Source organism: Lampetra planeri, chromosome 5 (assembly GCF_965212315.1).
Source record: "Lampetra planeri chromosome 5, kcLamPlan1.2.h2, whole genome shotgun sequence".
In the NCBI taxonomy this organism is placed as follows: domain Eukaryota; kingdom Metazoa; phylum Chordata; class Hyperoartia; order Petromyzontiformes; family Petromyzontidae; genus Lampetra; species Lampetra planeri.
In genome coordinates, this window is record NC_136111.1 from 15812364 (window position 1) to 15956542 (window position 144179).

At 50.8% G+C, this 144179-nt stretch overlaps 1 protein-coding gene and 1 pseudogene across 2 annotated transcripts; both read left to right on the top strand.

The window, feature by feature from the left end:
- The first annotated feature begins 1807 nt into the window (after positions 1-1807).
- LOC144719005 (cell adhesion molecule DSCAM-like) lies at positions 1808-67197 on the top strand (annotated as a pseudogene). The gene is made up of 37 exons (XR_013585515.1): positions 1808-1874; positions 5380-5922; positions 7627-7773; positions 16857-17003; positions 20207-20361; positions 21343-21472; positions 22383-22544; positions 23042-23160; positions 23905-24025; positions 24343-24516; positions 27768-27917; positions 37116-37388; positions 38590-38898; positions 39435-39554; positions 40879-41003; positions 41859-41913; positions 42776-42975; positions 43713-43809; positions 44332-44460; positions 45432-45599; positions 50215-50285; positions 51113-51281; positions 51559-51753; positions 52885-53031; positions 54253-54408; positions 54528-54667; positions 55613-55766; positions 56135-56252; positions 57516-57679; positions 58812-58910; positions 59217-59405; positions 59558-60079; positions 60547-60741; positions 61550-61723; positions 65449-65564; positions 65671-65799; positions 67086-67197. The product of XR_013585515.1 is annotated as a cell adhesion molecule DSCAM-like (transcript).
- Positions 67198-67348: 151 nt separating this feature from the next.
- On the top strand, positions 67349-76084 carry LOC144719004 (uncharacterized). The gene is made up of 6 exons (XM_078594721.1): positions 67349-67514; positions 68080-68286; positions 69471-69664; positions 71790-71887; positions 72734-72915; positions 74470-76084. Exons 1-6 carry the CDS (start codon positions 67496-67498, stop codon positions 74832-74834), a joined length of 1065 nt encoding a protein of 354 aa, XP_078450847.1. The 5' UTR covers positions 67349-67495; the 3' UTR covers positions 74835-76084.
- Positions 76085-144179: the final 68095 nt, after the last annotated feature.

Sequence of the window (144179 nt, forward strand, 5' to 3'; positions counted from 1 at the left end):
TTATATACCACTTCGTGGAAAGTTCAACGTGGAAACACTGGTGCCCGCCAAAGAAATGTGGAATTGTCACTGCAGTAACCAGCGTTGTCATCTACAACGTAGCTGCAATTAAACGTCAGGGCAATTTAGCATCGTGCCTTTAGCAAGCCCTCTCATGCAGGGTTGGGGTGAAGTGTTATCCAAATCGTAGGCCTATTAAAAAAATGTCTGGCTCCTATCCCTTTTGTCTGAGGAGGCTACTGTCCCCGCAAATACAGAGTAAGAAAAGCAGGAACAACTATCCCTGCAGATGTATGTATGTTGAACTTCTTTTGCACCGTATGTAGTCAATCGTGCTCATCGGAGATGTGGTAATAAATGCAGTTTTAGGTACTACTGTCCCTAACCTTTAACCCTAACTATAAACCATAACAACTAGACCCTTAACCGTGAGCCTTTAGCCCATACCTAAACCATAATTCTAACTCCAAGCCCTTTATCCCATTTCTAAACCATCACCCTAAGTTCCCCTTAACCTGGAATCCTAATGCTTACCCCACAACCTTAATACCTAAACCCTAACGCTCATCCTTACCGCCATAAAACCCTAACCCTAGCACCAGAAATAGAGAACGACATCCCTTCATGTTTCATCAGCTGAAGCTACAGAAGCAGAAATTGGAAAGGACCGCTAACGGCTAAGCACAACCCAAGGAGAAGGTCTGTGATTGTACGAAAGTCTGGTCTATGATTAGATACACATCTGCGGGGACGGTAGTTACCAGAGGCTCAGTTTCCTTTCCTGCATTAGCGGTGATGAGTAGTCACGTCCATCTCTATATCCAGTACAAATGTGGTCATAATAATGCAGTGTTCAATATAATCATAAAAATGCAGTGTACCAAAGCTACACAAGTCTGTAAGCACAGGCGCTTTCTCACATTTATGGGTTTGCCATGTGTCGTTTAGCACCGCAATTGTTTGGAAGATGCTTGTACCACTTGCTGAACAAATCAAAATAACTTTCTTGTGCTCTGCGACACTGACTCATTCCTCCCGTCTTGTTTGTGCATCCAGATCTTCAGTGTGCTATCGCATGAATCCCCCTGTGGTCATACACTTTGAAAGACTTTGTGCTCTAAATTATAATTATATACTGAAACTTTTAAAATTCTCTTTGCACTGGGGATTTCCATTCATTTACTTGTATATCCTGAGTAAACTTGGAAAAAGGAAGTTAACTTCATTGGCCACGTCTACACAAGCTTGGGCCTGTTGGACAATTAGGCTAACTCAAGCCTACCTGGAGCCACTACTTATGAATCCTTCATTCAGCTACTACTTGTGTTCATAGCTGGCAAACATTCTGCTCAGAGATGGTGATTGTTGCTCACTCCATGCATTTTTTCACTTCAAATTCCTCCACTTCAAAGTCTTCCTGATCATTCAATCCCTCCTCTCTCACCTCCATTCCCTTTACAAACCTAGTTTTACCCTGATCAACTCTATCTTTCTCGCCTCGCTATATGCTGTGAAGAATGGACATTGCCCAAAACGTTGCATATTATCGATATTTTATTTATGTTAAGGCAGTGTCATTGACGTATGTGTTGAGATAGTTTTCGTTTGTTAATTAAACGTGTGCTCCACTGCCAATGAAGCATCACCAAATAGATTGTTTTGTTTTTATTTGAATCACTGCGTCACTCTTTCATCATCATCATCCTCATAACTCATGTGCACTCTTCCACAATTCCTTCCGTAATTTCTCTTTGTTCTCCCTCCCCTGTCTCCCCCCCACCCCGGCCCCTCTGGCCCTTGTTGGCCCATGCAATGACAGGTGACGGCCATGCTTCCCCTCGTGTGCACTCTGCTCCTCGCGCCGGCCGTCATTGGTGAGAGAGCAGCCCACACCGCGACACGGGATGTACACACACGTGTGTGTAAACAAAGACAAAGGTCCCCCCTGTTGCCTTCAACAGGCTGTTGGGACAAGTGCTGTTAGCGAGCACGGCACACGAGGGGGTGGGTGGCCAGCACCACGCCCGGCCGCCTTTGTCCCCCCAGTGCTGAAGTATATACACTGCACCGGGTACTCATTTGAGGCTGAGTCAACCTAGGGGAGGCCCATGACCAGTTCAGATAATCATCACTGGTGTTGGCCATGAGCGGGAATCCAACTTGGGTCACCAGGTTCGTGTCGCAACGTGCTATCCGTTACTGCATCGCTTACCAGCATATACAAGGTTCACGTTTTTCAAATAATCCAAAGAGATAACAAATATTTTTAATATGATTTTCATATTTAAAGTTGCAATCCTCTAACGGTACAGTTTTCCATGATTACCAACTATCGGGTGCATGTAGTGTGCCGTGACTTAGCGCACCTTTGGGCGTCACGAATTAAAGTTTAGAAAAACTGATCTGCAGTCTGCTACACTTAATCACCATCAGCAATGCAGACGTCAGCAGACTTAGCGACTGCAAATTGTAATGATATGGGTGAAAAATAATCCTATTTCAGGCATAAATAAGCAAACTCCTCCTTGACTTTTTCAGCTTCAGGCAGAGTCCTTCCTGCTGCATTCATTGATGACTGCAATGCAAAGGGAACTGGCAATAATGCAGCAGTGCCAAGCGCTGGTCAGACATATTCTCCTCAAAGCTTCTAAGACTTCATCGTCACTACCACGAAACTTGTGGAAGAGATTATTTGGCACCTCTCGTTATAAACTGTAGTTGCCCGAACATATAAACTGCCACACATGGACATATGCATGTAAGCACGTGTATTCTAGATTTGAAGTTTTCGTGACTGCAAGGATCCATACTCTTTGGTTTTTTCGGTAAAGTCACTCTTAACACACTTAAGCGGTTTGTGCTTTCGCTACGTTGTCCCCACCTGAAGAAGGACGCTTGTGTTGCGCCCGAAACGTCGTGATTTAATTTATTTTAATTTTTAATCTACGTGACTTTACCGAAAAAACCAAAGAGTATAAGCACGTGTACACAAAGGAACACGTTTATAGAAACAGTGACATACACACATTGACATGAGTGCACACAATAACGAGTAGACAAATATGCCCACGCACATGGATACAATTGATAGTATATTGGCAGAAATGTCTTAAATAGCAAAACCACAGGAATCTCAGCATGATTTGCATGTCCAGATGGCATCACCATTCCTTGCACACATCCTGCACACAGCCTTGTGATGACCACCAGCTTAAAATTGCTGAGATTGTGTTTTTATTGAATTTAAGCAGCAGAAGTACAATGAGACAACCCTAGACTGGTTATACTCTTATTATGGCTCATATGTACGAGGCAGCCACCAAATTAAAGCCCCTCTTCGAGAGGCAAGTCAACATGTGCACACAGTTAAAATAATAATAACAGTAATACTTTACAGTCCTTTGTCAACCCAGCAAACTTACACATGCACAAACAGATCTAGATAACAAATAGACGTTTGCATACATGCAAGTTCAGAAAAAAACATTTAGATATTTGACATTTGTTTATGACCAAGTATGGGGTCCCCATTGACACGAGGATTCTTATTTACTTATTTACAAAGGAGATCTTCGATTAAATAAATATAGCGCAAAAGAGCAAGCAGACATGCGATAAAGGAACACATGCAGAAATGTAAAAACACATTTGTGTTGCCATGACGCTAACTGGGTGTTCGATTACGAGCGAAGGAAATGTAACTCGGCCTTTTTCATAAAAAAAAAATATTCTCAAAAAATGTAGCAACTTACCCATTTTCTAAAACTGAATTGTTTCTTTTTAGCAGCCACTACTTGCATTGTGTGCTGTGATGTGTTATTTATGGTTATATCTGATTGGATGGGATCCGTAACATGGAGCTGTTCACTTCACATTTTAACGTAAAATGTATTCACTTTACAATATATATTTTTATTGAACCCATTTTAACAATCACAGCAGAGGATGCGCGTTCATGTGGGAAGGATTAGTCACTTTAGAATATTTTACTTATTTATTCACGAAAGCCACACTGAGTTGTATGACTCTTTTTCAGGAGGGCCTAGTATTGACTTTTTATTTTAAGATGTTTTTTTAGCCAATTAATACCGAGTGTTTATACACGTGGGAGAAAACCGGAGGTCCAGGAGAAAACCCACGCGCATGAGGAGGCAACACTCCATCCCCATACAGATGGAAACAGATGGCGATTAGGCCACTTGGTGTACTGCCTTCTCCTGGTGAGCCAGGGTATAGCTCATCGACGCCCACGGGAAGAGAGTTTCACATCGTTTGTGTGCGATCCACCAACCCTTGCTGCCGCCATAGTGCTGGATTACAGGCGACGTGCATAACCACTGCCACCCGGCTTGTGTCCTTAATGAGTGTATTCAGCAAAATATTAACACATAAATGAGTATCCTGTTTGCAACTGCATACATTTTATTTGAAGGTCATATTCATATTCTTTGGTTTTTCGGTAAAGTCACGTAGGTAAGACGGAAGCTTCTGTTACCTCCGAAACGTCGTGATTTAATTGAGTTGTTTTTTTTTTCATTACATTTTTTACCTACGTGATTTTACCGAAAAAAACAAAGAGTATGAATCCTTGCAGTCACGAAAGCTTCAAATCTAGGTGATATTCATGTCTATACAGACTATCTATTTTCCAAAGAGTTTTTCAATTCACAACACTTATTAATACAAAACAAAGTTAAGTGTGACCCCAGTCATGAAATACACTTCTGTGATTGTGATGATGGTATGTTAATACCTGCAAATATCACCAGTCCTGTTATGCTATATTGGATATTATACCTACAAGCAGTTGCTCCACATGCTTTTTTGGGCTTTTACTCTCCAATTTGGACAGTATGTGACTAAAATGTAAGTTACGAGTAATTTCCATAAATGCAATGTTACTGTGAATGACTGCACAAAAGCCTGGGACTACAGTACTGTACAAAAAGCTGGATCTTACAAACACGATAAAGTTTCCCAATGAAAATCTTTCAAAAACTTTATTTATTTCAAAAATATATATCATATTTATCCCAGAAAAAGTGAAAACTACATACTATATATTAGCGGTACACTTTACTGAGCTCCTCCTCATGGGCCGCAAGGGTTACGTGACTGCTCCTTTCCCACATACGCGCAATACAAGCCCAAGTTGTTCTGCAAAATTGCTCTGCGTATGATTTCTCATTTCATTAAAATGTCATGCATAATTCACATTTATATTTAGTGTGAAAATTTCCCAGTTTACAACTTTTTTAGGGTGCTGCCCGCAGGTATGTATCCACCAGCACTGACGCGATCACACGTGTGCATGTGCGACCCCATGACGCATTCCCTGCCCGTCTCTATTCCCTCACCTCCCACTCCCATCGGCGCCAGCGTCCGACACGAGCGTCCGGTCAACGTTGTTCTTCGAGGATGAACTCGCGTCTCCATCGGCGTCCTCCCCGTGGTCCCTACCGGGTCGCGCCGCCTCCCTGGTGTTCTCGTCGGCGACCGGTGCGTCCGTGACATGCCCTGCCAACGGAGCCCCGCTCGCCGAGCGCCGCTGGTTCACGTACCGCTCGTCCGGCGGTGGTGGCGGGGGGGGCGGCGGCGGTGATGAGGATGGGGACGATGGCGATGATGACGGAGATAGCGATGGGGACGATGTTGACGGAGATAAAGACACTGGTGGTGCCGGCGGTGGCGTCGGTGCAGGAGGCGGTGGGGATGGAACGATGGGAGTCAGCAGTGTCGATAGGAAGGCGGTGGCACTGGATGACGTGCCGGGCCTGCGCAGGGTCCACCCCAACGGCACGCTGATGATGAGTTCATTTGCGGCGGCGGCGTACACGGCACGTGCGCACCGCTCCACCTGCTACTGCACGGCGCAGAACCCGGCGGGGCGCGTGCGCAGCAGAGACCTCGCCATCACCGCCGGTAAACTCCGTGCCGCAGAGCAGGCCGGGAGATGTGAGAGTGGAGTGTGGGTGATAGCGTGATAGTACAGCAGAGTGGGTATGCAAGTAGTGTCCAGGGTGTGAGTAGATGAGAGTGTGGTTGATGTGTGAAACCTTGGATTTGTCATTCTCACTTCTCAATTCAATGCAACATCTCCTGCATCTGCCTTCACATCCCAACTGGACTGTTGCACGTCTTTTCTCTACAGCCTCCACAAGGCCCTCATCTAAAAACTCTGGGTGATCCAAAATTCTATTGCCAGACTTCTAACCGTCACTGTAAATAGAATCACGTGACCCCAATACTTCATGGCCAACACTGGCTCCAAATCCAATCCAGGATAGATTTTGAGGTCCTGCCTCCCTCTCTCCTCTCATCTCACTAATTCTCCTCTGCTGCCTGACTAGTCTGGAATTTCCTTCCCCAAGCCATCTGTGCTGTTGACTTCCTGCCTCTGTTATAGTCCAAATTCAAGACCTTCATTTGTCCTATATATCTGTGACTGACAGCATCTGTAAAAAAAAAATATGCCCACTAAGTCTGTGCAACATCATCACATGTATTCACTATATACATCCACAGTTGTATTGCATTATATATACTTGAGCGGGGGATGTGAGTAGAATAGATTTGGGGCTAGCAGTTAAGTTGGGGCTTGCAAGGGGTGAATGTAGAGGAGGTATAAGCACAGCAGAGTGGATGTAGGGAGGGCTGTTTAATTCAGTGTTCTCCATTCCCTTTTGCCCTCGTAATCACTTGAAGCCAAGTGGATACGCTATATCTGAATGCAGTAATCGCGGCTCATGTTAATATAGGGATCATGTTGATCGAATTCTAATGTGGATCGAACTCGACCTAAATCTACCTAAATCCCGCTGCTCGCCCATCTAGGTGAGGTTGTGACCCCTCGCTCAGCTGCTCGCTCTGCCTTCCTGTGGCTGGTCGTCTCCGCGCCCTTGACTACCAACCCTGGGCACTGCTTCTCCTCCATTGTTATTGTCCTCGCAGTCACTGTTGAGTTCTCAATTCTCCATCCCCAATACCTGTAGTCCCCTCTCTGTGTCCCTCTTCCTGTCTCCTCTGAGCTCACTCTCTCATGTCCGCGTGTTCTCATGGTTACTCTCGTCAAGGTGTCCTACGTCTTCTAATGCCCTTGTGTACCTATGTTTCATTGTTTCCCATGCCCTCTTTGTCTCCGCGACTTGTTGGTGTCACTTTCTCCCATGACTCCAATGTTCCCGTGACTCCTGTTTTCTGTTTCTGCTCTTTCATCAGTCTCCCTTGGACTGCTGTGTTCCCCGTGTCTCTTGACACCCCACGTCCACGTCTCCCATGTCCCCTGCGGGCCCATGACTCCCTGCGTCTCCTGCGTCTCCTGTTTTCCCCTTGTGCTCAATACCTTCTATGTCCCCACGTCCCACTGACTCTCACATTCCCCACGTCTCAATGAAACCTGTGTCCTCACAAATATCGATCGCTCACGTCCTCATATCTCCCTTGCCAATTCATTTCTCCCTGTGTCTCCCATGTCTCCTGTGCGTCGTCCCGTTCCCCATGACCCCTTTGGCCCATGACTCCCACGTCTCCGTGAATCTCGAGTCCCCGTGACCCACGTGTCCCCGTGACCCACGTGTCCCCGTGTCCCCGTGACCCACGTGTCCCCGTGTCCCCGTGTCGTCTCAGTGCTGCGGGAGCCGTACACGGTTCGTCTCGAGGACCAGAAGGCGATGCGTGGATCGACGGCCGTGTTCCGCTGCGTGGTGCCGTCCTACGTGACGTCGTACGTGACGGTGACAGCGTGGGAGCGCGATACCGTCCCCATAGCGCCCGGTACGGGGACCCACGCGCGCTCACTCATACGCTCAACACGTACAAGTAGAGAGATGCCAACTTGCATACGGACACTGCGCCCTACAGCGCGTGGCGCTATGGCAGTATAATCTGCAAGAGCAATTGCTCTTGGTGAGCACCGATAGTGTGGGGTTGAGCCTGGATAGTGCCTGATGTGCTACCACCATGCACAGCAGCTCGTTATAGGCCGTGGTCAATGTGGTGAGCAGCAGAGGGAAGTGCATACAAATCAATTCTTGTGCTGTACTTCTATGCTCCCACGTCTATGCTGCCTGCCTGCCTTCAGCAACCCTCACTGACGAGTCTGGTCATGTGTGGGAGGCTCCTCATCCAGCAGTGGATTAGCAATAGTGCTGTACATTTACATGCATTTAAGATGGTGTCTAAAGCAACCTGCTCTGAGATGCTCACATGACACACACGTGCCAACAAGACTAAGCCGATTCACTTCTTACACACTGTACATAATATCCTGACACACATACTGTACAATCATATTAACATTTAACAAACACGCAAACATAACCAAATGCCAACCAACAGCATAAACATTTCATTTTGTATGTATTCTGTATGTGGCTGCTGTACACACACACACACGTACTTGTATGTCTATGCATAGAGAATACATACAGCCCTTTGTTATTCCACACGCATTGTGATCGCCATGTACATGGGTGTACATGCACAACAAACACATGTACGTGTGTATATGTACACGCATACATACACGTATACAACAATACAATAACACACATATCTACACACGTACATAAGCACTTGACACGAGCGTTCTGTTTGGTATGTATATGGATATGCCGTACGCATGCACGCACACGCAGGGTTAACCCATTATCATTCCCTCCGCGTGCACGATTGTGTCAAATCCGCGGGGAGTGAGCTTTAAAGGGCCGCTCTATTGAACGCTGCTTTCACTATGCTTGGACCTGTAGATGACGTACACACACACACACGCACATACGCACATGCACGCTTGTACGTATGTATGTCGAACTTCTTTCGCACCGTATGTAGCCAACCATGCTAACGCATGCTAGAGTATACGCACATGCACCTAAACACGTATGTATACACATGCAAAGACAAAGACACACTTACACGTGTGTTCGTACATACATGTACAAATGTGGACACTTACGAAAATACACACATGCTCATGTACGTTCACAAATACATACAAAGACACATGTGTGTACATTTACATACACACAACACATGTGCAAGCATACAGAGACATAGAGCCCCTTTAAAGCCTCTGACATACAGTTAGCGAGCATCTATGAGGGCCGGCCTATGGCACATGATGGGGTGGTGGACCAATATCACGCCCAACCGCCTTTGTCACCCTAGTGCTGATGTTTACGCATTACACCAGGTACTCATTTGACGCTGTGTCAATCTAGGGAAGGCCCAAGACTGCTTTTGCATCTACACACACACCAAGACAAACACATGCACACATATTCACGCTTACACGCACCTAAAGACACACACAAATGCACACCCACATGTACACCCGTGCACTCCCATACTCACACAGACAAAGGTTCCTTTAAAACCTTAACAGGCTTTCGGTGCAAGTGCTTTCAACGAGCACTTATTAAGGCTGGCACGGCACACTAGAGGGTGGGTGGCCGGCACCATGCACACTTAGACATTGCTGTCCAATAACAGGTATGAGGCTGGGATGGTGGAGCTGCATCAGTTGGACTTCCCATCTCTTCATCTCGAGTTCACTGTTTGCGCAGGCCGTGGTGGTGTTGTCCTTACCGCTGACTCGGCTAGAATCATCAAACTCGCTACAAGCGAGAAACTGGCCTCTTGTACCATGTTTGGGGACTGAGATTCGGACCCACGTCTCAGAGGTGCTGAGTCTGTGGCTGCAGCCATGTGAAACCCCCGTGAGACAGAGACACCCTCGTCCCTATGGCTTAAATCTCTTCTACTGTGTTGGCTCCATGGCTCTGACACGGTCATTCTGAAACCCGTAAGCCACTTCTCGTAGAATGGTAATTTTATTGATGCATCTTTATCTTTCACTGCCGTTGGGCTGTCAATATGAATGTGTCCTACTGGACATATGTGAAAAAAAGCTTCGTAGTTTGTCGGATTCCTCCAGTCTAAATAAAGATTCAGATCTTTATTCATATGCCTGGTGTTACGTATGGTTGTTTGGCCATTATTGTGGTTGTTATGCAGTAAGTTTGGTCATGTTTGTCAGTTTGGAAATCATGCCTACAGTAAGGATATGATATGGTTCGTGCTGTTCGCTTGGTTATTATGCTGCCTGTGATTGGGCTGTCATTGGGGTTATTACATCGTCAGTAAGGGTGTTTCGCTGTTAGTTCGGTTGTTCTGCTACTGTGGTTATTACACTGTCAGCATGGTTGTTGTGTTGTGATTTAGGTTCATTGTCGTTGTGATGTCACTCTTGCTCAGCTTTGTTGCGGCAATGTCAGGGTGGCTGTTCTGCTCTGAGTGTGATTGTTGTGCTGCCATTCTGGGTTTTGTTCTATCAGTGTTATATGGTCATTGTGGTTGTTGTGTGGTTAGTGTGGTTGTGGTGTTGTCGGTGTGCTTATTGTGTGGTCAGTGTGGTTGTGGTGTTTTCGGTGTGGATGTTGTGCAGTCAGTCTGGTTGTTTTCCTATCATTTTTGGTTGTTGTGAGGTCAGTATAATTGTTGTGTGCCCAGTGCTGTTGTGCAATCAATGTGGTTTTTTGGGCTGTCCTTTAGGTTATTGTGCTGTCAGTGCCGGTGTGCCATCATTGCCGTGGTGCTCTAAATACAGTTGCTCTGCTGTTTTTGTGCTCGTTGTGCGAAAACACATTGTGGTTTTGCGGAGCGGCATTGCCTGTGTTTCCGTGGTGATGGATGCTGTTAATTCGCTGTGGATGTATTTTTATAAAGGAACAAGTCCGTACGTGTCAATGGGGACTTAGCATGCGCACAGACACACATCACTCATTTAGCTTTATTGACCGTCAGGGAAAACATGCCGTTAGCGAGCACCGATTAAGCACAGCATGGCAACACAATAGCGTTGTGTGGCCAACACGATGCTCAGCCCGCCTTTGTCTCCCTGGCGCTGGTGTTGGGGCACCGCACCAGATACTCTTCTAAAAGTTGAGTCGACCTACGGGAGGTCTAGGACAGTTTCTGACACCGCTCGCCACGTTTATAACATCGCACAAACCACTGCTCCACCATGCCCCATTGTACACAGACACACAGATCAAGGGGTAGGTTGCCTTCACACGAGGGGTCGAATGATTAACCTCCCCCCAGATTAATAATAAAAATGAGTGATTTTGTATTTAGTAGCGTCACCGATGCCAACTGCATCTCAGAACGCTACAGAATCCTCAACACACGGAGGCACATGTATATTTAGATGTTTTCAACCCATTCATTAGTTTTTTTAAATACGTGCGGGAGGATTATGGCATCTGGACGCCTACAGGAAGGGAGTTGAGCAACGTTTGTGTGATCCACCAACCCTCGTTTCTACAGTGTTGGATTACAGGCGGCATGCATAGCCACCACCGCCCAATTGGTGACGATTCGATTAAAACACATCTTATTTTTAACTCCTTTATATTACGTTCACTTGCTTGCTTGCTTGCGCGCTTACGACCATGCAAATCTTTCCGTCGTTTTTTAACCCACTTCCCGTGATCCAATCGAGCTGACATTTTGCACACAGACTCGTTGTGCGTGACAATTTATTTTCGTGAAAATGTTTTTCCAAAATGTTCCACTTTTTAGGAAAAAAAAACATTATATTTAATTACCAATTGCTTAATGGTGGCAGGCAATCATCTGACCCATAGGTGGCAGCCATCTCAAGCCAGAGGACGAGAGGACTCTAGCCGCCACACATATAAAGGATTTATAGTGAAAAACTTTGTTTTTACGGGTTAATTTTTTAAAAATCCTTTATATTAAGTTCACTTGCTTGCTTGCTTGCGCGCTTACGACCGTGCAAATCTTTCGGTCGTTTTTTAACCCACTTCCCGTGATCCAATCGAGCTGACATTTTGCACACAGACTCGTTGTGCGTGACAATTTATTTTCGTGAAATGTTTTTTCCAAAATTTTCCACTTTTTAGGAATTTTTTTTTTCATATTTAATTTAAAATACCAATGTGATAAAAATGAAACTCTTACTCAAGAAAAACAGAAATGAATAATAAAATAAAACCGATGCCACGCATATAAAGGATTTATAGTGAAAAACGTTTTTATGGGTTAATTTTTTTAACACTGCGGTGAATATCGTGGCTGAAGGGATCACGTGGGCCTTTTAGATCCAACAAATGTGAATTTTAAGCAGTTGCTTTGTGGATACCAGATTCAATGCATGTATCGTGGGCTTAAGAATCAATATGAATCTATAGATCGATCCATCGATCAGCTATTGAATTCACCTCAGTTTACCCAGAGATAATGTTTGATAAAGGCTCCGTTGTTAGTGCTCACCCCGTGTGTTTTCTGAATGTGTAATAAATGACCTTTAATGTATGTATGCACACATTTATGGAATGGAGATTGCATGTACATCATACATAATACAGAATGTTCTCATGTGGATTAGGGTATGTGGTGTGTGTGTGTGTGCGTGCACGTGTACTCTGTGGGGAGCGGCAGTGTCGTGGTTAGCGCACTGCACTCTAAACTCGGCGATCCGAGTTTGATTCTCACTCACGACCAATAACTGGTGAATATTTGAACCAGTCCGAAGCCTCCCCTAGGTCGACTCAGCCTTGAATGAGTACCTGATGCGGTATTTAGGTATCTGCACTGGAAAGGCAAAGGCGGCCAGGCGTGTGCCGTGCCGGCCTTCATAGGTGCTCGCTAACAGCACTTGCCCCGACAGTCTGTTACAGGCTACACGGGGGATTTTTATCTGTGTGTTCATGTACGTACACACACATGTGCATTTGTGTCATTTTGGCAACATGTTAAGGGGCGTCGTGGTGGCTAGATGTTTACGCCCTTGCCTGATATACAGGAGATTGTGGGTTCGATCCCGACCCTGACGCCTGAGTTTGCATGTTCTCCCATTGGTCGTGTGGAATTTTCTTCGGGTCCTCCGGTTTTCCCCTTTACATTTTAGAAACATGCTTTTACAGTATTCAGCTGCTATACATTTTCACGTGATAAGCCACTTCGGTGAACTATCAGTTGTGGCCAGGTCGCTTCTGAAAAAGTTAGTTTAGCTTTGTCTACATGGCCTGGACCTTACCTAAGTTGACTCAGTCTGAAATGCGATCACGTTGTCGGCAGCAGTGGGGAGACAAAGGTGGCTGGGCAGGCGTGGTTCTGGCTACCCATTCACACGTGTCCTCACTGTTGTATCAGCTGCAATATGTGCTTGCTAACAGCACTAGTCCGATACACTATTCGGCATAAAGGGGGGAACCTATGTTTTTGTTATATTTCTCTATTAGTGTGTGCGTGCGTAGACATGCTCATTTGAATGCGTGTCTATGTGTTCATGGGTATGTTCGTATCCAAATTATGTGTGCATATGTGTGTGTGTGTGCATGGATCGTAATATGGTTATCGTGATTGTTATGCTGTGCATGTGTGTAGACATCTACGTTTTATATGCATACTGTTTGTGGGGAGCAGTTCAATACCGGACCATGGCTAACATCAGTGGTTGAACAATATCTGAACCGATCCTGGGCTTCCCCTACATCAACTCAGCCTTCAGTGAGAAGCGGTGTGGCCTTGTAGATGTCACTCCAGTGCTGGGGAGATAAAGGCGGTCGAGTGGAGTACTGCCCACATCACATTCTGACAGTGCCGTCCTGGCCTTTATTAAGTGCTCGCTAAATAGCACTTGCCACAACAGTCCTTAGAGGCTATACGGGGAATCTTTTGTCGCGATCGTTGTCTTTGTACCGTATATGCATACACTGCCTGGATGTGCAATCATGTGTGAGTTCATGTGTTTTATATGACTACGTGTATATATGTATAACCGTTAAACACATAATATGCATGTATGTGCACTTGCAGGTACATACAGAATTTTGTGTGTGTGCAAATATTAGAATTTAAATGCCTGCGTGTATGCATGCATATTGTACATCCACGTGTTTTTTTGGAGACATTTTAACGCGTAAAATTTGTACGTGCATTTGCTCGTGCACAGCGAGTGATGCTCGTGCATATGTACAGGATATTTATATGCATGTGCGCACATGCGTGCACGAATCCACGTGCAGGCATTCGAATATAATGACCCCGGCCTTGTATGTGTGTGGGTGCGCATATGCACACGTGTGTCCGTCCACAAGCAAATGCTTATGCACATGCATGCGCGTGCGTGCGCATCTCCCCATGTGTGCATGTGCTTGCATACATATTGCACATGTGTGTCCGTACACGTGCCTGCACGCACAACGCTGTTTCGCTGTGCCCTTCCCTCTTTCACTCCTCTTCCTCTCGCCAGTTGCTGACCCAGATTTTGCGGAGCGTTATGATGAACCGCGCATGACGGCTGTCGATGCTGAACCCATTACAGCCCTATTCCCGGTCGTGCCCCCCCCCCCTCCTGCCGCCACCGCCGCCGTTCACGTCGGGACGGGGAGGATGATGGGGAGACTGTGGGAGATAGGGTGGGGGGGGGTAGGCGGTGGTGGTAGTGATGGTGGAGGGAGTGGGGGGCTTAATTAATAGGGCACGATGGCATTTGCCATTCCGGGCCATAGGGTACGGGGTGGGGGGGGAGCGGGATAAGCCCTGTGTCCATCCGCAACCCCCGTTCCTCTCTCCCTGCTTAGGGGCTGCTGCTGCTGCCTTTGTGCCATTCTGTTCTGTGAGACGTTCAGGCTGTGCCATGTGCTTGTCCTAGTAAATAAAAAAAGATCACAGGAAGAATGTGCGTAGTTTGCACTGACTGAAAAAATAAGAATGTGCGTAGTTTGCACTGACTGAAAAAAAATACTTTGCCATCGTAAATAAATACAGCCTTTGAACTTATGTATATATTTTTGTATTATTGTTCTTCCCCCCCCCCCCCCCCATTTTATGTGTGCTCGCACATCGGTGTCATGTCCCAAGATTAAGATTTTTATGAGAATTCTTGCAGAGCAGTGAATCACCCCAGATGCTTAGAGAACAGCCTGCAGAAGGAGATGTCACAGAACTGCTTGTGAGATACCTTCAAATAACCTCTTATTCACACTAGGGGGCAGCACTTTCCCACCTGCCCTGCGACAGAGAGCATTACTGTATTAGATGAACGAAAATAAAACTGAGATTTTTAAATCTCGAAGCTGGAACTTAGCAGCTTTAAGTGCAAATACACGTTTAAAATGATGGCATTTTAAGCAGGTCTTGGTGACTGGACTGAAACCATTAACTCACTGAACTTAATACAATCCTGATTTCGTTTAATCATGGGCAAGTGACCAGATTAGAAATCAGGATCTAATAATTAGTACCAGCTCAGCGCTCTGACCTCTGATCCACTCTGTTGCCTCTTGAATAGTTATTTCAAGCTGAATACAAAACACACATTGGCCTGTTTATACGCCAAAAATAATATTCAGATGCATTGGACCAATGTTTTGCAGCAGCGTTTGTTGAAACAGGCAAACCCTGGCCTAATTTCAATATCTGAGTCTCGTAATTACGCATAATTCATCGGCAAAGCTTTTATGCTCCCTGGCTTCACCAACCTCCCCTAACCAACATGGTGAAGTATGCTCAGATTAACCTCCTAGGTGGGCCTTCATCCAGCAGTGGATTGACAAAAGAGCCGTACTCCTGCTATTAAATAGTAACAACAGGCCATTATTGTATTTTATATTTACCCAGGAAAGACTCACTGAGTCTCAAGACTCTTTTTACGGAGGGTCCTGCTTGGGATATTTTTTTGTCCAGTTCTTTTGTGTTTTTTTTTTCGGTAATGGCCAAAACCACTCAAAATAGAAGGAACATTGCTATCAAACAAAGTGCCATTGTTGGGAAACCTCAGCCTGTATGTGATTTACCATTGCAAAGCGGTGTGTCTGTCAATGAGGAAAGCAGTAAAACACTGTAAACTTTCTCCCTGTCCACTGCTGCCAATGCACTGCTTGAACATCGATTTTGTTGCTAATTTTCAAATTGGGCCACTGTGTGAGTTACTGCTCACTCACCTGCATGGATGAGGACGGCGCCCGATGCTTGTGTGACTCCTCGAAAGGATGAGGATCTCGAGAGACACCAAACAAACCGACTGAAATGATCGAGTGCTCTATGGATGTTGGAGCATGATGCAGCCTCTTAAAGCATGTCAGGTGGAGGCCGGCGATATTATTGCTACTATTCTGCTTGTTTGCCCAGGGAAGCCTCACTGTGTCTCATGACTCGAGGGTCCTGCCAAGTTTTCGCACTTGGGGGCGATGATTGCTACTTAGATTAATTCCAATTAAGTAATTTACAGGGAACTTTTCAAATTTTGCATATTTGGACCATGACACCGGCACACAATGGCCTACTTTTACAAGTGACGGAATCTTTAACGTCCACTTTGAAGCAGACGGCACATAGCATTATTTTGGTTGTTACACCCCCAGTATTAACAAGGGCGGCCACTGGATTCGAACCGTGCACCTTTGCAACAAGCGGTGGACGTGCTTCTGCTAGGCCGTGTCACTGCCCTGTGGCAGTGCTACTTCTGAAATTCTGTCTTTGGTATTCCACGTATGCCGTTCTGGCCTCAAGAGGTGCATTTGGCTCACCATGGAACAAAGATGGTCACTGCATCGCGCGCTTTCAGATGTGCTTCTGCGGCCGTCTTGAACGCTTGTCCGATATTAGGAAGCCACTGGAACTATGCACTTTAAAATGTATATTGTAAACTAATTTCTTTAGAACTGCTTTTTGTCTTTAGTTTGTTGTCCTTATCCCACGCCTCCGATTAGTGTGGTTGGCTATGTACGGTGCGAAAGAAGTTCAACATTCAACATAATTATACACATACAAAAACGGCGTGGGGGGGGGGATCTTTGTTATTGTGCTCGTACGTGTGCGTGCAGACGGACGGTTCCTGATCACGCGCGCTGGCGTGCTCCACATCAGCGATGTGCAGAAGGAGGACGAGGCGCACACGTACCGCTGCGCCACGCGGCACCGCTACACCGGGGAGTCGCACACAAGCAACTCGGCGCGACTCGCCGTCATGGGTACACGTGCACCTGGCACACGCATGCGTACGTGTACGTACGCAGGCGAGCACTTCGCCTGCACCCACGCGTGTACGTGCCACGTGCGGTTTAAATGAGATGGCGGCTGGTACGGGGCCTACACGTGTGTCTAGCAAAAAAACAATTATCGAAGGAGTTACCGTTGGTTTAACAAAGACTCGTGCGGGTTAAAATTGGTGCGAGGAATACTGAAATGTGGAATGCAAGGTCGCACACTGGCCAATATTGGATGGATTTACCAAGCAGTAGAATGAGACCGGGCTGTACTGTACATTATCAATATAGTTCAATGGTACGGACTGGCATAGTTTAAGGAAGAGAGCGAGTTCATGAAGCGAGTGTGTGAGTGAGAGAATCAGAATCAGAATCTTTATTCTGGAAAAATCCGATGAACTATGAAGTTATTTTTTACAGATGTCCAGTAAGAGTGGGTCAGAATGTTACAACAACAAAACGTACAAATAATGATAGGAGTGCAAAGTATAGTAAAGGTAAGAAAATCATAAAAATTAAAAATTAACTCTAACTAAAATTTTTTAGTTTACCAGGTAAAGCCCACTGAGCTATTAGTTATTATTCAGAAGCGACCTGGCCACAAATGATAGCTTAACGAAGTCGCTTATCACGTGGAAATTTATATTGACCAATGATCCAAATGTGCGTTGATTCTAAATGTAGAGGGAAAAACCGGGCGACCCGGAGAGAGAATCCAGGCGACTGCGGGGAAAACACGCACACACGGCCGGGGATAGTCTGCTCAGGGGTGCCTGTGTTCTCCCTTTGGAGACAAGGGTTGGTGGATCACACAGAGATTTACGAGGCTCCCAAACCCCCTGGGGTTGTGAGATGAAGAGTGCGGGCGGTAGAGCGAGGGAAAGTCAGGACAGTAGAGAACTGAGTAAACAAGAAGGAGAGATATGGAGAGAGACCGTGAGAAAGGGAGATTGAAGGTGGTGAATCTGGTGGCTTTGAGATTACGAGGGCTGAGCCGTTGTGTGTGGAGTAACAAATTGGCTCGTTTTGTTTTCGTGAGAAACCTCACTAATTGGATGTGTCGGGTGGTGGCGGTTTCAACGACACATTTATATTTACATGATCTAACTACAATTTTTTATTATTTTGGATAATATTGGTCGCGAAAGCCTGAGAAGTAGTTGGACAGTATCGATGTCCGTGCGTTGTTCTCTAACGTGAAAGGGTTGCAACTGCTCTGCGGGAGATCCTCCCGGATTCTTCGTCTCGTAACGCGACGCTGATAGTGCAGGTGGAATCAATGTGGGGGAAAGGACACACGTAAATAAGTAAATGAAGGGGGAGCGGACGAGAGCTGATCAAAGGAAGAGAGAACACATCTGAGAGGTTGAGTGAACAAGAGGCGGATCAAGTTCCAGGGGAAAGAGTGTGAAAGAGCGGGAGGAAGAGCTACAGTGAGAGAATGAAAGAGGAGAGAATAGGTTGGTGAGTTAGATCGACAGAGGAATACGTCACGGGATTGAATGTAATGTACGGCCATTTTTTTAATCCACTGCTGGATGAAGGCCTTCCCACACCATCCAGTCAGGCCGGTTGATTTGACCATATTTTATCACACTGGTCAGTGTGGACCGGTTCAGAAATAACTCTTCACCGATGTTAGCTGTGGCTGGAAATTAGAACCTGGGTTGCCGGGTTCATAGCATGCTACTTTAACCACCGATCCACCACTGAACCTCGAGAGAAGGTTAAATATTAACAGGGTGACTATGAGGGAGACAATGGCCACGTTTCTGCTTATTTCTGTCAATTTGTATTTTTTTACAAAAAGTTGTAGAAATGCAGTTACTATCGTTACACAAATCAGACACCGAGGACTAGATGAATGTGTGGCTGAACGATTATCTTCATTTGATTTTTGCCAAAAACACCGCAATGCCTCTTTTGACAACACTGGGTAAATTGCCAAGGCGATGTGTTTTAGTCAAGATGTTAATCTGACTTCTAAGACTCTGTGGGAGAAATAAGCGTGTGTGTGTCTGCGTGCGTGTCACGAGGTTTCCATCAATAAGGAGTAGATTTGATTGTTTTCATTGGAATAAGTCAAGATGCATTTTCCAAAACGGAAATGTTTCTCTTTTCGGTTGCTGATGATTGTGTGTGCTCTGAGTTAGGCATTGTTGTTAAGTTGATCAGGCGAGATTGAGCTGCGGATCTTCAGCAAGAGACGCATTCGTTTTCATTTGTGCTATCATTTTTTCCCCAAAGAACTTTTTGCTTGAAATAAATGGTGCTTGTTCGAAACAAATATATCGATTGGAAAACTGGAACTTGACAGCGTTGTATGTGGGTGCAGGTTGGCGTGTGTGTTGTGGGGAGAGTATGGGGAGCGATAGTGAAGTGGTTAGCGCGCTGTGCTATGAACCCGGCCACCCGAGTTCGATTCCCACTCACGGCCAACACCAGTTGAGTGAGCATGGGTCTTCAACTGGGTTATTGAGAGAGCGTTTTAATGTATGTGAATGTCGGTCCTTGTGAGTGTGTAAACGAGTGTGGCTTACGGGTTCTGTACGCGCGTACTGGGTACTATACGCACATTATCTACACGTATGTGAATATTGTATAGTATGTCCTTACGTCTATTTGTGAGCATATTCGCGAGTATGCATATAGCATACTCGAGTCTCATACAGCATTTGCCCCAACTGAAGCCTATACTTTGTCGTTGTGTGCATGTGTGGGCTTGTTAATATAATTGCGTTTGCACAAGTGTGCTTGCACAAGTGAGTATGTGTATATGTATATAGAGTATGTGTGGGGAGCGGTAATTTAGAGGTTAGCGCGCTGCACTACCAACCCGATGACCAGATTTCAATTCCCACTCACGGCCAACATCAGTGGTCATTTTCTGAACCAGTCCTGGGCTTCCCGTAGGTCGCCTCAGCCTCAAATAAGAACTTGGTGCGGTGTATAAAATCATCATCACTGGGGACAAAAAGGTGGTCAGGTGTGTTGCTGGCCACTGACCCCCTCGTGTGCCGTGCCGGCCTTCATAGGGGCTCGCTACCAGCACTTTCCCCAACAGTCTGTTAAGGCTACATGGGGGATCTTTGTATAATGTGTGCCCGTTCGTACGTGTGTGCGTGTGTGCCTGCGCATGCGTTTGCGGTGTATGTGTGTGTGTGTGTGCCGTGCGTGTCAATGTGCAGAGCCAGCACGAGCCTCGCCCGTCATCCTGGACTCCATGCCGGGACACACGCAGGTGTGGGCGGGTCAGTCGGTGGAACTGGCGTGTCGCGCCGTGGCACACCCGCCGCCCACACACCGTTGGGTGCGCGATGGCAAGGCCGTCATGCAAACACAGGTGGGGCAGTCGCTCTTGCCCAGGGCAAAGCCACCAAACGGCATGGTTCGGCCAGCACGATCTCAGAAAGGCTCTCTCTCCCGGGTGTCTAAAAGCAGTTGTTGTGAAATTCATAGATTACGTCCCAAGTTTAATATTTACTGGCCTCGTGCTCAGTCAGATTATTCTGCCCATAATGGCTGATACGGCAGCAAGCAAGTTATATGGGAAGGGAGGGTTTACAGCGGTTGCATTGTATAACAAAGGCAGGGAAATGTTTTATATATATGGCTGATAAACAACCAGAACTATTTACGTTGGAAATATATCTCGATTTATAAGTGAGAGAGAGAGAGAGGGGGTGACAGAGAGAGGGGATGCCAACTCGCCATGTCTCGGTCGTGTCTCCCAGAAATTTGGTGGCTTTACCTCCGAGATCGAAAAATGCACGCCCCAAATGCATCGGAGGTTAATGGATCGCGTAGATTTTGTGAAACTACTAATATCGCCGGGTAGCAAGGTTGCCAGGATATAATGACGCAGCTGGTGGGTTTATTCATCCATTTCTGCAGCCCTTTGAGTGTTTTTCCTTCGTATGCTTGGTGGGTTTTCTCTGAGTATACGGGTTTCCTTCCATGTGGAAATCTCTCACTCAAAGTGAATTGGGCAAGCTTAGCATTGTAGAACCATCCTGAAAGAAAGTCTTTGTAATTATTCAGGTTTTTTCTATGTTGACTACACCGGGATCTTTGTTCATGGTGGTATTTGTATTCGTGGAAGCAGCGGTCTTCATGGCAATAACTGTTGGCGGTGGTGTTGAAGATGTTGAAGATGATGATGATAGTGGTGGTGTTGTTGTTGATGATGATGGTGAAGTTGATGGTGTTGCTTCCAGTGTCGTCGATGACAATGTTGATGTTGACGGTGTAGAAGCTGCTGGTGGTGGTGGCGGGGGCGGCGGTGCCGACGGTCGCATTGTCTCCTCTTTGGTTCCATCGTCAGGGCCGCTACCGCATGGACCAGGCCGCGCTGCGGATCGACAACGCCCATCCGGGGGACTCGGGCACGTATGCGTGCGAGGTGTGGAATGAGCTGGGCGCCGCTCACACGTCCGGCAGGCTCACCGTCACCGGTGAGTCCGGAGCACACCCCGCCCCCCTCCCCACCCAATTCCCCCTCGCCCGCCCCTCCAAAGTGCCGTGCACTCACTGCCAGAAACTCTTTGAAAACAACTTTGTTCCCTAAATGTTGTTCTGTTATAATTAAATAATATGTTAAAGTATCTCCATGCATACATTCGCATGTGACTGCATTCACCTCTATTGGTTGGCTATACACCCAGGGTGAATATTCTATATTCCCCTGATGGAAGCCAGTTTATCCATAGGAGATTTCCCACAAAGTAGCACTATTTATATCGGCCCCAGAAGGGTGTCAGTCTCCAACTGGAGGGTTGTGTGAACTCTCTGCACATACATTTAGTACCCACAAAAATATGTCTAGCGTCTGTATGTGTATACGTGTTTCTGGGAAGTGGTAGTGTAGCAGTTAGCGCACTACGAACCCGACGACCCGAGTTCAATTCCCGCTCACGGCTGCCAACACCAGTGATGGTTATCTGAACTGGTAATGGGTCTCCCTTAGGTCGACTCATCCTCAAATGAGCACCTTGTGCGGTGTGTAAACATCGCAACTAGGGAAACAAAGGCGGCTGGGCATGGTGCTGGCCACCCACCCCCTCGTGTGCCGTGCCGGCCTTCATAGGTGCTCGCTAACAGCACTTGCCCCACCAATCTGTTAAAGGCTATACAGGGGATCTGTACGTGTGTGCATCTGATACAAATGTATGTATAGTATACAAATGTACATGGTATCTGTGAGTACGTGTGTGTGTACGATACATGTGTATGTATCTGATACACGTGCATGTGTCTGGTATCTGTGAGTACGTGTGTGTGTGTACGATGCATGTGTATGTGTCTGATACACGTGCATGTGTCTGGTATCTGTGCGTGTGTGCATGCGTGCGTCGCCCCACGTAGAGCCGCTGCGCGTGTCGCTGTCTCCACGGAACGTGCGCACGAGCGCGGGCAGCTCCGTGGTGCTCACCTGCACTGTGTCGGGCGGCGGCGTCCGCTTCTCGCCGGACCCCGCGCTCGGCATGGGCTCCTACCGCGTGCGGCCGGGGGGGGCTCGCTCTGGAGGTGGGCCCCCCAACTCCTCCAAAAATCACCGAGCCTCATACCCACCTACCGGAACATTCAACTCCCCCAACAATCACCTACCCGAAGACTCAATCCCCAACACTCACCCATCCTGTCACCCAACTCCCCCAACACTCACCCACCCTGTCACCCAACTCCCCCAACACTCACCCACCCTGTCACCCAACTCCCCCAACACTCACCCACCTTGTCACCCAACTCCCCCAACACTCACCCACCCTGTCACCCAACTCCCCCAACACTCACCCACCTTGTCACCCAACTCCCCCAACACTCACCCACCCTGTCATCCAACTCCCCCAACACTCACCCACCCTGTCACCCAACTCCCACCACAATCGCCTACCTTAACATCCAGCCGTGCCGCTCTCTGGTGTAGATATGGTGAATGGCGTTCTGAGTGTTTAATGCGAGTGTTGTGATGAGTGTTGTGGTGAGTGAGTGTTGTGTGCCGTGCCGCTGTCTGTCTGTGGTAGACATATACGCCGCGTCGGACTCGTCCTCCCCGCGTTATCCGGGCTGGGAGCCCGAGTTCCGCATCACCTGGTACCACAACGGGGAGCGCCTGCGGGAGGGTGGAGGAGCTCGCGTGCAGGTAACGGTCTGACTCCGGCCTCTCGTGCAGACACCCGACTAATTGGTCAGTCCACCAGACAGCCAGACATTCACCAAACAGTCAGTATATCAGCCAGTTATCTGGTTAGTTGGTCAATCGGTAAGCCAGATACTCGCCTAATTAGCTCATCCAGTCAGTCAGTATTGGCAAAACAGTGACTTAGTAAACCAGCCAATACGTGCCCGTGTGTGTACACATGTGTGTGCATGTGTACCCGCGTTTGTGCGTGCGTGCTTGCGTATCGGTGTGCGTACACGTGCATGCGTATCCGCGTGCTGTGTGTGTAGTGAGTTCAAGGAGACGTAGACGACGTAGTCGGAGGCACACTTATTTATTACACACCGGGGGAAATAGACAACTCTTGAAGGGATAGCGGCCCCTTCACCCGTCTAACAGGGAGACACCACTATCGCTAATCCCGGCTAGTCTGCTCCCGAGTCCTCCACTAGAGAGTTAGGGGAGGCTAGCTCACCCGGCCCTGGTCAAGCTCGGATCTCGGCACCCTTAGCCAACCAGACCGGCTCTTACAAGAGCATCGGCTCTGGGCTCTCAGGGCCGCGCCGCTGGCTTGCCCTGGTCGGTCCTTAGAAGGACAGCGAGCCAGGGAAGTCCCAGGGCCTATTCTGCTGGCCTACGATCTTCCCCATGTGTGCCTTACCTTGTTGTGCGCGCGTGCATGCGTACCCACATGACTGCGAGCCTGTGCGTGCATACCACCTGCAGGGGAGCCACAACCAGACGCTGGTGCTGACAAGTGTGACGCGCGCGCACGCCGGCGCGTACCAGTGCTTCGCCGTGACGCCACACGACTCGCAGCAGGACTACGCCCTACTCGCACTCGAAGGTGCGACACACGCAACACCAGTGCAGCTCGCGCCACCGCAGGTGCTCTCTGAGCCTGTGTCTGTGGATCTCTGTGTTCCGTCCCGTGTCCGTACAAGTCCAGACTCAAGACTCTCCTTTTCTCCCCTGCCTATGACGGCTTCTTCAATATGGCCGCTGATGTAGATGCAGAGCGACAACTACAATTTGACATTCAGGTGGTCAAGGCAGATAATCGCGTTAGAAGTAGCGGAGTGTATCGCTGTGATGTCTCCTTCGTATTTGTTGATCAGGCATTGTGTCGACTGACTGCCTCTCTGCGTTTCTCGCTCTATCCAGACGGGACTCCGAAGATCGTGGCGTCATTCAGGGAGCGTGTGGTGAGTCCGGGCGAAGCGTTCTCATTGGTGTGCACGGCACGCGGGAACCCCGCACCCACCCTCTCCTGGCAGCTTGACGGGGAGCCCCTCCCCTCGGACGCCCCCCGTCTCACGCTCGCCACTTCACCCGCCGGTGAGAGCGCTCGTAGGCACGGACAAGGACAAAGATTCCCCGAGTAGCCACGTAGGCTGTTTTGGCGAGTTTTAGTTAGTGAGCACAGTTGAAGGCCGGCACGGCGCTCTAGCTGGTGGTATGTCCAGGACCACACCTGACCTAGAGCAATTCCAGGGTGGGTTCAGATATTTCTTACTGATGTTGACCATGGGTGGGAAGCTAAATCAGTTCGCCAGGTTTGTAGTGCAGTGCACTCACCACGACACTCCTCCATGCATGTACACGCACACATTGCACATGTAGATGTGCGCATGGGTGTAGTAAGATGCGTGTTTGTGCATGTCCATGCGTGTCCATGGGTACACTTGCGTGCAAGTTTGTGTGTGTCTGCGAGTGCCTGTGTGTGTTTGCATGTCTGGTCGACCCCCAGGAACAGGCTTGCAGGTTTGCAGACCATTTCTCTGAGGTCTTGGTGAGGGGAATTACCTCAGCCCAGATAACATCATGGGGTCAGGTGGGGACAATCTTCATTGCTGGGGCCGCCATGTTTCAGATATTGGCAGAAGTCGCCACCCCTGTGAGTGGCTGGCTGAGGTGCCATCTGTTAAGGAAGTAAGAGGGGCGATCCGGAGTCTGAGACCAGGAAAATCGCCGGGCAGAGATGATCTCCCAAGTGAACTGCTGAGGAAGGGTGGCGTATTTGTGCAGACTGCCCTATATGACATAATCACAACTGTTTGAACCACAGGATAGGTTCCGCAGGATTGGAAGGATGCCCAGGTGTATGTATGTTAAACTTCTTTCGCAACGTACGTAGCCAACCGTGGTAATCGGAGGTGGTCCCCCTTTTAAGAAGGCCAGGGCTCTGGGTGGTTTTTCGTGCTTTTAGGGTCCCTGACTATGTTCACAATCATTAAGGACCTTTATGATGGTGGGCAGACCTGGGTGAAGTTGCGTGGCCAGAAGTCAGAGCCACTCCCTGTTCATGTTGGGTGCGACAGGGATGTCCTCTGGCTCCCACATTATTTAACATTTCTTCGACAAGCTTTTCATGACTGGTACAGATACAATGGGAAGCTGATCGATGCCTGGGTGCGGTCAAGGCCTAGCTCCCTATTGGTCAACCATGTTATGGACACTGATTATCTGGTGGGTGCTGCTCACTGAGAAGGAGTTGCAGGTTTTGCTGCTGAGTCTGAAGTATGCCACTAAGTAGAGGTGGTGCTTTACCATCAGCCCCACTAAAACTAAGCACCTGCCTGAGTATTTTGTGTCATCCAATACTCCACCCCTTCAACTTCCCAGTGAGTGATGGGGCAGTCGTGGAGAGAATGGAGACGTTTCTGTACATGGGCAGTGTGCTTATGGCCCAATTCCAGTTTGGTAGGAGAGGTCTCATTCCGAATCAGCCAAACGGAATTATTATTTTGGCAGGCGCAAAACGTTGTGTGGAAGCTACCTGGTCTGGGTCTTCTCGGCCACAGTCTTGCCTTCCCTACTGTTTGCTTGCGAAATGGGGAACCCTCTAATGGAACATCTGAGCTGGTTTGAAACATTTAGGCTGGCCTGCCTACGATCCATCCTGGGTTTAACCAGGCTGTATTGTGTGAGGAGATCATAAATCCTTGAAAAGAGGGAGCTCCTCTGGCAGGCAAGGCTGCATTGGCTGGGTCAAGTATCCTGCTTGTCCAAGCAGCTTCTGTTTGGCCAGATCTAGGGGGTTAAACTGGCACGGCACAGGCTGGAGAAGAGATGGGCTGATGCGGTACAGATGTATGTGGAGCTCAGTGGACTTGTCGAAGACTGGTAGCAATAGTGTCAAGATCAGCCTCGATGAAGACGGCACGTGAAGGACGCTACTGGCCAGTTGGAGGCAGTTGCCCTCCAACAACAGCGGAGAACAGAGGAGAGATTCTCAAAACAACGAGCAGAGCGTCGGGTGGCTAAAATACATAAAATTTGCACAGTAGGGAACAGTTGGTGCATCTGCCAGTCATCTCAGTCATCAACCCATGGCATCTGGGTTTGTCCCATAAGCTCCTGTCAGCGAGCCTTCGACACTTCATATGGCCTAGGAGTGCACCTGGCCTGGCACAAGCGCCGTGGTGACGTCACCACCACCTATTGGCGAATGGCGACTATTGTTGTTGGTCGTCTGCTTGGGGAGTGGTGGCTTCATGGTTTGTGCACCGCAATACAAACCCAGCTCATCGAGTTCGATTCCCGCCCATGGCTAACATCAGTGGCGAATTATATCAGAACCGATCCTGGGCCTTCCCTAGGTTGACACAGCCTCAGATGAGTGCCTGGAGCAGTTTATGAGCATCGAGATTTGCGGAGACAAAGGCGATCAACCGTGGTACTAGCTACACCCCATCATGTGCCATGCAGACCCTAATAGGTGATCGCGAGCCGCATTTGCCCAATTGCCTGTGTAGGCTTTACAGGGGAGCTTTGTGTTTGTTGTCGTCTGTACCCAATGCCTTCACTGATGTCTGCCCAGGCCTGTCTGCCCATACAGGCCTGCATGTCCATGCAAGTTGAATGCCCACGTGTGCCTGCGTATGTCCTTCTCTGACTTTGTAAGCCCATGCATGTCTGTGTGAATGCACGCATGCCTGTGTATTTGTGCCATTGCCTGACTGTTAAGAGCACAAATGCCCATCCATGCCCATCCGTGTGTTCTGAAGTTTGCCTACCTCTATGTGCCTGTCTGTGTCCACGTGTGTGTGCGTGTGCACAAGTCTGCCTGTTCATGCATGTTTGTGTGGTCGCCTCTAGGTCAACTCAGCCTTAAATGAGTACCTGATGTGGTATGCAAACATCAGCATTGGAGGGACAAATGTGGCTGGGCATGGAGCTGGCCACCCACACCCTCGTGTGGCACACGCTGGTTTTCATTGATGCTCGCTAGCAGCACTTGCACCAACAGCCTATTCAAGGCTTTTCAGCGGAACTCTGTTTGCACAATTCTGGTTCTGCATGCATGCTGGTGTGCGCATCAGCGTGTATGTTTGCCTGTGTGCTGAAGACTGCCTACTTGTATATTTTTGTCTATGCATATTAGTGTGTATGTGTGCGTGTGTCCACCCAAGCTTTCCTCCCTGTGCATGCCTGTGTGCGTGCATGTGCACACGCATACACCTGTGCATCCTGCTTGTCTGTGTGATATCTGTCCAAACCCTGACCTCCTCTTCCTTTTACTCCTTGCCCTCCACACCCCCCGCACCCCCCATACCCCCTCCCAATCCATCCCGCCCACCCCACAGTGGGCGTTGTGGGCGATGTGGCCGACGTGGCCCTGGTCATGAGCCATGTGAACGTGAGCATGGCGCGCGTCACGGACAGTGGGACATACCGCTGCGTCGCACGCAACGCGCACGGCGAGGCCAGCTACCAGGCCACAGTCAATGTAAGAGGTGCTGGCAAGTTTTACTACTTCTTACGCACTCATGCCGGCCGACCCCGTGCACCTAACCCAGTCGACAGCCTCCCCACCACCTACAGATAGATAGACAGGCAGGCAGGCAGGCAGAAGCAGGGATTCATTTCAGCCGAGTTTGCCCGAAAATATTTCCACGTTAAGTGGATTGTTACAGAAACTTTCAGAGCTTTGGGAGAGGCTTTCATCCAGTAGCAGATAGATGATGTATGATGATGAGTCCATTGGGGGTGTATCCGTGGTATAGTGGTTCACGAACCAAGTGACCTCAGTTTGGTTCACGGCCATGGTTAACATCAATGGCAGGTGATATCTGATACCCTGTTGGGCCCACTGCTTCACGAAGCTAATTTCTTCGCTTCATCCCTCAGCTACACGAACAATTCCATGCACAAAAAAACACCACTTGAAACAAGTTATGATACAACCCAAAAATAGTTGCAAAATAATAAAATATTGAGACTATGTATATACAAAAACATTGCAGGCTTCCTTTGTGCTTGTTTTGCTGACTCATCCATTTTCTACCCCGGGACATCACAAACATTTTCACAAACATCAAACTCTGGTACAGATAATCCCTGAGGTACTCCTGAATCTAATATCTCATCTCATCTGTATTATATAAGAACTCATTATGCCGCTGTGGCGAAGAGATGTTATCTCCCTCGCCTGATATGCAGGAGGCCGTTGGTTCGATCCTGACGCTGAAGCCTGTGTATTTGGAGTTTGCGTGTTCTCTCTCTCCCCGTGGCCCTGCGTATTTTTCTCCGTGGCCCTCCGGTATTGCCCTCTACATTTAGAAACATGCGTTTACATTATTTGGCTGCTACTCTAAATTCACACATGTGATAGTGTCAGCCACTTCGATGAGCTTATCATGTGTGCTCTTAGGTTTTTTCGATAAAGTCACGTAGGTAAAAAAAGAAGAATAATAAAATAATAAATGAAAATAACTAAATTAAATCACGACGTTTCGGAGGCAGCGCAAGTCTCCGTCTTCAGGTGGGACCGTCACAGGCAAATTTACTGTATCAAGTGAAGAGAAATCCAAGAGACAAGATCGTATATACTGGTTCTGCAGCAGCCATTATAGATCTATTGCTAGATGAATGCCTCTGAAAGCCATTGCCTTCATGGGTAAGCAAAAATAAAATGACTTCCTTTTGTCTCTCTGTGTAAACAATAAATATATTAGGCCATCAGTTTCTTTGCATTCCGAACTAACGTCATCCAGCGGCACTTGCTTAAACAGGAAAACTGGACTGGTTTTGACCTTCTGCGTCTCATTAGCAGAGTCAGATCTGTTGAACGAATACTGCTGGGTTTGCAAGATGTTGGCAAGAGCACTCCGCATGACTGAGGTATAAAGAGAAGCAGCAGCAAGTTCATCCAGGCTAGGGGTCGTACATTTTGTCCAACCCCTTTAGCGCAGCTGCCCCTTCCCTCGACTCATTCCTCCCACCTTTCTTATATTTCGCTGCTCGTTTTGTTAAAATCAACTGGCCATGACATAGCTCATATCCCTGGGTCATTGGCTTCAATGTCGAGATGTAATTCGCCCTCCCAGTCCCCCATATGTTGTGAGATTGGAGCATTCAAATGAATGGATGCATGGATGTTGTTTATTGTTATTTTGATTGCAATAGAAGTGGCCTGAGCAAAATGAGATTTCCTCCAATTTAACAAACACAGACAGACACAAAGCTAGGATCATGCAGGATCTGTAGTAACAGATGTGACTGGGTAGCTCAGGGGCTCTCATTGGCCAGGTCAGAGCACTGAGCCAACACCACTGAGACCTCGGTTTGGATCCGGGTTGCAGACAGCCATCATTAACTCTGGTTCTCAAGTGGAGCGAGCCAATGGTGTCAGCCCCAAGTCACAGATGCCTGCACAAAAAAAACCCGTGTCTAATTTGTTATTGTGCTAACTTTTTGCCCAGCCCAGCTCTGAGAATGCAGAGTCATTAGACGTGTTGCATGAATGCTCCGTGGCAAACACTCTTGATGTAGTTTTTTTTACAGAGCGAGGAAGGAGTGCAGTCTTGTGTTGGTTGAGAGAGGCTAATGTTGAATTGAATCGAAAAGGAGTGCTGTGGTGTCACCTTCTGGGGACATTTCCCGGCAGGATGTTGTGACGTTTGCCCTGCCGAGCCGAAAGAGTTTTAAAAGGACTTTTCTTTGCCTCATGCTAAGACTTGTATCTTCTAGCCCAGGGGTCTGCAACCTTTAAGACATAAAGAGCCACTTGGACCCGTTTCCGAAGGAAAAAATAAACTGGGAGCCGCAAAACCATTGCAACATTTAAAACAAATATAACACTGCATATATTGTTTCTTACCTTATTGCTATATACAGGATCGTGCAGGCAGCTGTCAATCTGAATAAAAAAAGGACTTTTTCACTTAACAATGTAAAATATATTTTTGCAAATTAATAGCTAAATTACCTGGTTAATGGGATTTTTGCTCCTGAACCTCAGTGCACAGTGTCTGCACATCAGGGCTGTAAGACGTCACCTTCATTTTCACACAGGCTTGCAAGCTGTCATCTGTGAGGCGTGATCGATGTTTGTTTTTAATATAGTTCATGTTGGAGAAGACCTGCTCACATACATATGTGGAGCCGAAGATCGACAGGACTCCAAATGCATACTTTTTCATGTTTATATAAGTGTTGGGGATGGCATTCCATGTTTCGAATACAAGTTTGTCCTGTTTGGGAAGGTTTTCAATATCACTCCATTTATGATTCTGAGCCAGAATGGCCTTCTGACGGGCAACATCCTCAAGAGTAGCGGTCAAGCATTTGAACTTGGACACCCATATATCTTTGTCGGCTATATCGGCCAGTTCCATCTCAAGATCAGGTTGACTTACACCTGCAAATGCAGTCATATTCAATAGGGATGGATCGATCGCCAGGGGAGTGACAGGGAAGGATAATGTCGTTTTTTCCTCTCTGAACTCACAGAATCGTTTCCCAAACGAACTTTGCATTGTGGTGATTGCAGACTTGAAATATTCCAAATTTATCGTATCATGACTTTGTTTGAACTCTCTCAAAGAGGGAAAGTGAGACAGTGTACCTCTCTGTAAATCTTTGACAAACACTGTCAACTTGCGCTCGAATGCCAAAACCTCCTCCAGCATGTGCAGGGCTGTGCCTCCTTTCCCCTGAAGGGTTGTATTTAGCGTGTTTAGATGTGCTGTCATGTCTACCATAAAATGTAATTTTCCAGCCACTCTGGCTGTTCCAGCTCAGCAAAGGTGAGCTCTTTGCTGCCCAGGAAGGTTTTTACTTCTTCCAAACATGTGACAAAGCAACGGCAACGTTATTGCCTGTCACCGGGCGGGCAGTGTGGAGCGGAGCGGCGACCTGTCAGCAGCGGCAACGCCAGAGCAGGTGTCACAGTGCGCCTCCTCCCCTCGCTAGCATCCGCCCCGGAGCCGCGGTCAAGGTTCAAAAGAGCCGCATGCGGCTCCGGAGCCGCAGGTTGCCGACCCCTGTTCTAGCCCCTCGCATGCAACTTGCTTCCCTTTCTCTTGTAGTACCTAGCTACTTTTTATCACTCTCTCCTTCCCCCTCTCTGTCTTCATCTCTCTCCCTTCCTCTCGCTCTGCTATAAACACCTATTTCTTCTTTGCTACTCTGTAACGGCCCTCTATAGCTGACCATTGCTATCTCTATTCTTTGGGTCTTTCGGTAAAGTCACGTAGATAGGTTCAAAGAAAAAAAAAAACTACGACGTTTCAATCGCAACACAAGCGTCCATCCACGACAAGGGGACGCGGAGGTGGCGATGTTAATGTGAGAGATTAGCATGTTGATGGCAGATCGCAGAGCAGCAACGTCGAGCTCGTCGAGCGAGGTGGCTGTTAGTGTGGGAAATTTAACCTGTTTATGTCAAATTAGATAGCCGAAAATAACAACTAACATCGGAAGGTGGTAGGATGGGAACATCTCAGCCAGTTATGACTTAAACTGGTTGATGTCCTTCCAATGATTACTCAGTTTATACCCATCTGTTGTGTCTGTGTGTGTATATGTGGATGGCTTCATGAACTAATCTTTGTCGATAGCCAGTGGGTTTGCAAAGTACCTTCGTCTTAGAGAAATCAATTTCGTGTGAGCCCACTGCATTAAAACAATGATCAGCCACGGCCAAGGTATTGTTGTCCGACCATGTTTCAGGTCTGCCTCATGTTCACGAACACGGTCCGAGACATGTCGCTTAGTCTCCCCAATGTAACTACTGCCGCAGACACAGCTTAGTTTGTAGACGCCGGGGTATTGCATGTCAGGGATCACATCCTTCACAGATGGGATCAGATCACGAATTTTACATACTGTGTTAAATCGAACCTGGATCTTGTGTTTGCTCACGATTTTGGAGATCTTTTTGGCTGCTATGTATGGCAAGGCGATGGTATTGTTTGGGTTTTCAAATGTTTATTTCCCAACGGTTGGGGTGATAGCTTTACGGATTGTGTAGTCTGAATATCCATTCATCTTGAGAGCTTGGTGTACGTGTTTCAGTTCACTGGCTCGGTGATGACGGTCGGAAATACATCGAGCTCTATGGTGTAGAGTTTTGATGAGGGAATTATTCTGGTAAGGATGGTGGTGGGAGTCAGGTTTTAGATATGCATCCGTATGGGTGGCTTTCCTATAGACAGAGTGGGGTACCTTCAACTTGTTTGTAGAAAGTTCCATTACAGGTGAAGTAAGTGTTGGTGAGGCAGTGTCTCACCAGGGCCGATACATCAGCATTCAGTCCTTGTTGGACCAAGTCTTCAATGATTGCAGTGGTGTCAGGCACAGGAACTTTGGTAAACAAAGACACTACATCGAAACTAACGAGAAAATCACCTGGAGATAGTGAGATGTCCTTAATTAACGATACCAAGTGAGCCGAGTTGAGTACAGTTGAGGTGGTCTTCTCAGTGAATGGTTGTAAGGTCTCAGACAGAAATCGGGCCAGTTTGTAGGTGGGTGAGTCAATGGTGGAGACGATAGGACGAAGGGGTGTACCTTCTTTATGGATATTTGGTAAGCCATACAACCTGGGTGGTCTCGCAGCAGAGGGTTTTAAGGAAAACCGCTTGGTTGATTCGATTAAAGATGTCGAATCGGTGAGGATATTGTTGGTTTTCGTAACGAGGCTGTTGGTGGGATCTCTTTTAATTTTTGTATAGCTACCATCATTAAGTAGGTCCTGAAGTTTGTTATTGTATGTGGTTTTGTCCATGATGACTGTGGTATTGCCCTTGTCGGCTGAGAGGATGACGATGTCATCTCTCTTTTTTTTAATTGAGAAAGCTCAAAGCGCTCATCTTTATGATGGTGCTAATAGGTGTCTTAGCGTTTTTGAGGATTGCAGCGATTTCTGATCTTCCCACATCTGCAGTGATGTGTCCCAAACCCTTAAGGGCTACGTCAACCTGGGCAATGATATCATGAACTGGGATGTGTTTCGGGGTGACTGCGAAATTCAGCCCTTTAGCTAGAACCGATTTTAGGCTGTCGGAAATTAGACTGTTACTCTGATTGATAACATTCTTGTCAACGTCTAACTTTTTTTACGTGTGGATCTGACTTCTTCTTGGAAAGGAGGTTGAACTTGGTAATCAGGTTATCTTTGCGTTTAGCTGACATTGAGGCAGCTGAAGAGGCTGTCATGTTATCTACATGTTCCCAATCAAATGTAGACATTTTTTCCATAAATGTTAAGTGTGACTTCAGGAGACTCTTTGCCTAATTATCTAGTTCAAATCGGAGCAATCTTCTTTGAACCTATCTACGTAATTTTACCGAAAGACCCAAAAAATATGAATTCCTGCAGTCACGAAAGCTTTAAGTCAAGATTTATTGTTATCTCTGTCATTCACTCTTCCATCACATATCTCTCTCTTACCCTCATCCCCACACACATCCCCGATACCTCTCTAATGCTAATACAATCCCAGATCAATTTCAACATCACACTCACTACCTTCAAGATCCCCCATGAACCCCCACCCCTGCCTACCTCCCTCCCTCGCATCTCATTCTACTCCCTTCCACACACTCTCCTACCTACCCCTCTCATCTTACACTACTCCTCTCCACGTACTCTGTGCGCCTGCAATCAAAGGTTTCTCTTAAATACCCGCCACCCCCTTCCCCCCGAGGTGAGAGATTGTTTATTCTCTTCTGGTGCCCCCATAGTAGTCTGGGGGCATATTAATTCCATAAAATACATTTACCCACTGTTTCTGCACAGTATCTTGAGATGAGGTTGGATTTCGATCATATCTGAATCCACATTGTGTTGTTTTAACACTGGGCAACATATGAAAGACTATCTCACTCTGCCTCTAAATCTTCCTCCTCATGCCCCGGTGTCTCTCTGTGTGTGTGTATAGCTTTGCTTCCACCTTGTTCTGTCAGCCCATCCCCCTTTCCCACCATCCCAGCCAACTTACACCCCCAACACCCAACCCCGCCACCCCCCAATGCAAGTCCAATGTCTCGGGAACATACTGTTCAATCTTCCCCCCCCCTACTATAAACCCCTCACCCCCCCTCTTGTAGGTCAATTCTGCTCCAAGTGATGTTTCTCCTGCTGTAGTATCTTAATATCATCACGAACCAACACCCTCTCTCTCTCTGTCACCCGCTTTCTCTGCAGCGATCCCACTTTCTACCTCTCCCACGCTCTCTCATCCTTTCACTCGACACACTCTATCCCTTGCTCTTTGCCACCTCCGTGAAAAACAACCCATGGTCATTTGAAAGACTCTGTGTAATGTCAAGGACTAATATCTTTGCCAACCTCTGCTTCTCCTCCTACACAGCCAGCGCCATGGCTGCTGGATACAGAACTGCTGGCGTTTGTAGGCCTTCGATTACGTGCGAGTGATTGTTTACATGTGTGTGTACCTGCGTAAATGGGCATGGCACGAGCTAGAGAAAAGATGGACTTATGTGGTACAGAAGGATGTGGAGAGCTGATTGGACTTGCAGATGATTAATACAAGCAGTGTCAAGATCGGCCTCTTTAGAGGAGGTTCGTGAAGGACGATGATGGGGAGTTGAAGGCAGTTTCCCTCCACCAACAACAGAAGGCAGAGGAGCGACGCTCACAACAACTAACAGAGCGCCGGGTCGCAAAAGCACGGAAAGTTGAGGGGCACATTTGGTGCATCTGCACAAGTATCGTGCCATGCTCGGTGGAAAGTGCACCAAGCATGGCACAAGCGTCTTGGGGATGTCACCACCACTGATGTTAGTGATGAGGTATGGGGAGTGGTGGCGCAGTGGTCACTGCACTGCGCGACAAGCCCAGCGACCAGAGTTTGATTCCCGCTCACGGCCAACACAAGTGACGATTATCTGAACTGGTCATGGGCCTCCCCTAGGTCGACTCAGCCTCAAATGAGTACCTGGTTTTTTTATGTAGACTTCGCCACTGAAAGTCAAAGGTGTGTTGGGCGTGGTGCTGGCCACCCACTGTACCGGCCTTCATAGGTGCTCGCTAACAGTACCTGTCTACAGTATAAGGCTACACAGAGGATCTTTGTCTTTGTATGTGTGGTCGTATGGTTGTATGTGTGTGTTTGCATGATTGACGTAGGTAAAAAATGAAATGAAAATTAATGAAAATAAAATAAAATTCACGACGTTTCGGAGGCAACACAAGTCTCCGTCATCAGGTGGGACTGTCACAGCCAGATTTGCTGCATCAAGTGAGGCAGAAAATCTGGCTGTGACGGTCCCACCTGATGACGGAGACTTGTGTTGCCTCCCAAACGTCGTGATTTTTATTTTATTTTCATTAATTTTAATTTCATTTTTTACCTACGTGACTTTACCGAAAGAACTAAGAGTATGAATCCTTGCAGTCACGAAAGCTTAAAATCTAGAATTTGCATGAGTGGTTGTGGTTGTTTATTTGTGCGGTTGTGTGTGCATGTACGTGTTCGTATTTCGTATGATTGTGTGCGTTTGTATGGTTGCGTACGGGTGTGTTGGTATGATTGTTTATGAGTGGTTGTGTATGCGCATGATGAGGTTGTGTGTGTGTGTGTGTTGGAGCGTGTACGTGTCTGTCTCTCGAAATTTTTCCATCCCGCCCGCAGGCACGGGCGACCACATGGGAGTGCTCATGATGGAGTGGCTCCACACGCACTCCCTCTCACTCCCTCCCTCCTTCTCTTGCTGTCTCTCGTAACTGCTGATCTCGGGTATTTTTTGTGTTGACACCATGTCAGTGTTCCAATGAGCATTTTCTTTTTAATAACCTTCAATACCCCTCCCCCCGCCCCCCCTCCTACTCTACCCTGCCTCCAACACCCCTCTGCATATCCCCATGCATTCCCTTGTGTTCCTCTCCGTGTCCTCCGTATGTCTCCCAAATATTCCGTTATGATCCCCCTGTCGACCTCCCCTCATCTCTCATGTGTCCCTTTTCACTTCTGTGAGTCTCCAATGTGTCACATTTTTTTCTGTCTTTGTCTCCAACTTCTCCCCGTGTGTACCCCCCTTCTTCTCTTCACTGTCTTCCATTTACCTCCCTGTGTCTCCCATGTCTCCCCATGACCCATCTATTGTGTTTCTCCATATTTCTCCTACCTCGTATCTTCACTGTACTTCCTCACTTCTCCCACGTGTCTCCTACCCCATTCTGCTTCTTCACACACCTCACACGTATCCCATCGTACTTTTGTGTCCCTTCCTCTGTTATCCATGTGCTGCCACGTGCCTCCGCGTGTCTCCCACCGGTCACATATATATATCCCTTTGAGTTCCTTCTTTGTGTCTCCACGTGTCCCTCCTTGTCTCCCATATGCCTCTGATGTGCCTGCCCGGGTTCAGCCCCTTGTCTCATGTCTATGCTCATATGTCTCCTACCTGTCTTCCATATGGCTCATCGTGCCTCCCATGTATTGCATTATTTACATATTCATCTCGCTCATGTCTTCCGCACACATTCCCTCCTGCACGGACGCCCCTTCGTGTATCTCTGCACTTGTATCCTGCGACCTCCCTTGCGTACCACCGCATGTCCAACGTACCTCTACTTGCCTCCCACACGTCTCTCCAACATACCCCACCGCCCCCCCACTCCCCAACGTACCTCTCCCGTACCTCCGTGTTCGCGCGTCCCCCCCTGTTTCACCGGCGCCCAGGTCCCCCGAGCATCCGGCCGATGCGCAACGTGACGGCGCTGGCCGGACACGACGTGTTCATGCACTGCCGCGTCGTGGGCTACCCCTACTACTCGATCCGCTGGTTGCGCGACGGGCTGCCGCTACCCGTCAACCACCGGCAGAGCGTGTACGCCAATGGCACGCTGCGCCTCTCCGAGGCTCAGAAGGGCCAGGACGAGGGCGAGTACGTGTGCAGCGTGCTCGTGCAGCCCCAGCACAGCATCCACGCCAGCACACACCTTGGCCTCCGAGGTGAGAGTGAGAGGAGGGCGGCGGGTAAGGTGCGGGATGTGAGGGTAGGAGGTGGGGAGGTCGCCATGCTGCACAGGTAAGGGGTTCGTGACCGCACCTATGGGTCGCGAGGGGCAACATCTTTCTCATGGAGGATTTAGGGAGGTAGAACCTCGAGGTTAAGTCTTAAGGTGCATGGCAGATGTTGGTTTGTGATTAAAGGGCCAGAGGGCAGGGCTTGGGGGCAGTGCCTATGATTTTGCGTTGAGAGAGACAACACATATGGGGCAAGGGGTTAGGTGGCGGCACCTCTGGGTAGGAGCTTAGAGGGGAGGTACCCACAGGTTTCGGGGCTAGAGAGGGCACCTATGGTGAGGATTGGGTTGGTAGCTCGCACAGGGGAGGGGTTAGCATTCCCAATCTCATCGTATCTCAAAAGCTAAGCAGCGTTGAGCCTGGATAGTGCTTGGATAGGCAAGCACCGGACAAAACTTGTGTCGTAGGCTGCTATGGTGCCGCGTGAGCAGGTGGCAGTGCAGAAAACAATTATATTTTACGGTACTATGCTGCAACCCAGACTGACACAGTGGTGAAGTATGGTCATATAACCCTATTATTTTGTCAGTGGGTTTTTACATGTACAGTACATACATTAAGACACTGGCTTTAGATCATCACCCACTCATACACACATAGATACCAACGTATTTTAATACAACAACCCACAACGAGTATCATCCTTATCGTACAGCTCCCCTGTGTGTTTTAAGGTTGTACCGCATGACCCTCAAAATTTTACTCCATGTGCCATTAGCTTGAACATACGGAGCGAAACGTTGGACATCAAGCCGAACAACACGTGCAGAAACAACCCCAAACCACATCAGAGAGACATACAGCACAACCGTGAAAACCTACGCAGCAACATCCCTATCCATTTATCTTCACTGTTTGTGTTCCACCGTGTGTTCCCCGTGTGTTTGGGAGTGGTAGTGCAGCGGTTAGCGCGCTGCGCTACAAACCCGGCGACCCGAGTTCGATTCCCGCTTATGGCTAACACTGACAAATATCTGAACCAGTCGTAGGCCTCCCCCTAATTCAACTCAACCTCAAATGAGCACCTGGATGCGATGTGTAAACATCGCTCACGGCACTTTCCGCAACAGTCGGCTATACAGAGGATCTTTGTCTTTGTCTCCGTGTTCCCCCCTACCCCCGGCAGTTCCGCCCATCATCCAGCCGTTTGAGTTCCCGTCGGTGTCGGTGGGGCAGCGGGTGTTCGTCTCGTGCGTGGTGGTGTCGGGCGAGCTGCCCATCCTCATCTCGTGGCGTTGCGACGGGCGGCCGATCCGCGAGCACGGCGCGCCGGGCGTGGTGTCGGGCAGCGCCACGGGTGTGCGTGTCGAGACGCTGGAGTACACGAGCTCGCTGCGTGTCGCCAGCGCGTCGCCCGTGCACGACGGCAACTACACGTGCGTGGCGAGCAATGCCGCCGCCACTGCCACACACTCCAGCCGCCTCACCGTGCGCGGTACGGCCGAGGGCGAGTCTTTCACGCTTTTGAAATGCAAGGATGAAAGCGGGGATTTGTTTGTCGCTGAATATTTACCGACTGGTTTTACTTTACCGGATTTGGCCCAATGAGCTAGATTTAGCTCTTTTTCAGAAGTGACCTATCTCTACTAGGTAGGGGCGCACGCAGCAGTCAGGTAGTCAGGGTGAGACAACCCATGCTGACCTGCGGAATCAATTATGGTAAATTCCCCCACCCCACTCCCTGCAAATGTACCTAAACCATAGCATCCAGTCCCCGGTGGCCCCAGACACGCCAACTGTGATGTCGGTTAGGATGGCGAAGGACGATGGGGGTGATGATAATCACTGGGTCAGTTCATGTGCGGGTGCAAGGTGGAGAATTGTTACATCATGGCCCGGGGTGACTTCCCCTAGCTGTGGATAAAACATGGCTGATGATGATGAATGGACGAATTGGTCCGGCTCTAACCGTCTTCACTCTTGCATCACCTCTGCCCGCGCGGTCCCGCCGCTGACCACCGCTACACTCAGTCCCCCCGCGGTTCGTGGTTCCGCCCGGGGACCAGGACGGGATCTTCGGTCGCCCCGCAGTCCTCAATTGCTCCGCTGAAGGATACCCGGCCCCCTCCATCACCTGGAAGTACTCGGCAGGTGAGGGACCCAGGGTGGACGGTGTGGGTCCTCCGGCCTGGAGTGCGTGTGTGCGTACGTGGGTGGTGGTTAGGCACTTAATGATTGGCGAGTGTCCGTGTTGCGTGGGTGGTGGATGTCTGGTGGATGTGAGTATCTTTGGTGAGGGTCAGGTCACGGTCAACACCAGTATCGATCTGAACAGGTCCTGGGGCTCCCCTAGGCTGACTCAGCCTCAAATGTGTACCTGGTAGCAATGTGTTAACATCGCCAAGAGGGAGGCCGCCGGGTGTAGTGCTGACAACCTACCACCTCGTGTGCCATGCCGGTCTTCATTGCCCCAAGAATCTTTTAAGGCTATACGTGGGATATTTGTCTGTGTGAGGGTCAGGTGAGTGTCTTGTTACTCCATTCTTTAGGATGGACTGCGTGTATGTATACATGCTCGTTAACAACACATGCTACAAAAGTCTATATGTGGTAGATGGATCTTTGTGTGTTTGTGTGTATATTTGTGCATATCTATGTGCATGCATATTTATACACATGTAGTGTGCTAATTCAGAGACACTAGTAGGAGGCATTCTCTGTCATTTATTTCGGTCTTCACAGTCATAGAGGATAACTTACCACCGGGTCAGGACAGCCAACATGCTTCCTGACCCACAGCTCGAAGAGGCGAAGACCATGACGACGGCAGCACAACGAGTTCCACTCCAGACCATGGCAGCCCCGACTGTGTGTCGGAGCTCGCCTTTTATCCTCCCCAGCGTGGCCAGGCTCCGCCCTCGGGCCATGCCCCCTTCTGGATTCCCCCAGAAGGCTCCAGGCTTCGCCCATGTGTCCCACTGGTAGACCAGGCTGCTACCCATAATCCCACTCTCTACCAGTCCCCAGCGCTACATGTTCCAGTGACTCATTTTTTGTCACTACACACATATGTAGATCCGTGTATGTGGGGGGGCAGCGGAGGTGCGGTGGTTTCGTGGTCCAAAAACATCACCGTCGGGTAATATCTGAACCATTCTCCCCTGATTCTTCACCAACCTGTTGTAACCAGTGGGGTGAAGTACGGTCAAACGGCCCAATCACTGACACGGTATGGGAAGGCCTTTATAGAGTCGTGGCTTGACAATGCCCTGTTGGTTGTTACAATAATATCTATTATTAATATTATATATGTGCATGTATGTATGTGACGTGGATTATTAACATCGCAGGATCGTGAGAGATGGCAGTGGCGGCTTTGGGGAGGGAGTCCCCTTCATCCCGTGTTAGGTTGCCTACGGCTGATGACGATGGTGACGATGGTGGTGACGATGATGTGTGTTTGTTTGCGTTCCAGGCGGAGGAATCCCCAGCTTCCAGCCGCTGGCGCTGGGCGGCGGGGGGCGGCTTCAGCTGCTGGCGAACGGCTCCCTGCTGCTCACGCGAACCCTCGAGACGGACGCCGGTCACTACCTGTGCCAGGTGATGTGCAGTCCCACCCAGCAGGGGGCGTCCCCTACACAATACAGGGGGAGGAGGGGAGTTGTGAGTGAGTCTTCCACGGGATAGCTGGTGGACTGGGAAATGTTGTTGGAATGTGTGTGTATGTATGGGCACACGTGGGGAGTGGTAGTGTAGCGGTTAACGCTTTGCGTTACGAACCCGGCGACCAAAGTTCAATTCCCACTCATGGCCAACACCAGTGATGATTATTTAATCTGGTCCTGGACCTTCCCTAGGTCGACTTAGCCTTAAATGAATACCTTATGCCGTGTGTAAAACATCACCACTGGCCACCCACCCCTTAATGTGCCGTGCTGGCCTTTATAGGTGCTCGCTAACAGCACTTGCCCCAGCAGTCTGGTAAGGCATTCCGGCGGTCCTTGTATTTGCATATTTGGGTACGTGTGCATGTGTGCTGCGCTATGAACCCGACGACCTGAGTTTGATTCCTGCTCACGGCCAACACCAGTGACGATTATCTGAACCAGTCCTGGACCTGCCTTAGGTTGACTTAGCATCAAATGAGTACCTGCTACGATGTGTAAACATCGCCACTAGGGAGAGAAAGGCGGCTGGGCGTGGTGCTGACATTTGCCCAAGTTAATATGTGGTGGGGTGAGCTGCGCATTGTGCGATGCGAGTCACCTGGGTTAGATTCCTGGTGCACGTCATCACCACTGGAAAATGGTATCTGACTTCACAAGACCTCCTGTAGGGTGCAGCCCTCCAAGATTATACAGGGGATCTGCGTACGCATCTGTGCGTGTGGACGCGTGTTTGTATGTGTGTGTGAGCGTACATACATATGTGTGCGTCTGTGCATCTGATTAATAGGTCAGCAATGGCGTGGGAACAGACATCAGCAAGGCCATGTTGCTCTCTGTGAGATGTAAGTGCACAGGCTACATACGCACATGCCCCACACACATATCTCTCTCCTATTTACTACACAAAATGTACCGTTATTAATAACAATGTGATTGCGAAACATCTGCTAGTTACGTGCACCTTTGGGCTGGTATGTACACAGTTCCGCACATGAGAGCAATCCTCATCTTGAAAATGTTCCACGTGTATTTACACTTCCCATGGTCCCCTCTGGCTCCCCTTCACCCCCACCCGCTCCTGCGTCTCAACATGGCTCCTTGTAACGTATTCTCTCCACGGCTGTTGCCTGCTTTCACTCGCTTTCTCCATGGCTTTCCCATCAATTATGTTCGCTCTATCCACTTTCTCTCTCTGTTGCTTCTTGTCACCTCTGCTGCCTCTTCCTGCATCCCCCTTTCTCTCACTCCTCATGACGCTCCCTTAATTCCTCACACTCCGAATGACTCCCCACATGTGTCTCTCACTCCCACTGGTTCCTCTGGCTTCCCCACTCACTCCCTCTCATTCTACTTGCCTCCGACATCACTTAATCTTATTTCCGCTGATATCCCCATGCCTTTGCCCTCATTCCCCTTGCTCTCGCACGCCTCTTTCTTGTATCTCCCCAACTCCTCTCCGCATGCCTGCCCTTCCTTCTACTGCATTCTGACTCACCATTGCTCTCCTTTGCGCCACGCTTTGATGCCATGTCTCCGCAACTTCTCCCATGCTTCCCTCTATATCATGTTACTCACCACTGCTTTCTTTTCCTGCCCCACTGTCCCACGTGTGTCCCTCCACCTCCTGTCCCTCCTCCTTCTCCATCGTCCTGCGCCACCCCCTCTTTCTCTACCTCTCCTTGGCGCTCCTCTCTCCCCTGGCAGTGCCGGCCATGATCACACGGCACCCCAACGCGTCTCTCGCGGTGCTCGGCCGCCGCGAGGAGCTGCAGTGCTCGGCGCGCGGCGACCGCCCGCTGCTCGTGCGCTGGGAGAAGGACGATTCGGTGATCCAGCCGGAGCGCTCGTACCGCTACGCCATCGACACGCAGGGCAGCGCCGGCGAAATGACCTCCACGCTGCAGGTGCTCGCTCCTGCACGTTGGTCCGTCCGTTGGTCTGTCTGTCCTTTCCCCTGTCTATTGGTCTGTCTTTCTCTCTGTCCCTATGTTTCTATATCTGTGCCTCTTTCTGTATTCCTCTCCATCTGTCTGTCCATTCATCCATGACATCATCATCATCACCAGCCATTGTCTTTCCACCGCTGCGTAAAGGCCTCTCCACACCCTCATGGTCCTGTGATGCCACAATCCATCTCACTCCTGCACAGGAGTTTATCCCATAGCTCTGTCTCCATGTGGTTATCTTCTCACATCGGTTTTCTTCTTTGGCGACTATTCCGTTACCTATCTCATCCATTAGCCATCAATCCTTCTGGCCATCATGGTGTGTCTTATCCAAGCCCACTTTCATTTGTGTTTGTGAACAGCATTTGCACCTCTGGTCTATAAAATAAAGAGTATATATTTGTGTGTGTAGGTGTGTTGGACCTGGCGACCCAAGTTAGATTCTCCCTCACGGCCAATGCCAGTGACGATGATCTGAACCGGTGCAGAGCCTCTCCTAGGTCGACTCGGCCTCAAATTAGTACCTGGTGCGATGCGTAAACGTCGCCACTAGGGATACAAAGGCGGCCAGGAATGGTGCTGGCTACCCACCGCCTCGTGTGCCGTGCCGACCTTCACGAGTGCTCGCTAACAGCACTTGCCCCAAGAATGAATTCAGGCTATACGGGGGATCTTTGTCTTTGTTTTTGCTCCAGATCCTCCCAGCCATGCGTGGAGATTCGGGCTTCTACTCGTGCCACGCGGTGAACTCGTATGGGGAGGACCGCGCCATCATCCAGCTCACCGTGCAGGGTATGTTCAGGACACGCCGACACGCGCTAAGGCACACTCGCCACGCATGCTCGTCACAGAGTTCATTCAAGGAATTCTCCTCTTTTGGTACGTTTTTATTTTTAGATGTTTCCCCACGTGTGGGTGTCAATTTATTGATGTATGTTGAACTTCTTTCGCACCGTACATAGCCAACCATGCTATTCGGAGGTGCGTATTTGTGCGTGTGTGATCGTATCGTGAGCGGAAGTGCAGTGGTAAATGCACTGTGCTACGGACCCGGTGACCCGAGTTCGATTCCCACTTGCGAATCTTTAACAGTGGTGAATGTCGAAACCGGTCTTAAGCCCTGAAATGAGTACCTGGTGTGATATGTAAAAATCAGCACTGGGGATACAACAGCGGTCAGGCATGGCAATTGGCTGCCCACCTCGTCATATGCTAAGCCAGCCTTCATAGGTGCTCGCTAATAGCACTTGCCCCAACAACCTGTTAATGGCTATGTGGGAGATCTTTGTCGTCTTTGTTCATGCCGCCCATCAGAGCCTCCAGACCCCCCGGAGGTGAACGTGCGTGAGGTGACGTCACGCAGCATCACGCTGAGGTGGAGCGCCGGCTTCAACGGCAACAGTCCAATCACAGGCTTTGACATCCAGTACAAGAACGCCAGCGGTGCGTGTCCACTAACGAGCCCTCCCACCAACAAGCCCCCCACTCACAGGCCCGTATCATGAGTCTCTCCATCACAGGAATCTCCACGCATGAACCCGCATCACGGAAGTCAAAATCCAGTACAAGAATCCTGTACGTGTGCTAACGAACTCTCCACTAACTAGCCGTCCACTAATCAGCCACACGCCCTCCACCTACGAGCTCCAAATCACGAGCCCCCCACTCACAAGCCCCCCCCCCCCCCACTCACAAGCCCCTCCCCCCCACTCACGAAACCCTCACTAACCGGCCATACACCAACCAGCCGCACACCAACCAGCCCTCCCACTTCATAGCCCAGTGTACAAATCACTGCGCCACCACTCCAAACCACTAACGAGGATTGTGGTGATTATCATGTTAATATGGTGATCATGGTTATGATAAAGGCAGTGATGACATTGATGGTAGCGATAGCAATCATTTGGGGGGTGGTGGTCACTTTCATGTTGATTATTTTGATCATGCTGTGGTGATGATATTGGTGGAGATGATTTTGCTTGTGCTAGTGCTGGTGTTGATGGTGGTGGTGTTTTTAGTGATGGTGTTCATATGGTTGATGTAGGTGGTGATGTTGATGAGGGTTATTTTTATGGAGGTGGTCGTGTTAATAGTGGTTATGAGAAAAATAGTGTGGCTGATGGTGGTGCATTAGTCGTGATATTGATGACAATTGTATTGATGTTGAAAATGGTGATGTTGATGATGACGATGACGGTAGCAATTATGTTGTTGATGTTGACGACGATGATGGTGATGGTAATGATGATGCTGTTGATGTTGACAATGATGGTGACGTTGACGGTAACGATGATGGTGTTGATGTTGACAATGACGTTGACAATGAAGATGGTGATGCTGACGGTAACGATGATGGTGTTCATGTTGACAATGACGATGATGACGGTGACGACAACGATGATGTCATTCAGAGCCGTGGGAGCGCTCCCAGCAGACGAGTGGCATCTCTCCCGAGATCTCTCTTGCCACCGTCATCGATCTTCACCCGGCGACCTCCTACCGCCTCCGCGTAGCCGCTCGCAACCACATCGGCCGTGGCGATGCCAGCTCCGAGATCCTAGCCACCACGCAGGAGGCCGGTACGCACCGCTCACACGGGCAGCTCGAACTCGCATGGACAAGCACAGCTCGAATAGGGTTGATAGAGTTTGCACGGGTACACACAGCTAGTGTGAGGCAGCTATAGCTGGCGTGGGTACACACAGCTCGTGTGAGACAGCTATAGCTGGTGTGGGTACACACAGCTCGTGTGAGACAGCTATAGCTGGCGTGGGTACACACAGCTCGTGTGAGGCAGCTATAGCTGGCGTGGGTACACACAGCTTGTGTGAGGCAGCTATAGCTGGCGTGGGTACACACAGCTTGTGTGGGGCAGCTATAGCTGGTGTGGGTACACACAGCTCGTGTGAGGCAGCTATAGCTGGTGTGGGTACACACAGCTCGTGTGGGGCAGCTATAGCTGGTGTGGGTACACACAGCTCGTGTGAGGCAGCTATAGCTGGTGTGGGTACACACAGCTCGTGTGGGGCAGCTATAGCTGGCGTGGGTACACACAGCTTGTGTGAGGCAGCTATAGCTGGCGTGGGTATACACAGCTTGTGTGGGGCAGCTATAGCTGGCGTGGGTACACACAGCTTGTGTGGGGCAGCTATAGCTGGCGTGGGTACACACAGCTAGTGTGAGACAGCTATAGCTGGCGTGGGTACACACAGCTCGTGTGAGGCAGCTATAGCTGGCATGGGTACACACAGCTCGTGTGGGGCAGCTATAGCTGGCGTGGGTACACACAGCTCGTGTGAGGCAGCTATAGCTGGTGTGGGTACACACAGCTCGTGTGAGGCAGCTATAGCTGGCGTGGGTACACACAGCTCGTGTGAGGCAGCTATAGCTGGTGTGGGTACACACAGCTCGTGTGAGGCAGCTATAGCTGGCGTGGGTACACACAGCTCGTGTGAGGCAGCTATAGCTGGCGTGGGTACACAAAGCTCGTGTGAGACAGCTATAGCTGGCGTGGGTACACACAGTTCGTGTGGGGCAGCTATAGCTGGCGTGGGTACACACAGCTCGTGTGGGGCAGCTATAGCTGGCATGGGTACACACAGTTCGTGTGGAGCAGCTATAGCTGGCGTGGGTACACACAGCTCGTGTGGGGCAGCTATAGCTGGCGTGGGTACACACAGCTCGTGTGAGGCAGCTATAGCTGGCGTGGGTACACACAGCTAGTGTGGGGCAGCTATAGCTGGCGTGGGTACACACAGCTCGTGTGGGGCAGCTATAGCTGGCTTGGGTACACACAGCTCGTGTGGGGCAGCTATAGCTGGCGTGGGTACACACAGCTCGTGTGAGACAGCTATAGCTGGCGTGGGTACACACAGCTCGTGTGAGGCAGCTATAGCTGGTGTGGGTACACACAGCTCGTGTGGGGCAGCTATAGCTGGCGTGGGTACACACAGCTCGTGTGAGGCAGCTATAGCTGGCGTGGGTACACACAGCTCGTGTGGGGCAGCTATAGCTGGCGTGGGTACACACAGCTCGTGTGAGACAGCTATAGCTGGCGTGGGTACACACAGCTCGTGTGAGGCAGCTATAGCTGGCGTGGGTACACACAGCTCGTGTGAGGCAGCTATAGCTGGCGTGGGTACACACAGCTCGTGTGAGGCAGCTATAGCTGGCGTGGGTACACACAGCTCGTGTGAGACAGCTATAGCTGGCGTGGGTACACACAGGTCGTGTGAGACAGCTATAGCTGGCGTGGGTACACACAGCTCGTGTGAGGCAGCTATAGCTGGCGTGGGTACACACAGGTCGTGTGAGACAGCTATAGCTGGCGTGGGTACACACAGCTCGTGTGAGGCAGCTATAGCTGGCGTGGGTACACACAGGTCGTGTGAGACAGCTATAGCTGGCGTGGGTACACACAGCTCGTGTGAGGCAGCTATAGCTGGCGTGGGTACACACAGGTCGTGTGAGACAGCTATAGCTGGCGTGGGTACACACAGCTCGTGTGAGGCAGCTATAGCTGGCGTGGGTACACACAGCTCGTGTGAGACAGCTATAGCTGGCGTGGGTACACACAGCTCGTGTGAGGCAGCTATAGCTGGCGTGGGTACACACAGCTCGTGTGAGGCAGCTATAGCTGGCGTGGGTACACACAGCTCGTGTGAGGCAGCTATAGCTGGCGTGGGTACACACAGCTCGTGTGAGACAGCTATAGCTGGCGTGGGTACACACAGGTCGTGTGAGACAGCTATAGCTGGCGTGGGTACACACAGCTCGTGTGAGGCAGCTATAGCTGGCGTGGGTACACACAGGTCGTGTGAGACAGCTATAGCTGGCGTGGGTACACACAGCTCGTGTGAGGCAGCTATAGCTGGCGTGGGTACACACAGGTCGTGTGAGACAGCTATAGCTGGCGTGGGTACACACAGCTCGTGTGAGGCAGCTATAGCTGGCGTGGGTACACACAGGTCGTGTGAGACAGCTATAGCTGGCGTGGGTACACACAGCTCGTGTGAGGCAGCTATAGCTGGCGTGGGTACACACAGCTCGTGTGAGACAGCTATAGCTGGCGTGGGTACACACAGCTCGTGTGAGGCAGCTATAGCTGGCGTGGGTACACACAGGTCGTGTGAGACAGCTATAGCTGGCGTGGGTACACACAGGTCGTGTGGGGCAGCTATAGCTGGCGTGGGTACACACAGCTAGTGTGGGGCAGCTATAGCTGGCGTGGGTACACACAGCTAGTGTGGGGCAGCTATAGCTGGCGTGGGTACACACAACTCGTGTGAGACAGCTATAGCTGGCGTGGGTACACACAGCTAGTGTGGGGCAGCTATAGCTGGCGTGGGTACACACAGCTCGTGTGGGGCAGCTATAGCTGGCGTGGGTACACACAGCTAGTGTGGGGCAGCTATAGCTGGCGTGGGCACACACAGTTCGTGTAGAGCAGCTATAGCTGGCGTGGGCACACACAGCTAGTGTGAGGCAGCTATAGCTGGCGTGGGTACACATAGCTCGTGTGGGCAGCTATAGCTGGCGTGGGTACACACAGCTCGTGTGAGGCAGCTATAGCTGGCGTGGGTACACATAGCTCGTGTGAGGCAGCTATAGCTGGCGTGGGTACACACAGCTAGTGTGAGACAGCTATAGCTGGCATGGGTACACACAGCTCGTGTGAGACAGCTATAGCTGGCGTGGGTACACACAGCTCGTGTGAGGCAGCTATAGCTGGCGTGGGTACACACAGCTCGTGTGAGGCAGCTATAGCTGGCATGGGTACACACAGCTCGTGTGAGGCAGCTATAGCTGGTGTGGGTACACACAGCTCGTGTGAGGCAGCTATAGCTGGCGTGGGTACACACAGGTCGTGTGGAGCAGCTATAGCTGGCGTGGATACACACAGCTCGTGTGAGGCAGCTATAGCTGGCGTGGGTACACACAGCTCGTGTGAGGCAGCTATAGCTGGTGTGGGTACACACAGCTCGTGTGGGGCAGCTATAGCTGGCGTGGGTACACACAGCTCGTGTGAGGCAGCTATAGCTGGTGTGGGTACACACAGCTCGTGTGAGACAGCTATAGCTGGCATGGGTACACACAGCTCGTGTGAGACAGCTATAGCTGGTGTGGGTACACACAGCTCGTGTGAGGCAGCTATAGCTGGTGTGGGTACACACAGCTCGTGTGAGGCAGCTATAGCTGGTGTGGGTACACACAGCTCGTGTGAGACAGCTATAGCTGGTGTGGGTACACACAGCTCGTGTGAGGCAGCTATAGCTGGTGTGGGTACACACAGCTCGTGTGAGGCAGCTATAGCTGGTGTGGGTACACACAGCTCGTGTGAGGCAGCTATAGCTGGTGTGGGTACACACAGCTCGTGTGAGACAGCTATAGCTGGTGTGGGTACACACAGCTCGTGTGAGGCAGCTATAGCTGGTGTGGGTACACACAGCTCGTGTGAGGCAGCTATAGCTGGTGTGGGTACACACAGCTCGTGTGAGGCAGCTATAGCTGGTGTGGGTACACACAGCTCGTGTGAGACAGCTATAGCTGGTGTGGGTACACACAGCTCGTGTGAGGCAGCTATAGCTGGTGTGGGTACACACAGCTCGTGTGAGACAGCTATAGCTGGTGTGGGTACACACAGCTCGTGTGAGGCAGCTATAGCTGGTGTGGGTACACACAGCTCGTGTGAGGCAGCTATAGCTGGTGTGGGTACACACAGCTCGTGTGAGGCAGCTATAGCTGGTGTGGGTACACACAGCTCGTGTGAGACAGCTATAGCTGGTGTGGGTACACACAGCTCGTGTGAGGCAGCTATAGCTGGTGTGGGTACACACAGCTCGTGTGAGGCAGCTATAGCTGGTGTGGGTACACACAGCTCGTGTGAGGCAGCTATAGCTGGTGTGGGTACACACAGCTCGTGTGAGACAGCTATAGCTGGCGTGGGTACACACAGCTCGTGTGAGACAGCTATAGCTGGTATGGGTATGCTCAGCTGGCACGGGGAAGGCAACATTTCTCACAGCAATGTACACTTCACATAGGCCAGTACAGTTCACATGGGCAGGTGCAGCTCACACGGGCCCTCATTCGGCCAAGATTGCTCACGTACACAGGCACGTGGATACGCACGCATGCACATTCGCTTGCGTGTTGTGTACGTGTCGTGTTGTGTACGTGTCGTGTTGTGTACAGCCCCGGACGGCGCCCCGCTGGAGGTGGTGTTGGAGCCGGTGTCGTCCCAGAGCATCCGTGTTTCCTGGATGGTGAGATGTTCCTCTACCCTGACCACTAGCACTAACTCTCACACTCGCCCTACCTTTACCCTTATCCACTAGCCGTAACACCAGCCCTAACACCAGCCCTAACTCCAGCCCTAACACCAGCCCTAACACCAGCCCCAACACCAGCCCTAACACCAGCCCTAACTCCAGCCATAACACCAGCCCCAACACCAGCCATAACACCAGCCCTAACACCAGCCCTAACTCCATCCCTAACACCAGCCCTAACACCAGCCCTAACACCAGCCCTAACACTTGCCCTACTTGTACCCCTATCCACTAACTCTATCACCAGCCCTTACACGAGCTCTAACGCTACCCCTGACATTTATCACTATCCTATATCTACCCCTAACCACCTCACTCTAAGTTTAGTCCTCTATCTATCACTAATCTTAAACCTATCATTAGCACTCTCCCTAACACGACAACTACCCTCACATGATTCCTAATCCTCCAACACTAACCCTAGCCCTATCCATAACTCAACCCTATTCCGACTTCTGTGCTTGGCTTAAACACTTGTCCAAGCCATATCATTAGCACTAACCAAAACCCTCACAATAATACGAATCCTAGCCAAAACCCTTGAGTTTAGCGTAATGTCTGCCACAGTGGTGATGGTGATGATGGTGATGACAACAATGTATTCACTTGACTCATCTTCACTAAACATATCGATCATCCTTCCATCAAATAATGTATCTCTCAACTGCACTGTAACTAAAGTGACTGACTAAACCCCCATTCCTGGTACCCCCAACGCCTTCCTGCCATGCCTCACCCCCCGCCTCACCCCTTGTGCCCAGGCCCCGCTACGCGAGCTGCGAAACGGTCTCATTCGTGGGTACCAGGTCGGTTTCCGCGAGCTGGCGCTGGGCACACACTTCATCGTGGTGGACGCGCTCACGGCCAGCGGGGCGGCCGCGGCGCCCTCAGACACGGCCTCGCTCGACGGCACCACCACTGAGGGAGGGGGTACGTGGGTGTGCGCTCTCCCTCTGATCCCTCAGTCCGACCCCTAACCCCGACTTTAACCCTGACCCTGTGTCTAACTTAACGGTGACTCTGATCCTGTGCCATGTGCCATGTGTGGTCTGTGTGTGTGTGTGTCCTCCCTACGCGGTGCGCTGTGTATGCGTGTTTTGTGCTTGCGTCCCATGAATCTTTCACATTTGTGCCTTGCACGTGCACTCGGTGCATGTACACGGTGTTTACGTGGCATACCCGGTGTATGTGTGCACTTTGTGTGCAGGTGGCGTGGGCACTGTAGGCGCTGTGGGAGGTGCCGTCGGGGGTAGCCGCGTGACCCTTGACCCCGAGACGGGTGGCTCGGTGCTGCTGCGGGGCCTGCGCAAGTACGCGGGGTACGCGGTGGTGGTGCAGGCGTACAACCGTGCCGGCACCGGCCCCACCTCCCCCGAGGCCACTGCCACCACCCTCGAGGACGGTGCGTTCCCCAGTGTGTGTGCGTGTGTGTGTGCGTGTGCGTACCCCAGTGTGTGTGTGCGTGTGTGTGTGTGCGTGCCCCAGTGTGTGTGTGCGTGTGCGTACCCCAGTGTGTGTGTGCGTGCCCCAGTGTGTGTGTGCGTGTGTACGTGCGTGTGTGTGCGTGCCCCAGTGTGTGTGTGCGTGTGTGTGTGTGTGCGTGTGTGCGTGTGTGCATCGCGTTTGTGTATGCGTGGAGGATGAGGCTCGTCAAGGCCTCTACTGGCCAGTTGCAGACAGCCGCCCTCCAGACAAACGACGCTCACAACAACGGGCAGAGCGCCAGGGCGATTAAAACACAGAATGGTGGCGCAACTGGGAGCACACGTGGTGCATCTGCCAGTCAGCTCAGTTGGTTAGCCCATCACACTGGGATCTGTCCCGTGATCTCCTAATCACGAACTTAATTTGCTGCATGTTACTTCGAATTCCATCGAACCTGGTGTTAGTGCAGGGTTTCATCACTGCCACTTAGTAGTAAATGTCAGCTGTTGTTGGCTTGTGTGCGTGCATGTGGTTACTTGTGTTTGTGCTCCCTCCTCCCTGTGCTCCACTGTCCCTGTGTTCTGCTTGTCCCCACGTTCCCATCGTCACACTTTCCCCATGTCTCTGCATCCGCACATATTCTTGTGTCTGTGTACTTGTGATCCACTGTCCCCATGTCAATGTTGCCATGTGCTTACTTCCCCCATGTCTTCCTAGTCCCTTTGGTACCATCGTTTTAATGTCTCCCACATCTGTCTGTGCCCATGTCCACCATGGTCCTTTCTCTCTCACATCTCCATCTGTGTCTCCTCGGGTCCCCTTATCCCTGCATGTCCTGTGTCTCCATCTCCCCTTGTCCTCATATCCTTGTGTCCCTGCATCGCCACATTTCCGGTGTCCCTGCCTGCGTCCCCACCCTTGTACTCCCGTGTCCCTGTGTCTCGCATCTCATGTCCCCACATCCCCGCATCCCTTTGTCCTGCGTGGTGTCCCCACGTTCCATGTCCCCATGCCCCCGTGTCCCACGTCCCGATGTCCCCGTGCCCCTGTGTTCCAAATCCCATGTCCTCCGTGTCCCCACGTGGTGTCCCCTCGTCCCTGCGTCCAGTGCCGAGCCGGCCCCCTGGCACGGTGAGCGTGGTGGCCTTGTCGTCGGAGGCCGTGGAGGTGACGTGGGAGCCGCCCCCCAGGGACGCCTTCAACGGGGTCCTCACCGGTTATCGCGTCACTTACTGGCCCCTGTCAACCGACGGCGGTGAGGCCTGCACGCCGCATCGTTGCGTCGCACCGTCGTGCCGCTCATGATACTCGCAAGACCGTCGTGCCACACCAACACACCACACACCGCACCATTGTGCCCAGGGTTTCATTTCTCACCACGTGTTTTCCTGGTCACCAGTAGACCTCGAATAGGCACGTGGCTGGTCACCAGAGCCACAGCAAGAGGTGTACTGCATGTGGTGTGCCGAGAGCAGAAGTATTCTCCAGGTCCCCCAACCAGACAGACCCGGCTGAATTGCATCTGTGAATGTGCTACATTGGCGCAACATAGAAGAAGCATGCGGCACACTGCAGTGCCACTCCATCACGCCCCATGACTCACATTCCCGTGTTGACTCATCGTTAAACCGCACACCGAGCTTCGCACCCCACTAGCATGCTGCGTACCGTGGAGCCACACCACACGACATAAATCGGCACACCACGCCCGCACCTCCGATGAGCATGATTGGCTAGGTACGGTGCGAAATGAGTTCAAAATACATACATCGCAGGACACTCCCCAAACGATTGCAGCATTGCAATTGTCGTGCTTAAAGTTGTTGTTTCAAATATTACTGTGTGGTCGAGTGTATTTAATATTGTTGCATTTAATGTTATAGTGCTTAACGTTGTTGTTGCTTCTTTTCGATTTAAAGCTTTCGTGACTGCAGGGATTCATCTTCTTGGTTCTTTCGGTAAAGTCACGTAGAAGGGAAGTAATAAAATAATAAAAATAAAACATAATAAAATAAAATAATTCTCACGACGTTTCGGCTACAACGCAAGCAGCCGTCTTCAGGTGAAGAATGAGAAACTACCAAGCTAGGAGCTTATATATATAGCTGGGTTGGAGGTATATAGCTGGGTTTGAGGTGGAAGAGCGCCATATGCACATTATTTTTGTTAAGGCGCTCTTCCACCTCCAACCCAGCTTATATATAAGCTCCTAGCTTGGTAGTGTCTCATTCTTCACCTGAAGACGGCTGCTTGCGTTGTAGCCGAAACGTCGTGAGAATTATTTTATTTTATTATGTTTTATTTTTATTATTTTATTACTTCCCTTCTACGTGACTTTACCGAAAGAACCAAGAAGTTGTTGTTGCTGCGAGGTTGCTGGGTTTAATGTTGTTCTGTTTGCTGTTGTGTGTGTGTTTCTGTGGCATTAATGTAGGTGCCGCTATTGTTGTTATGATTGTTGTTGTTTACGTGCCAGACCCCGGCGAGGTGAGCAACGTGAGCACGACGGAGACACGCGCGCAGCTGCGGGGGCTGCTCAAGTACACGGAGTACAGTGTGCAGGTGGCGGCGTGCACACGGGCCGGGGAGGGTGCGCGCAGCCCCGCCACGCAGGCCCGCACCGCCGAGGACGGTAACACCGCACACCGATCCGCAGCGCAGTGCTCCACACCGCACTGCAATACACCTCCTGCGGACGGTAACACCAACGCTGGTTGTCTATTTCGCCGTTTCTGCGTCCCTGCGTCTCAGTGCCAGGGAGTCCGGCTGGGATTAAAGCGGCCGCTGCGTCGGCGAACGCTGCCATGGTGTCGTGGCTTCCGCCCCTCACGCCCAACGGCCTCATCCGCAAGTACACCATCTACCTGAACTACCAGGGCCAGCCACACACGGTACACACCATCTACCTGAACTGCCAGGGTTAGCCGCACACGATACACACCCCACACCATTTAACTGAACTACCAGGGTTAGCCACACACGGTACACACCCCACACCATCTACCTGAACTACCAGGGTTAGCCACACACAGTACACACCTCACACCATCTACCTGAACTACCAGGGTTAGCCACACACAGTACACACCCCACACCATCTACCTGAACTACCAGGGCCAGCTGCACACGATACACACCCCACACCATCTACCTGAACTACCAGGGCCAGCCACACACGGTATACACCCCACACCATCTACCTGAACTACCAGGGCCAGCCACACACGATACACACCCCACACCATCTACCTGAACTACCAGGGCCAGCTGCACACGATACACACCCCACACCATCTACCTGAACTACCAGGGCCAGCCGCACACGATACACACCCCACACCATCTACCTGAACTACCAGGGCCAGCCACACACGATACACACCCCACACCATCTACCTGAACTACCAGGGCCAGCCGCACACGATACACACCCCACACCATCTACCTGAACTACCAGGGCCAGCCGCACACGATACACACCCCACACCATCTACCTGAACTACCAGGGTTAGCCACACACGGTACACACCCCACACCATCTACCTGAACTACCAGGGCCAGCCGCACACGATACACACCCCACACCATCTACCTGAACTACCAGGGTTAGCCACACATGGTACACACCCCACACCATCTACCTGAACTGCCAGCCTTCATAGGTGCTCTCTAACAGCCCGGTATGTATGTATGTTGAACTTCTTTTGTATCATATGTAGCCAACCGCACTAATCGGAGGTGTGCTTGCCCCAACAGTCTGTTAAGGCTTTCCGGGGAATTTTTGTCTCTGGGTGTGTGTACACACAGTAACGGCAGGGGTGTGTGTGTGTGTGCAGGTGGTGAGCGAGTTTGAGTCGGCGCCCGACACACTGCTGTACCGCGTGGGGAATCTCCGCACGGGAACGCGCTACGTCGTGAGCGTGAGCGCCAGCACCACGGCCGGGAGAGGAAACGCCACCCACAGCGTCCCCGTCGAGGCCATGCACAAGGGTGAGGGACACGGGGACACGGGAACGGAGGTGGCACGGGAACACTTGGGAGACACACACGGACGGAAACACGCGGGACACGTGAAAAATTTGAAAACACGGAAGCGCGTTGAGCGCACGGGGAAATGGAGGGCGCTGGAGACACAGGGACACCGCCACGTGCAGGAACACAATGCACACATCGAGTACATGAGGACGTCGGGGAAACCGGGGACTCACAGAGACATAACGGACGTGGGGACACACGGGCATACGTTGGGGGAACGTGAAAGACACAGGAGACACGGACACACAGTGGACGTGCGTCGACGTTGATTGCTGCTGTTGCTGAAGGTCCCTGTGGCGGGGGTTGTTGTTGTGGTTTCTCAGCGCCGGCTCGGGTGCTGTCGTTTGGAGGCCGCGTGTCATCGCCGTGGATGAGGGACGTGCAGCTACCCTGTCGCTCCGTTGGCGAGCCCGGCCCCTCCGTGCGCTGGACCAAGGACAGGTCCCGCCCGCGAAACAACAAACAGCACACACGGCACGACGATAAGGAAAAGTCCATCACCTTCCTTGGGCAGGCAAATCGTCAAATCAGCTGATCTCATGAGTTCTCAGAAGCTTCGCAGCGTTGAGCCTGGTTAGCATTTGGATGGCCTTGAGCTGCGAGGTGGCAGTATGGCGATTGACTTCCGGTTGCCGAACGATACGTTATAAGGTCGCACTCATTACACACAAAGTGCTTTCCACAAATGAACAACAGTACCTTGCTGATCTCGTCAAGGAGCATACACCATCATGCGAACTCCGGTCATTCTCGCAGCGACTTTTGGCTGGCCATTGAACAAAGACGGTTACCGCATCGCGTGCTTTCAGGTGCGCTTCTGCGGCGGTCTGGAACGCTCTTCCTTCCGATAGGAAGCCACTGGAGCTATGCACTTTTAAATGTAGATTGAAAACTAATTTTTTTTTAACTGTTTGTTGTGTTTAGTTTGTTGTCCTTCCCCCGCACCTCCAATTAGTATGGTGCGAACAATGTTTAACATATATACATGCAAGCCGTCTGCACGGAGCTTTGAGTGTCATCCTCTCCTCGTATGCGTGATGGGTTATTCTCCGGATACTTTTCGTTTTGCATGATGCCAAAGGCTCATTTGTGGAATTGGTTCAACATCTCAATGTGGGATCCTTCTGAAAAAAATTGTCATGAGGCTCAGTGAGGCATTCTTTAATAGATATATAAATTAATTACACTTCAAAGGGACCATGTAGAGAAACAATACGGACCTTGCTTTCAGTGAACGATTTGCATATTTTCGTTATGCAACACACGCTCTCCAGATCGGATCATGCCTTCTCAAAAAACAAACTCGTATTTTTGAGAGGGTGGATATCGTTTACTAATTTGTCGTGCATTGCTCATACTTCTGTACTCCGCTTGTAAGCGGAAAAACGGGCGAACAACTTTCCAAAAGCCAGCGCGGCCTTACAACTGGGAAGAGCTGGGGCGCAGTATTTAGCACACTGCATGATGACCCCGCTGACCTAAGTTTTGAATCCCAACCGTGGCTGACATCAATAGCGAGTGAAAGCGGAACCGATCCTCAACCTCCTCTCACCGCTCCTCACTGACCAGCGTGGTCAGTGCGGTCAGACACCCCCCCTATGACTGACACGGTGTGGCGACGACCTCAATCAGACAGAGGCCTGGAACTTGTCATGATGATGTTGACGGTGTGTGTTTGGTGTGCGTGTGTGTGCGCGAACACAGTGACGGCGTGCCTGTGGCTCTGTGGTCGGATGCGCGCCGTCTTATCCACACCAACGGCAGCCTCGTGATCCGCGCCGTCAAGGCCGATGACTCCGGCTTCTACAGCTGCGAGGCCTCCAACTCGTGGGGCTCTGACCGCATCACCCTGCAACTCACTGTGCAGGGTGTGTGTGCGTGCGTGTTGGCGCACTACGCTACTAAGCCGGCGACACGAGTTTGATTCCTGCTATACTTTTAGTTCTTTCGGTAAAGTCACGTAGGTAAAAAATTAAATGAAAATTAATACAAATAAAAACAATAAAATCACGACGTTTCGGAGGCAACACAAGCTTCCGTCTTCAGGTGAAACTGTCACAGCAAAAAATCTGTATCAAGTGGATGTTTTGCTGTGACAGTTTCACCTGAAGACGGAAGCTTGTGTTGCCTCCGAAACGTCGTGATTTTATTGTTTTTATTTTTATTAATTTTAATTTCATTTTTTACCTACGTGACTTTACCGAAAGAACTAAGAGTATGAATCCTTGCAGTCACGAAAGCTTCAAATCTAGAATTGATTCCTGCTCCCAGCTAACACCAGTGACGAGTATCTGAAACGGTTTTGGGCCGCCCCTAGGTCGACTCAGCCTCAAATAAGTGCCTGGTGCGATGTGTGAATATTGCACCAGGTACTTATTTGAGGCTGTCCTGAAAAAAAAGATGCTCTTGCTGAGCATGATGAGAAGCTCATGAAGCCACAATATGGGTACTGGCAGGCGTAGCAATGCACAGAGGCCATATTCTCAGCCCATCTGCTACAGCAGACGTACATTCCATCCGGGGTTTAACCAGACTTGATTCTGTGAGGAGCTTGCATATTGTTAAGAGATTTAGATATATAATGAAATATTTTTCCATCGGTGAACTCCTTGAACAGGTGAGGATACTGGGTCACATGACCACATTTAAAGATGGGCTGATTTGGTATGGGAGAAATTGGAGCTGAATGGACTCGTACCAGCAGTGTCAAAATTGCACCATGTGGAGGATGCTTGTGACAGTACGGAGCAGTTGGGAAGCAGCCAGTAGAGCGCCGGGTGGCTCATGGCGCATTGGCGTAGGGGGGGATCGTACATGGTGCATCTGCCAGTCCTGTCAATAATCTAGCCCGTAACACTTGGGTCTGTTCCCGTGACCACTTTCCAGCTAGCTTGCAACATTTCACATGGCCTCGAAGTTCACCTATCCTGGCACAGGAGCTGTGGTGATGTGGGTGCCACTTAATGGTGAATGGTGGCTGATGTTGTTGTGTGTGTTCAGTTCCGCCTGATCAGCCACGACTCTCCGTCTCCAAGACAACAGCCAACTCCATCACCCTCACTTGGGTCACCGGGGACGATGGAGGCAGCAACATCCGAGGTGAGTGGGGATGTCCCCAGAGAGCAGGTGATGAGTTCGACTCCTGGTGGGATTAGAATTACATTGCTGCTATTACTGCTGTCATTGGTGTTGCCTTCGGTGTTGCTTTTAATGCGATTGGTTTTGAAACATTACTGCCGTTATTGGTGCTATTGATGCTGATTTGTCATTGCTGTTGCTGCTGCTGTTACTAGTGCTGTCTCTGCTGCTGCTGTTGCTGCTACTATTGTCTCTTGTTAACCGTTGCTGCTGCTGCATCTCCTGCTGATGCTGCTGCTTCTCTGGTCCCTGGCGAGCCGTGTGCAGGCTACGTGCTGCAGCTGTCGTCGGAGCGGGGCGAGCGCTGGGACGAGGTGCGTGTGGGTCCGGGCGAGCGCTCGCTACGTGTGCAGCAGCTGCGATGCGGCACGTGGTACAAGTTTACGCTCGCCGCGCGCAATGCCGTGGGCACGGGGAGGATCAGTGAGATCCTCGAGGCCAAGACGCAGGGCAAAGGTGAGTGGGTGCAGACGCGACGTTCACGCGGATTCGCCGGCGCACAGACGTGTGAAGACGCGCGTACGCACACAGACGCACGGACGCACACAGACGCACGGACGCACACAGACGCGTGCCTCTGCCCCTCCGCTGTCCCCGTGCCGCCCTAGCGCCGTGGTTCTCGCGCGCGGAGCCCGACTCCCACACGCTCTCCTTCGTCAACTCCACGCACGCCGCCCTGCTGCTCTTGGGCCTCTCGGATGGCGGTTGCCCCCTCACGTCCTTCTCTATCGAGTTCCGCCCCATCGGCACGCCGGGCACCCCCGCCTCTTCGTCATCATCCTCCTCGTCGTCCATCCCGAAACTCCCGGGGCTCACCAAAGACTCGGACTTGCCCGGCTCCGCGCTGTCTCTCGGCGGCGGCGGAGGCAGCGGCGGCGGTGGAACGAGAGTGGCCCCGTGGTCACACCTGCCTCCTGGCGGGGCCGGCGGCGGAGGAGGCGGAGGCGGCGGAGGAGGCGGAGGCGGCGATGGTGGCGGCGCCGGGGCCCCCGAGGGTTGGGGTGCGGCCACGGCCGGGCAGCCGGGGTGGTCGCGGCCGCCTGGGCCTCTGGCGGGCGCCCCCTCGTCCGCCGTGGCCGCACCTGACAGTTGGACCCGGCTTGCGCCGGCCACCGCATCTGGAACAGGCGGTGAGGGGCAGGCGCGGGTGGATGGCTGGGAGCCTTGATGCGGTGTCGAATGATTATATGGTTGGGTGTGAGTGTTGCGTATGAGGGGTTGGATAGGTGGTTGCTTGGATGAATGGTTTGATTAATTAGTTAATTTATGAATTGTTTGAGTGGATGGCTGGTTAGCTTTATGATTGGTTGGTTGGTTAGTTCAGTGGCCAGTTGTATGATTATTTAATTGTATAGCTGGTTTACTGCATTATTACTTGGTTAATAGTTTCACGTATTTTGTTTGTTTGTTTATTAACTGAAATGTTGGATGATTTGGCAGTGTGACTGGTTAATTGGCTGGCTGGCTGAATGGTTGACTGTCTAATAACTGGCTTTCTGCATCATTGGCTTTCTGGTTAGTTGGATGAAATTGGTTAATTGATTGATTGACTAATTGGCCGGGTGACTGGGCTATGTGTCGGCGGCGTCCCTGGTAGGCATTGGCGGTGGTGGCGGGGGTGGCAGCGCCGGCGGTGGCGAGGGCTGGTGGCGAGCGGACGGGTGGTCGCGCGTGCACGCCGTGCTGGCGTCGCTCCGCGAGGGCACGTGGTACGAGGTGCGGGCGCGTGCCTGCAACGCAGCTGGCTGCTCCGAGCGCCTCCACTCCTTCGCCACGCTCGACGCCAATGGAGGTGCTCGCTCATTCACGCGCGCGCACACGCGTGTATTTGCGTGTGCCTAGTGTGGTGGTTATCTCACTGCGCTAACAACTCGGCAACCCGAGTTCGATTCCCATTCACGGCCAATAACGGTGACGAATATTTCAACCAGTCCTGGGCCTCCCTTTGGCCTCAAATGAGTACCTGGTGCAGTGTGTACACCTCGCCACTAGGGGACAAAGGCGGGCGAGAGTGGTGCTCGCCACCCACCCCCTCGTGTGCTGTGCTGCCCTTCATAGGTGTTCGCTAACAGCACTTGCCCCAACAGCAGGAAAAGGATATACAGGAGATCTTTGTCTTTGGTTATATATATCTGTATATGTGTGTGTTTGGAGAGTGGTAGTGTTGTCATTAGCGTTTCGCACTATGAACCCGGCTACCCGAGTTCGATTCCTGCTGATGACCATCATCAGTGGCGAGAGATATCTGAGCCTCCTTTAGGTCGACTCAGCCTTAAATAAGTCCATGGTGCGGTGGGAAAAAACATCAGCACTGTGGAGACAAATCTAGTAGGGCATGGTGCTGGCTACACAAGTCTGTTAAGGCTATATGGGGGATCTTTGTCCTTTTTGTATATATTTTTTGGTAAGAATGTGAGTCTCCGATGTGCCAGTGTACGCGCGTGCGCACACGCATGATATTAACATTTACACGCGTGTATCTTTATACACACACACATGGCTACTTATCCCGTCATGCGTGCGTGCACGGCGATGGCGCATGTCGCAGCGATTCACACGTTGCTGTGCCTCCCGTCGCCCGCCCCCCCCGCTCCGTGCAGGCACGGTGCCGCCCCTGACGCGGCTGAGTGCCGATAATTCGCTAGTGCCGGACGGCGATGGCGTCGCGCTCACCGCGTCGCTCTGCTGCGGTCTCCTGCTCCTCTCTGCCATCTCGGCGCTCGCCTGCGCCGTGCGCAAACACCGCCGCCAGCGCCGCCTCAAGCGGCTCAGAGGTGCTCAGCCTCACCGCCCCGATCATCCTCGATTCCCCTGATCACCCCGATTATTCCGCTGGCCTGCCTAGCTCCCGCTATCCTGAGTACACACAAGCTTTGCTTGACACTCGTTTGAACCGCACAGACATATGTGGTGAATTGTACACGCATGCTTATGTGTGTGTGTGTGTGCACGCACTGCGCTACGAACCCGGCGACCCGAGTTCGATTCCCGCATTCCCGCTCACGGTCGACACCAGTGACGATTATCTGTACTGGTCCTAGGCCTCCCGTAGGTCGACTTGGCCTCAAACGAGTACCTGGTGCGGTGTGTAAATATCACCACTAGGGGACAATGGGTGTGGTGCTGGCCACTCACTCCCTCGTGTGTCATGCCGGCCTTCATAGGTGCTTGCTAACAGCACTTGTCCGAACAGTCTGTTGAGACTATATGTGAGAGTGTCCATTGTGTGTCTACCTGTCAATGGTGAGTGATATCTAAACCGGGGCTGGGCTTCACTTATGTCAGATGTGTGAGTGTGTGTGTATGTGTGTGGAGGAGGCTTGTGAAGGACGCTACCGGGCAGTTGGAGGCAGTCGCCCTCCAACAACCACTGAGGGCAGAGGAGCGACGCTCACAATGAGCGGAGTGCCGGGCAGCTAAAATGCAGCAAGTTGGCACAGTAGGGGGTATAGTGCATCTACGAGTCATCTCAGTCAGCCAACCCATGGAACCTGGGTCTGTCCCGTGACCTCCTGTCAGCGAGCCTTCGACACTTCACGTGGCCTCAAAGTGCACATCCCCTTCACTTAGTGGCGTGAGAAACTGTGGCACAAAAAGGGTAGCACTTTGCAGTACAAACCCGGCAACCTGATTTTGATTCCTGGCCATGGCTAACATCAGTGGGGAGTGATATCTGTACCTCACCTAGGTCGACTCAGATATCTGAGCCTCCCTTAGGTCGACTCATTGTTAAATTAGTACCTGGCGCAGTATGTAAAACATCAGCACTGGGGTGAAAAAAGGTGGCTGGCCCAGTGTGGTGCTGACCACACCACTCTATTATGCACTGTTGCAATCTTTAAAAGAGCTCGCTAATAGCATGTGCCCCAACTACGTATGGTACATGGGAGATCTTTGTATGTATGAGAGTGTGCACTGGTGTCTACATGATTTGCCAACTGCGCTACCATCCTGCCAACAGAATGAAACCACACAGCAGTGGCCAGAGAGGCGTAAAGGTTGGGAACAATGATCCGTGATTAAAGATGCCGTTGAAATGAAAATTCTCTCTCTGCCTTTTCTCCCACGTGCCCCCCTCTCCACCGGACGTCTTTGTGCCTCCCGTTCCATCCTTTTCTCTGTCTTTTGATTTACCCAACGACTATTCCAATGCCAAAACACGTTTTTTTGTCTTGTCTGTGCGCTCCATGAAAATGACCAAAATTCATATCACTTTTGCGTGCTAAACCCAAAAATGAAACGACCAAACATATTCCATTTCCTACATTCACTTTTAATTTTCTGTTGCGTTTTTTTCTGGGTTATTTTGTACGGAGACAATCGTATATATATATATATCTGTTGTCACTTATCGTGTATTAATCCATCAATAAATGTATCCGCTGTCCCCTCTTTGGACTCGTTTGTGTTCCATTATCTTGAGGTTGCATTGCCTCTTCATTCTCATCTGTTGTGCAACGCTTTCGTGTCTCCCTTTACCTGCCCTTTGTGTCACCGCCATCGTGCTCTCATTGTGTTTACCCGCATCACACCTTTGTTTGCTGCTACCTTTATTGAATTATCTGTTCATTAAAGATGCCAAAAGTCTTGCGGAAATGCTGATGAGGTGAGTGTTCATCACTACGCTTTGGCAAAACCCTTTACGCACCAACCAGCAATGCACAGGCGCTAATTCCGCCTTCTCTGTGTTACACATTTTCGAATGTATGCGGTTCACCTGTGTGTAGTACACATATGTGTTGTACGTCTACATTTGTCGTACTTTGTGTCAAGCCGGGCGATGACGCAGCCCAATGGTAGCGCGTTCGACGTTTGTTGTAGAAGTTCACGGTTGGAATCCCGCGACCGCTCCTGGTTATCACTGCGGGTCTCAGTAGCGTCAGCTTCACAGCAAACGTTAAAGACCCCCTTGACGTCACTCACAAGAGTAGGCCATTGTGTGCCGCGTCAGGGTCCAAATTCGGAAGTTTTACCCGCAAATGACTCAATTGGCGTTATCGTTGTCTACACCTGGCAGATTCATACCCCAGGGCACTCTTGCAAATGAGACTATGCTGGTCTGTTGAGTTTTCAGCTGGTTTGGGAAAATTTACTTAAAACCTGAAGCCACTGCAGGATTAGGGCCTCCTCCCCTTGCCTGTGTGGGTCATGGGGCTTATGTGACCATACTTCACCGACCCAAAATAGATGTTTTTCTCTCTCTCTTGGATTTTTCTAATATTTAAGCAAAGACTCGACTGTATTTGTGCCAAAGTTCGGCTTACAAACCTTTGTAGAATATCATTCGAATTTGTGTCAATCACTGACAACGAGCTTAATGTATCAGCTATGCAGCTTATTTGCACTGCATATGAACATGTACAGCCCTTTGTCAGTCCACTGCTGGATGAGGTCCTGCCTGCGCGGTGCGAGTCGTGGGGGTTATTTGACCATACTTCACCACGCTGGCCAGTGTGAGTTGGTGAAGGCGGGGAGCATAGGAGCACAGTACAACAATGCATTTTACTGCAGTGACCCCAGCTGCCCACAACGTAGGCAGCGGGGGTCACCACTTATCCGGGCTCAACTCTGCTTAGCTTCTGACATTTGATGAGCAATTTGGACCGCTTATCTATTTGTGTATGTGCATATATATACACATGTCACAAATACTGAAGTGTGTGTATATATATTTACGCGGTACCATGTTACTGCTGTATTATACATTAACACACAGGCACGGATGTGAATGCATGTCCATGCGTGCGCGTGTGCACGTGTGTGCGCTCACGCATGATGTGCACATGCGACAGGAGTGGCTGGGCCCTTCTCACTGCACACTGCATGCCTCAGCCACTCTGAATGTGCTTTGCTTATCCTGCGCCTCTGCGTGGTGTGACAAAAATGTGCATGTGTACTGCACATATTAATCCTTTGTGCTGTGTGTGCCGTGTGTGTCTCGTGTGTGCTGTGTGGCTTGTGTGCGCTGTGCGTGCTGTGCGTGCTGTGCGCCGTCCTGTATTTGCCGCGTGTTATTTCTGTACACGCTGTGCGTGATGTGTGCTGTACGTGCCTCATGAGTGCCGTGCCTGATGCGTGTGTGTGCGTGTGTGTCTTGTGGGTGCTGTATGCGACGACCCTTCGTCCTTGTGTGGTTTGACCTGTGCTGTGTTGTGTGGACTGTGCTGTGTTGTATACCCCGCGTGCTGCGTGTACTGTGTATGCGCTGCGCACTGTGGATATGTTGTGTGGTCTGCGTGTACGCTGCCTGCTGTGTATCATGCGTACTGTGTGCGTGCTGTGCATGCTGCATGTCCCTCTTGTACCGTGTGTTTTGTGTGGTGCGCTGTGTGTACTGCGTGTGTGCTGTGTGTGCTGTTTCTCCCCCCCCCCCCCGCCTTGTCTTGCGTATTCTGTGCTGTGTGTCGCGTGTCCCCCTGTGCGCGTGCTGCGTGCGTACTGTGTGTGCTGCGTGTACCGTGCATGCTGTACGTGCCGTCCCCGCGTGCTGTACCCCCAGTAAGAGCTCCCGGGCCGGGGACCCCCCCAAGTGGCAGCCCCAGACCCCACGCGTTCACGTGGACGTCCCCCGCGCGCAGCTCCTCATCGACGACAAGGGCAGCACGGAGCGCCTGGGTACACGCCGCAACACGACGACGCGCAACATCGCCGCACACAATGTCTGGGTACGTGACGACACGTGTATTGCGTGTGTTGGTGTCGCGTGTGTCGTGCTGCGTAGACGTGGACGACAATGCAACGGTGCTGCTGGGCGACGGAGATTTTGCGTCGCGGCCTGAGCCGTTCCCCTGCGGCCTCGGCTCGGCCGCCTCCGCCTCCGCGCTGGAGCCATCGCTCTCACCGTCGCGCGGTGAGCGGCGCCACCCCGTGGACACCTTCGCCACCACACTAACCGCACCACACAGTGACGACACACTGGCCGCCACTATTCCAGCTACCACACCACGCTCCATCACGTTCCACCACACTCCGCCACGCTCGACCACGCTCCAACACGCTCTGCCATGTTCCATCACACTCGACCACGCTCCATCACGCTCGACCACGTTCCATCACGCTCTGCCACGCTCCATCACGCTCCATCACGCTTTGCCATGTTCCATCACACTCGACCACGCTCCATCACGCTCCATCACGCTCCGCCACGCTCCATCACGCTCCCCCACGCTCCATCACGCTCCCCCACGCTCCATCACGCTCCGCCACGCTCCATCACGCTCCATCACGCTCGACCATGCTCCATCACGCTCTGCCATGTTCCATCACGCTCCCCCATGCTCCATAACGCTCCATCACGCTCCGCCACGCTCCATCACGCTCCCCCACGCTCCATCACGCTCGACCACGTTCCATCACGCTCCATCACGCTCGACCATGCTCCATAACGCTCCATCACGCTCCCCCACGCTCCGCCATGCTCCCCCACACTTCACCACGCTCCATCACGCTCGACCACGTTCCATCACGCTCTGCCACGCTCCATCCCGCTCCCCCACGCTCCCCCACGCTCCATCACGCTCTATCACGCAAGCCACACCGCACAGTGACAACACACCGGTTGCCACCATTCCATGCTCCGCCACGCTCCACCACACTCCGTCATGCTCCACCACTCTCCACCATTGTGTACAACCACACAGCAGCAATTACATAACGACTACGTTCAGGCACACCACACCATTACTACATACAACCAAATAAACTACTGCTGTCACCACACCCAGTCACACCACACCACTATGAATCCACTGTGATCCTTCATGCACAGCCATCACATTCAACCACACTTCGCCCTTACCACACTAATCCACACCACGCCACTTCCCACCACATTTATACCACGGCCCACTCTACCCAACCACACCGCACCACTACAACATCCAGCCAAACCCCCCTGCACGGCCAACCCTTTACCACGGAGTCACAATGATTGCTAATGCTCTCCGGCCAGTTTCATGACGGTGGTTTGTGTTCATGTTTAGAACGTTTTGCAAGTGAACAACCTCGTGGATGTTTCATTGCTCACCCAGAGTGACATGTGACACTCTGTCTTTCACTCCCGCTTTCCCCATCCATGCCGACCCCCTCCCGCCCTCCCCACCTCACTTTCCCACCCACGCCCCCTACTCGCTAAAGGGGTCAAGTCGGTGCTGGGCACGTCCCTGACCCTGACGCCGTCCTCGGGCGGGGGGCCCGGGGCCCCCTCCGCCTCGGCTGGCACGCTCACGGCGGCCGCGGCGGCGGCGTCGTCCGGGGTGAAGGCGGTGGGCTGCACCCTTTCCTCGTCGTCCTCCTCCTCGGCGCTGGGGCCCGCGCTGGGAGCCGGCGGGGGGATCGGCGTCGGGGGCATCGGGGGCGGCGTGGGCGGCGTGGGCAGCGGAGGAGGTGGGGGGGTGTTCCTGGGCACGAGGGCCCGGCGGTGCTCGCACGCGAACGCCAGCGCGCATCACACGCTGCCCAGGCTCCACGGGGGAGCCAGCGGTGGTGTCGGTGGCGTCAGTGGCGGCGGTGGCGGCGGCAGTGGAGTCGGCGGTGGCGCCGGGGGAATGGATGCATGTGCCATGGGTGCGAGACCTTCCACGAGTGAGCGCCACTTGATAAAAAAAAGTTAAATGGAAACGATCATTCTACTATCGTCGTCATCTTCATAGCACTACCACGGGTAAAATGAACGATGGTCATCTAACATTATGCTCATAGTCCGAGACGCAAAAGCAGTGCAAGGAGGGGCAGCAGCAAAACTACAATCTGTTAAACAAATTTCCTGAAACGTGAGGTTGTATTTTTGAGAGGGTGTGATGTGACCGAGGAAGCGGGCAAAAAGTTTTAACGGAGAGGGACTAACCGTTTGCTGCAACTGCCTCTCTGTTACCATAGAGTCACAAAGCAACAAACGTTGAGTGACTATTTCAGGCTGAATGTGAATGTTTTTACAAGAAGAGGAGAGGACATTGGATATTTCAGACCATTGTCCATCCACAATTGCTGGATATGGCGACAGATGGTAGCCAGACAGCGTTGCCAGAGCTGCCCGTAACATATTGCTCCGATGGTGCCCTCATGCGCTTTTGCGCCCGCATGCCCGCCCGCGTACTCATGCCTGCGTGCGCGTGTGCCTCGTGCTTGGCAGACCCGTCGGCGAGGCGAGGCGGCGTGGTTCGCCCGCGCTGCGTGAGTCAGTGGACGCTGGGCACCACGCTGAGCCGGGGCCACACTCCACACGGTGGTGGCATTGGTGGCGGCGGCGTTGGTGTCGGGGGTGGCGCTGGGCATGGCGGGGGTGGCGCCGCCGCGGGGGAGAGTGACAGCCACAGCGTGACGCCGTCGCAGGACACGGGTGAGGACGCGGCGGTGCTGGAGCCGACGGCAAAGGCCGGCAGATCCAGAGAGACGAGATCAATAACTTTAAGAGAGGGACCAGATGAGGATTATATATATATAGCAAGGGTGGGTAGCCACATGCACGGTTAAATCAAAGCCGAGTGAAATTGATTCTCAGAAGCCCCCCCCCCCCACCATGAGAACAATGGCGGAGTCGGCCATTGTGAGCCGTAACGGGGTCCACCCCACGTGATGGGAGAGCGCCTCCCGCTAAGATCTAAGCCGCGTTACCAGCAACGCCCCATACCCCTTGCGGTCGAAAGAGCAGCAGCTGCAGAGATCAGAGAGGTACGCTTGGTGAGGTTATAGAATTACATTTACCAGGAGAGCAAGGAAGAAACAGCATGGTCAGGTAACCAATAGCAATGCCGAGATGGGACAGCTCTTCTGTCAGTTCCCGACTGGATGAGGGCTTCGTCTTGTTGTGCAGGTCATGGGGGTTTGTTTGACCTTCACCACACTGGTCGGTGTGAGTCATGGATGCGGTGAGAGTAGCCGCAGGAGTACAGGACAGCAATGGCGTTTAAATCACTACCCTCTGCTGCTCACCATGTCACCCCTTAGTCTGGAGCTGATCACAAGCTGCGCGCGTGATGGTCGTCCATCCAAGCGCTGTCCGGGTTCAACCTTCCTGCTTAGATTAGATCCTGGCTTGCCTTAGCTCTGACAATTTCGGGCACATTGCGAGCGATGTGGTCACAGGCAGACAGAGACCAGGTGGGCATTCTCTATGTACGGAGACCAGATGACCGCTGTCAGATGAGGGTGTATTGAGACTCGATAAAGGTACATGCTAGGGTAGCGGTGGCCAACGTGTATCAGACCAAGAGCCAAAGAGTACCACATGAGTTCTACAAAGAGCAAAGTGTACATATAAGTGTATGTATAATTCAGTTTTCGGTACAGCACGGGAGACATTTATTATTCCCTGCTACCGTCATGCCCCTTCGATAGAGCCGCGTGTGGTGGAGACGCCAGTTGGCCACCGCTGCACTTGGGAGTCCATACAACGCCTCGAGTAAGAACGCGAGCCCTGGCAGCACCGTGGCGGTGACCATCTCGCATTAACACGAGCACCCTCCCCCCCCTTCTGCCGACTCCCACCGGCGCTGTGGGTAAACCCCCCAATCCTACCACCAGACAAGGGCCGCAGCAGCCTGGTGTCGGAGAGCGCCTCGTCCACGTACGAGGAGCTGGCGCGCGCCTACGAGCACGCGCGCATGGAGGAGCAGCTTCGCGACGCCACCTTCCAGATCACCGAGTGCTTCGTGAGCGACCGCTCGTCCTCGCGGGCCTCCTCCTCACCGCTGCCGGCGCCACCGCCGCCGCCGCAGGTGAACGCCGAGGTCGCGGCGGTGGTGACGGAGTCGTGGCGTGCGTGTGTGCCTGTGCGCGTGTGTACGTGCGTGCATGGGGAGCGGTAGTGGAGCGGTTAGCGCGCTGCGCTGCGAACCCGGTGACCCGAGTTCGAGCTCACAGCCAACACCAGTAACAATTATTTGAAGCAGTCCTGGGGATCCCCTAGGTCGACTCAGCCTCAAATGACTACTTGGTGCAATGCGTAAGCATCGCCACTAGGTAGACAAAGGTGGCCGGGCGTGGTGCTGGCCACCCACCCCCTCTTGTGCCGTTCCGGCCTTCATAGGTGCTTTTTACCAGCACTTACTCCAAGAATATGTTACGCACGCGGTGGGGAAGAGGGCACAGGTTTGGGTCGTACCGTCGCCAGGGTTGGGTGGGCAGGGGGGTGGGCAGGGGGGTGGGGCGTTCACCCCAGGCCCCCCTCTTGAGGTGGGGGGGGGGTGCTGCACGAATGGGGGGCTGAATTGTCGGTAACAAAAGCGAGCAGTGGCAGCTGGTGGCTCAAATGTTTTGAGGGGTGGTGCCGACGCCACAGCGGGTCTTGGTGGGGGGGGGGGGAGGGATACCTGGGGATTTTAATAAAGTTGGCAACCGAAAAGTTTTAGAATTGATCAGTTCATAGGTATTCTTGGTTCTTTCGGTAAAGTCACGTAGAAGGGAAATAATAAAATAATAAAAATTAAACAAAATTCTCACGACGTTTTGATTGCAACACAAGCAATCATCATCAGGTGTGAAAACCACAGAAAGAACATTTTTGAAAAAAGTGGCGGTTTCTTCTTAACGTTAGCACCACGGACAGCGACTAGCGGTTGCTCAGATGGACGAGTCCATCTATGCTCGGAACGGAGGAGGGGGGAGAGAAGGAGAATGGAATGCGGTCTGAAAGTCACCGTAAACGTGAACACAATCAATAAATATACAAATGTGTCGTTAAACCCGCCAACACACCTGTGTGCTGCACTAGTGTAGTGGGTGTTGATGGCGTTATACGCGGTCACCGCTACTTACCTGGTGTAGCGCCAGCCACGGGTCAACAGGGGGCGACAGCGAGTACGGCCTGTATCAAGTAACGCCGTTAGGCCTGGGAACCCAGAGGGCAGTTGGGAACCGGAGGTACACACCCCAGGCCCCCAGTGGGGGCTGGGGGATTGCGCAATAGTCCAGGTCCCTCCAGAAGGTTCCAGAGAGTAGGCGTGGCCAGGGGCGGAGTGACCTTGGGAGCTGTATATAAGGCGGACCCCTGGACGGGTTTGCCAGTCGTCAAGCTGAAGACCCGAAAAGCCAGCTTAGACTAGGACCCTGGGAACCCCCGGACCCGCCGTCCTTCTGAGGGCCAGGACTGAGTGGGCCAGTGGCCGGGACCCGATGACCTTGGCTGGGTCGGATCAGCTAGCCTCCCCTAGGTGCCCCGAGCCGGAGGGCTGATATCTAGAGGAAGTGGTCCCAGTGAGTAGGACACGCATGCCCCGAGGCTATACATCCTCAGGGTATCGGGTGGAGGGGCCGATACGCCTTTGTGCTAGGGACCTCGTGTCCTAGTTAAAGACTGGGGCTCCATTCATTAACACTGGACTAGTAACGAATTGGCATGTTCTGTTTACGTAACAAACCTTACTAATTGTCTGTGTTGGGTAGTAGCGGGTTTAATGACACATTTATAAATGTACGCGATCTAACCCAAAAAACCTGTTATGGAGTTCATAGGTAACACCAGAATTGTAATTGGAAAACAAAAACATGTGCAAACTGTTTTAAATTAAGAAGATTAAATGAAATGGAAGAACTGCATCATGGGAAAACCGATAATGTATTTCAGTAACTGTGAAAGGCCCATCTTTAATTTTATTGGCACAAACCTAGACTCTGTGCCCCAGGCTGCTTAATCCGAGTTTGAAGCTGTGTTAATGAGATTAAAAGACTTTGATGTTTCAGTCAAGTGTGCGATTACAGTGGTTTTGTGAAATCGATGACATAGCTGGAGCGCTCTGACTGGAGTGCCTGTCGACCTCTGATTGACCTTTAACCCCCCTTGCTGTCATTGACCTCTCACCTTTGACATATGCACCCTACACCCCCATCGCTACACCGCTGCAGGCTCAGACACTGTCCGGCTGCCACCTGCAGAAGCAGCAGCATGGGCAGCAGCCGCCACAGGGAGGCGGTGCAGACGCGACGGCCACGGGACTTGCCGGGTGAGGGGGGGGGTAGAGGAGAGGGGAAGGGAGAGGGTAGATGGGTGATGGCAGTGGTCATATCAGCAGCGATTCCATTGGGGAAGATCTCGTCTGCGTAACGATCAATGTTTTTCTATTTTTTTTGTTTATGATATTCAAATTGTATTGAACGTCATGGAAAATGCGGCATTCAAGTTCAAGTTAAAGAGGTCATCACAGCCGGTGTTGTTAATGCCACCCGGCCTCGCTCACCATCGCTTCCTTCTGCCAGTTCTCGCAGCTATTGCACAGTCGACACCTCGTGACCTCTAAGGCTCAGTCATTGCTCTTAGTCTCATCCCACGCATGCAATTTCACATTGAGGGTGTGGACATGGGAGCACCCCCCCCCCATCATATTAGGTGGTGGTGCCCTCTGCTTACGATCATAGAGTGAAAGAATGAACCGTGCCGTGAAAAGTAATTATAGATGTTTGGGTTAGGCCATAGGATGAACCGATGAGCTATGAAGTTCTTTTTCACTGCACATTTGTGAAAAAGAGCTTCATAGCTCATCGGATTCCTTCAGTCTATATAAAGATTCTGATCTGACCAAATTTGGCCTGGCCCAAAAAGCTATTGCGGAAACCTTCGTGTTAACATGACGTTGAGTTTGTTTTTTCACTTAATTTGGCAAAATTTCCTACCAGCTAACAGAATAAAGAATATCAGTATCATCACCACGTGCGACAAGGAGGGCTTGTGGGAAAGCGCATCGCCGCCCGGCGCCTACGCCGATTGTACATTCGTCACGAAAAGAGAAACGAACCTCATCAAAGTTGTAATCTCAGAGCTCTCCCGTCTCCCTCCTCCGCCCACGCATCAGGGAGACTCCTCTGTCGGGCTCCACGTCCGGCTCCGAGTCGGGAATCTGTCGCTTCACGGCATCGCCGCCCTCGCTGCTGCCGGTGACGCGAGGGGGCCCCGGTGGGGGTGGCGGCACCTGTGGGGGGCCCACGCTCCGCACCAGCGGCAGCGCCATCTCCGTTCCTGTGCCGCACCGCGCCGGTGAGACGGCGACGAGCGTTTCCAGGACTGCCGAGGGTTAACGCGCGCGTGCGCTTGACACTGTGTAACGATACGTGGACTCGGGCGTTGTGCCACCCAATTCCAGTGGCAATCCACGGCCCCGGGTTTGATTTCTTGCTGTGATGCCAGTGACGGCGTCTGGGGAGTCTCGTGAATGATGCCACTGGGCGGCTGCCAACAGCTGTTCTCTAGCAACGCAGGTGGCAGAGGAGCAACGCAGCGGTGCTCAAAGTAACAAAGACAGCATTGGGGGGTGGGTGGTGGGAGGGAATGCATGAGTTGGCGCAGTGGGGAATACAAGGGGTTCATCTGCAGGTCACCCTGATCTTTTAACCGTAACACCTGGGTCTGTCATGCGTGCCTCCTGCCAACAAGCCTTTATCCCACTCCACATGGCCTCGGAGTGCACCTAGCCTGGCACAAAAGGTGTTGTGGTGCTGCCGCCACTTAATGCCTACCATTGACCGTTTCTCTTGTGCAAGTGTGGCCGTACCCTTTAGTTCTTTCGTTAAAGTCACGTAGATAGAAAAATAACTAATAAATCACGACGTTTCGATAGCAGCACAAGCCATTGTCTTCAGGTGAAACAACACAGCAGGCGGCCCCTCCCCTCCCTTCCCTCCCCCCCTGGGATTGGCCGAGGTGTGCTAGCGCTGCGATCTTGCATTGACTTGCAAATTCCATCCTTAGCCCCGCCCACTTTCCCTTGGGTTGTGCCCACCACAGGCGTATGTGGCCTCTGGTTTGCGGCGTCTCTCTCGCTACATTTCCTCCTGCCTCAGCAGTCCGCCTGCTGTGTTGTTTTACCTGAAGACGATGGCTTGTGTTGCTATCGAAACGTCGTGATTTATTAGTCATTTTTCTATCTACGTGACTTTACCGATAGAACCAAAGAGTATGAATTCCTGCAGTCACGAAAGCTACAAATCAAGTGTGGTCATGTTTATGTGCTCGACCTAAAAATGTATCTGTCCTGAGTATACTGTACTCAATGTTGAATGTTACATTTCATATGTTTCCTAATTATGCTTTGGGTTTCATGTAATGAGATGAAGAATTCATTGGGATTTTTCACAGACCAGTGCAACCCTTTGCGTCGGAGAACAGCCCACAGAAGCGCATGTCACGGTGCCGCCTCTTGAGATCTTTCCAAGTCGTCTCTGGTCCACACAGCACTAGGCAGCACTTTCCCACTCGACCTACTGCAGAGTTGTTCATTGCACGAGAGTCATAACGAATGTGTTTAATTATCAGAGCTGAAATTTTGCCAAATGAAGTGTAAATCCAAATTTAATGGAATATTTTTTTGTGCAGTCCTTGGTGATTGGGCTATGACCATAAACTCACTACACTTGAGAATCCAGATTTATCGCAGGTGGCTGACACCTGAATTGGAACCTAGGATCACTGATCCACCTGGCCAACGCCTCAAAATGTTGGTTTCGAATGTTTTGTGGTTTGTGCGATCGTCTCTCTGATGCCTGTGACCCCTCGGCCCCTCTCCCTGCCCCTCCTCCTCCTCACGTCTCCTAGGCGAATACTGTAACCTGCCTCTCTACCTGAAGGTGGACACGCCGCATGGCGTCGCCACACCCGCGTCCACAACCCGACCCTTCCAGCCCGCACCACGTCGCTCATGTGGGCCTCCTCGGCCCCAGCCCATGCCGCAGGCTCCACCGACCACCACTCTGCAGCAGCAGCAGCAGCAGCAACAGCAGCAACAGCAGCAACAGCATCAGCAGCAACAGCAACAGCAGGCGGCGGTGCCCATCATGCAGCCCCAGCTAGTTTCTCTGCCTCCCGTCAGCTCAGCGTCGCGGGACTCCCTTCTAGGCGAGGCCGGAGGGCCCTTGGGCACCAGAGCGCAGGCCTACCCCAAGTCGTACACTCTCGTGTGAGCGAGCGAGCGAGTGGAAAGGCGGGTGGGCGACGTGTGAGCGAGCGGGCGACTGCTGCCGAGATTGTGACGGCACCGGGAAGTGGTGCCGGTGGTCGGTGTCGGGCGAGGGAGGATCTTGGAACCTCTGTCCAGCAGAGGCACCGTCGAGCCACGTCGACCATAAACCACAGTTAGCGAGCGACGCTCTTGTTAAGCAGCTTCAATCTCATCTCGTGCTGGTCCTCAGCTCTCTCCCTGCCTGGTCGCCAACTCAATCTCAGCTGGTTCTCGACACGGTTTCAACTCGGAACCATTCACGGGTTGAACCCCGGTCTCAGACTGGTCTCATTCTAAACCCGGAGCCATTCTGACATAAACTTGGTTCCATCGTGGCTTCAACGCAGTCTAAACCTTGACCCATTCTGGTTTTCATCGTCTAGGCCTGGTTTTAACGTGGTCTCCACCAAGAGCCACTCTGGCCCAAAGCCAGTCTCCCTCCTGTTCCGTCACACCCGCAATCTTCATCCGAAAAGACGTGGCTTTTGATTAAGAAATTAACATATATTTATTATATTTATTGTCATTATTCTTATTACTGTATGATCATTATTGTTATAATTATTATTATTATTATTGAATGCTTGTTCTGGCTGAATGCCACAGTTTTGAGCCGGGAAAGGTGGCTACTGTGGGCCGCACCTAGCTGCAGGGCAATACCCAGCTCGCGGGGTGACGACGTTCATTATTATTAATATTGTTTAAGGGAATGCGTTGCTCGTGTGTTAGGTGATTTGTTTATCAAGGGTTTCGCGGCCTCCCACTTACAAGCGTCTCCCCCCCCCCGTCGCCGGCAAGCGTCGTCCGTGTGGGGTGTGCGGCATGACTGTGTGTATGCGCGTGGCAGTGCGAGTGTTGTGAGGGGCGCTGTCCCAGTGGTTGTTAGTGAGCGCACTTGTGCTATGATCCCGTCGACCCGGGGTTCGATTCCCGACCAACGGTGCGAGTGGTTGTTGCTGGTGGCAAGATCGTTTTTTTGAAACAGGCCTGAGCCTCCCGCTTGGTCAGTTAAGCCAAAAATGGTTACCGAGCCGACGCGGTGTGCGGTCAACATCACTGGAAAGCGGGGAGGTAACGGGCGGCGGCTGGGCGAGTGTGGTGCTGGTCACACCACCCCATCGTGTGCCACTGTGCCAGCCTTAATAGGTGCTCACTAATAGCACTTTCCCCAGCGGCCTAAGAGGCTAAAGGGGGATCTTTGTCTTTGATAGGGGGTAGGGCAGGTGTTGGGGGAGTTTAGGGGGAGGAGCTGCGTGGTGGTGGTCAGGGGGGGGGGGAGCAGCACCTGGGGGGGGGGAGCAGGTGTGGTGGAGTGTTTTACGTTATCACCGCGAACTTCGTTTTTGCCATTTAAAAACAAAGTGAAGAATCGATTATAAAAAGACAGATGGCTACAAGAATCTGTTGACGCCTTTGCAGCCCCCGAACAACATGAAATAAACCTTTTGCTGATTTTAGCTGGCTCGTGTCGGCTCGTGTTTGGCGCGTTTTGGCTTTTTCGCGTGCACTGTGCGCACGCACGCACCCACTGCACGTGTAGGTGGCGATGATGTCTGGATGTGTCGGGACATTTGGCTGGCGAGTTCTAACCGCTTTTTGAGGGCTTATTGATTCATGGCTTAAAATAGAGCTCGTGACTCAGTGTTAAATCATCATAGAACTTTTAGACAAAAGGAGCAGGAAGAATAGGCAAATAGCAAGAAAAGGCATTTAGGGAAAATCTGCAATGTCCAGCTGAGCTATATGAATCATCATCCTCACATTGTGGGATCTCCCTGGAGGTCCCCAGTGATCCTGCTGCTGCTGCTGATTTTCCTGCATTGATGTTCAGCACCCACGTAATCCTTCAGTGAGCACATTCTCCCTGCCACTTTGCCACTTGCTACTGCACTGCCTAAGAATCCAAAATCGTGGAGGCACCACTGCCGAGGTTCGTGGACGGCTATCCGAGCCGTAGAGAGTAGGGATCGATGCGGAGTCGTGTGTATTAATGCTGCTGATCTATCGCATCGGTGGTGCGAAGTTGATGCCACTCTGTGTCTCCGCGTATAACCGCATGAAGGAGGCGTGTATTTACCAGCGCAGCTGATTTAAGCGGTAGGCTGCCGATTTCTAAATCCTTTTACCACCTGGGTTTCAAAGCTAATCGCACCGCTGCATAAAAAGCAATGTCTTAAATCAAATCCTTTGGCGCACTATTCGCTTTAAAAAATCTGCACACAGTCATTTGGGTTTAAAAAAAAATCGGCAGCCTATCCCTTAACATCGGTGACGTTGGCAAGTACGCAAGGGATCCACGGCTCTCCTGTTGCAGCACGGGACATGTTTATATTTTGAGTTAATATTTGAGTGCCTTAGGCAGACAGGCAGGTTGTGTTGTTTGCCATGGCACAGTATTTATGACTTGTTGACCCTGCTGCTGCCGCTGCTGTTTATACTTCACGTGAACTGTAGATTGGGGGTGCGAGCGAGCGATCCTGATCTCTGTTCATGGGTTTGTGGCAAATGTCCTTTACTTCCATAGCAACCGCGTTCCCCGCCCTCCACCGATGGGACATTCTATGCCCTTGGCAATTCCAGAAGAACTGGGTAGAACTGTATTATATTGGTGATACCGATATCACACCGCAATTGACATCGTGAATTAGATGCGCATGTCATCTTTATATGTGTTTGATGTCATTTCAGCTGGGTCTCCGCGGTACACCGCATCCAGTATACATCTCGCTATGGACATGGCTATGAGTCACGTGCTTGCTGTAGTCTGCTACTGACCCAGAAAAAATGATCGGTAAGAATTATGGCCTGGTGATATGTCACAATGATACCACTACGATACACGTCTCAGAACGCCAATAGCTGGGTTCGCCACCTCTCTGGGGTTTTAAACTGACAGCTAGCGAAGCGGCTATCTTGTCAACGTCGCAGGAATGAAACAACAGGAGACAATGGTTGGCTTTTGTACTCCGAAGGCAAAGGCTTTGCCTAAGTGTTTGCCCATGTGAAGCCACCTGACCCTTGGTGTTGTGCCCAGGATGAGTGCTACACCATGCATGACTCGTTTTAGCAGGGCACCGTGTGGACTTAGTGCCTCCGAAACGTCGTGATTTTTGTTTTTATTTTATTTTACTTTCTACGTGACTTTACCGAAAAAACCTAAGAAGATGATTCCTTGCAGTCACGAAAGCTTCAAATCTAGAATACAATTAAGAGGCAAAGACGGTTAACAGCATTCGCCAAAACCTAGAACACGAAATCGTTTGTTCCACTGCGTTTTGAAGGCTGTGCATTAAATTATTGGATCACCGAGATTTGCGAAACTCCAAAATCCTCTGGGTTGCGTGGCACTCGGCAGATGGCAGTGCAACAAGTCGGTTCGCTCAACCTTTGCCCATCATCCTGGTATTCAGCATGCGTTTCCACCGGGTTCTCTCCGGTGTCCTCCCGGCTTGAAGCCAAGCTCTCATTCATGGAATTGGCCAAACATCCCTATGCTCAATCCCTCAGGGAGGTATTCTTGAGACTCATTGAGACGTCCCTGAAGAAATACGTGACAACCGAGACGCTTGAACGAGGGACAATGTTTGAGTTCCCCAATATCTAATTTGACGATGAAGTCATTTTGTGGAAGATTTCTGCCGGCTTGCCAGAGGTATTATCGGCATGAGCCCTAAGTGAGCATTTTGGGACCTATTTAATGTAAAACTATAAGCTTCTTTACAGAAGCTCATTTTTCCTAGTCACGGAAGATTACGAGTAATAATTATCGATAATAAAGGATACGTCTATTTATTTAAAATATTTTTCTCCATCAGCTTATGGACCTTTTGCACGAATGGCAACAGAGCAGCATTTGTTTTATCGGCTTAACACCGCTGATGAGACGTTGAAAAGTGGAAACCGGTCCACGGGAAGTGTTTAAACGAATGCATCCGGGACACATTTCTCCTGAAGGGCTAAAATGTGGTGGACTACAATGTTGCATTTTTTTGTATGTGGACAAACAAAACATTTACCTATATATTTCTGTGTCTATTATAGGATTACCTATAAACCTACACGGTAGCACATGATGTGTTTTGCTACCTGTGTATGCAACCCTTGGGAAGCGGTTAGCACGCTGGACCATGAATCTGGTGACCTGAATTTGATTAACAGTCACGGCAAACATCAGTGGCGAGTTATGTCTGAGGCGGGCCTTGGGCTCCCCCTTCTTCACAAACCCGCACTGACCAGCGTGGCGAAGTATGGTCAAAACTTAACTATACTGCTGTACTATTTTATCTTACCAGGTAAGGCCCACGACAGTTTTTTTTCAGAAGCGACCTGGCAACAAATGATAGCTCAACGAAATGGCTTATCACGTAAAAATGTATAGCAGCCAAATACTATAAACGCATGTTCCTAAATGTGGAGGGAAAAACCAAAGGAATTGGAGAAAAATCCATGCCACCAAATATACAGGCGTCAGGATCGGGATCAAACCCACGATCTCCTGCATAACATCTCGCCATCGCGGCACCATCATTCACGACTGACGTGGCACAGGGGAGGCCTTCACACAGCAGTGGATAACCAAAGGCCTGTAAACATCAAACATGCACGCGTACGAACGTCATTGAAGACAGTGACAGCGCCGACACAGATATGAGGCTGTTCATTTTATTGACGCGTATTAATAAGTGTGCGTGAATACAAATAGCCCATGCTCGGGTGGGAACAGCGAACACACAAGACATTGCAGGCAAATCGACATTTTTAAATAATTAAACAACTCGCACTGAACCCCAGGAAGCTGAGTCATAAAGACACCAAAAGAGCTGACAGACACCCAGTCCCTGGGCTTGAACCTGTACCCTCAAAAGGTTACAGGTTTGGTGTCTCTGCCATGGCCAATAGCTTCATGAGAGACACCCAACCCCAGGGCTTCAACCTTTAACCACAGACGTTACTCGATCATTGTCTTTGACACAGCAATGCGTTCCATGAGAGACGCCCAGCATCAGGAATGGAACCTGGAAGCTCGGAGGTTTTGAGTAATGTTTTTCTGATACGGTTATCATTATTGTTCATGCGCCATGAGAACACCCAGTCACATGTCTTGTGCCCGAAGCTCCCGAGGTTGCAAGTTTCGTGTCTCTGACAAAGGTACCCGTCCATGGGAGACAACCTGCCCCCGGGCTTGAACCTATTGCCTCAGTGGTGTGTGGCTCGGTGCCCTGAAATGACCGTCAGCCCCCGGAATGAAAACTGAGCGACACAAAGCGACACGCACGGTGGACGGCACGGCGATCGGCGTCCGCGACAAGAAGCAGAAGCGGCGCTTGGTAAACGAGAATTCAAATTGGGAGCCGTGTCGCGACCAAGGCTGGAGCCAGGGCCCGTTTCAGCCTCGTCTGTCCGGGTCGGCAACCGGCACACCACATCCAATTGTGCCGGCCTCTCCCTCTGGCTGTGGCAACTGTGCCACGTCGCCACCTCCCCGTCTACTGGTAACCGAAAAATAAAATTCAAAGTGAGAAATTTAGCCCCGAGAATATGGATAGCTTTCTGTTTTTTTTCTTCCCAACATGGTAAAGGGGAAGCGTATATTTATATTGCGCAAATCTATTTATTCCTTGCAGCAGAGCTAGTTCTGGGCCCTTGTTATGCCACCAAACACGCGACTCGGGAGGGGACACCAGAGATGAGCTTTGTCAGCAAGACAGGTCCTGGGACCCAGAGACATCAGATTTGTTTTGATGGCCTCTGTAAAAAAAACCCCCAAGACTTTGGCTCAAGTAGAAAAATTCAAGGCATGGTGTCTTGTGGAAACCAAGACTGGTCATTTGTAAAATAAAATTAGATGTGATTCTACTTATGAAACCCAGATTATCGAAAACTATCGAGAGTTTGCTTTTTAAAAAAATGTTGCTCCATAATATTGGTCTGGAAAGCCAACATAATGACAGGGCAGAGTTCTGCTTATAGTCTCTGATTTTGGGTAAAAGCTCTATGAGCCTCCTTCATTTACGTGAAGTGCGCTACATAGATTTAAAAACTCGGACTCTGCCTTACAGAAGCCCAGGACGTGACCTTTTGATAAACCCTGGACGTGGTGAGCACAGTACAAGTAGGTAACACATAACGCTATCCCGCTGCTGGATGAAGGCCAGCAGGTGCCTGCTCTTGCACAGGGTTCACAACGGACGTCTCGATTAGAGAGGCGTAGGTCGGCAGCGATAAACAACATCATCATCAGCAACAACAGCAATAACATTGTCAAGTTTAAAAGCATATCCGTGAATTAATCATCATAAATTAGTTGAAACACGACACTTAACGGTTCAAGACTCGGGGTGGGTGACACAGATACATTTCACGTTGCCTACAGCCTACAGTATATGATTGTACAGCGACACACACATCATCATCATCGTCGTCGAGCAAGAGGGACGCTAGAAAGGCAGACATCTACCCGTGCAGTAATGGACTGGAGCAGACAAAGTTCAGTAAAGTTTGGCAGGTAGCTGTATGCATATACTGTATATAATCTATTATCTGTACATGTGCGCAAAGCCACAGGAGATGGGTGATTGAAGAGGGTCGACTATGTTGGGCGACACGTGGGGTTTGTGTCACAAACCTGTCACGTGATTCCTCCGTCACCTTCACGACTGTGGCTCGCATGCACAATCAGCTGAGTGCAGTGACCACTGTCACAGAGTGTGGCTTCTCAAGAAAACCCAACCTCCACAGCACAGAACTAGGACTCAACCCTTACTCCATAGCCCAGATAGATAACTCGACGTTTATGCTATTTCCCAGACCTAGAACCAACTACCCACTCGATATCCCACGTATAGGATTCAACATCCACCGTATAGCCCAGATATAGAATTCTACATCCACTCTATAGCCTGGGTATCTAAATGAAGTCTCACTCTGTGGCCCAGATACAGAATTCTACATCCACTCTATAGCCTGGGCATCTAAATGAAGTCTCACTCGGTGTCCCAGATATATAATTCAACATCCACTCTATAATCTTGGCATAGGACTGAAGTCCAACTCTGCGGCCCAGACTGACCCCCAGCACCTGCTGTGTGGTTCGTGATCGTGGGGACATTGGTTTTCAGGTGATGAGTCGCAGGAGGCTCTGGTGGCTACAGTGACATCGCTCTCTTTCCCCGTTGACTTCAGCGTGGAAGAGATGTGACGAGGTGAGTTGGAGAGGTTACACTGGGTAGTATTGAATGAAGTGTGGGTTTGTCTCTTCAGAGATGTGCCCAGGTATAAGTTACCTTTCTAGAGTCCCATGTACATAATTTAAATATGCTCTCCTAGACATCATGACCGTCAACATAAGCAGCACCATCATCATCATTACTGGAATCATCATCATCATCGGAACAATCATTGTTGTAATTCTCATCAAAATCATCATCATCATTGTAATCATCATTACCATTGTAACCTTTCGCAATAACCGCTTTAGGAATTTAGTGAGAGTTTTTGGTTCACCCTGAGTAAGCTACAGGAAGACCTGTCGTCATTATCATCATCATCTCTTAAACTTCGTTATCATTATTATTTTCCATGCAGGTAATGGTGTTATGGCCATCAAAGCGTCGACCGATATTTTCAATATAATCACGAGCATCGCGATTAATTGGAATTCAAATCACCATCATTACAATCATCAGCAGCAGCAATATTACTACAATCATCATAATCATCGTCAGGATATTGGTATTCATCTCTAGCCCTCCCCCACCCACTCAACCAAACTCGTCCACACAGCTGCCTTTGGAAATCCGCGGCAGCACCTTGCCTTCGGATATTAGAAATCTGCGACCACACGAACTGGCAGGCAGATGTTGGCGTGCGTCCCCCTAAGTAGCGTCGATCTCTCTGGGAGACAATGCCGCGCGCAGCCGCGTCTACCCCTAATTGCGCCTGTCTTAAGTCCAGATTAAATCCTAGGCTATCTGTCTATTTTTGGAAACGTGCTCAGACTTTATTAACGCCGTCATTCAGGCGGCAATGCGGTCGTCCCTCGGGCACGCATCGATTCAGCACCCATCACGCGGCGATTCAAACATCATTTGTCACGATTCGATTTTTTTTTCAGATACATGATCTGTTTTTTAACCTTAATTCTCTTTTTTTTTATCTCTTGCACTCCGTGTCGCGTGTACAGCATCACGCTTGCTCCAGGAGGCTAGACGCGACGCGAGGATGTCATCTGAGTTACGCTCGCAAATGATCGAGCGATTCGGTGCGAGCGTCGTGGGCGTAATCGATTTTTACTCGGACGGAAACGATAGACGGTGCATCGCTACCTCGCCTAAAATTTTTCCCCGTCGATCTAGACTCATCGATTGACAAACCACATTGGTTTAATTGTATTTTGGTCGCAAGGTAGGATGTGATGGGGATGGAGAGTGATATATATAATTGGGGATGTGTGATGGTACAATTGCGATGGGAGGAGGGAACGGAAGATGCGGTCAGAGAGAAATGCTGCGCGACGCCTGCGATGGGAGAGAGATTTCACGGCGAGAAGATGCGACAGAAGCCAGAGATGTGAAGGTTAAAGGGATGCGATGGAAGAAACAGACGTGGTCGTGCGTAAACGCTGTGATGGAAGAGATACACGTTATGGTGGAGGTGCAAGAGCGGAGAGTGATGGGAGAAAGATGTTCATGCAAGTATGGACGTGATGTAATGGGAGGGAGGGATGTGGTGGGATGGAGGGCTGAGATGGGAGCGAGTGAGGGGGAGAGCGGAGAGGAGGAACGGGAGGGAGAGGAGGGACGGATGGATGAGTCTCATCGGTGCCATGAGAGCGATCTTTGTTATTGCGCGCGACCATGACTCGAGCTCGTGGCGAGGAAGATGAAGGGAGAGGGGGGGGGCAAGGAGCAGGTGGTGGGAGAGGGAAGGAGGAGGGCGAGACGGTGGGAAAGATGAGGAGGACGTCTCCAGCTAATGCACGACTTCACGCAGGATCGGTAGTAGCAGCTGCTGCCAGTAGAATTCAGTATCCCACGAGGCTGCAGCACCACCCATAGAGATCCCCGTCACAGCCACAGAGATCACGCTCACTCATTCTTGGTTCTTTCGGTAAAGTCACGTAGATGAATCTAATTATAAATACATTAAAAATGAAAGCAAAAAACCCACGACTTTTCGATCGCAACACAAGCGGGCATCTTTTCTCTCCGCCTGACGAAGACCGCTTGTGTTGCGATCGAAACGTCGTGGGTTTTTTGCTTTAATTGTTTTATTTAAATTGTATTAGATTATTTTTATTTTCTATCTACGTGACTTTACCGAAAGAACCAAGAATATGAATTCCTGCAGTCACGAAAGCTTAAAGTCAAAATTACGCTGAATTACCTACAGCCTACCTTTACGATATAGCATTATAGACTTGAAAAAAACCCTTTAATAGACTATAGCCTGGGCTAGATTAGGATTATAGACTAATATCTATAGACGTTCCCTATACAATGTAGGCGATGCCTTTATAGACAATACCTCCATACCTACACATCTCGGCAGCTCTATAAACTACCTCGACAGAGCAGGCTTCCAGCCAGTCCTCGGAGTGCTAAACCATATTGACTGGTCATCGTCCGCTTCTAGCGGACTCGGCACCCGAGTCTCGAGTCTAACCACTGCTTCATTGCAGCCGGAGCAGTACGGAACACCGTGCAGGGCATAATTTCGTCACGCCACGTCCATATCGCGTATTATTATTATTGACGAGGTGTACCTTGAACTCTAGTGGTAGTGCCTTACGCCGATAATCAGTACTCCAAGCCAGCCAATAGGACAATACCCGAGTGAGAAATGAAGCCCCGTGTCAAACCGGATAGCACGGGCGCGATGGGCCCTACCAGGGGATGGGCAAGCACAATAACGAGAAGAGCCAGTTCGTTCGAATTCGGTAACAAAACATAAAAAAACCCCACTCAATATTTCAATGCACGCGAAAACCAGACGGTCCTGAAAAAATGACGTCCTGAAGCTGTGCTTCGAATAGAGCCACAGGTTGCAGACCCCCCCCCCCCCCTGTGTTTATACTGGCACAACGTAGCTGGCGTTGCAGTCTGTATCGTCACCCGATATGGGACCAACTCTGTAATAATACGAACACTACTCACACTCTAACCCCCACCTTAGAGAATACTCGCACGCAAGCGGTCCAACTCTCGAGGACTCGCGCTGAGCACTGCGCGCTCACGCAATGCACTCGTCTCTAATGAAATTGTGTGGGCAACACAATCACTGCGGGTGATGACATTAGCTGTCATGCGGGACCGGATCATTATTCTTGCGTAGTGGGGGGGGGGGGTTCTTGATGGGGTTTATGAGGGGGGGGGGGGTTAGGGATTGCCCTTAAGAGTCTTAGAGAAATTAAGAATCATTATGAGCGTTTCTTCTCCCCCCGATCGCCCCTCCTTCTCCGCTACCCCCCCCCCCCCTCTACGCGCTCTTTAATCACGTAATTAATCCGATAATGAGACTGATGCCGAACAGAGGCAGAGCCATCAACAACAAGAAGCGACCGTGCTCCCAGCCAGAGCGCCACTCTGTCCCGCGGATTCGATAGCGTTCGTGTTCACTCTCTCAACTCGTCACATTCCTCTGAATCGGCTCCTCTTCCCTCCGATAATTTACATTCTCTCGCGTTAATTAGTTGGTAGCGACGTGGCATTGTTACGGTGACATTCAATTGCGAGTGGACCGTGACCACCGGCTCGCTGCGTTGAGGTGTGGTTTGCGTTCTGTTATGCTTATCAAGCAATGCACGAGTATGTTTTGCATTGCAGGCCCACACACGTGTGTGTGTGTGTATATATATAATTAAATCGTTCAATTTTTATAAAAGGCTTTAAATGTCGTTCGGTTTTTTTAATTAATCGTCGCGCATTTCATTAAAATCAATTAATGATAAACGCGGCTTGTATGAGATTTCTTCGTATTTGTCCCATTTTTTTCGATAATTAAATGTTTTCAATTCTAAAATTATTGAAGGTCATTAAGCAACGCCGCCTCATCAGCACCCGCACGCCGTTGCCACATTCCCGAAGCTAAACCGGGTTTTGAGCCTTGATACGTGGCTTGGATGGGCCACCACGATGCCGCGAAAAAAACATTGTTCTTCTTGGTTCTTTCGGTAAAGTCACGTAGAAGGGAAGTAATAAAATAATAAAAATAAAACATAATAAAATAATTATCACGAAAGCTTTACATCGAAAAACATTGTTGTACTGCACGTCTATGCTCCCCTCCTTCACCAACCCCGCACTATTGACTGGGGTGGTGAAATATGCTCAAATAACGCCCCCCACCCCCACGGACCATGCACGGCGTGGGGGATGCCCTCATCCAGCAGTGGATTGCCTGACAAAATACCTGATTGTGTGGATTGCCTGACAAAATACCTGATTGTGTTATTTCCTCGTCACCCCTCCCGCCGCGCCCGTGGTTAATGTAATGTTCTAATTTCACCAGACAAATCTCTTCTGAGCTCTGCAGCTGCTCTCTTAACCGGCACCGTGACGCGGATGTAATCCCTGCTGCAGGAGACGCTCGCCAATCGGCGCGCACGTTGGCCTGGCGCCGTGCGGTTCACGATGGCCGACTCCATCATTTGTCACCGCGGAATCTGAGAATTGGATTTATTTTGGCATTTGATGTACACCCCCGTGCAATCGGCTCCCCCACCACCTCTGTGGACACAGGTGGGATGTTTACACCACCGTGCAAAGACAAAGATCCCCCGTGTAGCCTTAATAGACTGTTGGGGAAAGTGCTGTGAAGGTAGGTGGCCAACACCACCGCACCAGGTACTCATTTGAGGCTGAGTCGACCTAGGGAAGGCCCATGACTGGTTCAGATAATCGTCACTGGTGTTGGTGGCCGTGAGCGGGAATCGAACTCGGGTTGCCAGATTCGTAGCGCACCGCGCTAACCGCCACACTACCGCTCCCTATACGCGACCGTGCACACGCACCTGTACAGACACAGGTGCGTGTATATATATTGGAATGTAGAGATATGGCTAGACGCGTGTGTGTGTGTATAGATATGCACACAACTGTGTACACACTCAGGATGCATCCATCCCACATGTACCTGTGTGTATACACGCGTGTTCACTGCAGACACCGCGTGGTGCATGTTCTTGTATGGGGGGAGCGTTGGTGTAGTGATCCGTGTGCGCGGCGCTATGAATCTGGCGACCTGAGTTCGATTCCTGGCCACGGAAAGTAAAAATAATTATAATAAAACCCAATGGCGAGTGATGTCTGAACTGGTTTTTAGGCAACCCTCACCAATCCGCAATGAACACCAGAATGGTGAAGCATGGTCAAAACTACTCCCTTGACCGACTCGGCACGGGGAGGCTTTTAACCAGCAGTGGATCGCAATGGTTGTTGATAATAGTAATAATGTTATATGTACGTGTATTAGCACACAGGCACAACAGAGGCAGCTAAATCGATTTGATATTGAGAGCTCGGCTATAAACTAAACTAGAATTTTTATTGTATTTTACCAGGTAAGGCCCACTGAGCTACATAGCTCTTTTTCAGAAGGGATTTGGCCACAAATGATAGCTCACCGAAGTGGCTATTCGTGTGGAAATGTATAGCAGCCAAATACTCGAAAGGCATGTTCATTACAAATGTGGAGGCAAAAACCTGGAGGTCCAGGAGAAAATTCCACACGACCACGGGGAGAACATTCAGACTCCAAATATACAGCAGGCGTCAGGGTGGGGATCGAACCCATAGCCTCCTGTATACCAGGCGAGGGAGTTAACATCTCGTAGCCGTGGCGCCCCCCTCTGATAACAAACATGGAACAAATGTCAGTGACTTTCCCGCATCACCACATAGGAGATCCCAGCATGACCAGCCTCACTCTATGTTCCCAAAAGAGGCCCATGATCCTGCATAGAGATCCTAGGATCACCAGCCTCACTCTATGATCCCACAGAGATCCCAACATCATCAGCCTCCCGCTATGGTCCTGTAAAGAGACGGGACCTCATCATGAATTGGGCAACGCGGCCCTTTCTGGAATTGCGATGACGTGGGGGAGGTGGGGGGGTCTGAATTTGATTCAAGATTTTTGCGCGTAATATTTTCCCCGTCTCGTTTTGTATCTTTCCCCCACGTGTTGTAGGTATTTTTTCCCGTACCAATTTTTTGCGTGTCCTTATATTCGCTCCTGGAGCGTCACTGCGAACGTAAGTTCGAATTTGCCTTCCCGTACCATCGTCGATTTCATCAAGTCGACGCGCGTGTGCCTCCGGCGTTACAATCGATTTCTTTTGATGGGACCCACGATGAAGCATCGTCACCCGCCGAGCCTCGGCGCAGCGACTTAATCTCAAACGTTGCCGGTGGCCCCTCGTTGTGTGTGCGTGCAGTACTTGTATATACGTTGACACGAAGACAGCAGTAGCGATAATAATGTGTGCAGCGCGCGCGTGAATCAGCCCGTACTCGGCTATGCCTACAAACAATGAAGGTGATCCACATATAGATACCCCACTCAAATGAAAAGGGAGATAATGGAGAACAAAACGTTTTAATTAAAAGTCTCCGCGTGTCTCGCGCCGATCTCAATGCACGTATTAAATCTTTTAACACTCTCCTGATACGCATCGCCCCAACATCGCCGGTATAATTTCGCTTGCGGCGTTCAATTGATGGTCATTGCTTTTGGAAGAGGCTCATTATACATCGGTGGGGTATCTATAAACGGATCATCCCGTATAAAATAAATACAATTCCAGACACTCGACCCAACAGTGGATGAGCGCCACTCCACACCATGTCGGTCTTGGTGGGGGAGGGGGGGGGGGGAGGTTTGAGCATACTTCACCAAGCTGGTCAGTGCAAGTTGATGAAGGGGGGGGGCAGAACAGGTTCAGGTATCGCTCGTCACTGATATAAATGTCCACATGATGGGCCACTTTGTTGAGCTATTATTTTTGGGATAGGTCGCTTCTGAAAAAAAAGTTAATACCTCATAGGCTTTGCCTGGTAGGATCACCTTTTTGTATCGTTTCTTGTTGTAACGTTCTTACCCGCCACCTACTGGACATCTGTGAAAAAGAGCTTCATAGCTCATCGGATTCCTTCAGGGTAAATACACGTTCTGATTCTGAGCCTCCACCGCCCCTGCCCTCACCCAGCCCGCACCGACCGGTGAAGTATGGTTAAACAACACGAGATTGACCGACGCGGCGCTGGGAAGCCTTCTTCCAGCAGTGGATTGTCAAAGGGGTGTGCGTGATGTTCCTTGTCTATTAATACGCGTGTGCACTACTGATTACCGCGCCCAGACTCGACCTCCGCTATTCCCCACTGATATGGAGGCTCGATCGGCAGATCCGAAAATAATCCGCGCTTATCCGTGTAGTCTTTCTCCCTTTTTCCGCTAGAATACACACGTGGAGGATAAACGCGGATTCTAGGACGAATTCACCACCGCTTTCCGGGTTTTTCGTCTTATCTGTCCAAAAGATGCGGATAAGAGGAAGTATCGTCGGTCGGATAAGAAGAAGCCCTGCAGATGATATGTGATATTAGTGAGGGCGGATAAATGGAGGGCGGACACTAGCAGTGAGTATCCACGCACGCGCGCGCGTACATTTTGATGCAGGGGTACAGGGGTGGGTTAACAGATGAGACAATTTATAGATAAGCGGATGACAGATAATCGGAGTGGTACTTTAAACATGTGTTTTTGTGTCTGTGGAATATTTGTATGTGGGTGCTTGCACTGGATACGACACCGAGTCTGAATATATGATCGTAATCTCGTGAATATTTTGCGGATAAAACAGCACCTGTCCCTATATCCAGAGAACGTCGCAACCTCTCCGACAACAAATGTGTGCAGCCCTTTCCACACGAGATGAGAAGATACAACGGTTTTAGCTGGTGGGGCGGTAGGCGGGTGGAAGAATTAAGGTGACCGTCAATTTGAGAAGCTGTCATAATTCAGATTCCATACTCCATTCAAGAATACAAATCTTTGTCTCGTCGTTTTTTATTTTATTTTACAGCATCGTGTTTAGCGTTGCTCGTGGTTTTTTTTCTGTCTGCGTTTCACAGTTCTGTTCGACTGTCACCTGAATGTAAAATTGAGCCTACAGCGTTCACAATTAGAAAAACGTTTGCGGAAATCTAAAACCATCGATTTTCTTTTTTTTTTACACACTCGCAATTCGATTGCAACAATTAAAATTCAATATTCTTTGATGAATTCATTGATGAGACATCGTTTACCACCATTTTTACTTGATAAGTTTAATAAATAACCTGCTTCCTTTAAATGTCGGGGTAAAAATTTGCGACCTTTTTTTTACGGAACAGTCCGCGCCTAGCTGGTTTTTGCACATGAGCTGTTTTTTTTTCTTACTAAAATCCCGCTGCACTAAAACCGGTTTATTTTCCTCCGCGCAACAAAAGGTAACAACAGCGGCTGTGACCATAGCAACAGTGACGCACGTTACGTCCGAGGCAGAGTTCTCAGCTGGGAGACCGTTAGCGCGTGAGGGTGACAAGCGGCTGGGCGTGAGATTGACTGCTGTCTGCGGTGAGGCCTGATTGGCAGGTCACCAGCGGATGGTGATTCTTAACCGATGAACATTTTGCTACGTCTGCCATTTCAACAGCACCGATTGTTGTTGCGTACACCTGTGGAGACGTGCGAGCATCGCTCGCACAGCCGTTTTGTGAAAGCGGTGGCAAAACACGTGGCGAACGGAAAGGATATCGCAAAATGTTGCTTTCCTTTTTTCAAAAAACGAAAGGGTTTGTGATAGATATGTGGACACAAGACCGCCTTTCGCCGATCACATTCATTATCAAGTTTTTTTAAACGTACAAAGTATTAATTTGCAAAATTATATAAGCAAGAAAAAGTGTAATCGTGTAACCAGTGTCATTGTTCAATTCGCAAATTTCGAAATAAAACCCACCCCCCAAAAATTACCAACAAAAATTAAATAAAAACAACCCTTGTCTGAGAAACACGGTCTCCTAGGCCTCCATCACAAAAGGGATCACGAATCTCATTAGGCTCTCACTTGTGGTTAAATAAAAAGGACATTGGAACAAACTGGGTGAGGCCTAAGTGCGCGAGGCATAGTGGGCTGCAAAGGCCTGGCCAAGCCTGCCTCAATCCTTCTTCTTGCGCTGCAGGCGACGGAACTTGGACTGGATGGCGAGAGCGGCCTTCTCCGTCTCGGGGGCCTCCAGGTCGATATCGACCACCTCGTCCGCCTGCCAGAGGTCACGAGGTCATTAGGTCACAGGGTTGCCACCTCTGAGGCACATAAAAGAAACCGGGACATATCGTGGTAATCATAAGAATAAAACTGACATTTTATAGAGCGTCAAATTCATGCTAATAGCATCCCATAACGCTGCACATTAATTATATATAAGGACAATGGCGGAGCCAGGATTTTCAGGTAGGTGGGGCAACCCCTCCAGCAATGAAAAATGATAGGAGTTGTTAGTTAGTAAGAACTTGTCCCTTGCTTTTTATTCGACGCGTGTGCGGCGATGGCACAGCCATCGATTGAGGGTCGAATTCGAACCGTGTGTGATCGGCATCGCGCTTGCTGAAGGTGAATGCCTTCAGGGAAGTCGTGTACTGTATACGCAACTGCGCACACTTCTGTGAGTCACTTATAACTGCTTTGCTGTTACTTATTGCCAACAATGTCAATTATGGACTCAGACTATTGTCCTATCATCTCATAGAGTCCCTGGCACATAATAATAAGCTACACAGTGGCAGTGGGGGTCGCAAAATGCCGATTTATTACTAATACATTTCCAATGATCCGATCGAAATTAGGGATTTCGATCGTATAATTGGGGGGGCACGTGCCACCCCACCCCCACTGGCTCCGCCAGTGTATAAGGACTGACATCTCATATACAGTCACTACCAAGCAAATGACAACCCTGGCATCAAGCAAAATCAAAGAAGAAAAACTAATTAAGAAATGGCACCAAAGGAAAAAGCACAAACAACCAAAAATGTATCACAACAAAAGAAGAATATCTCACAATACCGGGAGAGGTAAGAACTCTGCATGTAATTGCATTGCCTTTGGTGCTGTGTTATTACACAACGGACAACAAAGGGGACTTTTAATGCCCTGCGAACACTTACAGATTTCCCAGGACAGCAGCTACCTCAGAAAAAGGACGATTCTGGGACAACCGGGACAAATGGCAACCCTAAGCCAAAGAGGTCACAAGGATCATGGAGTTAACCACTGGGCACCTTGGGCCTGGTAGATTGCCAGGCCTTTGTGGTTAGGTGCGGATGGAGTTACTTTGCAAAAGTATGCAGTGTCCGATGACTGATTACACGCATTTGAAATAAACGCATAACCCAAAAATAAGTAGTTAAATGGTGGCCAGGTAGGTCGGATGACAGAGCCTTGAGCCAGCACTGCTGAGATGTTGGCTTCGAACGTGAGCGTCAGCTGCCTCTGATTAAACTGGATTCTCAAGTTTAGCGAGTTGGTGATCTCAATCTGCTCCCCAATGGCTGCACAATAAATATAACATTAAATATGTTTTTGCATGTCAATTGGCTAAATGGCAGTTGTGAAAGTACTGTAATGCTACAAATGTTATCTCACAGCAGAATGTGTGCAAAAGTGCACACCCCGACTGTGTAAATGATAAAAAGGCGACTTGGAAGATTGTTTTGGATATCCCTTGAAAAACCATGATTCCGAAGGCACAATTGGAATATATTTGTGACACATACCCATTTTGTAAAAAAAGTTATGCTAACGAGTATCAATATATAACCAGGCAGTCAGATATAAATACAAAGCTTTGATAGTACAAAAATCAAGCACTTTAAATTCGGTCAGGAAAAATTGTGCATTAAATGTCGTGGCCATGTTCGTAATGCGCTAGTAAAATCCTTACTTCTTAATTCTCAGAGCCAAGATGTTGCCAAATTAAGTGAAAAATCGTGTTATTGGTCATCGCGCTGCGACTATCAACACGCTTCACTTGAGAACAACCATGCGCGGCCAAAACCCGGATTTGAACCCCAGATTCTCATCATTGGCAGCTCAGCGCTCTGACCCCTCTGACCTCTGAGTCACTCAGGCAGGCAGGCAGAAACGCTAACTTTGAATTTAAACAAAACCCAACAGGTTCTCAACACGCGACGTGCGACAGCGGTGAACCCTGTACCTCTTTGGCATTGGCGCCCACGCACGCCGCTCCACCTGTCTTCTCCACGACCGCATCTGTTCCCAAAAGATCCACGACATGCAGAGGAAGAGAGTCAAGTTACCGCCCTTTGTCACTTTCATCGCTGGATGAAGGCCTCTCCACGTTGATTGTCGGTCACAGAGGGAGTGAGTCGTTTGACTTCACCGTATATAACTGTGCTCGTTGGTGCGTGTTCGCGAAGGGGGGAACATTTTTAGGCTCCACATGATCGTTTGGATGGGCCATCGCCGTGCGTAACGCAGGCGCTACAGACGGCCGCGAGGCCACTGTCACAATGTCCTATGTTGTGCTGTACTTACTATGTTACCGGGTGAATGCTGCCTGGCTAGACCAACTTTATTTACCACGTGCTGACCAGCCTAGTCAAGTATGGACGAATGCCCCCCCCCCCCCGGCGCCTCCCCCCGGCGTCCCACCCACCCCCGCCCATAAACCGCATGGTGTGGGGGAGGCCATCATCCAGCAGCGGATACCCAAAAGTGGTCTCGACAGCAAAGGCAGAAGGAATCCTTCTGATACCCGTCATGTCAAATGCGGGTGCTTAATTTGAATATTTTCCAGGTCGCTTGGTAATCCCGGAGTAGGCACGTGACCAGTAGTCGCAGCAGCAGCGAACGGTATACTAGATGTGGTGTGCCGGGTGCCGAAAGATCTTCCAGGGTCACTGACTCGGACAAATCCGGCTGAAATTGAGCCCTCTATATCCAAGTATATATGCTGAACTGGGAGACAGCATGTGCGAGCTCCGAGGGAAAGATTGAGAGATGGAAAAAAGATGCACGCACACAGGCGGCGCGGTCTGGGGGGTGGGGAGAGAAAAGAGAGGGAGGCCAACCAAGCATGGAGCGTAGAGAAAGCGAGAGATGTGGAGAGAGCTGATATGGGGCTGGAGAGTCACAGTGAGGGCCCTTCTCAACTCACAGGGCACAATTTAGCCTGTGGTGGTGGAACCGAAGATCTAAAGCCAGCGATAGAGTGAGAGTGATTAAGAAAGATCAAGAGGCAGAGAGCACCCTGCTGAGCCCAGAGGGCAGCGAAAGAGAAAGAGATAACAGAGAGATGTGAAAGATAGAAGCAAACAGAGTGTTCTCATCTCAAAAGGCAGTCAGGACAATTTGGAGAGATAAGGGACCGAGGGAGAGCGGTGGCGCAGCCATTAGCCCATTGAGCTCGTAAAACCGTTGACCTGCGAGGTTCAATTCCCGCCCATGGCTACCAGTGGTGAGTGATATTTCAGAACCGGTCTTGGGTCCCCTTCACCTTAAACGCTTCTATACCACTTGGCAATTTTATTTGATTCTCCATGTATAGAGTATTAATGGCACACATTATTGCCAGATCATTACGTGGCCTAACCCAAAAATCAACGCTGAATCATAACATTGGGCTGTGAAAAACCTGTGTGTTCACGACGACCATTTGTTCATCCATTGATGGATGAAAGACTCCCACGTCACGTCGGTTGTTTGGGGAGGGAGGGGGGATTGTTTCACCATATTTCACCATGGTGGACCAGTTTTCAGATATCACTCGCCACTGATGTCAGCAGCGAAGGGGGAGGGGCTATGCCCCTCCCAAACTGGGCACCTTTATTAATTTATTTTCGGTAGTTTACAACTAAGATAAAAATAATAATAACATGCCCCCCCCCCCCGCAAATATAGAAGTCAAACTCCACCTATGGAATTATTCTGAGTGCAGTCTACGGAGCCACGATGCCACCGCTCCACGACGGATTGCCAAAGGAAATGTAAATTCCAAACTAAATTATACATTTAGCAGAAACTGTTCGAGACAGCGTCGCAGATAAGAACCGACAAGACAGCGAGAGATGCGAGAGAGAGAGATGAGAATGAGGGGAGACGGAGATATGTGAGAGATGGGAAAGATGGGAGATGCGAGGGGGCGACAGAGAGAGGTCGGGAGAGTGAGAGGTGGGAGGGCGAGCGGGGAGAGAGACGTTAACGGCAGACAGGGGGGAGATGGAGGGAGCCGTAGAGAGTCCCCCCCGGGGGGGAGAGGGTGAGTATTTTTAATGCGAATGGGTGAGTGCCGGAGAGACCTGGGCTCCGGAAAACCCCGAGCTCCTCACCTGACGACGCCACGTCATCGGATCCGGCCTTCTTCTTGTTTTCCTGTGAGACAAAAACAGCAGCAATAGCTCAGCGGTTCCGCTCACCACCTTGCTCACACAGCCACTCGCACAGCCGCTAACCCAGCTGCTCACCCAGCCACTCACCTGCTCGCTCTCCCAGTCGCTCACCTAGTCACTCACCCGGTTGTCCACCCGCCTGCTCAACCGGTCGCTCACTGCGACAGCCAACACCGATAATGTTAAAACATTTACACCGATTCTTTTCTCAACTCGACATTTTCCGGAACGTTGTGAGGCTGGTTTGCAGAAGGGATTATCGGCGTAGAGAAACTGGTTAAACTCTAGACTCGGGTGAGGGAGTCCTTTAGGCTTGGACGAGTTACAAGGTGCGCCTCATCCATAATAACCCTACCTTCCTATAGACCTGTAGGCAGGTTAAAACCTCTCTCCACGGTGGCGAGATGTTAACTACCTCGTCTGGTATACAGAAGGTCGCGGGTTCGATCCCGACCTTGACGCCAGTTGTATATTTGAAGTTTGCATGTTCTCCCCGTGGTCACGTGGATTTTTCTCCGGGTCCTCCTGGTTTTCCCTCCACATTTAGAATCGACACGCGTTTAGACAATTTAGCTGCTATAAATGTCCACGTGATGAGCCACTTGGTTTGAGCTATCATTTGTGGCCAGGTCGCTTCTGAAAAAGAGCTGCATAGCTCAGTGGGCCTTGCCTGGTGAAACAAAAAATGTTGTTTCGTTGAGGTTTTTGTCCGAGGTGAAATCGCGAGGCAAAGCGATGCCTGCAGCAGTGTTGTGGACTACTCCCTGTCAATCCACTGCTGGATGATCGCTTCTTCACGCCTGTGCGGATTGTTGAGAGCGTGTTTGATCATTTAGACGCTATATATATATATAAACTTTCTATATACAGTACAGTATATGAAAACCCAAATGGTATTTGTAATGCATTTGGAAATATTTAATCACACTGGTCATTGCGGGTTGGCAAAGGCGAGGAACAAATATGTGAAAGCATATAAGTACCGTACAACTACTCTTTACTCACCCCCCCCCACCCCCTCCTCGAAATGCACGGGATCTCGTGAAATGGCAGAAGCTAAGCAGGCTTTAGCCTGGCGAGCGCTTTGGACGGGTGACCACCGTCGTGCGGGGTTACACTATGGTCAGCCGAGGGCAGTGTGGCAAAAATCCATTGTTCTGCATTTCTGCGCTCCCAGCGACCCGCGCTAACCGGCGTGGTGAAGTATGGTCAAATACAATGCAATCCAATTTGGATGCATGTTTCGCGTCAAACTGTGACGGCACCTCAAGACGCTTCAACAGAAGCTGTGGGAATATTTATTTTGAAGCGATAAATAGACGGTCCGAGGCGGAGGAGAAAGACGTAGTCTTGAGCCAAGACTCGAAACACGGACAGGGAGGCGACAGCACAGACGGTGGAGGGGATAAAGGAGTGACCTTTTACACGACCTGCACACAATGGGGAGGCCCTCATCCAGCTCGCCGTGGATTATATGATGATGATGATAATAATACCTTGTGCCCTGCAGCGATGTAAAGTTACCTAACCAGTGGGGTCTGATAGTGGGAGGGGGGGATTGAATCCCCGCATACAGTGATGGGCGAGTGTGTGCGCGTATTTGGTGTGTGTTCCACTGCTCCACGTGGCCGGGGTAATGGGCTGGCATTTGAATTCCCCTTTGATGTCCTTTAATCAGTCATGTGCAAAAGGGTTCCGAGATTAATTACCATCAGAGCTGCGGGATAACCGGGGAACAAACGGGCCCGGGGCATCGCAAGTCTGGGGCTTTGGAATCTGGCTGGGCGGTGGACATTCCAAATGTATATGACGAGGGTAAGTCCATCCGCATAGGACAACCTCTGTTGAATTTCTAAAAAATTGGTGGTAAATAATTGCGTGTGGTAGGGGCTAGCTGGGTGGATTGTCGCATCACGAGGCCGTGAGCATTGACGATGGCTTTGGGGAGGTCTTCATCCACCATTGGATAAACCATGGCTGCTGCTGAGCTCATATTGCATGGCCAGTATACAGGGTGGCCCACAAGTTAGGACACATAGGGTTATTTCGTTTTCCTTAAGAGGTTTTTTGGTTAGATCGCTTAAACATAAATGCGTCGTTAAACCCACCACCACCCGACAAAGCCAATTAGTGAGGGTTGTCACATAAACAAAGCATGCAAATTCGTTACTAGTAGAGCACACGAAAGCTGCAAATCAAGATTCAAATCAAGATTGGCACAAGACATTTTAATCGTTTATTATTTAAGTTAATATTCTATCTGTTATCATTATTCATGAATATATTTATATTTTTCTTCCTGTGGGGTCACGTGAAATTCATTGTTGATAAAACGTGACCAACAACCCGCGAATGAATTACGACAAAAAAACACAAATTGACGAATGTTCACAGATGACACTCGCAATGTTAACAAAAAAGTCCGAAATGAATTTCAAACAAAATGCATGCATCGTGCATAAATGTTAATGGTTGTCAGTTTGAGCACCTGTTAAAAATAAGTGAAATAACCCTCGCTTGATTTGTTTAAATAAATATAACAACTCTATGTGTCCTGACTTCTGGGCCATCCTGTGTATATGGTAGGATGCTAATTGAGTCGGGTTCCGTTCCGCTTGCTCTGCACCAGGTCTCTGTTGCTGCTCATATCCAGGGCATACCTGTGAAATTCACCACTGGACGATTACCATATTTCACTGCAACTGATCTCAATGGGGGTTGATTATGGCACTGGGAGATGGGGGGGGGGGTAAAACACTCGCTTTTTTGCCACACTGAACCTCCGCTGTCTCGCACGAAGCCCCCGTCGCTGCCCGTGACTAGCCGTGTGCATTGGCGGTCGCTCGCCCAGGTACAACATCCGGGCACTGTATCCAGGCATGCACTATCCAAGCAGAGGTCCTGATTAGCTTGCGACATTTGATGAGGTCGGTGCATTCTTGCGTGATTCGATGACAGGCGAGGCATATATAGGCTGACAACGTTACATAACTCCACAACACGCGCGTACGCACATGTGCAGCAGCAGCAGAAGGGGCAGCATTCACGCGCGCGCATTACGTAACGCGTCCGTGCGCGTGTGTGACACCGTGGCATTTTGGGGAATAAGCCAGACCTCCCCTCCTTCTCCTCCTGCTGCTGCTGCTGTAGGTGCTGCTGCTGCTGCTGCACATTACGGTGGTGGCGGTTGGTGATTGCACATGGGCGGGCCCAGTGCCAGAGAGAGAGAGAGAGAGCAGGAGGATTCGGGCATCATAATTGCTGGCGTCATTCAATTATCTTTAAAAATAACGCAGGGTTGCGGCCAAAGCTACGCATGTCCGCTCTTTGGCAGCAGTGCGACTGGAATGTTTGGCTTTGCAGAAGGGAATTTGGTATATACAATGCGGTGATAATAACGATGATGATTATTATTTATATTAATAATTTACAGGACATCCCTTTTGTTCATCAACCGCTGGACAAAAGCCTCCGCAAAGCCGTTGTTGTTTTTTGACTTCACCACGCTGGTCACTGCGGGTTGGTCAAGGGGTGGTTGTTGCTCCGCGTTTAAGATATCACCCGCCACAGATGTTGTCCGTGACCGGACATCGAACTCGGGTTTACCTTGGTTCACAGAGCAGTGCGCTAATCATTGCATCACCGCTCCTCTCCGCGCGTGTTCGGTGTGTATATATAGCCCGTCGAAACGGAACGGCAAGACGATGAGATAGCCAATAGGCAGGGGCGCGCACACACACAAAGATCCCTCGTGTAACCTGAACAGACTGTTGGGGGCAAGTGGTATTAGAGACCACCGATGAAGGCCGGCAAGGCACACGAAGGAGGTGGGTGGCCAACACCACGCCCGGCCGCTTTTGTCTCCCCCAGTGGTGATGTTTTACACACCGCACCAGGTACTCATTCGAGGCCGAGTCGACCTAGGGGAGGCCCATGACCGATTCAGATAATCGTCACTGGCGTTGGTGGCCGTGAACGGGAATCGAACTCGGGTGGCCGGGTTCGTAGCGTAGCGCATCTCCGCTAACCGCTAAACTGCAGCTCCCACCCAACAAGACACAACACTCACACGTTCGCGTGTACAGTACGCGATGGATACAACCTTGGAGCGCATTGTGTTGTATTGCAATCACGCGCTCGGGATGCAGAACTCACGCCGACACGCGCACGCGAACACACACCCGTGCGCACACACACACACACGTGCCGCTCATACAACGCGCGCGCGCGCGCGCCAGAACACACGCGCGCGCGCGCACGTACACGTGCATTCAAACAAAAGACAAAGGTATGCCGTATATATTTGTTTTTTCAGGCTGTTGGGGCAAGTGCATGTCAGCGAACACCATACACGCGAGCAACACGCACGCGCACACGCGCGCGCACGCACACGCACACGCGCGCGCACGCACACACGAACATGCAAATACATACTCGAACATGCAAATGCACACACGCACGTAGACACGCATGAGCACACACCGGCGCGCACACAATTGCACGTGCATTCACACAGAGCGTGCATTTCACGCACACGCCCAGTCTAGGTACACACACACATCCAAGTGTGTGCGTGTGAGAGTGTTACACACGGCGGCACTGCATGCACGTACGCTGCACAAACACACACTCATATGCATTCACACGTCTTGCGATTTCCACAATGAGCCACACGCATTCTCATGCATTCAGACGCTTAACCGCTGTGACAAGGACAACCACATGTATTCACACACACGTGCACGCACATACACACACGCGAACGTATACATCCCACGTCATACACTCTCATTCACTCATACAAAGACAAGGGGCACACGGATAGCCCTACAGAATATTGGGGCGCTTGCTGTCAGCGAGCACCTATGAAGGAGTAGGTAGCGTGACCTTCTTTGTTTCTCCAATGATGATGGTTTATTTTTTTCACAACGCGGGTCAGGCAATCGCCACTGATGTTGGCTGTGCCCGCGACAATAACTCAGGTCACCAGCTTCGTAGCGTAATGCAATAGCTAAAAAAATACAAAGATCGCCCTTATAGCCTAAATATACTTTTCAGGCAAGTGAGTGAGCACCTATGTACGTATGCTGAACTTCTTTCGCACCGTATGCATCCAATCGTGCAAATCCGAGATGCTTACCTATGAAAGTAAGCACAGCACACGAGGTGGTGGGTGGCCAGCACCATCCCCGGTCGCCTTTGTCTCCCGAGTGACGATGTTAATACACCGCACCAGGTACTCATTTGGGGCTGAGTCAACACAAGGGAGACCCAGGACACGTTTACATAGTCACCAGTGGCGTTGTCCGTGAGCGAGAATCGAACTCGTGTCACCGGGTGTGTAGCGTAGTGTGCTAACCACCACGCCACCGCTCCCACACACATTGCACGTAGACACGCGCGCACACACGTGTCCACTCACGCGCAAACACTCAGAGTGAGCCACGCGCGCGCACGCACACTGAAGGTGTAACAAGCCTCCGATCAAAGATTAATATTGATTCTCAACGCTCACGATTCTCGCATCGAACCACCTGAGTGTGCATTTTATGTGATGGGTACGCGTGACCCCTGCAGCCGCTCGCGGCCGCTATATTCACCACAATAGAAAAAAAGCCCCACGACTCCTGAATCTATAAGTTCGACCCTCGAGCACGACGGTTCAACACAACTCGTGTGGTGCGTATGTATCGTTACGGTACTAACACTGCACATATGTGCCCTCTCTCTCACACACTCGTACACGCACCCACACTCGCATGTACCCAAATGCCATCGTGGTAACCCAGGTCACTCATGTAAATGAGGCTATTCTGGTCTCTTGAGTTCTCACCTGGTTAAACAAAACAAGCTAGAAATTTGAATACCCACATGAAGTCAAAAGACAAAGACACCCCGTACGGCCTTTACAGACTCGTGGGGCAAGTGTTGTTAGCGAGAACCTCAATTTAAATCCTGCACGGCGCACGAAGGGGCAGTGTGACCGGCACCACACCGGCCGCCTTTGTCTCCAAAGTGCTGACGTTTACACACCGCGCCAGGTGATGGGACTGTGTCCGTATATTTCAAAGATTTGTGAGCTCTTCACGCACTATGCTGTAGCAGACGGGCAGATACTATGACGTCTGTGTAGGACTACCCTTGTCTTCAGCCACACTGGGACTCACCCAGCGTGCCCTCAATGTGCCTGGCAAGACGAGGTTGAACAATCCAGCCGAACCTTTCCAGACACGCTGTGGAGGGAGATGCCCCTATAGTTAATACAATCAGTCGCCCGTCTAAAAAATGATTCACTGAAACATCCTTCCAATCCTTTAACAGCCCCGCCAATTGTTCCAAGCAGTCATAATGGTGTCACCCAAGACAACTTTCACACAATCACCACCCTCCCTAAGACATTCACTTGGGAGGTCATCCCTGCCTGGCACTTTACCCGGTCTCAGGCTCCGGAACAGTTTTCTCACCTCCTGGTAGATGGCATATCAGCCAGCCACTCAAAGGGAGTGGCACCTTCCTTAAATGTCCGAGGCTGTACGGCCATTGTAAGATCAACCCTGCCGTTGCTCCTTGAAGTTGTTTGTGCTGGAGGGTTCCCCTTCCCCCAAGACCTCACTTAGAATTCCAAATAAATCTGCAGGCTTGCTTCCGTGGGGGGTTTGATATATAGCATTCATCCTCTTCATGATGGTAATAGGAGCGGTGCTGTATGTTACCTGTCTGGTGGTAATAAATAGTGATTTGCGAATATGGGCCACTTAGGCAGTTTCCATCTCCTCAGCAACCGGCAACCCCAACTCATCCATCCAGCGCCGAACAGCTCTCCAAACATCTGAGCAAAGGTTGCAGGACGCCTCCTCGTTCTCGGGCTTGGGATATTGTAGAACCTGATATTTCTCTCTCAGCCAGCTGGAAAAAAAAAACTTCCAATCGCCATGGTTTCAAGGGAGGTCTTCATTGGCTATTCAGGGCAGTCGTAGCCAACTGCAGCTGCAAGATATGTTCGAATTATCAGTTGCAAAGTTCAACAGCCAGCTAAGCCCAGACGATTGTGCATTAAACTGGGATCCTATGTGGACGCCCACCCAACAGAGGAAGTGTGGCAGGCGCATCTTAGAGATGTCCTGGTGTCAAAGACCTGTTCTCTCATTCGCCGTTGTGTTATCGCATAGTCCAGCAGACATTTTTGTTGGATTCAGGATGCACCCAAGTAGTTGTGTAGATGTGCCAATAACAGAAAAGTATTGGTTTGTAACTCTGTCATGGACCGCATATTGTTGTACTGATCTGTATCATGCCATCCAATCACTCCCTCCAAAGTGCGAGGGTCATGAGCCACTCAGATATTTATCACTCAGAAATTAATCACTCAGATATTATTCTCAAGGCTGATGACACTCACCAGCTGATGACACTCATCAGCCTTTTCTCGGCCTCTCTTTGGATATTCAATTTCAGTAAAAACATCAGCAATCACAACCACCATCATTCCCTGCATGACTTTGATGGGGAGGCCTCCCTCACCTCGCCACGATGCTCTAACCCCCTAATTATTATACCCAGAAGAAGAGCCTCTCCTTGTTATCTAACATGATCTTGCCTCAGGTAGAGTACTGTTCGCCCACGTGGTGACAGAAGCCATAACCAGTTCACCAGAACTCCTGTATTATACAGAAGTCTGGGCAGTACCAGTCCAGCTTCCGGCAGAGGAATGGCAGTCTCTCCTTCCCGGCATGCATCCTATTTGGTGGTAGGATCCACCAAATAGGATGTGAGCAGGGCACTTCATTGAGCCTCTAGCAGCACATTCTCACTTTCAGACCCTTTTCATGGTTGTCTGGTGTATAATTTAAGGTGGAGGAGGGGTTCCCAAACCCCTTGCACCGAACCAGAGCCCCGTTTTGCCACTGTGGTGGATATACGAGCACATCACGGAGAGTAATCAGACGACTAACGTCGGCCATTCCCCATATGGCATTTGCTCTTGTCTGGAAACACGAGGTTGGTGGGAGTTGGGAGCCAGACATACACCCGCAAAAAATGCAAAGGTTATCTCCTGTATCGCCTACAAAGGTCCAGATTTGCCAAATTTTAATATATTGGCCATGAATTGCCCTACATGGCAATCATCGCCCCCATACTACTACGAAACACCTGGCAGGACCCTCATCAAAAACGAGTCACGAGACTCAATGAGAGGCAAACAATCATTGCCAAATTAAACATTGACTCTGCAGCACCACGTCCTATCACGTTTATCTCCCGAGTGCAGATGTTGACACACTGCACCAGCTTTCTGTTGTGTAACCATGGGCCTCGTCGAAAATGGGCATTAATTTGCTCAATGGGTTTTACCTGTGCCAAAGCAAACTAGATACGCCACTTAGTTAAGGTTGAGTCGGCCTAGGAGAGGCGCACGACCAGGTCGGATATCAGTCGTCACTGATAATAGCCGTGGCAGGGCATCAAACTTTCGAAGTGCAGTTTAATAACCACTGCGGCACCGCTCCCTACTTACACTCATCCTCTAACAACAATAACAGCCGCCGTTCGCCACTCAGTGGCGGTGAGGTCACCACGGCGCTTGTGCCAGGCTAGGTGCACTTTGAGGCCATCGGGCGAAGTGTCGAAGCCTCGCCGTTGACGGGAGGTCAGCCCCAAATGACATACACATTCACCCAGACTTTACACATCCCCCGGACGCCCTCTATCACCCACGCACACTCACTTACACACACGCACACACACACGTGTCCCCACGGTCTCACAACGCACACAGCTCTCTTGTACACACTATCTCTCTCACGCACACACGCGAAATTTCTCTTACAAATGCCATACAATCCCTTTCTCACAAACACTCCACGTGTATCGTAAATATAAATGTGTCGTTACTTGACAAACCGTACTAATTGTGTCGGGTGGCGGCGGGTGTAACGACACATTTAGGTCTAACCCAACCCTCCCACCTCTATTATGGACCCTGAGTCTCACACACACACTCTCTCGAACACACAGACACGCAGTGTTATGCTATCTCTCTCACAAAGATACACCCTCCCATAGGGGGCAAGTGCTGTGAGCGAGCACCTGTGAAGGCCGGAACGCTACACGAGGGGGTGGGTGGCCAGCACTACGCCCGGCCGCCTTTGTCTCCCCAGTAGCCATGATTACACACCGCATCGCGTACTCATTTTAGGCTGAGTCGACCCAGGGGAGGCCCAGGACCGTGTCAGATAATCGTCACTGATGTTGGCCGTGAGCGGGAATCGAACTCGGTTCGTGGGTTCGTAGCGCAGCGCGCTAACCACTACACCACCGCTCCCCACACACTAAACACTTACACACCTATACACACACCTATACACACACACCTACATACACACACCTACACACGCACGTATATATACACACACACCTATACACACACACACCTATACACACACACCATACATACACCTATACACACACCTGTACACACACACCTATACACACACCTGTACACACACACTTATACACACATCTACACACACCTATGCACACACACACCTATATACATACTACTACACACGCACTTATATAAACACACACACACACCTATACACACACCTCCCCACTCTCACACGTTCTCATGCATTCTTACACTCCCTCACGCGAACTCTCCTCGCACACCGCACTCAGCGCGCATACAAATAGCACGACACTCACACTCCCCCTCGCTCCCTCACACTCCTCCCAACACTCCCCTCGCTCGCTCTCTCCAACACTCCCTCTCGCACTCCCCTCGCTCCCCCCAACACTCCCTCACACTCCCTCGCACTCCCCCTCGCTCGCTCTCCCTCGCACTCCGCGCGCATACAAATGACGCGACCCCCACACTCGCTGTCGCCCACGCTCCCTTCACACTCGCTCACTCTCGCGCTCCCTCACACTCTCTCCCTTACGCTCCCTCACACTCCCTTCACACTCGCTCACTCTCTCTCCCTCCCACTCTCTCACGCTCGCTCGCACGCTCTCCCTCACACTTTCTCACACTCCCACTCTCTCACTCACACTCTCTCCCACTCGCTCACACTCCTTCACACTCTCCCACTCGCTCGCACTATCTCCCTCACACGTTCTCACACTCTCTCCCTCACTCTCTCTCCCTCACTCTCCCTCACGCTCGCTCACTCTCCCTCACACTCCCCGCACTCTCTCCCACTCTCTCACACTCACATACTCACACACTCTTCCTCTCGCTCACACTCCTTCACACTCTCTCACACTCTCTCCCTCACACTCCCTCTCGCTCACACTCCTTTACACTCTCTCACACTCTCTCACACTCTCTCCCTCACACTCCCTCACTCACACTCTCTCCCACTCTCTCACACCCACACTCTCTCCCTCTCGCTCACTCTCCTTCACATTCTCCCACTCTCTCACACTCCTTCACACTCTCTCACTCTCGCTCACTTTCCTTCACACTCTCCCACTCCCTCCCACACTCTCTCACTCGCACTCCCCGCACTCCTCTCGCATACAAATGACGTGACCCCCCACCCCCCACCCCCTCCCCCCAGCTCACGCACCATGCCGCGATGTCGCCGCGATGTCGCCGACGATTTCTCGACGCACTCGGCAGCTCCCGCACTCGGCTGCTCCGCGGCGCTCTCCTCGTCAGATTCGCGGCTGCCGCCTCTCGCGTCCCCTGCCGGAGCTGCCGCGTGCGCTGTGCGAGTGAGTGAGTGAGCGTGGGGGGGAGGTAGTCGGTGAGTGGTGCGTGAGGGTGAGCGAGCGAGTGAGTGTGAGCGAGTGTGCGCTTGTGTGTTGCACGATCCCCCTACAAGGCAATGTTATTCTAAACGTTCCCTCGCGAAGCGGCAACAGACGCCGGTGAGGGTCGCGCGTTTCAAGAGGAGAAGTCGTTGACTGAGATGCGCGCTCTTTCTCCCCCCTACTTCTCCTCCTCTGTGTGTGCGTGCCTCTCTCGCTCCCTCCCTCTCTCTGTCCCTCCTCTCTCGCTCTCTCTCCACTCCAGTTTGTTTCTCCCTCCTCCTCCTCCCTCTCGCTATCTCTCTCTCTCTTTTTTTACGATCAGAGGAAACAAGAAGATGCTCGGTGTAGTCGGCACTTTGCTTCGTTCATCATTTCGTGTTTTTTGTTTTTTTAAATGCTTTGCTTTATGTGCCACCACTTCCCCCCCCTTTTTAAATGAAACATTTCACAAAAGATTTCACGCTCTGCTTTCCTCCTTACCCCTTCCCTCTATCTCTCTCTTTTCTTTTTTTGCGATCAGAGGAAACTCTCCATTTCACCCCCTCTTCCTCTTTCCACTCTCTGTGTGGGTACTGTAGATCTCTCCCTGTCATCCACTCCTCTCGACTGTTCCTCTCCCCTCTCTCAGTATGTCTCTCCCTCTCCCCCTCTCGCTCTCTGCACAATATTCCCTGCGACTCGACCCTCTGAAGCCCTCGCTCAGACGCTCTCTCAGTATTCTGCTCTCTCTCTCTCCAGCGCGATAATTGCTCATCTCAAGCGCTCCCGTCTCTCACTCACACTCTCTCGCAATCTTTCTTTCTTATTCTGTCTATTGTCTGTTACTACTCTTCACTTTCTCGCTCTCCCTCTTTCTCCCCATCTCGTCTCTTCCTTACTCTCTCAGTTGAAGCCCCCAGGGCAGTCAAGACCCGCAGGTTGAACCTCCAAGGCAGGGAAGACCCAGGTGGCGCTCTGATGGCAAAGAATACCCTAGTGAAGTCCCCAGGGTAAGGAAGACCCAAGTGGTGCCCCCAGGGCAAAGAAGACCCTAGTGGATCCCCCAGGGCAGGAAATACCCTAGAGGAGCCCCGAGGGCAGAGAAGGCCCTAGTGGAGCCCCCAGGGTAAGGAATATTCAGGTGGAGCCCTGACGGCAGAGAAGGCCCTAGTGGTGCCCCCAGGGCAGAGAAGGCCTTAGTGGATCCCCCAGGGCAGGAAATATCCTAGAGGAGCCCCGAGGGCAGAGAAGGCCCTAGTGGAACCCCCAGGGTAAGGAAGATTCAGGTGAAGCCCTGACGGCAGAGAAGGCCCTAGTAGAGCTACCAGGGTAAGGAAGATCCAAGTGGTGCCCCCAGGGCAAAGAAGACCCTAGCGGACCCCCCAGGGCAGGAAATACCCTGGAGGAGCCCCGAGGGCAGAGAAGGCCCTAGTGGAGCTACCAGGGTAAGGAAGATCCAAGTGGTGCCCCCAGGGCAAAGAAGACCTTAGTGGATCCCCCAGGGCAGGAAATACCCTAGAGGAGCCCCGAGGGCAGAGAAGGCCCTAGTGTAGCTACCAGGGTAAGGAAGACCCAAGTTGCGCCCCCAGGGCAAAGAAGACCTTAGTGGATCTCCCAGGGTAGGAAATACCCTAGAGGAGCCCCGAGGGCAGAGAAGGCCCTAGTGGAGCTACCAGGGTAAGGAAGACCCAAGTTGCGCCCCCAGAGCAAAGAAGACCTTAGTGGATCCCCCAGGGCAGGAAATACCCTAGAGGAGCCCCCAGGGCAGAGAAGAATCTAGTTTCAGTTTCAGTTTTCAGTTTCATTTATTAGGTATAACCCTGTGAGCCATGCGGCTCTTGACTCGGGTCAAGAGGCGCATGGCTCTTGACCCTGGGAGGAGCCCGCGGGGCAAGTTTGAGTCTCGTAGATCCCTATAAGGAATGTGTCAAATAACCCAAGCAGGACCAGACTCACTCAATCACACGGTTTACATTTCGTTCTTGTTTTGCTCGCATGAGATATATGACCAAAAAAAACAGGGGGGGGGGGGGGGTTGGAAAATCGATTTGATGTCGAGAAACAATGCACGCTCTCTCGAGAACGCGTCCCTCTCAAGCCCAGGATAAATATTTATGACACTCGTTTTTCTGTTCGTTTATCTACGAATAAGTGAATTAATTCCTCCGTGAGCGAGAAGGGGACAATTGTGATGAGTGTTCTTATTTTTTAACCAGGGAAGTGAGATGCCCGCGGGAATATGGGTCACCTGGTTCGATTCGATCTCCCCGTGCGCCAGTTGAATCGATTGGCAAGTTGATCAAATTCCCTCCGCCCTCCACACACCAACCACCACACCTATGTCCACCCAGCAGCATAAACGCGTACACCACATTTAGTATTTAGGGTGCCGCGGTGGCGAGATGTTCACTACATCGCCTGGTATACAAGGAGGTCGTAGGTTTGATCCCGACCCTGATGCCTGTTGTATATTTGAAGTTTGCATGTCCTCCCCGTGGTCGCATAGATTTTTCTCCGCGTCCTACGTTTCCCCCCTCCACATTTAGACACATGTGTTCAATGTTTTTGGCTGCTATAAATGTACACGCGATGTGCCACTTCGTTGAGCTATTATTTGTGGCCAGAACGCTTCTGATAAAGAGCTGTATAGCTCAGTGGGCCTTACCTGGTAAAATAAAAATTGGTTTAGTTCGTCGATCTCATGTGGTGGGGTAAAGTGTGGGTTTTCGTACTTCTTCCAAAATGTCAAGAGTCAATTCCAAAATACCCTTCCGCCAGCAGTGGCGTGAGCGAGCACTTACAGGGCTCCAGCCTTTATTTCCTTCTCCAGGAATCCAACTCAGGCGACTGTGCTTGTAGTGCACGAAAACCACTGCGCCACCATTCCGTGTTTACTCTGTAGAGTACGCACACTAGTATCAACGCATTGATCATCTTCACACGTGCCAATTTGATGCTTGGATCGTCAACGTTGAGAATCGATGTTCATCAATGGGTCAATGCGTGGTCACACCCTTGCAACACTTCCTCCGTCCAGCCCCCGTATTGAGCGACCCGTTTCACTTCGCCTGCACGTCCTCAGGTCGCAGAGCGGAGCTATCGCCTGCTGCTCAAATGAGCATTGAGGCGGTGCCAGAGGTTGTTTAGGACGAAAGGGCTGAGCATTAGTATTACATGAGTCGATATTGCTTACGATTGCTTATGAACGGATAATTTAATCCACTTAAAATTGCTGAGATGGAGTAAATTATATGTCAAGTTAATCCCTTTACGGCAGATTTTCGATTAAGGACCCGCGATTGTTTCTGAATTGTCCTCTGCTCTGTATTGCAACATTTTCGATTTCTCATTCAACACGGTTGTTTTTGTGTTGATTTCTCTTTGCTTCGTTGTTGGTTGTTTGTCATTTGGTGACCCGGGTCACTCTTGCAAATGAGACTCATTCTGGTCTGTTAGTCTCTCGTCTCGTTAATTTAAACAAACGTTTAACCTGAAACTAAATTACGTCAAAGTGAGTTATTGCTCCAGTGATAATTGAAGTGATGCTCATCTCCTGTTTACAACCCAGAGCTAGTGATGGACATTCCAATTTATTATGGCGGGGGCGAGTCTATCCATAGGACAACTCACAACGTGCGACTGGTGTATCGATCCCGGAGTTCGAATCACATTCAGCATATTTATTTATACTGCAGGAATCTGATGAACTATAAAGCTATTTTTGTACAGATGTCCAGTAGGCCAGGTCAGAACTTCACATTCTTTGGGTATTGCGGCAAAGTCACGTTGATAGGTTCAACGAAAATAACAAAACATAACCAAAAACTACGACGATCGAAACGTCGTAGTTTTTTTGTTATTTTCTTTGAACCTATGTACGTGACTTTACCGAAAGACCCAAAGAATATGAATTCCTGCAGTCACAAAATCTTTATGTCAAGATTTAGGTCAGAACTTTACAACAACAAACGATGCAAAACACGATGGGAGTGCAAAGTGTAGGAAATGTTAACAAATAACTTAAAATATATACAAATAAAACAACACAATTGTATCTTACCAGGTAAAGCCCACTAAGCTATGCGCTTATTTTTCAAAAGCGACCTGGCCACAAATGACAGCACAACGAAATGGCTTACCATGTGGAAATTTACAGCAAAAAAATAATCGAAATAATCTAGACGCATTTTTCTAAATACGGAGGGAAACCCCAGAGGACCCGGAGAAAAATCCACGCTGCCAAAGGGAGAGAGACACGCAATCTCTAAATATACCCGCATCAGGGCTTGGATCGAAACCCCGACTTCCTGCATACCAGGCAAGGAAGATAACATCATACCACCGTGGCGCCCCTTGAATAAGTGCATAAAAAAATATACAAGTTCAAATTGCATAAGTACATCAATTCCCAAGCTTGTAAAAGTCAGTAACACAACAGCAAAAACAGTGTCAACCCCCAACCGCGGTGTGACCTCGCAACCTTCGGATTTTTTGAGCCGCTGGTACTACAGCTGAGCCACGTGGCATTTCACGGAGCGACGCGTTCGTTATTCTGCCGCTAGGCCTCTTCATTCAGGCATCCATCCTTGCTTCAAAGCAAGCCTCCCCCTCCTCCCACAGTATTCCCCATGCTCCAGATCCGCTGCCGTCTGTGAATTGAGAAATGCGCCAAGATGCGTGGAGAGACGGCACGCTTTGGAATGATGGTGAGAGACGACAAGGGGAAGAACTTGTTTATCGCACAGACGCAGGTTACTGGCATTCTTCAGACTGCGAAGAAAAAGTAGGTGCGCTGATGAGATGGAGGAGTGCTGAAATCAGTTCGTGTGCAGATGATTTGGGCGAATTTTTACATAGCAGGACTGTGAGAGGTGGCAGTGGCTTGGCAGACTCCGTCATCTCGGAGTGGATTGACCAGGGCTTATTGTTTACAATTGAGCGACTCGTAAGAACTGATTTTTTGTGTTTGGTTTGTTATCCTTCCAACCGCACCTCCGACTAGCATTGTTGGCTACGTACGGTGCGAAGGAAGTGTCAAACATAGGTACACACACACGACTCTCATCCTCGATTATCTCTCATCTATCCATGAAAACTGATGTTCTCCAATCAGCCCAAATGCAATTTTCCTCACGTCACGTTCAAGCTCTACACCAGCTTCTGTGGGCCCTCTACAAGAACTGGCTCTGACCTCTTTGTCACCACCTGGCAAACTTCACGCTCTGGGGCACCCAACTCTCAGTCATTCGCCTCCTTTCTCCAACTCTGTCCACATGTCCTTCATACCCAGGTCACTCTTGCAAACGAAAACTATGTTGGTCTTTTGGGGTTCCCCACCTGGTTCAACATATTAAAATGAAACTTGATCACGCTTTCAAGCACTCTAAAGATGATTTTATTGATTGTGCTCATTGAACAAGTGAATTCTAACCCCCTAGCTCAAAAAATGTCGTAATTTTATTTCGAAGGTAGAAATTACTAGAATGAATCCCCCAGTGCAGAAATGACCCTAACTGAGCCTCCTGGACAGAATAACTCCAACTGACCCCCCCCCCCCTAGGGCAGGGAAGACCCTCACTGAACGCCCACAGCAGAAGGTCACTGAGCCCTCAGGGAAAGAAGAACCCTGAGTCTCCAGGGCAAAACGCGCCACGACTGATCTCTCAATGCAGAACGGACTCTAAATGAGCCCCCAAGGCAGGGAGACAAGAACCAATAGCGAGCACCATGTGGCTGATGTTTGGAGGCTGGAGAAGTGGAGGGGCGAGGGTGGGGGCAGGGGTAAATGCGGTGGGGGCGGAGGGGGGGTTAATCCGCGCGGAAAGAGTGACGTCATGCGCTATAAATATCGGGACGTAACCACTGGGACCAGACAAGGGAGGAGGGGGCGAAGGTGGGGGGCTGCTAATGAGCTCGTCCGCCCTGAGTTGTCAATTCGGGGTGGGGGGGGGCTTCCTAAAAGCGGATGTTTGGACTGAGTGGCTTGTAATTACACGGCTCTAATTGCCGCCACTCCCAGCCACATTTAAACGGTGTACTTTTAGTCGCACGACCGCACACGTGAAATATAATTATAAGTACCAAAAACAGTGCACAGAGAGAAAGAGAAATAGAGAAAAAAATCATTATTACTCCAGGAGCAATTAAAATATACGGTACTGGGTTCTGCAACCCGGCGTAAATATCCCCGAGGTCGACTCAACCTAAACGTGAGTCACCCTTATCATCGGCGTTGCCGATTAAACAAATCACCCCGCAATGCGCCCGACCTCGCCAGATCTCGGAAGCTAAGCAGGCGTCGAGCCTGGATATACTTTCCTGGAGTGACCGCACGTGAACTACTAACAGCACAGACAAATGCGAGCGTCTCTGCCATTCTGTTTGCAGGCCCCCAACCAGCACTGACCGTCGTGGCGAAATTTCTGGTCAAATACCCCCCAAACCTCCCCATCCCCCGTCCAACGACCCGCACGGGGTGGGAAGGTATTTGTTCCAGGATTGGGTTGACCCCTTCCCACAAAGTCTGTGCGTGTGCACACAGTGGGTGTCGGTTGTGGTCAACGTCAGGATTAACGTCAGGAGGAAGACGAAAGCTGTCGGTTGTGCGTGTCTCTCGGTCACCCCACACAAAATACAAAGACAAAGCTCCCCCCCCCGTATAGCCTGTAACAGACTGTTGGGGCAAGTGCTGTTAGCGCGCAGCGCCTCTGAAGATCGCCACGGCACGCGACGGGGCTGGGTGGCCAACACCACGCCCGGCCGCCTTTGTCTCCCTATTGGCGACGTTTACGCACCGCGTTGTCATTTAAGGCTGAGTCGACCTGGGGGAGGCCCGGGACCGATTCCGAAAATCATCACTGGTGTTGGCCGTGAGCGGGAATCGAAATTCGGGTCGCCGGTGTTAGTAGTGCAGCGCGCTGACGACTACCCCACGGCTATCACCCCCGCTGCCCAAGGGGGGCCGTGTTGACTTGAAGAGATCCTCGCTCGCAGCACTTAGAGGAAAAGCGGCCAGACGTCCTGGGAGTGTACGAAACATCCCCCCATGTATGTATGTATGTAGAACTTATTTCGCACCTTTGATTAAACTAAAACCAAACATTTTTTTTTTTATTTCACCAGGTAACACCCACTGAGCTATCTAGATATTTGTTTTCAGAAGCGACCTGGCCACAAATGATAGCTGAACGGAGTGGCTTATCACGTGGAAACATATAGCAGCCAAAAACACTCTAAACGCGTGTTTATAAATGTGGAGGGGAAAAAAAACGGAGGACGGTGAGAAAAATCCACGCGACCACGGGAAGAAGATGCACATTCTATATATATACATGCGACGTTTGTGCAAAAAATAGCTTAGTTTAATATTATTTTTTGGCGTAATGCACTATCATTAGAATGAACACAAGATACACCTCATCCATAACAATCCATTATTATTGTACCCTGTAATGTAATATTGTAGTAGTAATAATAAACAGTGTAACGAACAGACAATATAACGAGAAATTAAATAATATATATATTTTACTATTTTTATTTTACCAGGTAAGGCCCACTGAGCTACATCGCTCTTTTTCAGAAGCGACCTGCCCACAAATGATAGCTCACCGAAATGGCTTATCACATGGAAACGTATTGCAGCCAAATACCTCTAAACGCGTGTTTCTCAATGTTGAGGGGAAAAAAACCAGAAGAAAATCCACGCGACCAACTGGGAGAGAGAGAGAGAGACGACATGCAAACTCCAATTATACAGGCGTCAGGGTCGGGATCGAACCCACGATGTCCTGCATACCAGGCGAGGTATTTAACATCTCGTCGCCATGGCATCCCGGCAAGATAGATGTGACGTTGCCAAACGACTCCTGGAAGAACGCTCCGGACCTGTTCCGGCTGAATTGAGCACCGTGCTCGACTCGTGATGCGGGCGAAGGAGCCTTGCGACGCCACGGAAGATGCGGACACCTGATGCGCGTGTAGAATATAAAAACGACCCTCTTGTGCGCTACTGTGGCTACGAACACCAAACCGCGGACCACATATCTGCGCACTGTCTCCAAATATAAATGCGAAGGCGGTGGGTGAGTGATTGGTTTAGTGGGTGGGTGAGTGAGTGATTGGTTTCGTGGGCGGGTGAGTGAGTGTGTCTGCAGTTCACTAACTCTGAAACAGAAGAAAGCCAGTGAATGGCTAAATCGCACAGAGCTGCGTCTTTAATAGTTTCTCTTCATTGGCCATACAAATCATCACGGGCAAAGGGCCGGGGCCACATGAGTAGTGAGTGGAGACCAATACCAGAGAGCGAGGTCGCTGTGTGGGGGACCAGCTGCTGAGTGAAAGTGACTTGTGCACAAGTGGGCGGGGACGACCACTCACTAAGTGGGCGGTGCTAGTGGCAGGGTGGGCGGTGCTATGTAAAAGTGGGTGTGGCTAACGTACCGAGGAAGGGGGACTGCCAAGCTCACCACGTGTCCCGGTTAAAGCCTCCCACGAAAAAATGTGGTCGCTTCACTTATTCCGCATTGGATGGGGACTCTGTTGTTCTGAAAACACAGTGTATTCTCCACAACGATGCCCGTAATTTTAATGTGTTGCGTTGAGTCAGCTCGTTGTTGTGTGCTCTGACGATAGTCCCTCAGGTGGTTTCAATTCATCTCAGCTGGCAGTCCTAATCCAGTGGTGGAAATTAGATATTACCATGACAAGCACCAGACGTCCCGTGGAGCAACAAACACTGTTTACTGTAATTCTCAACACCCGGTGGTGCTCAAATTACCAACCCTCGAGTGGTGATGGTGATGCTGCTGCTGATGCTGTTGACGATCAGGATGCTGATCATGTTGAAGACGATGATCTTGATGATCGGGATTATAATGCTGTTGCTGATGATGAAAATGATTATTGCTGCTGCTGATGTGTTTAGAAGCCTGTGGCCGGGATTTGAACTTCTTACCACTGGGGCCCCGCTGCTCTACCAAATGACAATGTAGCGATTAGCGCGTTGCGCAACAAACCAGGCCAACACCATTGACATTGATCTGAATCGGTCCTGAGCCTCCCCTAGGTCAACTCGGCCTCAAATGCATACCTGGTGCAGTGTGTACACATGGCCACTCACCCCGCTCGTGTGCCGTGCCGGCCTTCATAGGTGCTGCTAGTTAACAGCACTTGCCCCAAACGAATTGTGAATGCGTTTGTGTGTACAGTATGTGTGTAACCTGTGTGCATTTGTGTGGACGAATGTGTAGCCTAATACCGACCCTAAGTGTATGTATTTGCGTATGTGTCTTTGTACGCGTGCGTTCTTGTGAGTGTATGTGTGCGGGGGCGGTATTGCAGTGGTTAGCGCACGAACCTGGCGATCCAAGTTGGATTCCTGCTCACAACCAAAAGCCGCGGCAAATATACACAAGTGCCAAGTGCCGTGTGCACACACCCTGGCCGCCTCTCGCCGGGCCCCCGCCGATCGGGTGATCGTTCCCCCCCCGCGCCAGCGCCCTCTCTGAGGGACATGGCTAAGTGGCTGGCTCACCACCACCTGGGGTTATCCCGCACACGCCCACGTACACCACCACTAATACGAAGGCGGTTGCGTGCACGCGCGCGCCCCTGCAGGCGCTCGTTTCGCACAAAGGCGAGCGCTAACACGGCGGTATGAATATGCGCGTTCGCCTCCGGGTGGTTAAGCCCTAATCCGCTTGCACACAAAGGCTAGCGCTAAAACGGCGGTATGAATATGCGTCTCGTACACACACTCAGATTGCCAACACCACACCGACGCTGCAGCCCTGCGCTCGCTCTCCTGCACACACCGTCACCGCGGCACGACCACAGCCACGCCTGCAGCGATCTCCTCTCAGCGCACACTCTGCAGCTCCACGCTCACTCTCTCGCGCAAACCGTCCCCCCCGTGCAGTCGCACCACACACAAATCGCAGACACCACGCCGATGTTCTACCCACACACACAGAAATCACACTGCACCGATACTCTGTACTAAAGTTTATTAACGGCGCAAATACACACTACCTGGAAGGGGGAATAATTTGTGAGAAGAGCCTAGCCTAACTCTGCCTACGAACCCAGTCACTCAAACGTCCTACCACGTACCTCGTAGCTGTACTCACGGCGTCGCACGGACGCTGTGAGAATCGGAGGGAGAAGGACGAGAGAAAACTTCACCTATCACTGCCTCGTAGCAGCACTCGCTGGCATCACACGGATGCTGCGAGCGGCTCGAGGAGGCAGGACGGCAGGGAAGTGGGTCTGGACGGCCCGGAGGTTGAAGACAACTGAAGTCAAATCGTCCCGGGCTACTCTTTTTATTCTCTAAACTTCAAAGGCCCAGGGTGACGTTGTACCGCGCAGCCAATCATGCGCTTATCTGCACCATCTTCCCTCTCCACCTTCTCTACCGTGGCCTAATCCCCTCACTTCAAAGGTGGTATTGTACCGCACGGCCAATTGTACGCTTGCCTGCGCCATCTTCCCTCTCCACCGTCTCTACCGTGGCCTAATCCCCTCACTTCAAAGGTGGCATTGTACCGCACGGCCAATCGTGCGCTTGCCTGCGCCATCTTCCCTCTCCACCGTCTCTACCGTGGCCTAATCTCTCACTTCAAAGGTGGCATTGTACCGCACGGCCAATTGTACGCTTGCCTGCGCCGTCTACATGGAATGCCACGGAGTGTGCTGCTGCTCCGTTCACCCATTGTGCTCATTAATTCTAACCTACTGGTCTGCCTAATATTCCAGCCTCTCCAAATGTCGTGAATAACTTATTGCGGTTGGCCCAGTGAACCTTTTCCTTCTGCGCCCATACAATGTTAAGCCAATTTAGGGGCACTGAAATGTAACCTGTCCTGTGGGGGTCGGCCAATCTCTTGGCACCGGGAAGCCGTGGGACTCTCCCTCTACGGGCCCTTCGGATTAAAACCCGATGTGCCAGGCAACCCCCCGCTAGGAGACTACGTGGGTGCAAGTGCTGCGTGTGTGCGTGTGCTCAGGGTGGGGGGTAGTGGGCAATCGTGGCGCTTGCGGAGCTGCTCCTCGGTCGTGGCACCACAATGTCAGCACTGGGGGAGACAACAGCAGCTAGACGTGATTTTAACGACCACACCACCCACTCGTGTGCCGTGCCGGCCTTAATAGGTGCTCACTAACAGCGCGTGCCACCGATAGCCTATTCGGCAACATTGCGGATCTTTGTATGCACGTGTGTGTGCGTGTGTGTATGCGCCTTTTTGCGCGCACGTTTGCGCGCGTGTGTGTGTGCCCTCGCAAAAAGCACTTACAAAAACAATCTATACGGCTTAACGGGAGATCTTTGATCTGGTAGTAGTGTGTCCACGTGTGTTTGTGGGTGTGTGTTAGGGGAGCAGCACTTGCCCCAACAGCCTGTTTAGGCTATACGGGGGATCTTTGTATCTTGAGGAGCGGTAGTGTAGCGGTTAACGCGCTGCGCTACGAACTTGGCAACCCGGGTTTCAATTACTGCTCACGGCCAACACCAGTGACGTTTATCTGAACCGGTCCTGGGCCTCCCCTAGGTCTCTTCAGCCTCAAATGAGAACCTGGTGTGGTATGTAAACATTGCCCATGGGGAGACTGCACTCTTTTAAAACACAGTACTCTTTTAAACAGACATTATTGAGGTCCAAAAATTCAAATGGGAAGGTACGTAATTGTTTTGTAAGATCATTTGGTTGTATTTACCTTATATATTTTATATATAAAAAACATCTTGTTTATTAACTCTTGCTTCCGTGTCTATCTGCTGGCCGACTCATCCTTGAAAACGAGCTGTATAGCTCAATGGGTTATTTACTCGGATAATAAACGTCTGAATTTGAGACAAAGGCGGTCGGGCGTGGTTCTAGCCACCGTGCTCGCTAACGGCACTTGCCCCGAAAAGTAAGTTAAGGCTATGCGGGGTGTCTTTGTCTTATGTGCGTAGTCAGCCAAACACTTCCGTACGCATTTCTTCTGTTGTCCCTGGCAGATGCAATCAGTGAGAGGAGGTGGTTATGGGTGGGACACGCGTGTGGGCGGGGAGGTTACCGAGATAGGAGGCACATTGGAGTGGCACCCAGAGGTCAGCTGTGGACCAAGGGCAAGCCCTGACTTGAAGCCAGGATTAACTATTTTTATTTTTTTAACAAAAAATGTTGCCTACTGAGCTTGTACATTTTTTTCAGAAGCGACCTGGCCACAAATTATAGGTCAACGAAGTGGCTTATCACATGGAAATGTGTTTTTTAATATCAGTCGAAAACTATAAAAAGATTCTTATAAATGTGGAGACCACAGGGAAAACATGCAAACGCCAAATATACAGGCGTAGGGGTCGGGATCGAAACCCACGACCTCCTGCATACCAGGCGAGGGAGTAAACATATTGCCACCGATGTGATAGTGGTGACCTTGGGACTCTAGTAAGACCGGTCCTTGAAGGACGTGTTTATTATTATGTATCAAGGAGGGGGGGGGAGATCGAAAGTCAGACAATGACCGTGGTGATTAGCACGGTTGGGGCTACGTACGGTGCGAAAGAAGTTCAACATACGTCCATCGTGAGCGAGACCTTGTGCCGGGTGTTGCCAGTGCAACAGCTGTGGAATCTAGGCGACGGAAGGAAGCGATGGCGGTGTGGCGGCGTCCACGGCATCCGTCGTGATGGCCTCTTGAGATTGCATTTTGTGAATTCGAACTTTCAATCGCCCGTTAACAAACCACGTCCACAAATAACTGGAACCTCTATTCGACTGGGCGGGAGTTGTTGAACGAGATAGGTTAGCTCAGAAGTGGGACCTGCACAGAGGCAGCCTCCGCCACACAGACGGAGAGACAGAGGGAAACGTTGAGTCTTGCATGGAGGGAATACGGTCAAGTCAAGGCGCTCGATTCACACCAGAGAGCCCAAAGTGGACCGGAAGTCTACTTTCAAGGGAGACCTTGGTTATAAAAGCAGAGACAAGAAGAACGTTTACTCAACAAGAAAGCTAAGTGACGGTGCAGGACCTCTTGGAAAATAAGTCTTGAGACTCCCCGAAGCTTTCTGGATTTGTAAAATACCAAACAAATTTAAGATAAATACTTCGTGCTCGGTGGCCTTTAAATGTCATACAGTGAAATCACCCCGAATGCGTCCGATCTCGTCAGATCTCTAAAGCTAAGGAGGTTGACGCCTGGTTAACATTCGCTTGGGTGGCTATCGGAGCGTTGCCCGGTGTTGTAGGCGTGGGGAATGAGTGAGTGGTGTGGGGCCAACAGACGGCAGTGCCGAACGTCACCACTCCCCGCCTCGGACACAGCGTGGAGCTGAGTTTTCTCCGAGTTCTCCAGTTTCCTCCTCCCACACGAAACCAACCTGCATAGAATGTACGTTGAACTCTTTTCGCACCGTATGTAGCCAAGCGTGCTAATCGGATGTGGGGTTGGGGGGGAGAGACAACAAACTAAACGTAAAAAGCAATTCAAAAAAATTAGTTTTTAACCGAGCTTTAAAATATAATAGCTCCCAGTGGCTCCCTAAAAATCAGATGGAAGAGCGGTCCAGACGGCCGCAGAACCTCTCACGAATGAACTTGGCCAACCCCCCCGATGCAGCGAGATCATCATGAAAACATAGCCTTTGCGATTGAGCGAAGGCTGCTCGCTTCTCCGCGTGTAAACAATTGCCACGACTTTAATGATGAGCCAGACAACACAGTGCCATTGCTAAGAGGTTAGGCGGTGGAGAAGGAGGGGGGGGGGGCAGCATTTCCAAGAGGTAGGCGCGGCGAGCTGTGGGGGAGGGGGGGGCTTTATCCCAGCTATACACATTGGTGGAGGGGCGGGGGCCGGGAGTGGGGGGGATGTTGTCAATCAATGGACACTGCCCCCCCCCTCAAGAGACCCCCTAATGTTTCCGTTTTGCAAAAGAGGGTCCGTGCCACTGGGGACAGTGAGCAGGCGCACAACAAATAATTAATTAACCACGCCGTACTTAATTTGCACAAAAGGAGGAACAAAAAGAGGCTTTTTGTGTGCGTAGCTCTCCATGAACCCCATCTGCGCGTGCCTCGCCAGTTGCCTTCGTGACAACGACGAGCGGTTGCGAGCGTTTCGCTTCGCCTGAGGCCAGAAGACCCGGAGCATCCGGACCAACCCCTATGCCCCTTCACGGTCGGTCACCCCGAGTTCGATTCCAGAGCGACGGTGATCAAACCCGCACCGACTCGTGCGACGAAATACGCACCCGGCCATTACCGGCGCGGCGCACGAAGGTCTTCGTGCACTGGGTGGATCGAGAATGGCTGGAACTTATTATCATTATTATTATAATGACGCTCAAAAGTTCGGACAGAAGTAGAAGGCACCTGCGCTGTGCTGTGCTGTCATGTCCTGGCCACCTCGAAGGGCAAGCGAGGTTGGTAGTTGCAAAGCACATGGTGATATTTTAAATAGCTGTGGCCTTAGTTGGGATGAAAAGATGCACAAGCCCACCAGGCACACATCCTCACCAACCCAAAAGAGACTAAATATGCCCTTTTTAAGGCCCGTAGGCCGAATGAGCAAATGCTGTTGCCAATAAAAAACCGGCACCATACACGAAAGGATGATGTGGCCAGCACAACCCCCTGGCGGCCTTTGTCTTCCCAAATGCTGATGTTTACACACCGCACCAGGCACTAATTTCAGACTGAGTCGACCTAGGGGGTGACCGCTTTGGATATGTCTCCGCTGATGGCTGTGAGCGAATATAGATGGATCTCGGTATGCCGGGTTCGTAGCGCATTGCGGTGACCTCTACACTTCCGCGTCATTATAAACACGCACATAGTCACAAAAGCAAAGTTCCCGTATAGCCTTAACAAGCTGTTGAAGCAAGTGCTGTTAGCGAACACCTATGAATACCAGTAGAGCACACGAGGAGGAGGTGGGTGGCGAGCATCGCGCCAGTCCGCCTTTGACTCCCTATTGGCGATGTTTACACATCGCACCATGTACTCATTTGAGGCTGAGTCGACCTAGGGGAGGCCCAGGACTGGTTCAGATAATCGTCACTGGCGTTGGCCGTGTTCGCCGGGTTCATAGCGTATTGCGCTAATCGCGACACTACCTGCGCTCACAAAGACAGATCCACACACGCACACCCCAATCAATACGCATAGACCCAACCCTGACTCACACAACCACACAACCACACTCCCTCAAACCATAAACCCACCCGACCCCCTTTACGCTCGAAGGCTGCGTGTCGCATCTGCACGCGTGCGCGTGGAGGTCGCGAGTTGAGGATTCCTCTCGGCCTCGGAACATCAACGCAACGGCGTCTGGGAACGTGGCCTCCAGCAACAGCGGCAACAATGATGTCAACAGACCAGACTGCATGCTGTACACACGGCAGGCCAGATTATTATAGGATGTATACACACAGTAGTCCAGACGACATGCTGTACACACAGCAGGCATGGGCCGTACTTTTTCGACGTACACGCAGGCAGCAGACGCAACGTTACCAACAGTGGCCCTTCTTCGAGTGCTATGAAGGGCCATTCCCCGAAACGTCGCCTATTATATATTTTTTCCTTATAAGGCCACATTGTTAATGACGAATGCATTTAGTTATTATTATTGTTTGTGCACCGCTCCCAACGTAACAGCATCACCAAATAATCCGTTTAACGACGAGGTCCACGCCAGAGCGAAACGTACTCCGGGCTGCAAACGCAGCCTAATGTTCCAACGCTGTCCCGAGATAATTGTTTCGATGCTGTGCGCACAGGTAATTGCTTTCGGCGAATTCCCAGAAAAGCTCACTGCATAGCAGCAGCCAGAGGCGACCTTCCCCGCAGAACGATGCATCCAGAAAGCTGAATAGTTTAATACAAAAATGTATAATAATCATGACAATTGGGTGTTTAGAAACGCAAGAGGTGGCCGAGTGGCTCAGAGGTCTGAGGCCTGAGCCGGGCACCGCTGGCCACCTGGGTTCGAATCCAGGCAGGCAGCCGCCTGAGCTTCATCGAACCGGGTCCTCAAGTATAGTGGGGTTGCTGATGCCAGCCGGAACACCGATGAATGTACACACACAAAAACCCTTATCGCATTAACGTTGGGTCTGCATAAAAATTTGGCCCAAATACCAGCTCGGCGATTTACACATATCGGGTTGACTGCCGTGCGACGAACATTATTGCTCTTGGGGTACAGGACGGGTGGGAAAGGTACTGCCCTCAACTGCGCGTGGAGGTCACTTGAAGGGAGGTCGAAGCTAGCTCTGTGTTATCCGCTTCCGTGGGCTGTTCTCCAATACGAAGCAGAGTCGCGCTGCTGTGCTCTGCGGGAGCACTATCGGGATCAATTTGGGGGGTGGGGTGGGGATATTACCTGGCTATGGAAGCGTAACGATAATAATAAGAGGCTGTAGCCACCGCTGGCAACCGATAGCGGGGTTTGTCTGCTTTCTATTGAATTTGTGTGTCACCCTCCACGGGAGGCGCATTACTTGGTTCACGGATGATGGAGAAGCGCGCGTGTGTACGTCCCGTGCTGAGCAAGAGACTTAAGGCAACGCACAACTTTTATACGCTGACCTTGCTCTGGGAGTGAAACCAATCAACTTCCGCGCCGTAATGTTTCGGCGTCGAACGTGTAAAACATATATAGGCTATTGAATTTCTCCGGTCAGAAGCATCGACTCGTCTATGCCTGTGCCAAATCTCAGCGCTCTAAGACCTTCTAGTGCATAATTAATATGCGTATTAAGCGTTGTTCGCAAGCCACAATGCGATGCCATCACACCTCGGAAAGCTACACGGGGGTTGAGCCCGGACAGCTGTTCGTCCTGGGCTACTGCTGAGCTATGGTATGGGCAGCAGAGGACGAGAACGCTGTGGCATCCAATGTTGTGCTGTACTTCTATATGCCACCCCCCACTCATCCCCCAACTAGCCACGTCCGGTGAAGTATGGTCAAGTAACTCCCTGCACCCCCAGAATGCACTGCTGCATGAGAAACCGTCATCCAGCAGTGGATGAGACATCAGGAGCTGCTGCGCCTGCTGCTTGCTGCACCCAGGACAGTGCGCAGCCGTCGCGTGCAGCAGCAGGAGCGGCTATTTGAGCGACTGTTGCCGCGGGGAAACGGTGGGGGGGAGTTGAGGGGAGGGGTCGGGGGGAGGTGAGGGGAGGGGTCGGGGGGGGGAGAATGGAGGCGAGGAGTTTGGGAAATGAAGGGAAGGGGTGTGGGTGGGGGTGATAGGGAGGGGGGGGGTGTTGAGGTGTGGAGGGGCTTGGGGGGATGCGGGGGATTAAAGGGAGGGGGTTGGAGTGCGGAGAAAGGAAGGGGGAGGGAGTGGAATACTGGAGGGGGATGGGATGGGGGGAGGGGTTTGGTGGATGTTGGGGATTAAAGGAAGGGGTTTGGAGGGTGGAAGGAAAGAGGGGTGTGGGGGATGAAGGGGAGGGGTCGGGGATGAAGGGGAGGGGTGTGGGGGATGAAGGGGAGGGGTGTGGGGGATGAAGGGGCGGGGTGTGGGGGATGAAGGGGCGGGGTGTGGGGGATGAAGGGGAGGGGTGTGGGGGATGAAGGGGGGGGTGTGGGGGATGAAGGGGGGGGGGGTGCTGAAGGTGGGGGGGGGATGAAGGGGGGGGTGTGGAAGAATCGAGGGGAGGGGTGTGGGGGATGAAGGGGGGGGGGTGTGGGGGATGAAGGGGAGGGGTGTGGGGGATGAAGGGGAGGGGTGTGGGGGATGAAGGGGAGGGGTGTGGGGGATGAAGGGGGGGGGGTGTGTGGGATGAAAGGGAGGGGTGTGGGGGATGAAGGGGAGGGGGGTGTGGGATGAAGGGGAGGGGTGCGGGGGATGAAAGGGTGGAGTGTGGAAGAATCGAGGGGAGGGGCGTGGGGGATAGAGGAGGGGGTGGGGGGTGACAATGTTGAAGGAAGAGGCGACGGAGGGGCGAGGGGTTTATGGGAGGCATTGAGGCGAGGAGCGGCGGGGTGGAGGGGAGGGGCGGTGGGGCTGTGATGAGCAGCTGTCCTGCGGTGTTTGAAGATAAACTGTGGAGAACGGCGAGGAGCGAATATTAAACGCATCCATTCAGCCGCGCACACGTGCACACGTTCACACATAGGTCTATGCGATGTGTATGGCAGTGGTGTCTATCTATTAATGTGTATAATGTGTATATACATATGTATGAAGATTGTGTTTGGGGAGCGGTAGTATAGCGGTTAGCGCACTGCGGGGCCACAACTCGGCTTCCTGAGTTCGATCCCTACTCGAGGACAATAACAGTGACGAATATTTGAACCAGTTATGGGCCTCCCCTAGGTCGACTCGGTCTCAAATGAGTACCTGGTGCGGTGTGTAAACATCAGTCACGGAAAGAGAAAGCGAACTGGCCGTAGTTCTGATTACACCACCCCCTTGTGAGCCGTGCCGGCCTTAACAGGTGCTCGCTAACAGCACTTGCATCAACAGTCTGTAAAAGTTTCGATTTAAAGCTTTCGTGACTGCAGGGATTCATATTCTTGGTTCTTTCGGTAAAGTCACGTAGAAGGGAAATAAAATAATAAAATAATAAAATTGAATTTTTATTTTTTTAAATAAAAATAAAACAATCTATTATTATTTCCCTTCTACGTGACTTTACCGAAAGAATCAAAAATATAGTCTGTTATAGGCTATACGGGGGATATTTGTCTTTGTGTGTGAAGCTACTTATGTGTGGGTCCCGTGCTGAGAGTGTGGGGAGCGGTGGTGCAGTGGTTAGCGCACCGAGCTGCGAACCCTGCTAAACGAATTCCATTCCTGCTCTCGGCTAACACCAGTGACGAGTGATATCTGAACCTGGTCCTGGGCCTCCCCTAGGGCTTCTCAACCTTAAAATAGTACCTGCCCTAAGAGTCTGTGTAAGCTTGCGCGCGCTGCCAGCGTGGCCAGCCTGGGTTCGACCTCTGAACATCGTCCAAACACGACAATTGGAGCAGCAGCTGGCATCTGACCCAAAGTTGACTCGGCATAAAACAACCGCTGCTCGCTGACAGCGCTTGTCTGGAGCAGTTTAACCCGATAGATACGGGTATGGGTTGTGGTGACCCTTCACGGAGGGGGGGAGGATGGAGGTGGGAGACGGAGGGGACATTCCTTTAATGATAAATTACTCCACGTATTACAGGTAAATCTCTATCTCATATTCTTTCTCATTGCGTTCTGAATGCGTTTGTTGGAAATAAAATCCAGGACGGAAAATATGTTTTTTTTGTCGGGATGGAGGGGGTGATGGTCGTGGAGTGTGGGTGGACTGCGCTGTTCAATTCCCCGGCTCGGACTTACCCACGTCAGCGGCGAGTGCTACGCAAACCGCTCGCTGCTGGGTTGGTTGTATGCCTCTCTATCTCGTGTCTATCTCTGTCTCTGTTTCTCCCCCGTGTCTATGTGTCTCTTTCCGTCTCTCCCCCGTGTCTATGTATGTCTCTCTGTCTTTTCCCCGTATCTCTCCGTGTCTCTCCCCCGTATCTCTCCGTGTCTCTTCCCCGTGTCTATGTATGTCTATCTGTCTTCCCCCGTATCTATCTATCTCTCTCTGTCTCTCCCCCGTGTCTATCACTCTGTGTTTTCTGCTCCAGTGTTTCTCATTTCTTCTGTCTCTGTCGGGCTCACCCCTCTCTCTCTCCCTCCTGTATTCCTCTCTGTTTATTTTTGCGTACGCGCATCCCTCCCCCCCGCCGAGCCTCCCCCCGTTTGCCTCTCTCTGATCTTCTCCCTGCGCCTCACTTCAAACCCGCTCTCTCTCGCGTCGTCTCTCTATTCGGCTCCGCTCTCTCTCCACCCGTCTCTTCTCCTCCAGTGTCTGCGTGTCACTCTCTCCGCTGTGCCTCTGTGTGTGTCTTTCCCTCTCTCTCTCTCTTCTACCCCGCTCTCGTTCCATCTCTCTCTTCTTTTTCTTGCCTCTCTCTCTGCCTCTCTATTTCTCTCTCTCTCTCCCCAGCGCCTGTCTCTCCGCGGGCGGTCGTGAATAATTAAAGAGGAGTGCTGTCAGCCCCCCCCTCCCCCGCGAACTGCGGAGCAGATAATGCGGCACACGGCAGGAATTCCTCCACTGTCGCTCTCCCCGCCATCTCTCCCCACCCCATCTCTCCTCTCCTTCTCGGCACTCGCCCATCACAATCGCTCAAACTTGGCCGGCGCTCTTCGTAAACACTCGTGCGAGACACTCGGTAAACACTCCCTCGCTCGCCAAAGCGCTCACCTACCCCACGCACGCATCCGATCTCGTCATTCGCTCAACGCCAAGCCGCTCGCTCGCTCGCCCGCTCATGCGACTCGCCTCTTCCACTCGCGCAATGCTCACATCGCCCGCTCGCTCCATGCGCGTCTCAGGCTCCGTGGCGATCGCGGCGGTAATGTGAACATCGATATCTCGCTCGCTCGCTCGGCACTCGTTAAGAGTCGCCCACCCTGCACAGTCGTTGGACCGCCCTCGCCAGCTCACAGGAGTCGCCGGGAAGTGTTTGCGCTGTTCCGAGACCCTTGCAATGTGCGCGCGCGTACGTTGAACTCATTTCGCACCGTACGTAGCCAGCCGTGCTCATGGGAGGTGCGGGGGAAGGACATTGAACGAAGTAGTTTAACACGTAGGCTTTCGCGACCAATATTATTCATAATAAAGGTTTTTGGGTTAGATCGCGTAAGTATAAATGTGTCGTAACCCTCCACCACCCGACACAGCCAATTAGTAAAGGATTTGTTACGTAAACAAACGGAAAATAGTTACTATACTCATTGGTTCTTTCGGAAAAGTCACGTATGTAGAAATAAAATGAAATTAAAATAGATCACGACGTTTCGAACGCAACACAAGCGCTCGTCCTCAAGTGAAAATGTCGTAAACCACAGAGCGAGGGAACATACAGAGGGACATCACACTTAGTTACTACTTCAGCCCACCGGTGATTTGGAGAGTAAATCCACAACATTTACAATTTGAGTACGACATTTCGCTGGCAATTACATCCAGTAGCATCGGGCGATTTGCCAGAATAGAAAAAGTAGTTCTAAACAAAATGATGTTTTAATCTTAACGTGAAAGTGCATAGCTCCCAGTGGCTTCTAAACATCGCAAGGAAGAGCGTTCCGAACGGCCGCAGAAGCGCATCCGAAAGCGGGAGTTGCAGTGGCCGTCTTTGTTCGATGACCAGCCAATGTTCCCGACGACGCAGTTAGGCTGTCAGGTCTCATGGGTTTCACACCAGCGTCCAGGCTTTCCGTGGCTCTTTTGACGGCACCGTGTTGTCTGTCCGCGCGTGTGAGTTGGCAATCTCAAGGTCTTGTGGCGATGTTCACTTGGACGCGTTGGCCCAACGTCGTCGTGTTTACTGGGTGCGACCGGGGCGAGGCACCTCGCGGGGTATTGGTTTCATGCGACGCTTTATGTTTTCAACGTTCGTGTGATTCCTGCCTTGCTCAACGGAGCTGAGATATCGACACTCAGGCGATCGTTAGGGGCACGACTCTCTCTGCTGATGAGACACCGTGTGTCGAAAGCGGTGCAGAGTTTTCCTTGTATTCAAATGATGCACTCACCAGATGACCCTTGTGGTTTACGGGAAAGGGGAAAAGCTACTTTTATTTGTTTGACATCACTTGAATTTTGTTTTATCTTACATCACTTGAAAAAAAACAATAGGCGTCGTTGGGTGAACATTACTAATACTGACAAAAAAACAATAATCAGAAAATATAGCTCAGTCACTAGCTCAGTCACATATCCGTTTCCATATAAAAGGGAGGCTATTTATTACACAACCCATCAGCTACGCCACGGTCTTCTGGAAGTATATCATTTCAGGAGCATTATTTTATGACAAGCCGGATCGGCTTCGACGCGCAGTGTTTCATCAGCAGAGTCAAAGCTGGCTTGCATCAGTGCTGGCGAAACTCCCGACCCTACAGACAAAGACCCCTCTCTTTACAGCGCATCACAGTTCAAAGTAAAATGATATAATACACAACTCGATATAATGATGTTTTACGTGGGTTGACAGATATTTGAAGTAGATGTATCGTTTGCTTTTCGATTTACTTTGTTACCAGACCTTGGGGTATTGGTGGCTGACCGTGTGTCGAAACATAAGTGAATGCGCGACACTACGGCGGACACTTTTAAACTAAAGCGAACACTATTTTGAAGACCGAAACAGGAAAATTTCTCCACAATTCTGACTATCGCCTGATGAGGCTGGTTGCAATTACCGGCGAAAGGTCCTTCTCGAATTGTAAATGTTGTGGGTTTACTCTCCAACAACCGGTGTGCTGAACTAGTAACTAATATCGTGTTTTTTTTGTTAGGTGACAAACATTACTAATTGGCTGTGGCGAGGTTAACCACGTATTTATATTTACGCGATATAGCCCAAAAACCTCTATTATGGATAATATTGATCGCAAAAGCCTACGTGTTAAACTCAACTATTTGTATTATTCCAGCTAAGGCCCACTGAGCAAAAATTGCTCTTTTTCAGAAGTGACCTGGCTATCACAAATGATAGCTCAACGAAGTGGACTATCACGTGGAAATGTATAGCAGCCAAATACCCGAACCGCATGTTTATAAATGTGGAGGGAATACCCGGAAACAAATCCATACGACCACAGGGAGAACATGGCTCGAACCTAAGACATCCTGCATACCAGGCGAGGTAGTTAACATCTCGCCACCGTGGTGCTTTTGCCCACGTGGCTCTTCGCTTCCCCATGGTTGAATAGACATCATTATTTATTATGCTGGACATCTGTAAAAAAAAAGCTTAATAGCTCCTCGGATTTCTTCAGGATTCTGATTCTGACCCTGCCCACGAGCTTCTCTGAGCTGGAGAAGCTCGTGGATGGAGGATGAGGAGGCAGAGGAGTCACCCTGACCGTCGAGACTCGGGCTCTGCTAGGAGGGATCCCTAGGAAAAGGTCTCGCTCGGGGGCTTTGCCAGGAGGGACCCCTAGGAATGGGTCTCGCTTGGGGGATTTGCCAGGAGAGACTCCTAGGAGGGGTCTTGCTTGGGAACTTTGCCAGGAGGGACCCCTAGGGGTTGGCGCCAGAAGGTTGATGCTGCTATGCGCTGCCTTGTTCTATGCTCCCATACTGGACCAGCACACTCACTCTCTTACTCACCAACCGAGTATCTTGCTCGCCCATCAACCCATCCATACATTCACGTACCCACGCAGTCACTCACGAATGTATCAACATATCCATTCACTCACTCGTCAACCTATTAATTCACTCATTTATCAATCCATTTATCAATCCACTCGCTCACTCACAAACGAATTGACTAATCCGCTCGCTGACTGCCTCGGTCACTCACTTCCACTCAAGCGGAGTGGACTCTTTGGTGCTACAGTGAAGGGATCGCTAATACATACACGCACGGAGCCCTGTGCCATTACGTCTCACGTGCTAGTTAAGGTGTAAGTGACACACACGCAGGATGTTTAATGCCAATGAGTCGCACGTGCTCGTGAAGGCAGCAGTGACTCGCACGACGCTTTATGCCATGGCATAAGTGACACACGCGCGCGCACGAGTCTTTGTGTCAACGAGTCTCGTGTGCTAGTGAAGGCGAAGGTGACACACACGCGCAGCCAATGAGCTGCGCGCAGCTCAATCGAGCCTCTCCGTGCTAGTATTGATCGAACAGTAAATAAACCCCATAAGCGCACGCACGAGCGGCTTCATGGCTGCGCTAATGGAGATGAACTGTTCTCAATTAAACCAGCCGCACGTGGCGCTCAGCTCACGGCCCATGGGAGGCCGGGTTCGATTCCCGATAAAGGCCGTGATCGATGGCAGGGCACGAGTGGGCGAGCTGCTTAATCCGCCACTGCCCCGTGTCTCGTTCACCCCCCCTCCTCTTCCCCCCCCCTCGAGAGAGTCGGGGGGCATTGGAATAACTCTCTCGGCCGCTGTCACTTTCGTAGCCCTAAACAAACAGTTGAATAACAGTAGCAAGGATGCCAATTATTTACCCAGGAGAAGGCTCAAAGGGTCTCGAGGCTTCGTTCGCAGGAGGGACCAGCTGCTCTTTTGAGAAATGTGCCCAGCACGTATGTAAGTTGAATTTCTGTCGCACCCGACGAACCCAACCGTGCTAATCAGATGTGCGGCGGAAGGACAACAAACTCAACACAATAAATACGTTAAAAAAAATTAGTTCGCCAATCGAGATTGAAAAGTGCATAGCACAGGAGGTCGAAATTACCCTCGAAAGCAGCCCTTGCTCGTGGAGGCAATTGCTCAAGTCGCGGCAGCGCTGCTGCTTTGCCTTTACCCGCTGCTGCCTCGCGATGTTTGGCCATTTCGTGTTGGAGGAAAAACCGAAGAATGCACCGCGAATGGGTGACTATCATGGCTTGCCAGGTTGGTGTAGGCGTCGATAGGACACACGGCTCTGTGCTCGGTGTTACTCCCGGCTCTGCGCCATCGTCTGGATCTGCCCAGCTCGGGCAGTCAAATTGAACCCCGAGAGTCAGTGAGTCTCCGTCATTTTACACTCAACCCCCGAGCATCGCAAAGGTGCCTCGGTGCGTCTCTGCGAAATTCGAAGCATTCACAAGGAACCCCCAAGAACCTCTCTCGGTGTTGAATTATGGCTCTACGAGTCTCGGGCATTGACCGGCGAACCCTTTTAACTCGATGATGCGTACCTTGGTGTGGCTCTACGAGTATTATACACTAAACGCTGGAACCCACGAAAAATTGAGAGGCGCCCGCACGGGTCTGGCTCTGCGAACATGGAAAGACACACTTGGTAGGATGAACCCCTTTTGGTGACTGCCTTGTTCTGCAGCATCCTTGTCTGTATTCGTTCGCTGCAATATTGACGCTCCTGCAGCTGCTGATGCTGCGTTCACGCACCACGGATCTTTTCCCCTGTAAAATATCCGGACTACTGGCTAAACGGGATCACCCGTGTGGCGAATGAAATGAACTCAAGACTCACACTCAGGTCCGGGCTCTGCCAGTCCTGGGCACTGCCGACAAACCCGTTAACCACCCCCCCCCCCGTCCGCCCCCCGCTCGTGAACTTCTTGGTGGAGTGGCCTCGTCGCTGTAGCCTCGCAGCAACGTGCTGCCTCAAATCACATTTCGATCGCCGCTCGGGCTGCGCGCTCCGGCGAGTTCTCTGTATGCATCACGCGGCGCTGCGCAGGGAAGAGGCACGCGAGGACGTGATGGGACTGTTCATGCAGCCCCCGCCAGTCCAGCGCACAACCTCGCCACCGCTTACTCCCCGGCGCACATGGTTGGGCAGCTTCTGCATGCCGCGTGGAATCATCGTCGTCGTCGTCGTCATCGCGATTTATCATAATTGTTGTTGTCGTCGTCAGCAACGTTCAGTCATACTTGTCAGCATCGTTAGCATCGTCAGCAGCAGTCACGACAGCAACAGCGGTAGCGGCGACATCAATGTCGTCATCATTCTTATAATCAGCAGCAGCAGCAGCAATGTCATTTAAATCATAATCAGTGTTAAGTGATTTTACTCATCACCATCATTAGGGGCAGCGGAAGCAGCAGCAGCAGCAGCAGCAGTTTAATCAGACTTATCATCGTCACCACCAATAAAAGCACCATCAGCATCGTGTTAATCAGTGTTGTCATCATTACCATTGCTCGTTGACATCCCCCTTCGCTGCGAGCCTTGCTCATCGCCAGTTGGTTGCTATCGCAGCGCGAACCAATGGGCAGACATCAACGTCCAATGAATAATACATTCATCATTCATTGGACGTTATTTTTAAATCAATACATGTAATTAATTAATTATTCATACCAATTATTGTGTTCGCAAAGGCGCAATCACAGAAACCCAGCTTTCATCAATGACTCGTAGCTTTTACAGCGTTCGCAGCTTTGAACCAATGATGAAAGCTGGGTCATCGTTGGAAATTCCACATTCCTGTGACGGGACAACGACTGTTGAGGTTTCGCTCAAAACGCTATTCATTAGCAACTGGACCTGCGTGGCAGTTTTTCATCTAGGTTCCCCTTGCGTGAGGGGATTTCGATAAAACCTGAGCTGACTGGTTATGGCCGTCACAGATCAATACATTGCGTGGTGCTCATGACAATGATTTGACACGCGCTGGCGAAGACACACACACACACAGAAACCGACACACTCACTCACGTAGACGCAGTGCCACACATACTGAAGCACAAAAACAAAAATCACCCGTGTAGCCTTTAACGGACTGTTGGGGAAAAGTGCTGTTAGCGAGCACCTATTAAGGCCGGAACGCCTTTGCCTCCCCAGTAGCGATGTTTACACACCGCACCAGGTACTCATTTGAGGCTGAGTCCATCTAGGGGAGGCACAGAACCGGTTCAGATCATCGTCACTAGTGTTCACCGTGAGCGGGAATCGAACTCGGGTCGCCAGGGTTCGTAGCGCAGCGCTCTAACCGATGCACCACCGCTCCCCACACTGTGACACACAAGCCGACACCTACACACGAACACACACGCTTTCACCGACACACGAACACACACACTTACGCCCAACCCATCTTCTATCCATGGGTGCCCAGGATATTTGCATAATATGGGTCAAGCCTAATAAGGATCGAGAGGGCAACCTTTTCAAAAATGTGTATCGCACCATGACATTGTGCATGTGTGACACGGTATTTTATCATTTATGTTGCCACAATGGATGTAACTCTTTCGAGTGTTCACTGCTTTGTACATCAATCAAAACAAGCAACTGTTTTACCCATGGCACACCACGGGAAGGGAAGCAGAGTCAAGGATATAATGAATGGATGCTGTAAGATGGAGGGGATAAGCGAAGACATAGAATAGAAATAATGCGAATTAAGAGTAAAAGGTTGGAAAAGGAACGAATAATCAGGAGGAAGGGTTCAGGAGAGACGAGGAAAGGGAAGAAGAGGCTACACGGGGGCCCTTGACGATTTTCCACGGAGCGGCGTCTGTTTTCACAGCGGGCGGTGGAGAGAGGTGAGGAATTCAGAGTGGGTGTGGTCATCCAGAAGTCACGTGATGTAGGCGAGGCTTCAGCTGATCTAGATTTACAATATATCTTCGTATGATTACAAGGTAAGGCCCACTGAGATATGCAGCTCTTGTTCAGAAGTGACCTGGGCCACAAACGATAGCTCAACGAAGTGGCCGTTTACGTGGAAATGTATAGCAGCTAAACACTCGTGTTTCTAAATGTGGAGGGAAAAACCGGAGGACCTGGAGAAAAATCCTCACGACCACGGGGAGAACATGCATTGCTACAACTCGCTACAACTCGGTGGGCTCTCATGAAATTGTCTTTTCCGAGACCAAGGTTCTCTGAAAACCTCCTGGCTACCATCAAATGTTTGTACACGAAGCCATACAAATATACAAACACAGACATAATTTCAACCGTGATGATGGGTACAGACTTAGTAATCATTGGAAAGATGTTATCAACCACGCAAAAAAAGACTTAATTACACATTTTTGGACCATCTTATCTGACAGGCACTATTTTACTTTACTTTACCGAGTGTTAACATCCCCAGTGTTTAACAGTACTCTCTTCATTGTTCAGCCAGCACTGGTATAAACATGGGCATTTTCGTTCTTTTCTATCATGTGTATCAACAGGTGCTTGTACAACAACAACAACAACCGCCATTCGCCACTAAGTGGCGGTGACGTCACCACGACGCTTGTGCCAGGCCATGTGCACCCTGAGGCCACGTGAAGTGTCGAACGCCCGCTGGCAGGAGGTCACGGGGCAGTCCCAGGTGCCACGGGTCGACTGACCGAGATGACCGAGATGACTGGCTGATGCACCACCTGTGCCCCCTACTGTGCCAACTTGCTGTGCTTTAGCCACCCGGCGCTCCGCTCGTTGTTGTGAGCGTCGCTCCTCCGCCCTCCGTTGTTGTTGGAGGGCGACTGCCTCCAACTGCCCAGTAGCGTCCTTCACGAGCCTCCTCCACTGAGGCCGATCTTGACACCGCTGGTACCAGTCATCGGCAAGTCCACTCAGCTCCACGTCCTCCTGTACCACATCACTCCATCTCTTCTCTAGCCCGTGCCGCGCCCGTTTAGCCCCCTCGATCCGGCCGAACAAAAGCTGTTTAGGCACACACATGTCCACGTACACTTGCACCCCACACTCTCTTTTGGCCTCCCCTCCCCCTCTCTGTCCAATGCGTTGGCGTGTGCAACAGTAGTTGCTTGCACACAACCACGTCCATGCCGCCGAATCTCGTGTACCACGTCGTGCATTCTTTTGGCCCTGCCCGCCCTTCCCCTCCCGATGCGTTCTACGTGGCACGTCGTGCTGTCTTTGAGCCCCGCCCACCTCCCTCCCGATACGTTCCATTCATTGGCTACCACATTCTGATGAGCTCCCCCCCCCTCTCCTCCCCCCTCAACTTGCTTTTAAGGGATTACATCTTGAATCATTGCCTCACTTGATGCAGCAAATCTGGCTGTGACGCTCCCACCTGATGACGGAGACTTGTGTTGCCTCCGAAACGTCGTAATTTTTATTTTATTTTACTTTCATTAATTTTAATGTTTTACCTACGTGACTTTACCGAAAAAACCTAAGAATATAAATACAAAACTCACCTGGACGCCTTCGTACGACGGGGACGGTGTGACGACCGTCCTTCGGACAGCCGCGGGGATGGCAGCCCCGGTGACAGAGAGAGAGAGAGATGGCGCTGCACGCGGAGCGGCGGGACTGGCATCGCACCGCTGCTTCGCCGCCATCGGGAACGGAGCGATGGAGCCGCAGGGAGAGGACACCGTCGTCTCTGCGGGGGCTGGCGGGGGAGGCCCGGGCATGCGGGCCACGCGGTGGGGCCGCCAACTCGGCGGCTGATCGTGGCGCTGTTCCCGCCAACTCGGTGGCTGGTCGGGGCACGGTTCCCGCCAAAACGCCGCTCCCGCCAACTCGGTGGCTGGTCGGGGCGCGGTTCCCGCCAAAACACCGCTCCCGCCAACTCGGCGGCTGGTCGGGGCGCGGTTCCCGCCAAAACGCCACTCCCGCCAACTCGGCGGCTGGTCGGGGCGCGGTTCCCACCAAAACGCCGCTCCCGCCAACTCGGCGGCTGGTCAGGGCGCGGTTCCCGCCAAAACGCCGCTCCTGCTGCCAAAATGCCGCTCCCGCCGACATCAACGCCTGCGGAGGGGGAGTTCCAGTCTTCTGCTCGAGCGCGAGAGGTGGATGGGTTCGCAAGAGCAGGCCTTGTTCACCATGAAAGATTCTTCGGGCCGTCCCAGTGCTTCACCTTGCCGCCCTCCGCTATTTACAGTCAGCAGGCGAGTCGTGACATGACAAGCACCCGGCCCCAAGAAAAATAATAATAACTTCACCCATCTTGCGTGTGCCGGGTTGCGATCGCGGGTGTTTATTTTAACTCGCTGGTTTGCGGAGCGTGTTCGTCCGGTTGTGTGCGTGATAAATTGACGCGGCTTCCATGCGGGTGTCTGCTTGTAAACAGTGTTGTTAATTACGGCGTCGAAATCGGTATCTTCTGGGTGTAGTTAATGATTAATTCGTTGTTTGGTGTCCCGAGCTCCGTTGATATCCTGTAGGTTGCCGTGTTAATGACTCGTGTTGTTACGTCGTTTTGTTGCGAAATCGCCATTGTTATTGTGTATACTGTATGGAGTTTCGCTCGTGATTGTCACGTGTAACTGTCAGAAACTTTGATCGTCATTGTTGCCAATGTACAGACCGTATGGAGCTTTTCTTGAAATTGTTAACAGTGTATGGACTGTTGGGTACTTGCTTGTGATTATTTACTATGTACGGATTGTCTGGAGTATTGATTGTGTGTGTTGCCATGTGGGGACTGGATGGAGCATTGCGCCAAATGATTGACTGTACGAACTTCGTATACTGCATATACTGTATTAATCAATTCGGCGATTCTTGGGGTTTGTGTCTAGTTTTTTTGCTCTCAAAATTCGAATGCCCTGAGTCCCATGGTTAATGTTGAAGGGGATTTTGAAATGACAGGTTCGGTTTGTTTCAAACTCACTGGTTGGTTCCTGTCCGTTGTTGCACAGATGATGTCTTTTGGGCGGGAATGCCCCTTGTGTTCTACATGGATCGGGGGTGCGTTTCCGTTAATTGCCGTCAAATTGCGTTGCTCTCTCCACTCGGTTGGTACAGCTGCATGCTGCAATGCGAGTCTCGGAGATGATGTGTACGGATACGGGATGTGAGGTGTATTGTTGTGACCATTGAATATTCGGGATCGTCACAAATTGTGCGTACCTGTTCGGCATTGGATCAGTTCTGTGGGGATCATAATTCAAATAGTATGTATTGTGATGGTGTTAAATTGCGACGGTGACATGCTGCCAGGGATTTGGAATTGTGGTGCTGGCTGTCACTTATCTTGGGGCGCAGATCCTGACCAGGATGGGCCAGTGAGAGTTGCGTGTCTAACACGAACATTGTGGTCCCGTCATGCTGTGTCTGACGGCTTGACCTGACAGCCCGGAGATCGAGACACTCCGTGGCTTGTCTAGCCTAGTGGGCTGTGCGCTCACATGGCTCAGAGAGTGTGGTCCCGTCATGCTGTGTCTGACGGCTTGACCTGACAGCCCGGAGATCGAGACACTCCGTGGCTTGTCTAGCCTAGTAGGCTGTGCGCTCACATGGCTCAGAGAGTGTGGTCCCATCATGCTGTGTCTGATGGCTTGACCTGACGGCCCGGAGAGTGAGACACTCCGAGGCGCGTTGAAAAAGTGGGCTGGAGATTCGTAGTGTTCAGGTGGAGTTGTCCCGTTACGTTGGGACTGTATCCCTCAGTTGTTAGGGTGCATGTTGTGCAGCGAGTGAACGATGAGTCGTCTCAGCTCGGTCGGTACAGCTATATGCTGCGATGCGAGTCTTGGAGAGAGACTCGGTTAACATCCCCCCCGATATGGCCGACGCGTGCTACTGGTTGTGATGCCGCGTCGGAAAGACGGTGGGGTGGTAACATGGAAATTCCCCCCGATATGGCCGACGCGTGCTACTGGTTGTGATGCCGCGTCGGAAAGGCGGTGGGGTGGTAACATGGAAATTCCCCCCCGATATGGCCGACGCGTGCTACTGGTTGTGATGCCGCGTCGGAAAGGCGGTGGGGTGCTAACATAGAAATTCCCCCGCGATATGGCTGACACGTGGTACTGGTTGTGACGCCGCGTCGGAAAGGCGGTGGGGTTGTAACATGGAAATTCCCCCCCGATATGGCCGACGGGTGCTACTGGTTGTGATGCCGCGTCGGACAGGCGGTGGGGTGGTAACATGGAAATTCCCCCCCCCCCGATATGGCCGACGTGCGTGGGTTTTAGAATGGACACGCCATGTCAGAAAGGCGGGGGGGGGGGGGTGCTATTGGGTGACTGTCATGTCCGAAGAGCGGAGGCGAGTGTTCGTTGAGTGATGCCTCAGGAGGGTTTGTTTCTCGTCACAGGAGGCAGTATCTACCTGGCACCTTGGAGTCGCCGGTTATGCCGACCGGCTTCGGACTGGGGGGGGAGGGAGTGGAGCATGCGTCAGCTACTCCTGCTCCTCCTGTTCTTGACTCCTGGGGAAAGGGGCCGTGCCCTTTGGGCCGCTTCTGGTTCCCCAGGCCCGGCCACATGGACTCGTTGAAGACTGGCTGCTCTACATGCCTCTCAGACTCCTTGCTCATTGCCTACGCCGTCGTTCCAATGGCCACACTCACATGTCGGTGCATGAGTGATTCTCACGGGGAGGCTGTGCTGGAGCGTAAGTGGGTTAGCCAGTTTTCATGTATATTTGTTGTTAATTCCCCATTTTCTATGCGGTTCCCTTCCTTTTACCCTCGTCGATTCTGTATATATTATGTGATTGTATTTCTTATCGGTCGCCGGTCATTTATTGATGTTGCTGGTTCGGAGGCACACCTTTTCGATGTTTCACAGTTGTGTTACAGCCGGGGATGGCTGTGTGTTTATACAGGGGGGGGGTGATGTAGTGACATAGAACGGTCACTACTGTGTCGGCCCGTACGAAGGCTGGGGGCCCCAAGGGGGTGCCTGGGGGGTCACGTGGTGGAGGGATCCGGACCTTCCCAGAGGTGGGGGAAGGGAGGCGTGGCCTGGGAAGGGAGGCGTGGCCTGGACAGAGCCAGCCACGCCTGGGCGGAGCCGGCCACGCCAAAGGAGATATAAGCGTGGTGTGAACGCGGAGCGAGGGTTGTACTGTACTCCAAAGTGAAGACATCATCGGTCGTCAAGTCCCGGGTCGTCGTCCTGGGCCAGGCAGGCCGTTGCCTGCCTGGTCCAGTCTGTGTCGTGTTCCAGAGTGTTAGTGAGTTGAGGAAGGTGGTCACCACCTCATGTACAGTGTTATATTACTTACCGTTTAATAAAGTGTTGCCTCCAAGCTGCGTGTGTGTGCACCTAATTCGAACCCACTACACATTGATAAGTTGGGCTCAGAGGCAGAGTATACCCTAACTATACTGTCATCTCCATATTGAATTATATGTGCTCGTTGCTATGTTGATTTATATATATGAAAAGTAAGGAAAACAACAATATTTGATAGGAACTGAATTTTGCTGAGCTAAACTTATTCGTAGAATGATTATTTGGGTTAGACCTCGTAATTATTTGACTGAATTTGTGTCGTTAAGACCCTCCCACCACCCGACACAGCCAAACAAATTAGATTGCCACGTGTGCAAGAATTTAATTCTACAATTATTATTGTTTGAGCTCACTGGCAAGTTAGAGAACAAATTCTCACTACCAAATGTGTAATAAAGGACTCTCTCTCAGATGTCGATCTCCGTTGTCCTTTATTGGGTTCATAGAATCTTGATACCACGGCGTCTCGCTCAGGCCCGCGTCCCGCTCGACGACCTCTCCACAGCTCTCGGCTGCTCCGTTATGCAGTCTCCCTGCTGCTCCAATATGCAGTCTTCCTGCTGCTCCGTCAGGCAATCCTTGCAGCCACACCGCTGCCCCGCAATCTAGCGTCACTGCTGCCCCTTACACAGCTAGCCTCTCACTGCCCCGTTAGCTCTCTTCGTCTGACACCGATGGCTGTCGGTGTCGACGTCTCCCACCGCGTGGCGATCGCGCCACCCTCTCCGTCTTGCCCAGCGTGGCCTCCTCGTATTTCACTCCGTCTCAACTCCCCCTTCCCCTTCCGGTTCTCTCCCTAAATCCTCTCCCCCACGTGACCCTAACTCCACCCACTCCCCACGTGACCCAGACTCCGCCCCCCCTCAATCCTTGCTCGCATTACAAATGTAGCAATTAGATACGCACACATTTAGAATTGTATCTTCTTAATGCGTGTCTTATTTTCTTGTATAAGACCATGATTTGATTTCCAGACAGTTTGTACAAAACAGAGCTATCTCGATTCAAGCAGATTGCTAGTTTTAACTTTGAACATTTAAAGGAAAACATTATTATTCATTTTCACATATGCACCAGCACCGAATGTACGTATGTTTAACTTCTTTTGCACCGTACGGAGCCAACCGTGCTTATCGGAGGTGCAAATACTGTTTTGGATATAAAACTTAAAACATATCTACATAACTGCAATAATCGATCCAACTATTTGGTGATGCTGATGCTACTGCTGTAAGCAGCGGTGCACAAAGCACAATTTACAATAAAAAAAACATTCGTTATAACCACTGCCCGAAGGGAGGCCAGAGCCTGCAAAGGAGTTGTTCAATATCGCCGTGCCTGCCAATCAGCACTCCGAGAAGCTTGCGGGGAGCCTCAATATGGTTTCGGGAAGCAGGCGGTCCTGTGCAGATGCCAAATTCCATGTACATCTGCTACGTAATGGAATTGCAAGGCCTGCAATACCATTAGGCGGCCATTGGATTATTCATCGTGCTTTTGCTTCAACTGACCCGCTGCTCGCGACCCTTAAATGACGTTTCGTGGTGCGGCGAGTGTAGCCCCGTAGCCGGCGGTCAGTTTTAAGAGCAATTATGTCTGTAAAACATCTGAACTATCCTATAAAGCATTACTCCACATAGACGTAGACATTACCCTTTCACAGCACTGCCCAATGTTGTAAACAGCAACTGCAGCATCGTGTTCACACCCACGTAATAAAGGCATCAAAAAGCGTGCAATATGCTTTTCACATTTTAAAGAAATTAATCCTTTAGGTTTCACAATTAAATAAATCATGTGTGACGCTGGCAGTGGTGCACAGGCATAGCCAACAACAACACAACGCAACACATTCGACAATAACACTGTGGCCTAAAAAAGAAAACAAAGACAAAGACGGAGATCTCCCGTATAGCCTTAACAGACTGTTGGGGCAAGTGATGTTCGCGAGACACTTATGAAGGCGGCACGGTACACGCGGGGGTGGGTGGCCAGCACCACGCCCGACCGCCTTTGTCTCCCCATTGGCGATGTTTTGACACACTGTACCAGGTACAGTACTCATTTGAAGTTGAGTCGACCTAACGGAGGCCCAGCACTGGTTCAGAGAATCGTCACTGGTGGTGCTGGCTGTGAGCGAGAATCGATCTCGAGTCGCCAGGGTACGTAGCACAAACACATTATATACAGTAATAGGCGATGTTTCGGGCAGTGGCCCTTCTTCACGGCATACACATGAAGGTTTCAGTTAGGCTTCATAATGTGTCACGGATTCATTACCTGATCATGTTTCAACAATAGAAAATCAATACGAATCACGACTTGCCGTGAAATCCGGCGATTTTTTTTGGGCGCTGCCGTTCGTACGGAAAATACCACGCGGACTCTCGCGACAATGAAACGGTCTCACTCGAGAACGGTTGCCAGCTGGAATATTATTGGAGAGGGTTTGACGTTTCAAATGCCACAGGGCAACCAAATATGGTACGTGGAGTCCGAAGTTGCCCAATATGAGGGCTATGCTCTCGGGCTATCACACACACTGTCACAAATTTAACAAATACAAAGATATATATAGCACCTTATAAGCGTGGCGCACGGAGAGGGTGGTGTGACCCGTTAGGCGTCACGCCTTTTCTCAGTGCTGACGTTTGCACACTGCAGCAGGGACTAATTTGAGGCCAAGTCGACCTCTACGGCAGATACAGGACCGGTTCAGATATCACATCATAAGACCTCACTCAGGCATCGATCGGCCTCCAATTGTAACCTGTACCAGACTGTAACAACAACAAAAAGGTAAATGGTGGAGGTGCCAGAGGACATTCCTGTTGCACCTCAAGGTGAACAGGGATATCAAAGTTCATTTATTAGATATAGCCCTGTGAGCCATTCGGCTCTTGAATCGGGTGCAACCGCAACAAACAAAAAACAAAAACATGAACAAGAAAACATCTTAAAGTGACTATGTGCAAACAGAAAATTCAAGAAAAGACAGCAAAATATTGCAGAAAAATCACCGTACACCAACCCTGTGCAAATATCCCAGTGGGATATGGCTCTGATGACTCTCGGCTCCTAAGCTTTACCCGGGCCAGCTACATCCATCGCGAATGTCCTAAAAGATCGCAAAAAGGGGGTCAGGTGCGATAAAGCACGACGAATTATCCAATTCCACGGACACGTAATGGTATTGCAGACCTTGTCCGGCCAATAAAGCAGAGACGTAGGTCCGGTTGTAATTTCCCACACCTCTGTTGTAGCAGATGGACAAAATATGGCATCTGTGCAAGAGCACTCTTGCCTGAAACCACATTGGGGCTCCACTATGCTCTTGAAGTGAGTCCAACCGAGTCGCAGACGTTGTTCCTTTTAGAGGCAACACATTTATTTGTAACACCGTAACACAAAGGGGTAACTGCCCCTCTACCAGATACAACCTCGGGTGGTGACCACCCAGCTAACTACACGATTCAGAGGAGTTACTGCTACGAAGGGTCGGACCCTCACTCGGGTCTCCGACCACGTGGTTCCTCGTAGGACGAAGAGCCTCCGGGCACTCTCTGGGACCCGCCTTATATCCCCCTACCTTCGGGGCCGCTCCGCCCTCGGCCCCGCCCGCCTTCTCGAGCGTTCTCGTTCCCTCTCGAACCTTCTCAAGAGCTCTCCCCGGACACGTGATCACCCACTAGCCCCCCTCCCACCTGGGGCTCCCTGTGTGGACACTCGGGATCACGTGTCTACTGGGTCAACCAGAGTGCCATGGCAACCCTTCCCCTGGGCAGACACTCACCCACTCCCCCTCGTGGGAGCCCCCACAAGTTCCTATGATTACTGTTGTTACGTTGTATTTTATACCTTTATTTTGGTGATTTCGAAAACATATGGTTGAGCCATGTTTCTTGCGGAAGTGCGGAGTTGGCCTGATAACTTGAATCTAAATTGTCTTATGGTTGTTATTGTTTGTCTTGCATCACAATGGGATTTTTGCACACAGCGTTGTAATACGGTGTGTTTTTTTGTCTGGAAGATTTGCTGGTTTATCCAGGATGTTTCTGTTGCGCGTCGTCGCTTTAAGATGTTCTCTGTTCATATTATGTTTGTTGCGATTGCATCCGACTCAAGAGCCGCACGGCTCACAGGGCTATACCTAATAAATGAAACTTGAAAACTTGAAACGCTGTGCGTGGTGCCCGCACTATCCCAGTGCTCGCCAAGCCCAGCTAGGGCTGGTATTACACACACTGCCACACACACGGTGCTATCCACGATGTAGGAACCATGCAGTGACATCCCCTATGTCACTACACTCTCACCAGCGCGCTGCCTGGCAAGGGATGTTGCATAATCCTTGCCAGGACCTTTACCAACACACCGAGCATGGAGATGCCCCAATGGTTGTTACAGTCAGAGCGATCCTCATTCCTACAAAGAGAGACACAGGGGGGTGGGCAACTAGGGCATTCCGGTGTTACGTGTCCGTTTTATGAGTGTACGTTTGTGTGTTGGGCATTTGGAGGCAGTCGCCCTCCAACAACAGCGGAAGGCGGAGGAGCGACGCTCATAACAAAAATGGGCGGTTAAAGTGGAGCAGGTTGCCACAGTAAGGAACACCGGTAGTGCATCTGCCAGTCAACCCATTGCCCGGGGTATGTCCCGTGACCTCCTGCCGGCGAACCTTCGACACTTCACGTGGCCTCAAGGTGCACATAGCCTGGCACACACGCCGTGGTGACGTCACCGCCACTTAGTGACGAATGGCCGCTGTTGTTGTGTACACACCGTTTGTTTTATATACGTGTGTACGTGCACAAAGATAAAGATCCTCGGTATAGCCTTAACATACTTTAAGGGCAAGAGCTGTTAGCGAGCACCGTACAGTATATGAAGGCCGACACCACGCCCGGCCGCCTTTGTCTCCCCAGCAGCAATATTTACACACCGCACCAGGGTACTCATTTGAGGCTGAGTCGACCTAGGGGAGGCCAAGGACCAGTTCAGATAATCGTAACTGGTGTTGGCCGTGAACGGAAATCGAGCTCGGGTCGATAGGTACGTTGCGCGGCGCGCTAACCACTGCGCCACCGCTCCACAACAAAGACGCGTGCGCACACACAAGGACACACGGTCACGCACACATCGTCTCACACTGACACACGCACGCGTGCTCTTTTATTGTACGAAAGGCAGATGAGTGAGCATCCCCGGGCACAATGGCCCATCCCCCCTGCTCCCTCCCCTCCCCCCCATCTCCCCGTGTCTACGTCGTCTCTCACGCTCAGCATTCACTGGACCTGACCCTAATTAATTCGACTCAGAGACACGAGCCGTGGCGCCCTAACACGGCAGGGAGTCCCCCCCCCTCACCCTCTCTGTCAGGAGGAGACGCTCTCTGTGTCAGCAAGTAGGAGAACAGCAACCACCATGAGGCATGTTCTATCCACTGCCGGGTGGACGCCTCCCCACGACGTTCTCTGCGGTTCTAGATTTGAAGCTTTCGTGACTGCAAGGATTCATACTCTTAGTTCTTTCGGTAAAGTCGCGTAGGTAAAATTAATAATAAAACAATAAAAATACAAAAAAGCCTCCGAAACGTCGTGATTTTTATTGTTTTATTTGTATTAATTTACCTACGTGACTTTACCGAAAGAACTAAGAGTATGTTCTCTGCGGTGCAAAAATACCGCTGCTGATTTGAAACACACTCTGGC

Coding starts and splice junctions, on each gene's coding strand:
- LOC144719004 (XM_078594721.1), top strand. Junction 68,287..69,470: donor GACGCCGTCGCAGGACACGG/GTGAGGACGCGG, acceptor TCCTACCACCAG/ACAAGGGCCGCAGCAGCCTG. Junction 69,665..71,789: donor CGCCACCGCCGCCGCCGCAG/GTGAACGCCGAG, acceptor ACACCGCTGCAG/GCTCAGACACTGTCCGGCTG.